The sequence below is a fragment of the Homo sapiens genome, chromosome 20 (assembly GCF_000001405.40).
Source record: "Homo sapiens chromosome 20, GRCh38.p14 Primary Assembly".
Taxonomy (NCBI): domain Eukaryota; kingdom Metazoa; phylum Chordata; class Mammalia; order Primates; family Hominidae; genus Homo; species Homo sapiens.
In genome coordinates this window covers 49,787,814-49,894,170 of record NC_000020.11, presented here as the reverse complement: position 1 = coordinate 49,894,170, position 106,357 = coordinate 49,787,814, and the positions used below count along the sequence as shown (strand labels likewise).

General features: G+C 45.9%; 1 protein-coding gene, 1 non-coding gene and 3 pseudogenes across 20 annotated transcripts, besides 14 other annotated features; all 5 read right to left on the bottom strand.

The window, feature by feature from the left end:
• Positions 1-1,928: 1,928 nt before the first annotated feature.
• Positions 1,929-81,343, bottom strand: SLC9A8 (solute carrier family 9 member A8). 19 transcript variants are annotated; one of them, XM_011528736.3, is made up of 17 exons: positions 81,223-81,343; positions 78,982-79,163; positions 71,030-71,110; positions 54,572-54,630; positions 49,052-49,135; positions 44,491-44,592; positions 43,327-43,409; positions 38,590-38,733; positions 34,568-34,671; positions 31,104-31,237; positions 29,327-29,432; positions 19,350-19,466; positions 16,108-16,190; positions 13,136-13,247; positions 10,105-10,325; positions 7,273-7,419; positions 1,929-6,342 (listed from the first exon to the last, which is right to left on the bottom strand). In XM_011528736.3, exons 1-17 carry the CDS (start codon positions 81,246-81,248, stop codon positions 6,235-6,237), a joined length of 1,893 nt encoding a protein of 630 aa, XP_011527038.1. In that variant the 5' UTR covers positions 81,249-81,343; the 3' UTR covers positions 1,929-6,234. The 19 variants fall into 19 exon arrangements, 15 of the variants coding, with proteins under 15 accessions (XP_011527038.1, XP_006723819.1, XP_047296025.1 ...); XM_006723756.2 differs by having other exon boundaries at positions 43,327-43,361; XM_047440069.1 differs by lacking the exon at positions 81,223-81,343 and adding an exon at positions 80,934-81,051.
• Positions 3,236-3,405: an enhancer, noted in NCBI's record as "experimental_60689 CRE fragment used in MPRA reporter constructs". NCBI's record gives its function as "activates a minimal promoter by MPRAs in K562 erythroleukemia cells, with activity observed for the introgressed 20:48507388 variant allele {active_cell/tissue: K562}" and the evidence as "EXISTENCE:reporter gene assay evidence [ECO:0000049][PMID:34662402]".
• Positions 4,480-5,291: an enhancer, noted in NCBI's record as "H3K27ac-H3K4me1 hESC enhancer chr20:48505417-48506228 (GRCh37/hg19 assembly coordinates)". NCBI's record gives its function as "activates a minimal SCP1, AML or CMV promoter by ChIP-STARR-seq in primed H9 embryonic stem cells {active_cell/tissue: H9 hESC(primed)}" and the evidence as "EXISTENCE:reporter gene assay evidence [ECO:0000049][PMID:30033119]".
• Positions 5,292-6,103: an enhancer, noted in NCBI's record as "H3K27ac-H3K4me1 hESC enhancer chr20:48504605-48505416 (GRCh37/hg19 assembly coordinates)". NCBI's record gives its function as "activates a minimal SCP1, AML or CMV promoter by ChIP-STARR-seq in primed H9 embryonic stem cells {active_cell/tissue: H9 hESC(primed)}" and the evidence as "EXISTENCE:reporter gene assay evidence [ECO:0000049][PMID:30033119]".
• Positions 5,484-5,603: a silencer, noted in NCBI's record as "silent region_13005". NCBI's record gives its function as "represses an Ori minimal core promoter by ATAC-STARR-seq in GM12878 lymphoblastoid cells {active_cell/tissue: GM12878}" and the evidence as "EXISTENCE:reporter gene assay evidence [ECO:0000049][PMID:35858748]".
• Positions 26,022-26,071: an enhancer, noted in NCBI's record as "active region_18076". NCBI's record gives its function as "activates an Ori minimal core promoter by ATAC-STARR-seq in GM12878 lymphoblastoid cells {active_cell/tissue: GM12878}" and the evidence as "EXISTENCE:reporter gene assay evidence [ECO:0000049][PMID:35858748]".
• Positions 26,312-26,421: an enhancer, noted in NCBI's record as "active region_18075". NCBI's record gives its function as "activates an Ori minimal core promoter by ATAC-STARR-seq in GM12878 lymphoblastoid cells {active_cell/tissue: GM12878}" and the evidence as "EXISTENCE:reporter gene assay evidence [ECO:0000049][PMID:35858748]".
• Positions 30,218-30,312, bottom strand: MIR12122 (microRNA 12122). Its single transcript, NR_162136.1, has one exon. It is a non-coding gene; the product is annotated as a microRNA 12122 (primary transcript).
• Positions 57,099-57,599: an enhancer, noted in NCBI's record as "H3K4me1 hESC enhancer chr20:48453109-48453609 (GRCh37/hg19 assembly coordinates)". NCBI's record gives its function as "activates a minimal SCP1, AML or CMV promoter by ChIP-STARR-seq in naive H9 embryonic stem cells {active_cell/tissue: H9 hESC(naive)}" and the evidence as "EXISTENCE:reporter gene assay evidence [ECO:0000049][PMID:30033119]".
• Positions 57,600-58,100: an enhancer, noted in NCBI's record as "H3K4me1 hESC enhancer chr20:48452608-48453108 (GRCh37/hg19 assembly coordinates)". NCBI's record gives its function as "activates a minimal SCP1, AML or CMV promoter by ChIP-STARR-seq in naive H9 embryonic stem cells {active_cell/tissue: H9 hESC(naive)}" and the evidence as "EXISTENCE:reporter gene assay evidence [ECO:0000049][PMID:30033119]".
• On the bottom strand, positions 62,806-65,069 carry GLYR1P1 (GLYR1 pseudogene 1; annotated as a pseudogene).
• Positions 66,119-66,175, bottom strand: RNU7-72P (RNA, U7 small nuclear 72 pseudogene; annotated as a pseudogene).
• Positions 81,095-81,374: a silencer, noted in NCBI's record as "silent region_13004". NCBI's record gives its function as "represses an Ori minimal core promoter by ATAC-STARR-seq in GM12878 lymphoblastoid cells {active_cell/tissue: GM12878}" and the evidence as "EXISTENCE:reporter gene assay evidence [ECO:0000049][PMID:35858748]".
• Positions 81,525-81,664: an enhancer, noted in NCBI's record as "active region_18074". NCBI's record gives its function as "activates an Ori minimal core promoter by ATAC-STARR-seq in GM12878 lymphoblastoid cells {active_cell/tissue: GM12878}" and the evidence as "EXISTENCE:reporter gene assay evidence [ECO:0000049][PMID:35858748]".
• Positions 88,683-88,772: an enhancer, noted in NCBI's record as "active region_18073". NCBI's record gives its function as "activates an Ori minimal core promoter by ATAC-STARR-seq in GM12878 lymphoblastoid cells {active_cell/tissue: GM12878}" and the evidence as "EXISTENCE:reporter gene assay evidence [ECO:0000049][PMID:35858748]".
• Positions 88,873-88,922: an enhancer, noted in NCBI's record as "active region_18072". NCBI's record gives its function as "activates an Ori minimal core promoter by ATAC-STARR-seq in GM12878 lymphoblastoid cells {active_cell/tissue: GM12878}" and the evidence as "EXISTENCE:reporter gene assay evidence [ECO:0000049][PMID:35858748]".
• Positions 89,003-89,062: an enhancer, noted in NCBI's record as "active region_18071". NCBI's record gives its function as "activates an Ori minimal core promoter by ATAC-STARR-seq in GM12878 lymphoblastoid cells {active_cell/tissue: GM12878}" and the evidence as "EXISTENCE:reporter gene assay evidence [ECO:0000049][PMID:35858748]".
• Positions 91,101-91,230: an enhancer, noted in NCBI's record as "active region_18070". NCBI's record gives its function as "activates an Ori minimal core promoter by ATAC-STARR-seq in GM12878 lymphoblastoid cells {active_cell/tissue: GM12878}" and the evidence as "EXISTENCE:reporter gene assay evidence [ECO:0000049][PMID:35858748]".
• RNU6-919P (RNA, U6 small nuclear 919, pseudogene) lies at positions 99,257-99,360 on the bottom strand (annotated as a pseudogene).

Below are 106,357 nucleotides of genomic sequence, written 5' to 3'. Positions count from 1 at the left end.
GAGGGTGAAATGTTTCTCTCTCCCTAAAGGTGGTAAAATGCTGGTCTGATAACATTCTAAACATTTTTCCACATCCTTAGAATCTTGAGCTGTTGGTAAATATTCTATCATCATTTATCTCACCAGTCCCTCATTCATGGACAAGGAAGTTGTTTTCCATTTATCCTCATTCAGATATTGCCGGGATGACCATTCTTGGAGTGCGGTTTTCATGCACTTTCCTTTTGCCCCATGAGTGGAACTGCTGGGCCGTTTTCAGGCTTTGGAGAGCTGTCACCACAGTGTCCTCTGGAGAGTGTGAGCCAGCTGCCCTCCCACCAGCAGATAGGAGCGTATGGCTCATCTTCGCCACAAAATGAACCAACTACATTTTTGTGCCCTTTTTTTTCTGTAAGCAAAGACTTATTTTCTTCCCCATTTACATCAGGGTATTAGCTGGCAGCTGCCTGTATGCGCAGAGGTTCCTTCTGTCCCCAGCACCAGACTGGTCCCAACTGATGCTAAGACCCCCCAGGTCTGCCAGGCGGCCTCCCCAGGCAGGGGGAGTGTGGCTGATGCCTGCCTGCTCTCCTGCAGGTCCATAAATATTCACAAAGAGGACCCTCATTTACGGGGCACTTACTGTCACCCAGGGCCTTGAGATGACTGTACTGGCCCCTGGCCCCTGACCCCCACTGCCCTTCATGTCTCACATCTTCTCTGGCTAGAGCCAGAGGGCTGTGTTGTCCCTTGCTTGGGGTGGGGGGGTTGCCTCCAAGAGGCAGTGGGGCCCCGCTCCAGGCCAGCTTCATTCCCCTAGTGCCCTGTGGAATAATAAGCGGGGGTTACAGGACCCTCAACTTTGTGTGTGACCCTCCAACCCCCCGCCAGCTTTCTAGCCTCTAAGGAAAATATTTCTTGCCTCGATTGCTCCCCTCTACCCTGAGAGCTTTTTTTAGGAGTTGAGAAGGTTGAAATACAAATGAAACATACCCTGTTCCGTGGGAACGAGGTGCCCACTCAGGACCACCCCCCACCTTTGCTGCCAGCACTCCGTTCCGTCCCAGCTGACACTCTGCTCAGCACAGCGCAGCTCCACTTCCCAGCCGCCCTCGCAGGCAGGGCTGGCCTGGAAAATTCTGCTGTTAGCCAGAGTCCTTATCACTCTCGTGGTGCCTCCCTGACACTGAGGCCAAGTGTCAGCTACCACTTCTCATCACACTTGCAGTTTTTATTATGGTGGAGAAATATTTCTCTGAATCTGGGTTTCCACCAAAAGCGGGCCACGGGGAGCCCACTGTGGCCTCGGGAGTCTCCCCTGGGGTGGGCTGAAGCACAGTGTGGGAAGGAACCAGGAAACTCAGCTCTTGCCCCCTGGCTGGGGCCAGGACAGCTTCTCCTGACTGGTTTCATTTTACATCACATGCATTTTTGGTTCGTGCCTGTTACCTTCAGCAGCTTGGATGCCTTTGGAAGTACGTGGGGGTATAGATGAACTCACGACCCTTCTTGCCCCACATGCCACCACTTCTGATCAGAGGCTATGGATGCCCCCGCTCCTGCGGCAGGGCAGGTTCAGTGACAGAATTTCCCCATTTCACCATCAGGCAAAGGCCTGTGGGGGACTGATCTGTAAGCCCCGAGCAGGAGGTCAGGCGGCCCTGCAGCCTGGGCGAACAGCCAGCGAACCCAGGGAGGAAGGGCTCCCAGCATCGTGAGGAGAAGCTGAGCCTGGCTGGGGGCTGAGCTTCACATGCTCCTCACTGAGGGCCAAAGGTAGGAACCAGACGCAGGCCAGCCTGACCCAGCCCTGCTCCTAAGCACTGTACTTCCTGGTGACATGGCTGCCACCGGCCCAGGGGCTGGGTAGCTGTGTGCCACAGAGCCCAGTCTAGGAGGTGTGACCTGTGCATCTGCAAAGCCACCTGAACATGAACACAGACACTGGCTCCAATTCAGCAGCATACACTTTATTTCTAAATAGGCATCCAGTGACACGACTGTTCATACATCTATTCCTGACTCCCTTAAAGAGTCCAACGAGATGACGCAGGGGCTCCTGCATGGCAGCCACAGGTCCCCCATCTCTGACCCGCCTTCCCCTCCCAGCCCAAAGCCCCACCAAGAAGAGCAGCACATCACTGCTCAGGAAACAGGGGCCTAACAGGGGCCTCTTGCAGCTCACTTGGGGGAGAAAAATGAGTAAGTCTGGCCTTCATAATGCTTCTTAAAACAAAAACCCAGCACTCGTCATTTTTACAAAGGAAATGATGAAAAGGAATGTAAGATTCACATCCATCTTGAGGACAATTCAAGCTTCGTCATTTTGAGGACGATTCAAGATTTGCAGATCCTTACTTGGAGAAACCGTCAAAGCCTTTGGTGTAAGCCAGGCCATGCCCACCATGCAGGTGGAAGCAGGGAGGCCTCCCCATCCCAGCCTGAGGCTCTGGTTCCGCAGGGCTGGCAGCTGACTTTTGACCACGGATGCACATCTTCCCATCCAATCACAGGCCCACTGCTCACCAGCACTTCGCGCTCACTCCGAAGCCAGTGAAGCCCCCGCAGAGCAGCCGGGGAGACCAACTCAAGGGCACCAGAGGCCACAGCAAGAAAATAGCTCGGGAGAGGGGGATGGGATGGGGCAGGGGGTGTGTGTTAGTCTTCCTCCTTCTGTTACATGCCTGGTAACAGTGAAGCCCCTCAATGTCTAACTGTTGGACAACTGTTTGGGAAACGGCAGGAGACTAAATGGAAGGGGGCTGGCTCTTTATTCTCGAGGCCTTTATCTTGACTGTGAGATGGAGGGCGTGAAATGGAGGGCGTTAGACAGAGGACCCGGGGCTGTGGAGATGCCTTCCCGAGGACTCTGCTTCATGACTCCGCATCAGGAAGCTCAGGGTTTCCTACCCGCCCCCAGCAAGGGCAGCAAACACTGGCTCTCACTCGGCAGGGAATGCGGGGGGTGGAGGGGGGCCTTTTCTCTTCTGCATGTGAAATCCTTGTCAGTGGCAGCAAACGGCCACTGAGCTTCTCCCCACACAGGAATCAGGCAGCAGTTCCAGCCCTGAGCCACCCCAGGCCACACCCACACCCCAGCCTGCCCCATCCTCAGCAGAAGTGGCCTGGCCTCGGCTACCCTGCTGAGGACTCTCCAAGCATGTGCGCCCTGCGGGAACACGGACCTGAGACTTCATGAGGCCAAGCCCTGCCGATGGCACCTTTGCCAAAGGTTTTAAGAAGGGTCCCCAGTCACCCATCTTTCAGCATTCCATGGCACACAAAGGAATCCTGTGGGCTAACCTGGGCGACTCTGGCGCTCAGGCCTACCCCTTGGCCTCATGCCAGCCAGCCCAGCCCAGCTCACCCACTGTGAAGAGGGGTGGCTGGCTTAGGGTAGGGGCCGAGAGGGCTTCAGTTCTGCCTCTGGACAGTGTGTCTGACCTCCAGATGATGGAACTGAGCCACCCTTAGCCTGGCCCTGGCCCATCCCCCTGCACACTTATCTCGGGGACCTAGAAGCCAGCCCTTTTCCCTGCGAGACCCCACACAAGCCACGGGGTGGTTGTTCCGAGGGGTCATAACAACTACAGGCTGCAGAAAGCATGGGATTCATTCCAAGAACTCGTTCCACACAGCAGTGCCTGTGGTGGAGGGGCTGCTGGCTAAAGGGCTGGTTTCCTCCAGCGCTCCCTGGCTCCAGCCTTCACTCATCCTGAAGTATTCCTCCTACACGCCACAGTTCTCCTGTACCATGGCCTAGACCCAGAAGAAAATAAATACACACGCAGGAAGATATAGTTAAGCTGCGTATTTTTATATCTTCTATGCATTCACTGCCCCAAATAGAATTATTGGGTGTGCTAAAGGTAGACAGCAGCAATTTGTTATTCTCAGGCAAAAAAAACTGACCCAGAAAAACAGACTTCTATGGCCTTTTGTTACCAAGGTGAGCCAAGATTGCCAAGGAACACGGGGTGCCCTCATCTCTTGGGGGCACTCTCCCAGGCTGCTGACCTCACCTGGCCGACAGGGGGCAGAAGAGGCTCAGAGGAGATCGAGGCAGGTGCTGGTACCTCCTGGGAACGGTCCCGCCACCCCCTTTGCCCCCAACAAATCCTGGGGCCCCTCCACCAAGCCCCACATGCTCTTCCGCCACAGCATCGTTTTCAAGTCTCAGCTCAAAGTGTGAGGCCAGGTGTGACCTGGCTGGGGCTATCACACCTGGTGACGAGGGGGCAGACGGAAATGGGATCTGACTCTTTTCATTGCTTTATCTGTGAATTTAAGATTAGGAAAGAAAGAAATCCTGGCAAACTGAGTTTGCAAAACAACTTACATCTGGGAGATGGGACCCTAAACTTCAGGGGAGAGTGAGTTCTGGCAGGGGTGCGAGAACAATCTGGTCTCAGATCCCTGCCCGCACTCGCCCAGGGGCAGGCAAAGGTCCCTACCCTCTGACTTCCTCTCTTCTCCACTAAAAGGAAATGGTGGAAACCAAAATTAAGCAAGGCAATGGCTCAAATTATGGGGTTGAGAAATTAAAAAAGATCATATTTTAGCTCTATCAAGTACACATTTACTTTTCATGCAAAAAGTAAACAGTGTGCTTCCTGCTTGGCTGGCCTGCTCTGACTTCAGGGTCAAGGCGAGGTGGTAGGATCGGGCCTGGCCTCTCATTCCTGGCACAGAGGAACCTGGAAGGTCCTGAGGTCAGTCCCTCCTGACATCTGGAGCCACACTGCCTGAGGTGGAAGAGATGGAGATGTGCTTGCTCTAGCCCAGGGTCCATGCTGGCCCATGTGGGCCCACTGTGTCCCCAGAGAAGCAGGAATGCACATGATCAGCCCAGGGTCCATGCTGGCCCATGCAGGCCACTGTGTCCCTTGAGAAGCAGGAATGCTTCTTAATGATGAATTAAACCACCCCAGGGTGCCAGGTTCCAAGGCTCCCTGGGACCCAGAACCACATACGGAAGTTGGCAATGGCTCTTTGATGAGCTGAGCAGTTTGAGGCTCGTCAAAGGGGAGATGAGGAGAGGATGGGAGTCATTCCATCTGGACATGACTGGCAGCTCCTCACCCTGAGATGGCTGAGGGGGCCAGGCCCCTGGGACAGGGCTGGGGTGTGTGTGCGTGGAGCGTGTGCTCCAGGATGCTGGGGCCCCAGGTCAGAGTAGAGGAGGGAGCACTGGGTGCTGCTGCTCTGGCCCCTGCCCCAGTGCTTTGGGGACCCTAGCATGGGTGACGAATGGGATCCAACGTGGTAGGGAACTGGGAGAGGGGAAAGAGGATGGAACCCTGACTAGCAGCGAAGATGGCAGCAGTGAGCAGACACTGCAGGGCCTCAGCACAGTGGCCTCCGATTAGACAAAAGAACAACTGAGTACGGGAATGGTGGGGAGGGAGATCAGATGGCAGGAGGCGACTAGAGGCTCTCAGCACTTTGCTGTAAAATGCAAATCAAGACAGCAGTTGTGGGCCGGCAGAAACCCTGTGCCTCTAGCTTTTCCCTCTAGAGGGCGCTCTGACCCCGCAAGATAAAAGCCTAGAGTTGCAGCTTGCAGGGGGCTCTAAAGAAGATACCAGAAGGTACCAGTGTAAACATTCAGAACATGCCCAGAGAAGGGCAGCAGCCGTCTGCTACCCAGGGAGATAGACTGCGAAGTGCCAATCAGGTAAAGGACAAAAGGTCACTCCGTTTCTCTCTGAGGGAGCACAGGAAGTATCACAAAAGGCAGCGGGAGGTTTTCAGGATTTCTGGGCCCTGCCACTTAGGTCAGAATTGTGGCTGCAGAGGCATCTTGATGACTCAAAGGCAGGTGGCTGACCCCTGGCTCTGCCAGTCCGGCGGGGGCAGCATGAAGGCAGTGGCTGGGGAATGGCACAACTGTAGATGGTGCTCCTCTAGGCAGGGGGCCGCAGGGGTCCTCCGGGTGGGGGGGTAGGCGCCCTAGCTTCACAGATGACTGGCACCTGGCCCCATGCTCCCTCCCCTCTGTGGGCTGAGGAGCCACACTGAGCGGAGGCTGGCTCAGGGAGGAGTCGGGAGATGACAGTTTCCCAAGAAGTCGCCTGGCTCCAGAGGCCTGTCAGGTTCTGGACTAAGGCGACTCTGCAGCCAGTACCTCGCCCCGCCCTCTTATGTCTTGAAGGGGCTGCTGGATGCACGCATCTCTGCGAGGCCCCTGCTGAGTGTCTGTGCGCAGCAAACGCCCATCCTGGGCCTGCCTGCCTGAAGCCTTGGCACCTGGCGTCAGAGCAGCTCCTGCTCGTCGTCCTCGGAGCCGGAGGGGCCCTGGCGTACCTCCTCGTACCACTTGTTGGTGAGAGTTTTCATCTGGATGCGCCCGTGGTGCAGGTCCTGGGTCGAGAGACACAACCAAGCCGTCAGGGCGTCAGGGGCAGGGCCATGGAAGGGAGGGGATGCTACTGGGTGTTTTGTGTGGGGTGTCTAGGGAGGAGGTGGGAGGCAGGGTGATGGCCACAGGCAACTTCAGTTTCAGTTGAACAAACTGAGCTGGGATTGTTCTTTGTGGGGGTGGAGGTCACGGGAGGTGTCATTCAGAAAGGAGGAGGGAGCATGGCTTGAGGCTGAACATGTGGTCTCTGGAGTCAGACACAGTTAGCTCTGCTCCCAGTTATGCCCATATTGGCTGTGACCTTGCGGGGTTACTGCACCCCCTTAGGCCTCCATCTCCTCAGCTGTCAGGGACACAGCTGCATCCACTGCACAGGATGCTGGAGAAGGAAGCGGTCGTGGTCACAGTCACTGGAGCTGCCTGGCTCCTGGAAGAGCGCACACACCGGCAGCTCTCAGGCCTGCCGGAGAGTGGAAAATGGGCCTGCTCGGAAACAAAGCGGGCAGCAGCAGGAAGAGCCCCACCCCTACCCAAGGCCTCCAACTAAAGAGAGGCCAGCAGTGCCCCGAGGGACAGAACCAGAGCCCTGAGCTGGGGGCAGACTTGGGCCACAGCTTGAGGCCCTGGTATGTCTGAAATTCCTCAGCTCCGATTCAGTAGCTGATCAATACCCCGAGTCTATCATCCAGGAAAACCAAACTGTGTTAACAAATCTATTATTAACCTCGCACTAAATGTGGCAGCGAAGGAAAAACAGCAGATGCCGAGTTCCACAAGCACGTCCAGCCTCCAGATCGGGAGGCGGCGGCCTGGCGGGCCCACGTGAGCTTTCCTGCCTCCCCACTCTTCCTCCACCCCACCCTGGGCCACCGCAGGTCCTGAAGGAGGCAGGCAAGGGACCCCCAGAAAGTGTGGCCTGGCCGGTATCCCACCTCCTGCGTCAGCCTCCGAGTGAAGAAGGGGTTCAGGTACTTGGCGTCCAGCCACACGAAGCCCTTAAGGTCCTGCCGCCTGATGTAGTGGGCCTCGTACTCCTCCTCCGTGAGCTCCGACAGGTGCTCCGACTCCACAGTGTTGCCCTGAGCAGGGAGGAAAGGCGGCCCGACGGCCACCAGCTGGCACCATCGGGGGGCACCTCCTGGAAGCCCCCACACCACCCAGGCCGCCAGTGTCCCCAACCCTAACTCCACTTGACCATCAATGCAGGGTGACGGGCAGCAGACGGCCTCCTGGGAGCCTGCAGGGAGGCAGGAACGTCCATCAGGGCACAATGGATGCCCAGGACCCCACCTAGGACAGCTAAAACAGAAGGACTGGGCCAGGCTGGGGCTTGGTCTTTAAGCTTTTCAAGCTTTTGGGTGATTCTATCATGCAACCAGGACCAGAACTGCTGTTCTGGGCTTTTCATTAGCAGCAAATCGCACAGGGAGGCTTTTTGTCTCTTTGCCTGTGGCTCTATTAGCTAGGACTCCACCGTGGACAGGCTTTTGCCAATCAAGTCAAGAGAGGAGAGGGGAGAGGAACACATCCTGTAGGAATTGGGGAGGGACGAAGAAAAGGACCCCATGTGGAGGGGAGAGACGGAGGTAAAGAGGCGGGACTCGGGTCATAGGTAGGAGCAAAGCAGACAGGCTCTGAGTGCAGCGCCTGCTCTGCTGGAGGAGTCTCAGTGGGGCCACAGTGAAGTGTGCTCTGCAGCTTCACTGCAGGTGGTGGGGAGGGGGACGGGGCAGGTGCAGGGAGGGCAGAGGATGGCCGGGGAGGGGAGGGCATTTAGATGCTGTGAAGCAGTGGTTGTCAAACACTGGTCTGTATTAGAATCTACCTGGGGGGCCTGTGAAACCACAAAATACTGAGCCCACCGCAGCCACCTGCAGAGGTGCTAATTCAGTAGGTCTGAATGGGCTTGGGAATCTGCAGATCTAACAGGTTTCCAGTGATGCTGCTAGTCTGGGGAGCCCATTTTGAGGACTGCTGATCAGCGTGGTAGTAAAGAGGACAGGCTCGGGAGTCTGTGCCCACAGCTGTCTGATTCTCTTGGTGCCTCGGCATTCTCATCTGCAAAGTGGGTATAATGAAAGCGCCAGTTTCTGGCAGGCTATGGGGACAATCTGAGATCATCCAAGGAAAACGCAAGCACACTGACTGCCACAGAAAACATTCCAGAAACTCAGCGGTTCATCCTCAGAGGAGCTGTCCTGTTTCTGCTAGTGCTGTGCTTCGCCAAGCGTGTTCACAGGATCAGCTGCAGCAGCACCACCTGGCAACTTGTTAGAAACGCAAATTCTTAGCCTGGACCACATGGTGAGACCCCATCTCTACTAAAAATAAGAAAAAATTAACTGGGTGGGGTCACGCCTGTCTGGAGTCCCAACTACTCCAGAGGCTGAGGTGGGAGGATCGCTTGAGCCCAAGAGGTCTGGGCTGCAGTGGGCCACGATCACGCCACTGCACTTCAGCCTGTGCAATAGAGTGAGACCCTGTCTCAAAAATAAATAAGAAGAAACACAAATTCTTTCGGACCCCATACCATACCTATGAGATGCTGGTGTGAGACCCAGCAGCCTGTGTGTAGCAAGCCCCCCACCGATTCTGATACCCAGAAAGGCCTAAGCTAGAGCTTTTGTGAAAAACAAAAAAGTTGGTAGATAGGGGGTGGGGGCAAAGGGCCTCTTAGTGTGGTGGAAGTTCTGCAGAGCCAGGCCTCACAGCCATCTGGAAGTTTCCTCCCAGCAGCACTGCACTGGGTGAGGGGCCCAGCTGAGCATGGAGATTGGAGGCCATGGTCTTGCCAGCCCTGACTCCAGTGTTAGCCGTGGATGGCCACGTGAGGACTCCTGGGCCTCTGATGACTGATTAAAGTTACTGAGGCCTAGAATACGGGAACTAGAAAGAGATGCATGTCCAGAAATGCATGGTGATCAGCAGGGGATGCTCTGGGCTGGAGCCTACAGCAGCCTCTGCTTCGGTCAGAGGGCCTAGCTTTGCACAGGGGTCCTGAGGGTGAAGACAGGGCGGGAAGGCAGCCTGGTGGCAGGGGCGGTGGCTTGTAGGAAGAAGAGGTGGGCAGGCTGCAGAACCTCAGCTCTCCCTACAGCTGGGGCCTGGGTACCTCCAGCCCCACACCATGTCTGTCCTTGGGGGAGTACCCCTCTCACGGCCCTCACAGCCACCGCAAGACATCCTCCCCTCCTCAGGCCCCCAACAGGTGGTTTTTAGTAAAACCATACTGGGGAATGACAGGATTTTGAAACCCTCAAACCTGGGCCCTGACAGGTGTCTCAGCTGCTGGCAGGGCAGAGGCACTGCTGTGGTTGTGGCACAGGTCCAGACTCCTGTGGTGCCCCATGGAGCTTCAGAGAGGGAGCAGATGGGGTCGTCCACAGCCCCCATGGCTGCGGCAGGTCACAAGGCCACCAGACACCCCCACCCCAAGAGCCATGCTTCAGAACTCAAGTTCCGTCACCTCCTTCTCAGGGGGGATGACCGGGGGGTGTGTGTGTGTGTGTGTGTGTGTGTGTGTGTGTGTGTGTGTGTGTGTCGTGTGTGTGTGTGTCGTGTGTGTGTGTGTCGTGTGTGTGTGTGTGTCGTGTGTGTGTGTGTGTGTGTGTGTGTGTGTGTGTGTGTGTGTCGTGTGTGTGGAGGTGCTGGGCATCCTCAAAGCAAGAAAGCAAGGCTCATCTCCCCATTTCCTGACAGTGGGGACCACCAGCTGCGTAGCAGGCCAGCCCCCTGCCCCACCCCCACAGGCGCATGGTACTAACCATCTTCTCAGTCTTGCTGAGGTTGACGTCCTTCTTGTTCCTGCGGTGTGCCTTGGCGTCCTCGATGTCCATGAGGCGAATGAGGGGCATGGTGCTGCCGCCCAGCAGCAGGATGGTGAAGAGCACGATGACGATGGTGGTGGTGCCGATGAGCTGCCGCTTCTCCATGGGCTCCAGGTCCAGGTGTAGGCTCAGGGCATAGGGGATGGCTCCCCGCAGGCCTGGGTGACAGCAAACAGTGTGAGAGGACACAGTGAAGAGGCAGCAGCTTCATGGGCTGGCTTCCCTGGAAATCCAGCCGGCCCAGCACCACGACCAGCTGACTATTCTAATGGCCCTGCTGAAGAGTGTGTGCTCACCCTGTGAGGCTTTGGGGTGTAAAGAGCAGGTGGCAGAGATGGGACCACAGACTCACCTCCATTCCAACATTGGCAGATCAAATGAGATGGCCTGCCCCAGCTACAGAGCCCCAGATGCGGGTGCGGGAGGACTTAGCAAGCCTGATGCTCGTGTCTTGGAAACTGCAGGACAGCTGCTGTGGGCTGAGCCCTCCCTGTGTGTGCGCCAGGCCTGGGCAGGTGCTCAGTGTGCAGAGCATCACTGGATCTTCACAGGAATCCTCACCGAGCAGCGCTACTCTTGTCCACAACACACAGATGAGGGATGGAGGCCAAGAGCAGCATGGCCCGCCCAGGGCCACTCAACTAATACCCACAACAGCACAAGATGCAATGTGTCCAGTACCCCTCCTATCTCGAGATGCTGTCCCTGTGGAGGCCCCTGGTGGCACTGATGGGGCTGTGGGCTGCTTAGGTGGTAATGACAGGCTGGCTGGTCCTCTGTGACGCTACTAGGGCACAACTGAGGGGCATGGACTGAGCTGGAAAACAGCACATTCCTCTGTTAGAAGTTTCCTGGCTTCCTTGGTGCCATACGGAGGGGACAGGCAGTCCTAGCCCCACCCTTGGGGAGCTCCTAGAGCAGCTGGGAGGAGGCACAGCAAATAAGGGGTGTGAAATGCTACCTGGAAGAGATGGTGGGGGGAGGGGGGTGGGGGGTGGGGGGGGGCATGGTGCAGACAGCACCAGGACCTTCCCCAGACAGGAAAGCGGGGAGGCTCACATCACCATGGGGTAGGGCAGCCAGGCTGCTGCAGGCCAGACCCAGATGGGGAGACGGCAGGGCAAGAGCAAAGGGCACATAATACAGAGACATGGTGAGGACAAGGGACTCTCAGCCTCTCTAAACCTGTCACGGGCCAGAGGATTCAGTGACACGGGACATGTAATGTGCTTTAACAGGGTGTGTACCCAGCAAGTGCTTAGTACCGGCTAGCCAGGCCACCGGGCAATTCAAAGTAGGATTTCTTGGGCAAGGGGGATGCAAAGGCATAGGGATGACAGCATCCCCACGGCATCCAAACAGGCAGCTGGAAACAGGAGTACGGATCCCAGAGGGAGGTCTGGGTTCGCGGGAACAGCTTTGGGACTAGGTGGAAGTGAAGGCCAGTGGACGGGTGAGCGCACTCAGTGAAGTGCAGAACACGTGAACAGAAGTGGGGCTGGGGCCAAGTCCTGAAGAAGCCACTATTTGAGGGGTCAGCGAAGGGGGACGAGCCCAAGGAGACGTCAAAGGAGAGAAAGGAGGAGCATGGCCCAGAGGCCGGGGAAGAGAGTGAAGTGGTCCTCGCCAGAAGGTAGGGGCAGTGGGAAGGAGGTAGGCTAGGACGGGGGCGGACGCCTCCCCTCCAGGTCTGGCTGCGGGAGGTCACTGGTGACCTGCCAAGGCCAATTCCAGCCCCGTGGACAGGCGGTGAAGAAGTGGAGAAAATGAGCGAGCACGGCTCACTCGCAAGGGTCTGGCCATGGCAAAAGAGGTGCGGACACAGCTGCGGGGGACATGAGGAGGAACTCTGGCTGAAGTTGCTGGTGTTTTGTGGGAAGGAGGAGAAGCTCTGATTGCTTAAATGATGATGGGAGGGGCCGGTAGCAGAGGCTTGTTCAGTGCCCCTCGTTGAGGATCCAGGAAAGCCTGGATGGAAACCCACAGAGCAAGAGCCCGGGGAGCCTGGGAGAGAACAGGAGCCGACAGCCCCCGCCATTTCAAATACACTCCAACCTTCCCCATAACGCTCTCTTATCCTCATGCCCCCCTTCCCAAATAGCCCACATCACTTCAAAAACCTCTGACACACTTCTGCAACCATTTACAAAGTAGTTTGCCTCACTGGCAAAAGAGATTAGGAAAAAAATGAGTTTTTCTCACCACATATAAATGTATATGTATATATACACATACGTACATATATATGAAACATATACATTTTTAAACATGGCCTTTTGAAAGAAGAGAAATCTGAGACAAACTTGCAGATATGCCTTTGGATAGAGAACATTATAGTGTGTTGCTATAACCCAACCCACACGGAAAATACTTTGATTATAATATTTAAGCAAGAAAGCATAAAGAACAGTATGTATTGCTCAAAAATAAATTTAAGGATGCCTATGGATCCAGTTCTTTAGAAGCAAAGATGTATGAAATCATTTCCGTCCTTTAAAAAGTGATTAAATAGCAACTGAAACATTCAAATTAAACTACTAGAACTTTGTGACTAAAAGGAAAAATATCCAAAACTAACATAAGGTATGAAACAGTTTCAACTTTCACCTTTTCTACCTTGAGACCATTATTACTTCAGCCTAGAAGACCCCCAGGGAGGCGCTGAAGCACGCCCAGCTGCATCCCGGACTGCACTATGGTGTTCAGAAGAGAGTGGCAGAAATCCCGGCTCTGCCTCCAGTGGTCACGTGACCCTGGGCATGTTGTTTGCCCTCTTCCAACCAAGCCTCACCCACTTCATAGCACCATGGTGAGGGGCACCATCTTGATTGCAGTGGGTGCCATTAAACGGGAGTATTGATTACTTGTGGTTTTGCCAAGGGCGCTAGCAGAGAACCACAGCTCTCCCTGTATGGGGCGTGCTTTTAACAGGTACTTCCCCACCCCATTTATCCAAGATTTGACTTACCACTAAACCACATGATGAACATCATCTTCGGTGTGATTTTATGATCCCGGAAGAAATTCAGGAGGTAGGAAAGAGGGAAAATGTTTACCGCTCTGCCAAATAGTACAAGCACCTGTTGATAGCAACAAACTAAGTCTTAGGTGAAAACATCTGGCTCTTCAAGCTGAAGCTTCTTGGATGAAGCTAATGCAGACTGTGTAACACATCCAGTACAAATGCAGTATTCCCCTCAGCCACAAAAGACACGAGCAACACCATGCTCGTCAGAGACCCAGCATGGGCGTGCTGCCACAGCTGCGGGATTCTATGCATCTAGGAAAGGATAAAGCTTTGTACGTTACCTTTCTTAGTAGCCAGAAAAGAGAGGACGGACGAGGTATCAGGAAGGGCTTTAGTAATGACAGCAGAACAAAACTGAATGCCAAGAGGCTGTACAGAAGTATTCACAGATTAGTTTAAGGGCAACCTGACTCCCAAGGTGCCCCTCCTTGGGACAGGGCTGCATTGATCATACCAGGACTAGGGGGACAGACAAGGTGTTTCTGCCTCTCCCTCAGGGAAAGGAGGGCAGCTATGAAGGACCTCCCATGCATGGAAACACTGCTCTCTGAGCAAGAGGAACGCAGAGGTAGGGACTATCAGGAGGCCACATGCCCCGGCTTAGCCTGCCAGCTGCTTGCTGTGGCTTTTGGTTCCTCTCCATCTCCAAAGGCATGTTAGTCTTGGCAAAGTACAGCTTTATGTAAAGTTTACATCTTTTTTTTTTTTTTTTGAGACAAAGTCTCACTCTGTCTCGCATGCTGGAGTGCAGTGGTGTGATTGTGGCTCAATGCAACCTCAACCTCCTGGGCTCCAGTGATCCTCCCACCTTAACCTCCCAAGTAGCTAGAACTACAGGTATGCACCACCATGCCTGGCTACTTTTTAAAATTTTTTAGTTAAAGATGAGGTCTTGCTATGTTGCCCAGGCTGGTCTCAAACTCCTGGTCTCAAGCAATCCTCCTGCCTTTGCCTCCCAAAGTGCTAGGATTACAGGTGTGAGCCACTGCACCCAGCCTAAAGTTTAAATCTTATCTAAGTGGATTCTTAGGACATTTATTACTTTACTTTCATTTTCTTCATCTTGGTTCTCACCATAACTACTTGAAAAGGATGATATAGACATGTACAGTACATTCTTTAGGCTTTAAGTTTATTCCTTTAACAAGCATGAATTTGAGAGTTTTTTTTTTTTTTGAGATGGAGTGCTGTGGCGTGATCTTGGCTCACTGCAACCTCTGCCTCCCGGGTTCAAGCAATTGTCCTGCCTCAGCCTCCCTAGTAGCTGGGATTACAGGCGTGTGCTACCATGCCCGGCTAATTTTTGTATTTTTAGTAGAGACGGGGTTTCGCCAAGTTGGCCAGGCTGGTCTCAAACTGCTGACCTCAAGTGATCCACCCGCCTCAGCCTCCCAAAGTGCTGGGATTATAGGCGTGAGCCACCATGCCTGGCCAAGAGTAAATGTTTCCAATCATCAAACATTTCTATGCCAGACAACATGCTAATCATTTTACATGCATTATCCTGCTAAATTTAAATCCTTGCAAAGGTCTTACAAAGTAGGTATTGTTGTCTCCAGTTTATAGACAAGGAAACTGAGGTATAGAGAGATGAAGTAATTGGTCCAAGTTGACAAGGCAGGAAGTAATGGATCCAAGTCTCAAATCTGGTTCAGACCCCAAAGCCCATGCTCTTGACCACTAAATTGAGTTTACAGGGCAGGAACTGTAACCCACCTGAATAGGCCATCTCCACTAGCTGCAGGGCCAGCCTGGGCCTAACTGCTTAGAGAAAACTGAGTTGTCACCCCAGGGCATCCTTTCATTTTCCTCCCAACCTGTGGCTGAAATAGTCACCTCCCTGTTTCACCCACTGAAATCCAATCTTCCATGCCTACACTTGTTTCAGGTTTGATCAAATGTGTCCCTTTTCCCCAGTGGCCACACTAAAGGCTATTATACTTTTTTTTTTTGAGATGGACTTTCGCTCTTTTTGCCCAGGCTGGGGTGCAAATGGCATGATCTCAGCTCACTGCACTGCAACCTCCGCCTCCCGGGTTCAAGCGATTCTCCTGCCTCAGCCTCCTGAGTAGCTGGAATTACAGGCGCATATCACCACGCCCGGCTAATTTTGTATTTTTAGTAGAGATGGGGTTTCACCATGTTTGCCAGGCTGGTCTCAAACTCCTGACCTCATGATCCGCCAGCCTCGGCCTCCCAAAGTGCTGAGATTACAGGTGTGAGCCACCGCGCCCAGCCTAGGCTATTATACTTTCTGTAAAGGACTTTTGCTGCTTCTCTCTTGCCCTGAAACCTGAGTTTGGAGGACAAATAACAGTGACCAAGAGCAATGAGCTCTTGCTGACTGAGAGATGGAAGTACCCAGGTTGCAGGAACAATATCTTATAAACAGACAAATAGACAAATATAAATAGACAAATTTGAAGAAAACTGCAGTAAGAAGTACATAATAAATTATCCAGAAAAAGCAGAAAAGAGAAAGAAATCCCAACTCTATGACCACTGTGAACATGTGGCTATATTTTCTTTACATATTTTCTTTTTTCTGTGCATAATATTTTTACATGGTTATGATCAATTACATATTCAATTTTGAAATCTGCTTTTACCTCCTCACACAAAAACTTACAAACCTGTACTTTTATTTAAAGACCATAATATTCAAGGCCATTAAAAATCTTAAAAAACAAGCAAAAGTCCTTTCTGGGGATATTTATTCACTTAATTCTACCCCTGCCCCCTTACTGTATGTTTGTGATTTTTTTTTTTTAACAAAAGAAACTTTAAACAAAAGAGTGTCTATGTAGCTGTTGACTTTGAACAGTTAACAGTTACATAAATGAATCCGGAACATGTGTTTATTGATCTACAAATAAGTAATTAAATTTAAAAAAAAAAAGGAAAATACTTACTATGCACCAGATGACAAAGGAAATTTCAAACTTGTGAGGAAAACTAAAAATGGACAGGCCAAGAAATGCAAACACACATGTTTCTGAAACAAACCAAAGAATGGATTATTCAACCCCAATGATTTCATTCCAATATGGTACTAAACTATTAAGCAAGCAAACATTCACAGTCAGAATCCAATACAACACTTTCCTTATTTTCTTGAAAATCCTGCAGCCAATATCTTGGTCAAACTTGTGCTTAAATTCTCTCATTCTTTTCTATTACATAAGCTACATGTCCCTGGTATTCAGAAATCTCTTAATGTAATGAGTCAACTGTCAAATACTTCTGCAAATAAACACGATCCCACCCAGGGAAGATGATAAACACAAGAATCTGTCAATCTGCTGAACACTGTCATTAGCAAGGGCCCCAACTGCGGCAAAGTGGCAAAAATTCAGAGCAAATGACTGCAGACGCCACATGACAAATGTGAAGGGGCCTCTGGTTAACTTCCACATGATTAGCTTAATATATTTAACACTGCCACAAGGTTTAGAACACAGCTCACACCCAGCAGGATTTGCAGAGTGAGACTCATTGCTAACTCCTGGCTCCACTCTGCGAGCCAAAAAGAGCCCAATATTTACTCTCTGTCACACAAACTTGTATATATTAAGAAAAAGCACCTTATAAATTTCTAACACTAGGCTCTCTGCTTAAACTGTGATGGCCCTCAGAACAGCATAATGACTAAAGAGATTAAAACTGTATATATATTTTTTTAGAGACAGAGTCTCACTCTGTCTCCCAAGCTGGAATGTAGTGGCACGATCTCGGCTCACTGCAACCTCCGCCTCCTGGGTTCAAGCAATTCTCCTGCCTCAGCCTCCCAAGCAGCTGGGATTACAGGCGCTCGCCACCACGCCCAGCTATTTTTTTTTTTTTTTTTTTCAGTAGAGACAGGGTTTCACTGTGTTGGCCAGGCTGGTCTCAAACTCCTGACCTTGTGATCCGCACACCTTGGCCCCCCTCAAAGTGCTGGGATTACAAGCATAAGCCACCGCGCCTGGCCTAAAACTGTATTTTAAAATAGTTGATCACAAACAGCAAGGCTGTTTTACATTCTAACAATGTTTTTCCTTTGAATGGTACCCAAGTTTAAAACAAGTCCACAAGCTGGAGAATTTACCCCCCCTTCTCTCTCTGAAATTTTTTTCTTATCTAATATTTGTGTGATCTTTCCAAATGAGCACATTTAGAAGACATTCAGATCTAGTGGATGCTTTTCCCTGGCAGCATCAACTCCAGGATCTGGATACATCACGGTATCCATTTGCTCTGAATTTCTGCCACTTTGCCACAGTTGGGACCCTTGCTAATGAAGGTGTTCAGTAAACAGGCAGAATTGTGTTTATCATCTTCCCTTGGCGGGATAATGTTTATTTGCAGAGAAATTTGACAGTTTTTCTGTCACATTTGACAAATTGTCAAAATTCGACAATTTTTCTAATGCCCAATCCTCTATGGATGGATATTTAGACTGTTTTTATTTCTGAGAGGTTCAACAAACACCCCAGTATGGGCTAAATTCCACAGGGTTGGACTGTTGGGCCAAAGAGCACGTGCCTTTTAAATTCAGACAGACGTGGCAAATGACTCTCCAGAAAAGATTCCAGTAGGCCTGTTTTCCACACGCCAAGGCCAGAAGTGGGTATTATCAAACTTAACATTTGCCAAACTGCTGGGTACAAAATAGAATCTTTTTGGATGGACGATTTGCTTTATGTGTCTTTAACTGGGAGGCTCAGGGTCAGAATCTGTAGCCTGGCTTTCTGAGAGAGGTGCTGTACAAATAATACCCTCTGGCCCAGGAATAAAGAGACCTGGCCTGCATACCCACTTCTTGGCCATGAGACCATGGGCAAGTCATGTGACTACTCCTCACCTGAGCCTCCTTATCTGCTGAAGTTTCTGCCTGGGTTGCCTTTGCCTCCTAGCACGCTAACAGTGTGGAAGTAGCAATTAAAAATGAGACAAGTGGCCGGGTGCGGTGGCTCATGCCTGTAATCCCAGCACTTTGGGAGGCCGAGGCAGGTGGATCACAAGGTCAGGAGATCGAGACCATCCTGGCTAACACGGTGAAACCCTGTCTCTACTAAAAATACAAAAAACAAAATTAGTCAGGCATGGTGGCGGGCACCTATAGTCCCAGCTACTCCGGAGGCTGAGGTAGGAGAATGGCATGAACCCGGGAGGCGGAGCTTGCAGTGAGCTGAGATCACGCCACTGCACCCCAGCCTGGGCGACACAGCAAGACTCCATCTCAAAAAAAAAAAGAGACAAGTCCCTCAAAATGCCAGGGGTGATTTTGATGACAGCTAGGGCAAAGTCACTTGGGGGCCAGCTTAAAGGGACATGGTGAGAGCTGTTCCCCGACTCCAACCACTTCCAAGTATAAAGTTGGTGGGGAGATACATGGGTATGTCGGAGCGTGGGGGAACAAGAACTTGAACAAACTGCTTAAAGACAAAGCCATCGTGGTTTATCCCAGCCCAACAAATGACACCTCTACTGCGAACTGTCCCCGAGTGATGTCCCTCAGGCTGCTCTTGTGAATAAAGGATTCTGTGGACAAGTTTGGAAAATTCTATAACTATATCCCCCGTTAAGGATTTGACAATCCATTATTTGCTGAAAAGTCTGGCAATTCATAAATGTTAAACTTTATTTAACCAGGATTTCCTAAACTCTTGTTTGACTACAAAAGCTTTGTTTTTCTTTCTTTCTTTTTTTTTTTTTTTTTAAGATCATAGCCCACTGCAGCCTTGAACTCCTGGGCTCAAGTGATCCTCTCAGTCTCCCAAGCAGCTGGGATTACAGGTGTGAGCCCCATGCCTTGCTTGACTATGGAGCCATTTTCACCAAACCATCATTAATATTTTATTTCCAAGGAATACATTTTTGGAAATGTCACATTAATACATTAAAAATGCATGTATCAAATGTTCATAATTGGTTCTCACTATTTTTGGTCTTTAAATTGTAGGCGCCAGATGTTCATTTATTAGGTGTTTGGTTTACTTTATGAAATTTCAAAGCCAGAGGAACAAACAAAAGATAAGGGAGTGAGGGATCTGGCTCTGAGGAGCTGCTGCCCTGCTGCCAGGGAAAGTCTCAACTGACTTCTCAAACAGGATAAGGAAGCAAGATCAGCTCTGGGTGGGCCTGCTCACGGCCACACAGAAGCAGAACTCACCACATAAGAAGGCCACGGTGCGGAGGGTCTGCTGCATGAGGATCTGGGTGACTGGGGAGAGGTTATGGTGCGTGTAGTGGGACATCACGATGCCTGAGAAAAGGATGGCCATGATGCCTAGAGAGGGAGAGAACAGAACAGAAAGCACTGCCGTGTGATCCCCAACTCAGATCTCACAATGCCTGCAAGGCCCTGGGGCCTAGAGCATTAGAGGGTTTAAGAAAAAGGAAAATAAATGAATTCCTGAAGCCTCCCAGAGGCTTCAGAAAAAATACTATGGGTCCCTTCGCTCTGGCAGCCTCATTACTAGCTGGGTGACCTTGAGCCACATTACATCCCCCATCAGAGCCTCAGTTTCCGCTTCTGTACAGTGGGACTAATAGTAGCCACTCACAGAACTGTTAGGAGGGTGAGTGAAAATAAGCCATGTAAAGTCCCCTTCACAGCACCAAAGATAAAAAGGTGTGGACCATCACTGACATCCAGGGATAGGGTTGGCAGATGTGGAACCTGTGGCTATTGAGGGCCCACTGCACTACCCCCCCACCCTTTTTTTTGGGGGGGGGACAGAGTTTTGCTCTTGTCACCCAGGCTGGAGTGCAATAGTGCGTGCGATCTTGGCTCACTGCAACCTCTGCCTCCCAGGTTTATGTGATCCTCCTGCCTCGGCCTCCTGAGTAGCTGGGACTACTACAGGCACGCATCACCATGCCTGGCTAATTTTTTGTATTTTTAGTAGAGAAGAGGTTTCACCATGTTGGCCAGGCTGGTCTCAAACTCCTGACCTCGGGTGATCTGCCCACCTCGGCCTCCCAAAGTGCTGGGATTACAGGTGTGAGCCACTGCACCTGGCCAACTGCACCGTTTGTATAAGGAACTTGAGCACCTATGAATTTTCTATACGTGGGGAGTCCTACAGCTGATCCTCCACAGATGCTGAGGGATGACTATATAAGGGTGGCAAGCAAACCACTCTGGGGGGCAGAAAGGAGCCTAAGAATCTGTGTATGGAGAATGTGTGGATTCTTTTTTTTTTTTTTTTTTTTTTTTGAGACGGAGTTTCAGTCTTTTTGCCCAGGCTGGAGTGCAATAGCGTGAAATCGACTCACTGCAACCTCCCCCTCCTGGGTTCAAGCAATTCTCCTGCTTCGGCCTCCCAAGTAGCTGGGATTACAAGTGTTCACCACCATGCCCAGCTCATTTTTGTATTTTTGGTAGAGACGAGGTTTCTCCATGTTAGTCAGGCTGGTCTCGAACTCCTGACTTCAGGATTGTGCCAATGTGCTGGGATTACAGGCGTAAGCCAACATGCCCGGCCTCTTTTTTTTTTTTTTTTTTTGGAGACAGGGTTTCGCGTTGTCGCCCAGGCTGGAGTGCAATGGCGTGGTATCAGCTCACTGCAACCTCCATCTCCTGGGCTCAAGCAATCCTCCCACCTCAGCCTCCCAAGTAGCTGGGACCACAGGCACATACCACCACGCCCAGCTAATTTTTGTATTTTTGTAGAGATGGGGTTTCACTATGTTGCCCAGGCTGGTCTCAAACCCCTGAGCTCAAGCAATCCAACCTGCCTCGGCCTCCCAAAGTGCTGGGATTATAAGTGTGAGCCACTGCACCCAGCTAAATGTGTGGATTTTGATGGACTTTTAAAATACTTTTCCTTAACTTTGAATTTTCCCATAATCATGAACTACTGTTATTTAAAAAGGTAATGCATCTTTTCTTCAGAGCCCTGCACGAGGGTGTGTACAACCTTCTGTGCTTACACAGGATTTGAGCCTCGACATTCGTCCGCTGCCCTCAGTCACTCCTGAGGAACTCACAGGTCTCTTCTCAGCATCTCCCTGCATAGGGAGCAGGAAAGGGGTCTCTATTTCATGTAAGGAAGCTGAGATTGTCTTAAAAAATCATCAAATAAGCTGCCAAGATATACTAATTCCAAGTCAAACTTTAAAAGCAAAGTTTTAATTCACTTCTGCCATTTTGTGGAAACAGTGACTATCTGGCAAACTTTCCACGTATAAAAGGGTGAAAATCGGCCGGGCGCGGTGGCTCATGCCTGTAATCCCAGCACTTTGGGAGGCCGAGGCGGGTGAATCACGAGGTCAGGAATTCAAGACCAGCCTGGTCAAGATGGTGAAACCCCGTCTCTACTAAAAATACAAAAAATTAGCTGGGCATGGTGGCACACGCCTGTAATCCCAGCTACTCTGGAGGCTGAGGCAGAGAACTGCTTAAACCTGGAGGGGTGGAGGATGCAGTGAGCCGAGATTGCGGCACTGCACTCCAGCCTGGGTGACAGAGCAAGACTCTGTCTCAAAAACAAACAAACAAACAAACAAAAAACTGTAAAAAAAAAAAAAAGGGTGAAAATCACAGCACTGTATTACAGACTTGTCAACTGCTAAGCTTACTGTAACACAATACCCTACAAAATATAGGAAACCTACTTTTTTGTATTGCCCCAGCAGGTATGGGCTGGCTGAGTGACAGCAGGAGCTGGACATTTGATCTCCTAACCCTCTTAGGAAACAGCAAATGCCTTTGCTCTTCAGTTTCCCCTACAGGGAGATTCCAGCCATGCTTCCTGTAAGACACACCTGACATGGTGGGCGAAGGAAAATGAGAGGGTAGGAGACTTCTTTACCTGCTCCTTTAGGGCTCTTTGAAGCTCAAGAGTGTTTTTGTTGTTGTTTTCCTTTGAGATGGAGTTTCACTCTTGTCACCCAGGCTGGAGTGCAATGGTGCCATCTCAGCTCAATGCAACCTCCGCCTCCCAGGTTCAAGCGATTCTCCTGTCTCAACCTCCCAAGCAGCTGGGATTAGAGGCGCAGTCTCGGCTCAGCCTGTCTACAAAGGCTGACAGTAGCCCTGTGGGACTGAGGATCTAACATGGACCAGTCTTCCTTCTGGTTTTCCTTACAGGAAATCTCCATCTTTAAGGATGGCAACAAATTCAAACATTTTGGATTTTTCTATATGGATAAGTAAGCCCTGTCTGGGGGCTGAGACTGGACCACAGCTGCCACCTGTGCACCTGACCCACTGTTGGCACTGGGCCATCTGGACAATCCCAGAGGGCTTTACCCTGGGCTAGTGTGGGGTCAGGGCACCTTGAGTTCTAGGCGAAAGGAAAGAGGGTCAGCAGCAGGCACAAAAGCCAGAGGGATGGCTCAAGTATCTGCCTCATATGCCCTCCAGAAGCAAAGGGGACTCTCCACCACCCACATCACCCTCATCTGCGGCCAGTGGAGCAGGCTACAGAAACACAAAAGCGGGGGTTGGTGCAAACCAGGATAACTTTTTTAAGTGAGGTAAAAGGCATGGTATTTGAAAAAATACGCTTAAGGAAGAATTTCCTTTAAGAATTAGGCAAAATCGTTTAAGAAAGCAAATGCAGCAAAAGCGTTCAGCCTCCTGAAGGAAGAATGGCAGAAAAGAAAGGGAGAGAGGAAATCCACTTCTGTTTATGGTTACATCCACTGTTCTAGATGTAATAAAGGAAGACAGTATGGGATTCAAGTCCAAAAGGCAGTGAAAAGGTATCATGGTACAATTTACACTGTACCGTGCCTTACTGTATGTAAAATATAACATACTTCTTGAGGGCTGAGTGAAACCGTAATGAGTACGCTGTGTTAATTACTCAATAATAAACATATTTTGCCATAAAACATTCAGACTCACTGAGGTACAGAGTAAAAGACAATCTATTCATACTGCCCGCTCAGACGTAACTACTCTTAACTACTATTAACACTTCAATATGCAGACTGCCAGTTCTTTTACCATGTGATTATAAAGTTTATCTTTAAAGTAATAGGCTTGGCATGGTGGCTCACACTTGTAATCCCAGGACTTTGGGAGGCCAAAGTGGGTGGATTGCTTGAGCCCAGGAGTTTGAGACCAGCCTGAACAACAGAGTGAGACTGGCTCTACAAAAAATACAAAACTAGTTGGGTGTGGTAGCACGTGCCTATAGTCCCAGCTACTCAGGAGGCTGAGGTGGAAGGATCACCTAAACCTGGGGAGGTCAAGGCTGCAGTGAGACGTGATTGTGCCACTGCACTCCAGCCTGGGTAACAGAGCATGATCCTGTCTCAAAAAATAAAATTAAAATAAAATAAAACTAAAGTAATAAACAGGATCCTATCACATATATGGTGCCTATTACCAGCAGAGTGATTTTTTTTCAAGGGCTTCCAACTCTCTTGTCGTGGTGCATATACTAGAAACCCAGCTCCTTCTCAGGCCTGCAGAACCTGTGAGGCAGCGTCCTGGCCACACTGGTCTTCCTTCTCTTCCTGGAGCATGCCACACTCCCGCACATCTATCTTCAGACCCCTGGCTCCTGCAGTTCCTGCTGCCAAAACCCTCCTTCCCTAGAGCGTCCCTGGGCTGGCTCCTCTCGCCACACAGGTCTGGGCTCCAGTGCCACCTCCAGGGGAGACCTCCCTGACTGCCTGAGATCCCATCCATTCTCTACCACATGCCACTCTCTGTCACATGGCTTTAATTTCTCTTCTTGTCATTTCTTGCCACCTGGAATTGTTGTATGGGTTTGCTTAAATTCTGGCTTTCTTCTGCAAGAAAAGGAAACTGATCTTGTGTTGTTTATAAATGTAGCCCCAACAGCAAGGATAGTTCTCAGCATAGGGTGGACATTTAATAAGTATTTCTTGAATGGGCGAGAGTTTGATTTTTCAACTTACTTTTAAAAAATTTAACAATATGTCAAATTCTTTCCATGGCAGTACAGACAGGTCAAGTTCATTTTTTAAGTAGCTGCACAGGATTCCATAGTGCAAATGGACTGGAATTTGATCTTTTCCATTACTGATGAACATATAGTTCCTTCCAGTTTTTCTCTCCCAAGCAGTGCTGCAATGGAATTCCTTAGATATCTGTGCAGAAGAGCACTGCACCATACATTCTATCTTTGGCCAACTTCATGCCAGTATCTTTTTATTTTTATTTTATTTTTTTTTTTGAGATGGAGTCTTGCTCTGTCGCCAGGCTAGAGTGCAGTGGCAGGATCTCGGCTCACTGCAACCTCTGCTTCCCTGGTTCAAGCAATTCTCCTGCCTCAGCCTGCCGAGTAGCTGGGACTACCAGCACGTGCCACCATGCCCAGATAATATTTTGTATTTTTAGTAGAGATGGGGTTTCACCATATTAGCCAGAATGGTTTTGATCTCTTGACCTCGTGATCCACCTGCCTTGGCCTCCCAAAGTGCTGGGATTATAGGTGTGAGCCACTGCGCCTGGCCCATGCCAACATCTTAAGAAAGTGTTATGTTGGCCGGGCGCGGTGGCTCACGCCTGTAATCCCAGCACTTTGGGAGGCCGAGGCGGACAGATCACGAGGTCAGGAGTTCAAGATCAGCCTGGCCAAGATGGTGAAACCCTGTCTCTACTAAAAATACAAAAAAAAAATTAGTCGGGCGTGGTGGTGGGCACCTGTAATCCCAGCTACTCGGAAGGCTGAGGCAGAGAATTGCTTGAACCTGGGAGGCAGAGGTCGCAGTGAGCCGAGATGGCACCACTGCACTCCAGACTGGGCTACAGAGCGAAACTCTGCCTCAAAAAGAAAGAAAGAAAGAAAGAAAGTGTTATCTCATGATTAATCTTGCAAACTCATCCTTCAAGCCCAAAGTCCCCTCCTCTGTGACTCACCTTGACAGAGTGTCACTCTCTCCCATCCCCTGCAAGCCCAGTGTTCGCTAACTGCTCTGCCTAAGTGGGGTCTATTCATCTTTGAATCTTTAGTGTCAGAGGCCAAAGTGGCCCTCAAAACTGGCTTGACTGAACAATAAAAATAGTTAACATGGATACAGTCAGAACAAATATTCTGAGAATAGCTAACGCTTGCTGAGTTATAATTAGGGAGACTGTTTGATTTGCTGTGGATACCAGGACATTTTTTAGAATAAACGGGGATATTATTAATTCATCATATTGAGACAGAGGGCAAACCAGGACTTCTGGCCACCCCAGCAGTGGCACAGATGCCCCATCAGGACTCTCACTTGCATCGCTCCCCACTCCTCAGCAAAGGCGTCAGGCTGGCCCTTTTGTCTATTTTATAATGAGGAAGTAGAGCATGGGGTGGTTAAGTCTGTAATCTGAGGTTACACAGCCAATAAGAGGTGGAGCTGGGATTCAAATCCAAGTCTGTCTGTTATCCAGCCCCAGTCCTTAGCAACTGTGTTCCCTACATGTGGATTTAGGTAAATAATTCCCACTTCCTAGGAAGAGAATGTCCTGCTCCATGGTCTTGGGAACCACTTGAGATCAGTCCTTTGTGATAGTCAGGAAAAGGGGAGCACACAAAGGAAGGTGAAGACAGCAGAAACCACCCTTTCCATCTGTGCTTTCACAGTGCAATGTGGGGCGTCCACACACCACACAGGGCCATCCTGCCCCTCTCTGAAAACCCTGCGTGACAAATACCCAAAAGGCAAAGTGCGGACAGAGCAGGTTCCCTCACCCAGAGGCAGATCTGGTGTTCCTGGCTTGCACTGCTGTGTGTGGAGCAAGGTCCCTAAGGAAATGAAACCCCTCTCAACAGGAAACACTGCCAGTCTGAAAAGAAGGTAAGAAAAACACTCCCTTATTTTAATCACAGATTCCAAACAGATGCATGAAACACATCTTTGCCAACAGGTACTCAATGATCTTCTCAAGGGGGTAGAGGAACAATTTAGAAAAACAGATGTAAAAATAGCTAGGCTAGAGCCGAATGACTCACAGGTAACGTTTTTGTAAGTGCCAACATTCAGTAAAGAAAGGGAACCTCATGGCAGACACCAGGATGGAATTACCCTGGTGAACTGGTCTGCGATGAAAAACAAAACCCTGAAAATGGTGAGTCCACTCTGCTTCCTCCTTGTGCTGCTCATGCAGCACCCAAGTGTGACTCCGGATAGCGACTGGGTAGAAAAGTTCTGTCAACTGAGTCACTAGAGACCACTGGGCCTTCAGCTTTGCGTCTGAAGAAATTACTGCTACACAGAACACTGTCCTGCTCTACATAACTAGAAAACCTGATACAAGATATGAAACAAAACTATTTTCTGACATGGGACAAAAGATAGGGTAGGACTGTGATTCCTGCCGGAAGGGAGACAAAGGTGGCCACTCTTTCCCTAGGCCCCCTGCTGAGCTGACTGCCTGAGGCTGAGGCTTTAAGAGGGCTGTCCTGTTGAGTCGGGGAAGCTGCACAGAAAGAGAGCTCTTGGACATCTACTGTAAAGTCCCCTTGAGTCTTTGACTGATACTGATCAGTAAATATGTCGGATGAAACAAGAAGCTGGGGAAAGAACCATTAAAAAGAAGTAGGCTGAACAATTCCAGAAGCTGACATGGGTGGGAATAGTTTGCGTTCCCACCAGCCAGAGTGGAGTGAGCTCACGGTACCTGAGACACCTTAGTTAGGGCCCTGCTACTCTGCACCAGCCCTAAAAAAGTTTAAATGTAAGCCTCAAGAAGGATTAAACTGATGTCAAGAGACTTAGATACGTGCCAGAAGAAAAGTCCAGAAATAACACACACACACAAAAAAAATTGTTTTTAAAAGAAAAGTCCAGAACTCCGTAAAGGAATACAATAAAATCTTGTGCTCAACAACATAAAACTTCACAATGACTGACATCCAATCAAAACTTAATAACAAGCAAAGAGCAAGAAAATGTGACCTATAAGCACAAGAAAAATCAACAACAAAACAGACCTACAGTTGACAGAGATGACGGAATTAGCAAACAAGGACATTAAAACAGCTATCAGAAATTTCTATGTTTCATATGCTCCAGAATATAGAAGAAAACATGAACATGATGAAGAGAGAAATGGAAGAAATGAAAATAACCTAAAGGGATCTGCTGTAGATGAATTATAAAATATGTAAATGAGAAATACGCTGGGTAGGATTAGCAGGAGATTCCACATGGCAGAAGATCAGTGACTTTGAAGATACGGCAACAGGAAATAACCAAAATTAAGCACATAGGGAAAAAAAGAAAAAAAGGCAAAGCATATTGTGGGCCAATAGCATGCTACCTCTCATAACTGGAGTAAACTGAAGTCTCAAGGGGAAGAGGAAGGCGGAACAAAAAAATATTGATAAAGAAATGGGCAAAAGCTTACCAAATTTGATGAAAGCTATAAACTCATATAAACTATAAACCCAAAAAACTCAATGAACCCAAGGCGAATATAAAAATAACCACACCAAAGCACATCTAAATGCAGTTGCTACACACCTATCAGGACAGCTAAACTTTTTTAAATTAAAATAAGTGTGGTGGCAATATGAAGCAACTGGCACTCTCTCATACATTCTGAGGAATGTAAAATGATACAGTCACTTCGAAAAACACTAGGCAGTTTCTAAAAAAGTAAAAATGTACTTACCATATGACCTAGCAGCCTTAATCCTAGGTATTTACCCAAGATAAATGAAAACACATGCACACTGTTCTTAGCCCAAATCTGGAAAACCCCAAATGCCCTTCAAATGATGAACAGACAAACTGTGGTGCAATAAGAACGATAAACTACTGCCACACGCAAAAACACGGATGTCTCTCAAAAACGTAACTGAAAGAGAGGAGACACAAAAGACTACGTACCACATGATTTCATTTAAACTACAATGACAGTGCAGGATCAGTGGGTGCCAGGGCTCAGGACAGGCAGGTGGACTGACTGCAGAAGGGCACAGGGGAGCCACACTGGGCGATAAGAATATGCCACACCTCGACTGTGGGGGTAGTTATGACTGTCCACATTTGCAAAAATTCATGGAACTATATACTTAGAACGGGTCCATGTATTGTGTGTAAATTATACCTCAACGAAGTTAATAAAAAAGAAAATCTCTGCCATCTTGTGGCACAGATCAAAACATCCCTGCAATAGTGCCTCCTTTCCAGAACAAGGCCTCTGAAGGGCCTTCACTCAAAGGATGGGATCAGACTTCCAGGGCAGAGCCCTTCCCAACTGGCTGCCCCCTCACACAGGAACAGGGGTGAGTCACGCTCCATTTTCAGGTCAACATCCTTACAACGTAACAAGCTGTGGACGCAAGCTTGACTGCCACTTGTAGGCAGAAAGCCCAACTAAGCCAAGCCTGATTGGGCTGCTGAGTGATTACCAGGTGACGGCTCCAAGATCATTACGCTGTGACTGGCCACCCCTCCTCCAGCTGGTGAGCATCATCTTCTAGGGCCGCATCAGAGTCGTCTCTGCTGCTGAGAGCTGTGTGCCCTCCTCCAATGGGGTGCAGGGAAAAGGCTCTGGGCCTCCACTGTCAATCTCACTACCACCACTGCTTGTGCAGTGCAGCTTTGGGCTAATGACAACCTCTTAGTACCTACTTCACAGGGCTGGTATCAGCATAAAAAAACTGAATACTGGTAAAGTGTGTCCAATAAACGCCCAACATTACGCCACCACCACACTTTGCTTGTCCCTCTATGTAGCACTGAGTACATGGTTTCATGATGATCTGTTTTGGAGGGAGTTGTATTAGAGGGTTCTAAGCACTAGTTCTTGACTCCAAGACAACTAGTTTGAATCGTTGTTCCACCAATCCCAGCTGTGACCTTGAGTAATTTACTTAATCTCACTCAACCTCAGTTTTCTCATCAGTAAAACAGGGACCTTCACAGTACCTCCCTCCTACAAGGCTACCCTCCTCTGAGGGAGCCTCACAGGACTGATGGGCTAAATGAGAGAAGGCGGGTTAAGAGAAAATGTGACCGTGACACCAATGTGACTGTTTGAGCCCCTGGATCCAGGCAGGCCTAAATCCAGATGTGTTTCTAGGGAACCAATAGATTTCCTTTATTACTTAAGCTCTTCTGAGTTGTGACTGTCTCTTGTGACTAAAAGTGACCCAACTGACAAAGCCTCTTTCCCCAGGCAGGACAAGATGCCATCACCACAGCACTTTCAGGCTCTCTGTCACTTACCTGAGAGTGAGATTCCTTCTGCAAGCCCATAAGGCAGATAAGCAAAAATGATCATCATGCCAAACTCCAAGGAAGGCGTTTTCCTCAAGTCAATATGCTTCAGCACGTAAATGACAACTGTCAAGGAAGGAGAATCGAGGGAGAGTTGATGGGAGATGTGGAGAAGTCACAAAACTGCTGCTTTCCAAATATATGAAGTAAACAACAGATATAGATTTTAGAATGTCCCAAGGTTACAAATGGAAATTTGTCATTATGGATTTTTTCCTTTGTAGGGAGACTGTTGCTATAAGAAAGGGAATCTGACAAAACACTAAGAAATGTAAATTCCGGAGATAAATGGTGGTGGAAGATGAAAATCAACCTAAGTCAACTCATTTAAAAACGCTGACTTAGAGGGCTGGGGATGTGCCGGGCCATGGCGCAAAGCTGGGGCTGCAGACACACCAAGGACAGCTCACTTGGCCAGGTTCCTCCCAGGGCCGGCATCACCCCCACTCCTCCAACAACATCGGATGAGATCACTAATGCTACCCATCTTGCTTTCCCCATCAGTTTTGAGTCAAAGACAACTAGTGAGAATCGCTGTTCAAACTGAGGTTCGAGGCCCTGTTGAAGCACAGTATTTCCTATTCCTGGAGATTTCCAAACTCATGCCCCTGTGAAAGGAGAGAGCCTTCTATATATTGAAACATCATTCACAATGCCTATACTGGAGCTCACAGTACCCATTTGCTCCACTTCATTTTGATAGATACTTTTTTTTTTTAAAGAAAAAGATAAATATAGAGGAAAATACTGAACTGGAAAAAATTTTCTTTTCCATTCTGTTTATTGGTACAATATGAGAAGCTGTCAGCCAACTCAATAGAGCCCTTAGACTTCTGGACAAAGGAGTTGATGGGAAAATTCAACAGGATGGCAGAAAAACATGCCTGTAACCAGGCAAAAGAGTCTCTTCCGGCCATCTGTGACACAAACTGCTCGTGGAGGCGGGCCAGGTGGCCATCTCCCTGAGACGTAGGCTTAGGTGCGCACCGAAGTGGTCTACTGCCTGTTACTATTTTAAACATAATGAAATTTCTACAGCAATAAAGGTGACATTGGCCTTAACAAGCCTCTTTCCATCTCCAGCTGGAAAAGCTTATTGGTTGTCAAACAACAAAATCAGTGCAAATAACTCAATGGAACACACTTTGAAAGCCCCTTTTGCAATCCTTCTGGATAAACACTTTCAGTGGGATAAAAATTTTCTCTATTTGGCATTTTATTTTTATTTATGTATTTTTTAGAGATGAGGTCTCACTATATTCCATTGCTAAGGCTGGTCTTGAACTCCTGGGCGAAAGCAATCCTCTGGCCTTAGCCTCTCAAAGTGCTGGGATTACAGGCATGAGCCACTGCACCTGGTCTATTTGACATTTTCAAAGAAAATTAATTTCCAGTTTTCCAAATGTGAAAAGTAAGATGGCAGAAAACGAAAATCATCGGAGTGTGGTTATCATACTCTGGGAACTGAGAGGTCCCCAAAATCACATCTGATATCCAACAGTGTACATGTTTTTTAAACTTTGAAAAGTGACATCCTAAATTTCACGTTAGATTAAAAAATCCTTGAGTTAGAGTGTTTCTCAAACAAAAACTAAGCAAAAAAATCCTCCTTTAAGCAAAATCTTCATCTAAAATTGGCCCCCTTAAAAAACAGGAGAAACTGGCTAGAGACAGAAGTTATCAGGAATAATTTTAACCCTGCATGTTCATCACATTAAAAGGATATTAATGCAGAAATTAAGCCAGTGAGAGTGCCGAGCGCTGCAGAGCCAAAGAACATTTTGAGGAAGTAGTCAAGGGCTTGTAAAAATGTTTGCCACCCACTGACATCTGACATATTTTTTCTTGTTAAACCTTCAGCTGTGCTAGGAAATGAAAGAAAACAGAAATAAATTAAAATGTTATATACACAAAGTTCTTAGAAATTAACTTAAAACATTTCTTGCTTATTCGCTCATTCATTCATTCATTCATACCATCATTCATTCAGTCAGCCAAACGTTTATTGTTCACCTACTTTGTCCCAGGTACTGTTATTTTCTGGGGTTCAGAGATGAGAGCAAAGCTGCTGCCCTTAAGGAGCTCCTCCCCTCAGGCTAATGAGGGAGAAAAACAAGATGAACACTAATGACAATCCGCGGGAGGGGTAGAGGGCTGTAGAAAAGCAGGGTGGGTAGGTAACTAACTCAGACTGGCCGGGCTCAAGGAAGGTGCTTGAGAAAATGTGGGCTGATGCCGGGCGTGGTGGCTCACACCTGTAATCCCAGCACTTTGGGAGGCCGAGGTGAGCAGATCACTTGAGGGCAGGAGTTCAGACCAGCCTGGCCAACATGGTGAAACCCCGTCTCTACTAAAAATACGAAAACTATCTGGGTGTGGTGGTGCACGCCTGTAATCCCAGCTACTCGGGAGGCTGAGGCAGGAGAATCGCTTGAACCCAGGAGGCAGAGGTTGCAGTGGGCCAAGATCGCACAACTACACTCCAGCCTGGGCAACAGAGCAAGACTCTGTCTCAAAAAAATAAAAAATAAAAAAGGCCGGGGGCTGGGTTTAGATTTGGGATAAAGACGACTTGCCCAGGTGAAGAAATGGGGGAAGGCACCCAGTGAGGGAACAGCATGTGCAAAGGAAGAGAGCCCATGCATATGCAACCCATTGTAGGAACTTTCAAGTACCAAGATTAGTGCAGCTAAAACGCAGCGGTGGGGTGGGGGTGGGACAGTGGCAGGAGGCAAGGTGAGAAGAGTGGCAGAGGGACAGGAAAGAGCCCAGGAAAGGTGCTGGTATTTCAGCTTGAAGGCCTGGGGAGTCGATAGGAAGGATTTCAGTACAGAAATCCTGTGATAAAACCTGAAATTGAGGCTATGGCAAGTCAGATTAGAATGGAGCTACCCAAAGAAGAAATGTCCGAGGTTTCAGGCTGAGAGGGAGGATTTAGGAGACATTAAGGAGGAAGAAATGAAAGAAAGAACTTTCCTTTTACTGTAACAGAACAAAGTAAAATGTCAGATGTTATTAAATTCAATTGTTGGTTTTGTCCTTAAAGATAAAACCATTACACCATGAACATCGAGTTATTCTCATTAAATATCCTCCTCGTGTCTCTCAAATCCATTCCCTTCTTCCCTCCCCTACTGCCCTTTACTCCCAGGGATAAGTCTCACTGATCTCCTTCTAGACATCCTTGCCTTCCTACAGACCAACCCCGTTGTCCACTCAGTGGCCTAGATGATCCCCCTCTTTTTGTTTTTGAGACAGGGTCTCACTCTGTCACCCAGGCAGAAGTGCAGTGGCATGATCTCAGCTCACTGCAACCTCTGCTTCCCAGGCTCATGTGATCCTCCCACCTCAGCCCCAGAGTAGCTGAGACCACAAGCATACATCACCACACCCAGTTAGTTTTTGTATTTTCTGTAGAGATGGGATTTCACCATATTGCCCAGGCTGGTCTCGAACTCCTGGGCTCAAGTGATTCGCCTGCCTCAACATCCCAAAGTGCTAGAAATACAGGCCCTAACTGATCCTTTTCAAAGGCACACCTGATCAGGTTACCAGCCTGTTCAGAACTCACAGTTTCCCGACGTTATCAGGAAGCCCAGTCTTAGTTTGACTTGGCTCCTGCCTGCCATACCTCTCTGACCTTACCTCCTCTCCCCAAATCTAAACATCTGGGCCACACTGTCACTGGCACCTCCCAGGTGGTCACCATTCACTTTTCCTTGCCCCAGCTAACTCCCTTATTCATCCCTCAGAACCCAGGGTCAGTGCCACTCCCTCAGGCACACCTGCCCTGATCCCTTCACGCAGGCCTGCCCATTTAAAGGTTGTCATGGTGCTTGACTTCTCCTTCACAGCATGGGAAACTGTCGTGCCTCATTCCATGAGGATGAAGCCTGTGTCCATCTTGTTCGCTGCCTTATGTCCGGGGCTTAAAGCAGAGCCTCCCACACAAAAGACAGTCAATACCTTTTTGTTGACTCAGTAAATGAAACAAAGAATAGTCAACAGTAATATTCAGCTTCATCAATCACCATGTCATGAATCGATATCATTTTATTATTATTATTATTTTTGAGATGGAGTCTCGCTCTGTTGCTCAGGCTGGAGTGCAGTGGTGCGATCTCAGCTCACTGCAACCTCTGTCTCCAGGGTTCAAGCAATTCTCCTGCGTCAGCCTCCCAAGTAGCTGGGACTACAGATGCGCACCACCGTGCCCAGCTAATTTTTTTTTGTATTTTTAGTAGAGACGGGGTTTCACCATGTTAGCCAGGCTGGTATGGAACTCTTACCCTCAAGTGATCCACCTGCCTTGGCCTCCCAAAGTGCTGGGATTACAGACATGAACCACCATGCCAGGCCCCAGGATTGGTATCATTTTAAAGCAGAATAAGATGAAAAGGTAGCTTGGTCAAATAAACTCAGAAAGCCTTTCGAGGAAATTCACAGCCCAAAATAACATAATAAAGGTCTGAGAAGTCTTGCAAAAAAGAAATCTAACTTTCTTCACGTGAAAGCTTTGCAGACTCATCTGAACAAACAATCTCCCCAATCCCCCTTCTTTCTAGCAGATCACAGGTTAACATCCCACCTTGAGGAATGTGGCAGCCAACAAGGGCTCATATTGGAAAAGTGCTTTTGAAGGCCATGATCACCCATAGTTCCCAAAAATGGATCTGCAGGTCACACACATACAGTGCCCAGCCTCAGCCCACATCACTACCACAGCAGGTACCCAGGCTGGTTTCACTGCTTTTTATACAGAGTAGCCTGAGGCCCAAAGAGAGTGAGTCACTGGGTAAGGTCACACAAAGGGTTAACAGCAGATCCAGGGCTGGGGCAATGGTTTCTGAACTCCAGGTAATGAAAGTAGAATTTGGACTCTTTCTGGCCTGGTAATTTTCTACATTTTGTTTCTTAAGGTCATGTTTCTCATACCTTAAAGAATAAAAGGGAGTATTGCTTCAGGGTCCATTTCATGAGCTTAAGCTGTAGCTGGAGAAAACAAAAGGTTTCCTCTACAGCAGTGACTTTAAGAACACACTATCATAGCAACAAATCAAAGCTGAAAATGAATTCAAGTTACCGAAGAAACAGAAGACATTTGCTTTCTGGCATTCATGAAGGTAACAACATCAAAAAGGGGGTAACTCATTTACATATTCAGTTGCAAAGATAAATGTGTCAGCTCACTTTGGAGATGATCGTTTATGAAGTATACCTCTTCAAAACCAGGTATGATTCTGATAACCAAGGAAAGGTGACAACAGCTCCCAGGAGCATATTTTTCTTCTGTACTAAAAAAAAAAAAAAAGGTGGAGGGGGAGGCGGGGGTAAGTCTGACATGCCCCTTTTCTGTATCTTCTGTCTGAAAATAAGCCTCCCAGGCCTGGCTCACAAGACGTTCCTTCTGAGAAGCCTTCCTCATATCCTTCATGGTCTGGTCATTGAGCCCCCTCATGCTTAAGGCACCATGTTCACTTCTCTACGGGCATCTTTTGCCCATCATGGACCGACTGTCAAATCCACCTGGCTCTCAGCAGTGTCTGGCACACAGAGGTCCCTCACCAAATGCTGATGGCAGATGACCAGCCGTGGCTGGAGAGTTTGTGAGGCTGATTCTCAAGCCAGCTTGGGTCTCAGCAGTGGCAGTGCTGCTGGTAGAGGAAGAGGCTGGAAACTATATATGCATGCTCCACAGATCCAACCGTGGCCTCAGCAGTAGCACTGCTGCTGGTGGACGAGGAGACTGGAAACTATACATGCATGCTCCACAGATCCAACTGTGGGAACTGTTACCACAGACGATCTTGGTTTCTTTTCTTTCTTTTTTTTTTTTTTGAGACAGTCTTGCTCTGTCGCTCTGGCTGGAGTGCAGTGGTGCGATCTCGGCTCACTACAACCTCCGCCTCCCAGGTTCAAGCAATCCTCCTGCCTCAGCCTCCCAAGTAGATGGGATTACAGGGACCTACCACCATGCCGGGCTAATTTTTGTATTTTTAGTAGATACAGGGTTTCACCACGTTGGCAAGGCTGGTCTCAAACTCCTGACCTCAGGTGATCCACCTGCCTTGGCCTTCCAAAGTGCTGGGATTACAGGCATGAGCCACCATGCCTGGCCCCATCTTGGGTTTCCAAAGCACTTTTCCAGTAAGAACCTCTGGCTACCAACGATGACTCCATCATTTCCCATCTTAAATAGAAAAAGTCTCCTATCTTTGGCTTTTATAATAGAGACAACTGGAAAAGCTCAGAAAAGATCCTACCTCTGAAAAATTATTTTTCTTTAAAAAAATCAAGAGACAAAGCAATTGAGTTTAGCTCCCAATGCATAAAAATAACTCATGATGTCACCTCCAAGTTAGGCAAAATTCCTTGTCACAAATGTTCAATATGTGTAGCCAGGATACGAGATAAAAGTAAAAACCAGAATGCTAGGCAGCTTTCAGAGTAGATCTTAAATAAGAAAAAATACTGCCATTGGATTTTTTAAAGGTCTTGTGGCATGATGTTGGATAATATCCTAATAAAGCTATAGAAATTTCTGCCAAGAGAAACATGAAAAAGCCAATAGTAGGAAACTGGTTAAGTAGATCATAGTAAACCCAGAAAAAGGAATACACCGTAACCAGTAAAATTATTTTCCAGAAGACTGTTTTATCAATTGTGTTCAATGGAAAATAGAGTACAATATTTGGGGTATAAGCCTATTGAAATAAAATGTATATATATTTACACCAAATTATCAACCATAATTATCTCTAGGTAGTAGCAATGTGTGTGATACTTCTCTCTTTTTTGCTTGTGTATTTCCTAAATTTGGTAAGAATATATGTACTACATTTAGAATAACAAAAATACTTATAAGTTTGGTTGTTTTTTAAGGCCTGTTGAGCACCTCTTGCCATCAGGCAGTATTTGGTAAGCTCCTCCTGCAAAGGAAGGGCAAAAACAGGGCAAAAACTGGGCAAATGTGGTGAAAACAACAACTAGGGGCAGGGAAAGAAAAGGAAAGGATGTCACATTACCCAATGCTGGATGCTTTTCTCATAGTACCCTTTTGTTTGTTTGTTTTTTTTAAAACAGAGTCTCACTCTGACGCCCGGGCTGGAATGCAGTGATGTGAGTTTGGCTCACTTCAACCTCTGTCTCCCAGGTTCAAGCGATTCTCCTGCCTCAGCCTCTCGAGTAGCTGGGATTACAGGCGTGCGCCACCACACCTGGCTAATCTTTGTATTTTTAGTAGATATGGGGTTTCACCATGTTGGCCAGGCTGGTCTTGAACTCCTGGCCTCAAGTGATCCATCCGCCTCAGCCTCCCAAAGTGATGGGATTACAGGCGTGAGCCACCGCGCCCAGCCCTGTAGTACCTTATTTAACTATTCAGTCCTCAAATCTAGTCCTAGGCTGAGGCATTTTATTCCAACATAAGAATTCTGAATATAGTCTATAAAAAAACTTCTAAGAAAATGCCAGCTACCACAGAGTGGTTATGCTTTAGCAAAGGCAGTAAGTCAGTATTCAGGTAAATGGAAATTCTATTATCTAACAGAACACACACTGGCCTCTAAGATTCTCTTAGCTCATTTTTGATACATTATCCGGGGCTCTTTTCTCCACGTGCTTTGGAGTTTTTTGCGGGAAGGTGGGAGAATGGGGTCTTGCTATGTTGTCCAGACTGGTCTCAAACATCTGTGTTTTGGCAAAAATCTTTGGGTTTGTTGCCTGCCTGTTAATGACCACCATAAAATGCAGAGTTCAAGGAAATATCCCTGCATCAGAAAAATATATTTGAGATTATCTGAAATGCATTTACTTTTCCCAGTGATTTTGTTTTGTTTTGTTTTTGAGACAGGGTCTTGCTCTGTTGCCCAGGTTGGAGTGCAATGGCTCCATCACAGCTCACTGCATCCCTAGTAGCTAGGAATACAGGCACGTGATATGACACCCAGCTAAAATTTTTTTTTTTTTTTTTTGAGACGGAGTCTCGCTCTGTCACCAGGCTGGAATCCAGTGGTGTGATCTCGGCTCACTGCAACCTCCGCCTCCCAGGTTCAAGTGATTCTCCTGCCTCAGCCTCCGGAGTAGCTGGGATTACAGGCACCCGCCACCAAGCCCAGCTAATTTTTGTATTTTCAGTAGAGACAGGGTTTCACCATGTTGGCCAGGCTGGTCTTGAACTCCTGACCTCAGGTGATCCACCCGCCTTGGCCTTCCAAAGTGCTGGGATTACAGGACTGAGCCACTGCGCCTGGCCCCCAATGACTTCTTGACATTTTATTATTCATCTTTAACTTCTCAGATCCCATCAATTAGGGTAGTAATACCAACAAATATTTGAAAACAAATTGTAGTGTCCAAAGTAGAGTTTACACAATAGCATCTTAAGGCAGGGCACCTATCAGCATTCCTACCTTATTTTAAAGCTGTGAAAAGGAAGGTGACATGCATCAGCTAGTGGGGCCTCTGTCTATTGCTTTTGTTGCCAATAATATTGCCCAAACACTGACCCCTGAACAGGCCGCTTCATCATATCTGGGGAACTTATTAAAAACCCATGGTCTTGGGACTCACCCCAGACCAAATGAATCAGAAGCTCTGAGGGTGGGGCCTAGGAATGTCACACTTAATAAGCACCCTCAGTGATGTTGACAAGCTGGGCTCAGAAACCACTACTAAAAGGCAGGTCGAAAAAGGTGGGCAAAGCCAGGAGCAATGGCTTACACCTGTAATCCCAGCACTTTGGGAGGCTGAGGTGGGCAAACTGCTTGAGCCCAGGGGTTCAAGACAAGCCTGGGCAACATGGCGAACCCCATCTCTACAAAAACTTCTTAAAAAATTAGCTGGGCGTGATGGCACGTGCCTGTAAGTCCCAGCTACTCGGGAGGCTGAGGTGGGAGATCAGTTGAACCCAGGAGGTTGAAGCTGCAGTGAGCTGTGATGGAGCCACTGCACTCCAGCTTGGGTGACAGAGCGAGACCCTGTCTCAAAAAAAAAGGTGGACTCTCCTCTTTTAACCACCCCTGGAACCTGACCATATTCTTGCAGCACATCAAGGCTTGTCAGGACAGAAATACAGAGAAAGAGAGTGGGTGAACTGATCACCCAGAGGACAAGCAACTGTACACATGCTGTGTGGAAATATCTGCCCCTTTGTTACAAGGACCTTTAGTTCTGTCACATGAAAAAAGTCTGTTCTCTGCCCCCGTACTTACTTGGTCAGAACAATGGAGACTGCATCGTTGAGAATACTTTCTCCAAAGACCAGCATGTTGAGCACGGGGTCCACATGAAGTGCATTGAAAATGGCAATAGTGGCCACTGGATCGACAGCAGATATTAGGGAGCCAAACGCAAAACTGTAAGAGACAGAGGGAAGGGGAGATTCTGTAATGTGTGTCACTTGGTCCACATATTAAAGCATTAAAGTCAAAGGCCATATTTAACAGAAAGCAATACTACACGCTAGAGCTGAATTAATTACAGAAGGTAGCGTATTTTTTCCCCACTTATCTGCTGTTTTGTGGGTGGAGTATGAAAGGCCCACTCTAAACTGAGTTGTTAGGAATGGCCTGGTTTTCTAGTGTCAGCACGGAGACTTGACTTTGACCAATGATGGAAGGGAGACTTTTGCTTAGATATATTTATCATACACCGCCCAGTTCCACGGGTCAGAGCAGCTAGAGCCAAATGGCCCATGAGCTCCTGCATCTGACCTCTGCTCTGCCCCTCGCCACCAGCCCCTTGGAATGCTGTCCGTGACCGACCCCAGCCTGCACTCAGATTTGCAAGATCTAAGAAAGTGTCAAAAAGCAGCAGCAACCCCAGTGTGCTTTGGGGGTGAGTGGCGTAGACAGCCGAGAGAAACACTGAGGCCATCTCCCAACTGGGCCAGTGACCTCACTGACAGTCCCCGTGAAGATCTTATCACCCCCAGCAGATATGTGCTGATTGTCTAACATGTTTCAGGAATGGAGGCTACCATGGCCGGCACTGTTCTAAGCACTTCACATACGGTGACTCAACAATCCAGACAGTGACTGTATGAGACTGCTACTACTGCCCCAATGACAGAGGAGAAAACCGAGGGACAACGGGATGATGAAGTAACTTGTCCAAGGTCACTCAGCTAACAAGTAGCAGAGCCAGGCTATCTGCCCAGAGTCGGTACTCCTACCCCCAACAGTAGATACAGCAATACCCAGAGATGAAGGCAAATTCAGACAATACCACATGTGACCCAGGAAATCAATTGAGGTGACGTGGGAAGGTGGGGTGGGGGTGTGGGTGTGGGAGCCACTTAGATGGGGCGGTCTGGAGAGGCCTCTGTGAAGGGATGACACATGTAAGCAAGAACCTACATGTTAAGAAGCAGCTGGCCAGGCCAAGAGCTGCAGGCTGAGGTGACAGCAAGCGACTCCTGCGGTGGGAGCAAGCCTGCTGCCTGAGGAACAGAAGGAAGGTGCATGTGGTGGTGGGGGTGGGGTGAGTGGCAGGAGCCATAAGAGGCTGGCGAGGGAGGCAGGACCAGCTCCCTCAAGGGGCCTCATGTGCCACATGAGCCTGGACAATTCACTCTCCCTGCCCTTTGGTGATTTTCCCACAAGCCTCTGTGCCATGCCTGTTGCAACTTTCTTTCCAGGGCAGCAGAATGGTGGGTCTGCCCCCTTCCACAACACCAGCCAAAACATGGAGACCCAATGGCCAGCCTGTGTCAGTCATCAGCCAGAGACGACTGCCCTGAGCTTCCCACCCTCACCAAGCCTGGGTCTAGGGGGAAAAGGATGCTCGGCTGAGCAGCCTTCAATGGGTGATCTTTTGGCTGCAGGGTCAGGGAGAGGAGAGCTGACTGAGGAAATGCCTGGCTGCCTTGCCAGGTACAGTTCTCTTCAGAAGTCAATCATCTGGCCTCTGGTTTCCATGGTAGCTGCCTGTGAATGTGACTCATGCGCATTAACCCAGAGTGCCTCCGGATCCCAGGCTGAGGATTCAGTTCCCAGACTTCGCCTGTCCTCACAGAGGTCATCACAGGCCTGTGAGCTCCAAGGGAGTGGATGCTGAATTTTCGTCATGGGTGAATTCCCAGGGTCTGTACTGGGCATGGCCCAGAGACACTTGCAGAAGGCAAGCAGGCAGGCAGGTGGGAAGAAGAAAGGGAAGGAAGAAAGGGAAGGTAACTCCACTAAACAACTGCCCATCTGGGAGATCCTATTTTATTGGTGGCTGGTCCCCAGGCCCTTGCACCACAACCCAGACAGAGCTTCTGGTCGCTCTTTTATTTTCACTCTCATCAACCACAGCCCCATCACCAGAGGCCGTGAAGGAAGGAGGATGATGTCTAAAAAGTGTATCCTGGGCCGGGCACAGTGGCTCACGCCTGTAATCCCAACACTTTAGGAGGCTGAGGTGGGAGGATGGCTTGAGCTCAGGAGTTCAGGACCAGCCTGGGCAATATAGAGAGAACCCTATCTCTACACACACAAAAATTAGCCGGAAGTGGTGCCGCATACCTGTAGTCCGAGCTACTCAGGAGGCTGAGGCAGGAGGACAGCTTGAGCTCAGGAGTTTGAGGCTACAGCGAGCTGTGATCATGCCACTATACTCCAGCCTCAGTGAAGCGCAGGCCCACCACAGGCTCCCAAGTTCCCTGTCCTGTGCCTCTCCTACCCCTGCAGGATACACCTTTTATATTTTAAAAATTTGTTTATGGGTATTCACTTCACAATGCTTCACCTTTTCTGTATGTTTAAAATTTTTCATAATAAAAGGTTGGGGCAACGTCCATCTTACATAAGTTGACTGATGTCTCATGTGTCCCTAAAATGTATAAAACCAAACTGTGCTCTGATCATCTTGGGTACATGTCGTCAGGACCTCCTGAGGCTGTCACGGGTGCGCATGCTCAACCTTGGCAAAATAAACTTTCTAAATTAACTGAAAAAAACAAAACAAACAAAAGGCTGGGGGAAATGCTTTGTATAAATCATGTTACACAGTTTGCTTGGGAATCTAAATTGAGGCAGAGTATTTCTGACAGTGAAGATGAGAAGTCTGAAATACAAACTGCTGAATCATTGAGAGGTCTGTATGGAAAGACGGTTATTTCACCTGGCTGTCAGCTGTTCCACTTCACATCTTTAAGACCTCGCCTTTTAAACGCCAGAAGTTCAACTTAAAAATGTATTTTCTTTATCCCATAGCCCCAAAAGATAGCAACATTAACAAAATGAAAAAGAAATGAACTAAGGCAGCGAAATAATTCAGGATCTCTAAGAGTGAAATCTCTCTCCAACAAGATATCACTAGAACAAAACAAAACGTGTGCAACGAAGTTATTTTTATGTTTTCTACAGTGCAGAGGTTGCAAAAAGTCTGTGGTCCCCTCTCATGTTTGGTCTGCATGGTATTTGTGAAAAATTGAGCAAGTTGTCAACATTGAAAAACTGGAAAATTCCCTATAAAAATCTAGAAACCCAGCATCTTTTTGAAAAAAAAGTATTTAAAATAGCCACCAATTCTGGGCCCAGATTTCCACATGGTAATCATGAGTTGGCGCTGAGAAGTGGCTGTCCCTTCATACAGGGTGTGTTCTCCCACTGGCCGCTGCCCCATGTCTAGACTCACAGCTGGCCAGCTTCCCTCTGTTAAGTGCTCTGCCAGGCCCTGCGGCTGTGTGGGTTTGCGACCCCAGAGCAGTCCCCATCTGAGGGATCGTCACTTTCTAACAGCAAAGGAAACTTCTGCACACGGAGAGGAAAACACTACCCGGCTCTAAGTCAGTGTGTCTACAGGGCAATTCCTTTCCTGTCCTCCACCTGAACATCCCAACCACTGATTCAATTCAACTTCACAGGAAGTTATCCAGCATTGTCTGTATCTCTAACCAGTTGCCCCCAAAACAAGTGGAAGGTTTGAATACTGTGATACCTTCCTTTACTGGGCATTTCTTTTTATTTGCAAAATACCTACCAAACACAGGACATCAGTTCTGCTTTATTTCCAGCTCTCATGGAATAGGACTACTTGTTTATGTATCAAAACTGTCTTACAACAAAAGCTCCAAAATTGTCCTGGGCTGGGGTGGGTGGTGAGTGGAGGTAGAAATAGAATTGGATTTGTTATCAGAGACACAGTTCCCATGAAAAGGGTTCCCAGATTCTAGTCCCAAGTTGCTAAACTGCTGCTAAATCCTGAAAGCTCTGACTGGCCCCATGGCAAGGATCTGGGGACGAACATGTGACCCTGCTGCCCAGCTCCCCAGCCATGTCACAAGACCAAATGCAGACACACTGAGCAAGGCTGTCTGCTCTCAGAGGGGGGAACCCAGACTATGCTCAGCATGGGCACTTTTTCAGCACTAGATCTGGTACCTTCTGAGAGACAACTGCCTCAACCTAGTGAGGTTGCTTCTCACTATGCAATTCTGGGAAATCCTGGATGGGGCTCATGGGAAGTGCTCACGGGAGTGGCTTCAGATGGAGGGGCTTTCTACAATAACCACAATAGAGGTCTTGGCCCTGCTTCCCCCACCACAGGCTTCGTGGGAATCCCAGAGGAAAGTTTCTCCGTCACTCCCCCTCTCCATCTCTAATCTGTCAAGAAGACTTTTTGTTACGGCGACTGAAAAGTCTTGTAAATAAGAAGACAATGGTACAGTGTACGCGTGCACACAGGCAGGGCAGTTAGCTGAGCAGAGTTACTCCCTCCCAAGCTTAAACTAAATCATTCCAATCAGCAATGCCCCACTAGGGATCTTCAAAAGTCTTTAGGATACTTTTGATTCATTTCAGAGATACAAATTAACTCAGAGTAAGATTCTATGGCAGAAATCCTTACCAAAAATAAATACACAGAGAGAGAATAGAACAGTACCACACCCAGGAAGCAATGTGGAGAAACATTTCCCCTGTCTGAAAAGCAGTCGCATGGGTGTTACAGTATGAAGGATTTACCTGTCTGTCATGTTGAGTTTAGAGATTACATCAGCCTGTAAAATAAAACACACAAACACACAGACACACACAAAAAAAAAACCCTGGAGAACAGCCAAGATTTAAATGTCCATTAGTGCTTTATTAAAACTAATAAGGACATTAATCTTCAGTTCCCAAACCACTTGAAAAATAAAAGCTCCTAAGCCTTAGTTGAAACATGCATTCCATCGGCATGCAACGAGAGTATGGAAAAGAATGCTACATTCTTCAAGCCCAATTAACTGTAGTTTCCTTAAGTTTATTCTTACTTAATACTAGAAGCTGAGCAATGAAGAAAGCTGCATGACAGACAGATTTATTCTGGTGCCATCAAAGCTGCAATATAGGTGAAAATCCAATGGAATGGGCTTTGGCTATTGAGAGAAGAAAGCAGCTGATGTGTTAAAGAAATCTGCCCGTCACTCAGATACCTGACCCTCAACTTAATTTTCAGAACTGAGACAGGCAAACTTTCTGCAACTGACAATAAAGGAAAAGAATGTGACATGCATGGACATGCATAATACAAAACTACAGATACTACCTTCCTAGGGATGTTTGGTCTAAATTAATTTGAAGTCTAAAGTAGAGACCACCCAACTGGTGCCACTGGGAAGTGGTTTAGCAATTGTGGAAAATCCAGAGTATATAATTCTACAGGTAGACAGCTTAGAATTGAGTGAAGAGATTCAGCATCACCTTTGATTTTATTATTTCTCCAATGCCAGCAGAAAAGCACATCTTTGATTTTTTAAATACAAATTTTTATCAAAAAACAGCATTCAACCCCAATTCAGTCTACTTGACAACACAGTTTGAAGTTCTTGATGGCATATATTTGGCTTCATTTTTAGGTATTCTAATTTAAGACAGTATTGGTTTGCAAATAAACTCAAATACTTTGGGGGGGATTATGGAAAAGTTTTACTCAATTCCAGATACCAAAGGTCTTGGAGGACACTTTGAAACAATTTAGCACGCCTCTACTGTGCCTCATATGAAGCTAGGATTTCCTTCCAGAAGGAATTTACCTTAAGGGTGAAACCCAGGCCCCACAAAGTGGCCCCATTTCACCTTCCCACCTCCCTGCACTAGCTCTAAGAATGTAAGACTTTCAAAGTGTTTCAAAGATGATTTTCTTACCTGACCCAGAAAATAAATTCCTCCACCTACTACAAAAGCGGAGATTGCCGTCCCAAAAACAGCAAACAGGGTGATGGAACCAATATTTTGAAAGAAGTTACCCTGTTTGAAAGAGCAGAAATCAGGGAAATGATTAGAAAAGCCATTCCTGTCAGTGAAGGCACGGCCTGCACACCTGGCCCTCCGTGCAGACTTGATTCTCTGTAAAAGGCACCACTGCCCAACCTGTGTGGCAAGCTGGGAGCCCGGGAGTCTTCCTGCACCCCCGCACTTACTGCAGTGTCCCGTCACTCACACCATCTTTCATCTGAAACACTGCATAGCTTCGCACAAGTCTCCTCAACCCCCCAGGGCCCCTTTCCCTCCACTCTCCCGTCTTTCCAGAATGATCTTCCCAAAAGACAAATCTGATTGTGCTGCCTTCACCTGGACCCCTATTTCCACTTAAAATGCAGCTAGCCCCCACCCTGAATGATTCGACTCCTGGGGAGGCCTCTGGGCTCATCTGGCACCATGCTCGCCTTTGTTCTCTGGGTTCCAGTCCCACTGGTGGCTTCGAGCAGGTTGTGCTCCCTCTTTGCTTGTTAAGCTTTCATCATCCCAAGATCTCAGGACATTTCAACTCTTCCCAGATCCTAGTCTGTGCTCTCAGTGCACAGTCACCCTCTCTTGTAGCGGTTGACAAGACTGCAATTTTGCACTTATTTATGTACTGATGTCTTACTTTCCCATGAGGCTGCAGGCTCATTCTGGGCAATGACCCCACCTGCTTTCGCACAACACGGTCCCTGACATAATGCCCGTCAGATGGAAGATGCCCAACAGACAGGCACTGAAGGAATTAACTGTGTTTCACATCCAAAGTCCACACTATTAGGATACCAAGATACACTATCAGATATTCCTTTTTCCTGGCCAGGTCTTTTAAACAATTTTACTTCACTCTATTAGTATCATCATTAACTATGTCAGATAAAATGTTTCTATCTATACTTCACAGCGTTTAAGATAAAATATTCAAGTTCAAGCAGCATGGTAGCATCTTTCAAATTTCCATAAAATTAAGGAAATTAAGCTATTTATTATAACCCTATGAACTCCACTTAGGAGCTACCAAGAGTCTTTGATCACCCCCGATTGTGGTTGTGAACAAGAATCTTGTTTTTAGCTCAGAAATCACCAAACCATGGACATCAAGACCTGCTATTTTAAAGCCCACTTGTGAAAGAGTGTCCTCAGCTGAACACTGACTGCCCCACTAAGCCCACCTCCTAGAAGCTGCAATTTTGACTTGGCTGCCTATCATCTGACATTCAATTCCTTTGTTTGGCATATCAATCTTTACTGCACAAAGAATTTTAAAACACAATGATTTGGTTTTTCAAAACAAAGGGCTTTCAATCTATGAGTTGCTCTTTGCAAATCGCTGTTTTCTTTTGTTATTTAAAAACAGATTAGACTGGGCTCGGTGGCTCAAACCTGTAATCCCAGCACTTTGGGAGGCCAAGGCGGGTGGATCATCTAAGGTCAGGAGTTCGAGACCAACCTGACCAACATGGAGAAACCCCATCTCTGCTAAAAATACAAAATTAGCTGGTGTGGTTATAGACGCCTGTAATCCCAGCTACTCGGGAGGCTGAGGCAGGAGAATCGCTTGAACCCAGGGGGCCGAGGTTGCAGTGAGCCGAGTTCGCAGTGAGCCGAGTTCGTGCCATTGCACTCCAGCCTGGGCAACAAGAGCAAAACTCCATCTCAAAAAAAAAAAAAAAAAAACAGATTAATCAGTTTTGACCTGTTTGCAGAGATCTAATGTTGATATAATTTATATATTTGGTTAATATTAATCTGGATCCTGAACATTTACCCAAGTTAAAGTTACCATAATACAAGAACTTCCCTCTGCTACATAAAGCAAATTTATCTGTTTCTCTCTGACATAATTAACATCCTGTGATTTGTGTAATATTTGCAATTCAAAGAACCAGTTGCTGCCTAGCTAATGCATATCAACTGATGATAATCTTACTGTAATCTGTATTCTAAATCCAAATTTACATTAGCAGATATCATAATATTAAAATAAAATATTCAAACTTTACTTCCTATCATCTTTGGGCGAGGGTAGAAAGTGGATAGAAGTTTCAGAAGTAGCATTTCATAATCCTATCAGTCCCTTTCATATAAATTGTCACATTTCCTGCTGGAAAGTCATCTTCAACAAAATGTTTCTCTAAAAAACTATTACTTTCCTCAAATTTTGAACAAGTTTCTCTCCCCTCTAAAAAAAAAAAAAAAAAAGAAAAGAAAAACTTTACATGCTCTAATATTCAAAATGTCATGTTTTTAAGTCAAAATCAAGTCAATTTCCTCAGCATGTTTTGAAATATTTTCATATCTGCTTACAGTTAAGATTTGTTTACAAAGTGAAAGGAAAGACATGGTGACCTTCAACTTATGTTTCCTTGTTAAAAATTATCTGATGTCACTAACAGTTTGTAAGACTTGTGAATATTTTTTACATTAAATTTCCTTTTCACTTTTTCTTTGGATAGATGCACAATAAAATAATAACTTAAAAAAAAATCTGGGCTGAACATCTTAATATGCTTTTGTTTTAGTACAGGAAAATTAAAGACTTAATTTCTATGTTTTTACCAAACATTTCTAGACAAATCTAACTCATTTTTTAAAATTATGTATTTATTTATTTTATACCATGTCAACAACAAATTAAGTTTATTTTTATTTATTTATTTTTGAGACAAAGTCTCCCTCTATCACTCAGGCTGGAGTGCAGTGGCGTGATCTCAGCTCACTGCAAGCTCCACCTCCCGAGTTCAAGCTATTCTCATGATTCTCATGCTTCAGCCTCCAGAGTAGCTGGGATTACAGGCACGCACCACCACGACCAGCTAATTTTTGTATGTTTAGTAGAGATGGGGTTTCACCATGTTGGCCAGACTGGTCTTGAACTCCTGGCCTCAAGTGATCCACCCACCTCGGCCTCTCAAAGTGCTGGGATTATAGGCATGAGCCACTGGGCCCGACCATATTAAGCTTAATAAATTATTATTACTACTGGTGGTAATATTGTTATTAATAATAAATGACATTTTTATCATTAATAACAAGCAGCAGCACTTCATTTATTTAGTGTGGTGGGTGGTGCTTTGCCTACGTTCTTTCATCTAGTGTGACTCTCAAAGCACCCTGGGAGGTAGGGTTTTGGGGTTTTTGGTTTCTACTTTACCAAAAAGAAACCTGTAGGGGGCAGCGCATGATTAGATCTGTGTTGTGTCTCTGGCTTTCCTCTCTCCAAGGACTGGCCTAAACTTTCCAATCTTCACAGTTTTTTTAAAAATCACATTCACAAAATAGCTGCTGTATTATTAATACTAGTATTTTAAGTTGAATCACTTTATTTTAAAACTTAAATACATTTATGTTTAAAGAAAACTCACAGACAAGGAAAAAACCATGCACGCACACAAGCAGGCTTAAAAGTGAGAAGCTCCTGCTCAGGCAGAAAGACTCACACTAGGGGACGAGTGTGGTGGCTCATGCCTGTAACCCCAGCACTTTGGGAAGCCAAGGTGGGTGGATCACTTGAGGTCAGGAGTTCGAGACCAGCCTGGCCAACATGGTAAAACCCCGTCCGTCTCTACTAAAACGACAAAAATTAGCCGGGCAAGGTGGCGTGTGCCTGTAATCCCAGCTACTCAGGAGGCTGAGGCAGAAGAATCACTTGAACCCACAAGGTGGAGGTTGCAGTGAGCCGAGATCATGCCACAGGACTCCAGCCTGGGTGACAGAGTGAGACTCCATCTCAAAAAAAACAAAACAAAAAAAAAAACATCTCACACTGGGAGTTGCAAGGCAATGGCCGTCAAGGCCAAGCCAAAGCAGAGAAGTGGGTAGGGGCCAGTGCCACTGCTCACCAAGGCAGGGAGGAAAGAATGGGCAGGCAACTGTGGGACTAGGCAGGGAAGGATGGGGCTCCAGCCTGGGAAGGAGAAGCTGGACCAGGGAGTGGGCGAGGAGCGATAGAGGTTGAGGGATGAAGGGGAATATCAAGCTGGGGTCTGAGGCCAGGGGAGGGCACCGAGAGGGAGACATGGAAGGATGGATGGGCCTGAGAAGGTTAGAAAGGCCCCAGTGGGGGAGCTGAAAGAAACAAAAGTCCTGGGGCACATGTCCCCGTCGTCCCAGGACACAGTCTATCCTCTTTACATCTATCAGTCTGTGTCCAGGAAGACGAGTCAATGCATCATCTGTGAGCCACTTAACATCACTTCAGCCATCTTCCTGGGCAAAGCACCCATTTATGGCAAACACTGGCTCAGTGAGCCATACTGCCTGAAACCATTAAAGCAGCCAATTCATCATGTCTGCTCCTCTCCAGAAGTCAGGCACTGCAGTCCAGCTTCCACTGAGCACAACCAGGAAGGAGCAGAGCTGCTGCTGCTGCTGCTGCTAAATTATACCCAAGCTTTTAAGGAACTTGCCTTACAAACATGAGAAACTGTCCAGACCAAAGCACCAATGTGTGCCTGAGTCTCACCTTGTGTAATGAATATCCAGACTCAAAGATAATAGGGGGAAGCAGGAGGAGGAAAAACATGTTTGGACGAAACATTTCTTCTTCCTGTAAATAGAAAATGAGTATCTTAAGGGCATGGAATTTGTGTAATTAAGAAATAAATTAATCAATAAAGAGCCAAAATAATTATTCTCTCAGGGCCTGGCCTAGTGGAAACATATAATGTTTAAATAACTACCTGATAATAAAATCAAGCAGAATGAGAGATTCCCCCACCAAAAAAAAAAATGAAACTGTATTTTATTATTTTTATCATTATTATTATTATTATTATTTTGAGACAGAGTCTTTCTTGCTCTGTTGTCCAGGCTGAAGTGCAGTGGTGCAATCACAGCTCCCTGTAGCCTCAACCTCCTGGGCTCAAGTGATCCTCTCACTTCAGCCTCCTGAGTAGCTGGGACTACATGTGCGTGCTACCATGCCGGGCTAATTTTTTTTTTTTTTTTTTTTTTTTTTTTTTTAAGATACAGGGTCCCGCTATGTTGCCCAGGCTGGTCTCAAACTCCTAGCCTCAAGCAATCCTCCCACCTCAGCTTCCCCAAATGCTGGGATTACAGGCATGAGCCACCATGCGTGGCCAAGACAAGGATTTTAAAGGTGATCAGTGAAAAGAAACAGCACAACACAGTAGTATGTTTTTTATTCCTTAGTACAGAAAGAAAATTAATCTGAATACAGAAAATTTCAATTCTGGTTGCAGACTTTCAAAAACAACTCCACAAATTGGAATCCTCCAGGAAAAAGGTAATGGCAAGCCCTAAAACAATCCACTCAGAGGAACAGTAAATCCTATATATGGTTAAAATAGCTCTGCCTTCTTTCTGCTTATCACAGACAACTCTGCCATTTTCCAAAGTCTGATGTGATAAAACAGTCCACACTGGATGCTCTTTCGACTTGAGACTTTGATACAAAGACAGCCCCTTACCATGTGTCTTGCTATAAAAGAATACCTGAGGCTGGGTAATTTACAAAGGAAAAACATTTATTTGGCTCATGATTCTGCTGTCCGGAAAAGTTCAAGACTGGGTATCTGATAAGAACCTTAGGCTGCTTCCACTCATGGGGGAAGAGAAGGGGAGCCAGAGTGTGCAGAGATCCATGGCAAGAGAGGAAGAAAGGGGGGGCGGGGATGGGACCAGGCTGTTTTTAACAACCAGCTGTATAGGGAACGAACAGAGCAACAACTCATTCACCTCCCTCCCCCAGCAAGGGCATCAGTCTATCCATGAGGGTCCACCCCCATGACCCAAACACTTCCAACACTGGAATCAAATTTCAGCATGAGGTTTGGGGAGACAAATGCCCAAACCATAGCACCATGCTTCCAGATTTGATTATTAAGTGCCACTACGAAAGGTGTTTCTAGAATATAGCCATCTTTGGAGGGGTGAAACAATAACAATTTCATTTTCTATATTATTAATATATCTCTCTAGTTGTTGGTAGAATTTTGGGGAAATATATATTGGTCCTCAAGCCCAAAATGGTTATGTGTAATACACAGTCTATTTAAAAATGCAAAATCAGGCCCTTTTTCATATGAATATTTTCCCATGTCACAATTTTGACAGTCTGATTTTTTGTCAAAATGCCTATTCCAAAGAATGCCTAAATGTATTCTTACAAATGTACAGCTGTTACCATAAAGACTAAAAGAAAGTCAAAAAACGCTCAAAATAGAAGCAAATGATGACTTCTGAAATGCCTTATTAAGTCTTAAAATAGCAGCATGTACAACAAGCTCAAGCTCATGATTCAGACTGGGACTGTGTGAAAAAAAATGAGCCGAGCTCTGTGTTTTACGGGGCAACCTATTCTCAGGATCTGTGCAGCAGGACCACTATATACAGCCTTTTGGAGGTATAAAAACTAGCCCCCCCCACCCCAGGAAAAAGGAGAATCTACCTATAGTGGGGTTATATAGTGTCCCCCAACCCCAATCACAATTCATGGCCACCAGGAACCTCAGAGTGTGACCTTATTTGGAAATAGGGTCTCTGAAGATCTAATGAAGGTAAGGATCTAGATGACCTTACACTGGATAAGGGAAGGCCAAAGGCAGCAAACATCGACTTGTAAGAGACAGAACAAGGCACATAGACACGTGGAGAAGAATGCCATGTGAGCACAGAGACAAAGACAGGAGTGATGCGGCCACAAGCCAAGGAAAACCGGGGCCACCAGAAGCTGGAAGATGCAATGAAGAATTCTTTTCTAGAGTCTTTGGGAGGGAACCTGGTCCTGTTGATACCTTGACTTCTCACTTCTGGCCTCCAGAATTGTGAGAAAACAAATCTCTGTTGTTTTAGGCCACTTAGTTTGTGATAATTTGTTACTGCAGCCCTTATGAACACACTGCCTTTCAGGGAAATAGTGTTACAGTTCCTTTTGGCAATGGCTCCCCCAAAATGTTCTGAGGTGATTTTAGGTGGCACTTGAGCAGTGTGTGTCAAATACCACTGACCTCATGGATTGAGAGAGTCAGCCCCTTTTGATTATTTCTTCAGGCCCAAATAAATCCAAGACACCTTAGGATGGCAATACCGCTTCTAAGGGCTCTCTCCAACGTGCTGATCTCCCTTGACAGAGAGCAGACTTGACCTCTGATGCTTCAGCAGGCATCTGTACTACTTCATTTTTATCATGTTTACAAAACAATATTAGTTTCTGAATTGAAATAGTACTGTAATGTTGCCTTGAAAATAAACATGGCCAGGCGTGGTGGCTCATGCCTGTAATCCCAGCACTTTGGGAGGCCAAGGTGGATGGATCATGAGGTCAGGAGCTCGAGACCAGCCTGGCCAATTTGGTGAAACCCCATCTCTACTAAAAATACAAAAATTAGCCGGGCGTGGTGGCAGGCACCTGTAATTCTAGCTACTCAGGAGGTTGAGGCAGGAGAACTGCTTGAACCTGGGAGGCGGAGGTTGCAGTGAGCTGAGACCACGCCATTGCACTCCAGCCTGGATAACATAGTGAGACTCTGCTCCCCACCACTCCCCAGCAAAAAAAAAAAAATAAAATAAAATAAAATAAATATATAGGCCACGTGGCTCAATCCTGTAATCCTAACACTTTGGAAGGCCAAGGTGGGAGGATCACTTGAGCCCAGGAGCTCGAGAACAGCCTGGGTAGCATAGTGACATCGTGTCTCTACAAAAAATTTTTTTAAAAATTAGCCACACCCAGGCGCAGTGGCTCACACCTGTACTCCCAGCACTTTGGGAGGACAAGGTGGGTGGATTACTTGAGGTCAGGAGTTCGAGACCAGCCTGGCTAACATGGTGAGACCCTGTCTCTACTAAAAATACAAAAATTAGCTGGGCATGGTGGCACATGCCTGTTCTCCTGCCCAGCTACTCAGGAGGCTGAGACAGGAGAATCACTTGAACCCGGGAGGCAGAGGTTGCAGTGAGCCGAGATCGTGCCACTGCACTCTAGCCCGGACAACCAAGAGAGACTCTGTCTCAAAAAAAGAAAATAAGAAATAAATAAATAATTTATATATATATACATATAATTAAAAAGCAAGTTGATAGAAAAATATTAAGCACATGATAATACAGGTTGCTACCTGGGCAGACCCAGCAGGTCAGTTTGGAATCAGAACTTCAGGGAAAGAAACCACCAGCTCCTCTTGTTTTTCTGACTTCCCACTGCTCCCTGCACATCTGGTTTCCAGGCAGGAATCCTACTTCTCACTCTGACTCTCCACAAATGCAGTCTCCTCCAGGAAGCCTGCCCCAACTTTTTTTTTTTTTTTTTTAGAGACAGGGTCTTGCTCTGTTGCCCAGGCTGGACTGCAGTGGTGCAATTATAACTCACTGCAGCCTCAAGCGATCCTCCTGGGCTCAAGCGATCCTCCTGCCTCAGCCTCCCAAGTAGCTGGGACTACAGGTGCGTGCCACCACGTCCAGCTACTTTTTCGTATTTTTAGAAGAGATGAGGTTTCACCATGTTGGCCAGGCTGGTCTCAAACTCCTGACCTCAGATGATCCACGTGACTCAGCCTCTCAAAATTCTGGGATTACAGGCATGAGCCACCGCACCCGCCCAAAATCTAACAATTTTTAATTGTTTTAAAGTCAATTCAAATTTTGATCTTTTTTTTTTTTTGTATTTTTTTAGAGACGGAGTTTCACCATGTTGCCCAGGCTGGTCTCGAGCTCCTGAGCTCAGGTGATCCACCCACCTTGGCCTCTCAAAATGCTGGGATTACAGGCATGAGCCGCCAACGCCCAGCCTTGATCAAATGATTTTTAAATCAGATCAAACAAAATGGGTTAGTGGGCAAAATCTACACATCAGGCTATATCCAGCCTAGGAGTAGAAAAAGGCTCTTCAGTCATGACCCACTCTTGGGTGGTTAAATGTAACCAAGTAGCAGGAAGGCAGAGATCCCACATGCAATGCGCTCCAGTGGGGCCTCCCCAGCAGAAGTGTGTCTTATCACTCTCCAGAGCTCAATATACATTTTCAAAATTTATTTAATATATAAAATATTTCATTACTACTATTTATAACAGCTTCAAATTGTGTTTTACGTTAGTCTATAAGGTTTGTCTTGCTAATTTTACACTCTACAGTTTCACAGGTCAATTAATCCTAGCACCTAGGAGCTTCATCAAAGTAGGAAGGGCTTAAATGTGATCAATTTTAGCCATATAATTCTTTATATTTTGAAATGAATCTTATTTCCCTCCACAAAATCAATTTTGTAGCATACTTGTTAATCTCGCCCTACTCAACATGGATGCTCAAGTTTATGTTGAAATTCCAGTTTCAATGAGTACTTGCACCCCAGGATGATGTTCATATTCTAATAACCTCTTTAACACAAGGGTATATATATCAGCAAACTGAGGACGGGGTGGTATGGTGGAGAAAACACTGCATATTCAGGCCAGAGGGTTTGGACACAAGACTCCACTCGGCCACTTTCTTTCTAGCTCTGTGACACTGAATACATCCCAATCTCCCTGAGTGTCACTTTTTTCATCTGTAAAAACGAGGTGATGATATTACAATACCCAGACAATCCACCTCACATGACTGTCATGAGAATAACATGAGCTACAATATATAAAGTACTGTGTCTCACAGTACTGGACAAGTATGTTTTATTATCCTCAGTTGTCAAAATGGAATTGGGAGCAATAAACAGTATTTAATGTTTAATGCTAATTAGAGAATTTTCCTGCCTAAAAAAGTAGGTTAGTCTAGGATTACAAAAATGCAAGTATAATAACAAAAAAAAATGACATTGGCGCCCATGTTCACTTGAAACAGCATGAGACTTATGCTTTTGCAAAAACTCAGATGTAAAGGCATCAACCTGTATCTAATAAAAAAATTAAAAAGTAATGGGATATATAACATAATAATATAAATAACTCCACTGATAGCCAAGTAATTACAAAAAAGCCAGCATAATGATCAATGTTACTAAAATTAAGAACAACCAAAGGGCAAACCTACCTTCCAATTCGCCAGTTTTTTAAACTCTATAATTTTTATAACTGCTCCCATGAGAATACCTACAAGAGAAAATGTAAACTTTAACATAAATTTAAGATATGAGAAAGATTACTCAAATTTAAGACATGACACAGCCTCAGGAGGTCCTGACGACATGTGCCCAAGGTGGTTGGGGCACAGCTTCGTTTTGTACATTTTAGGGAGACGTGAGACATCTATCACATGAATTTCTCACTCACATCTCAGGCAAACACACTAAAATGAAATACAAAAGTCAGGCTGTGGGGGAGGAAAAGTATTTTAAAGCAAGACCCAAGGACACTCTGCCTGGTGAAGATTTACCGCCTATCATTTTTACCATATCCACCCATTTTCAATGTGAAATGCAGAGTTTACAAGCTAAGTTTGCCGTGTACTGTTTATTTCCATCATTTTCAAAAAAGAATCCATGATCACTTTCTCAGACTCAAATAGCAGTTCCATGTTGAATATTTAGCTAGAAAAACACAAATGCTGAAAATAACCTAAAGTAAAAGTTCTGTGAAATTCCTGGAAGAAAACAGACCATCTAAGTTCAGGCATGTTTCCATAAAGCTGACAGGCTCATCACTCTTATAAAGTGGCCACCAAAAATAATTCTCAAAGAAGCAGCATGGGCACAATTTATGATTGCTCTGTTACTCCCTAGATAAACGACTCTTAACCCTCTGTTGGTTCACCAGAATCACCATGGGAACTTTTTATAAAATAAAGACGCCCAAGTAGAACTCCAGACCTACTCATTGTAGGGTAGGAGTTCACAGTCTCGGTAGGAGGTGACACAATCACAATCTCGGGTAGGAGGTGACACAAAGCAAGCCTGCAGGCCATTCCATGGATGCTTCAAAACGAAGACTTCACTTTCCCATGGAGGAAGGAGCTTTCGCCATCAACGAGAAGATGGAAGCACAGCTTACTGGGTGGGCAGGAGACAATACCAGAACACAGAAGCTGAGCAGGAAAAGGACGTGCACTAAAACTACCTCAGGGTGGGTAGTTTCAGGTGAAGAGGGGAGATAAGTTCATTTTCACTTTATAAACCTCCATGCTATTTGAATTGTTATATAGTATTAAAAAATAATAAAACTATTTTGAAAAAGAGGAAGGACCCAAGACAAAATAAAGCTGAGCTATAAAAGGAGTCAATGAATACACATTCCCTTGCCAGAGGGCATGGAGCATGGATTTGAACCCATCTCCTGCTACAGTTCCCCAACAGCTCCCATGTTCTTATTTTTTCAGGTTGTAATTACATTTTAAGGAGCTTTTACATGTTTTATTGGCCAAATAGTATGCGGATACTATGTAAAATGTCATAAATAAGACAAAAGCCCCTTTAGATCATACCCCACTTCCACCCCCATCTTCGTTCTCTCTCTTCCTAGCCCAAGGTAACCAACTATCTTGGAAAGTTTGGGAAATATTATATCAGGCCCTTCTCTATCCTCTTACATATATTTAACTCAACAGTACCAGGGTGTGAGTGTTTGTGTGTGTGTGTGTAAGTGTATGCATGGCACACCTGAGTGTATTTATTTATATAAAATTTATGGTAGTATAATGTATCATCCTACTACTTGCTATTTTGTTCAACATTAAGTCTTAGAGATCTAGTCAGGGATTATTATGTATAGATTTGCTTCATTCCTTTTAACAGCTGGGCAGGATAGTATAAAAATGCCACACAGAACCGACCAGGCGTGGTGGCTCATGCCTGTAATCCCAGCACGTTAGGAGGCTGAAGCGGGCAGATGACCTGAGGTCAGGAGTTCGAGACCAGCCTGGCCAACACAGTGAAATACAGTCTCTACTAAAAAAATACAAAAATTAGCCGGGCATGGCGGGCGCCTCTAATCCTAGCTATTCAGGAGGCTGAGGCAGGAGAATCACTTGAACCCAGGAGGCAGAGGTTGCAGTGAGCTGAGATCATGCCACTGCACTCCAGCCTGGTGGACAGAGTGAGACTCCAACTCAAAATATTATATAAAATAAAATGAAAATAAAAATAATAAAAAAAATTGAATAGATATTTTGGAAAAGAAGATATACAAATGGCTGAGAAACACATGAAAAGATGTTCAACATCATAAATCATTAGGGAAATGCAAATAAAAACTACAATGAGATACCACTCCATACCTACTAGGATGGTTATGTAAACCAGAGTATCTGAGACAAGTCTCAGTCAAGTTAGGAAGTTTATTTTGCCAACATTAAGGATGACCACCCTTGACACAGCCTCAGGAGGTCCTGACGACATGTGCCCAAGGTGGTCGGGGCACAGCTTCGTTTTATACATTTTAGGGAGACATGAGACATCTATCAACAATGTAAGATGTACATTGGTTTGGTCTGGAAAGGTGGGACAACTAGAAGCAGGGAGGGGGCTTCCAGGTCACAGATAAATAAGAGACAAACAGTTTCATTCTTTTGAGTTTCTGATTAGCCTTTCCAAAGGAAGCAATCAGATATGCATTTATCTCAACAAAGAGAGGGGTGACTTTGAGTTCTGTCCTTTGTCCACAAGGAATTTTCTTGTGTACAAATTGAGAGGGAGGTATGTTAACTTTTTTATCTTAGTAGCTATCTTTTTAGAAATAGAATGGGAGGCAGGTTTGTCCTAAGCAGCTCCCAGATTGACCTTTCCCTTTAGCTTAGTGATTTTAGGGTCCCAAGATTTGTCTTCCTTTCACAGTTATAATTTTAAAGATGAGAAATAAGTGTTGGCAAGGATATAGAGAAATTGGAACACGCACTCATTGCTGATGGGAATGTAAAATGGGGCAACCACCATGGAAAACAGTTTGGCAATTCCTCAAAAGTTACCTTATGACCCAGCAATTCTACTCAAAGAAACTGAAAACATGTTCATGTAAAAACCTGTACACAGATATTCCTAACAGCAGTATTTCAAACAGTCACAGGGTGGAAAGAGGCCAGGTGTGGTGGCTCACACCTGTAATCCCAGCACTTTGGGAGGCGCAGGTGGGTGGACTGCTTGAGGTCAGTTCAAGACCAGCCTGAACAACATGGTGAAACCCCGTCTCTACTAAAAATACAAAAATTATCTGCGCATGGTGGTATGCACCTGCAGTCCCAGCTACTTGGGAGAGGCAGGAGAATCGCTGGAACCTGGGAGGCGGCGGTTGCAGTAGGCCGAGATTGCGCCACTGCACTCCGGCCTGGGTGACAAAGTTAGACTCCATTTCAAAAAAAAAGTGGGAAGAACCCAAATGTCTATCAACTAATGAGTGAGTAAACAAAATGTGGTATATCCATACAATGTAATATTATTCAGCAATGAAAAGGAATGAAGTACTGGTACCTGCCAGAACATGGAAGAATCTTGAAAATACACCAAGTGAAAGAAGCCAGACACAAAAGACCATATATTTTACCATTCCATTTATATGAAATGTCCACAATAGACAAATCTACAGGGACAGTAATGGTTGCCCAGGGACAGGGAGGAGAGCTAAAGGGCATGTGGTTTCTTTTTGAGGTGATAAAAATGTCCTAAAATTGACTGTGGTGATGGCTGCACGACTCTGAACATACTAAAAATTGTTGTACATTTAAAATGGGTGAATTGGCTGGGCATGGTGGCTCATGCCTGTAATCCCAGCACTTTGGGAGGCTGAGGTCAGGAGTTCAAGACCAGCCTGGTCAACATAGTGAAACCCCGTCTCTACTAAAAATACAAAAAAAGCAGTTGGGCGTGATGGCGGGCACCTGTAATTACAGCTACTGGGGAGGCTGAGGCAGGAAAATCGCTTGAACCCAGGAGGCGGAGGTTGCAGTAAGCTGAGATTGTAGCACTGCACTCCAGCCTGGGTGATAGAGCAAGACTCCATCTCAAAAAAAAAAAAAAAAAAAAAAAAGTGAATTGTGTGGCATACAAAGTACATCTCAATAAAGCTGTTGCCAAATAAAAAGTACCACCGATTGTATGATTCTATTTCTTTATACGAAATGTCCAGGACAGGCAAATTCACAGACAGAAAGTAGATTGGTGGTTTCCAGGGGATGGGAGAAGGGAGAAATGTGGAAATGGGGAGTGACTGCTAATGGGTATGAGTTTCTTTTTGGGGTAATGAAAATGTTCTGGAATTAGGTAGAGGTGATGGTAGTACAACTCTGTGAATATACTAAAAAACTCTGAATTGTGCACTTTAAGATGGTGAAATTTATGATATGTGAATTATATTGTACCTTTTTTTTAAAATCACAACCTTTTGAACCATTGCCCCACTGATGGTTGCCTCCAGCTGTTTGCTATTAACAGTGGTGCTGCATTGAACATGCTTGTACATGCCACTCTGTGTTAAGAGTATCTCCCTGTGGAAGACATTCACAAAAAAAAAAACAAACCCAGACTATCTCCCTAGGGCAGATCCAGAGACTACAAATGGCAGGTTTACAAAGCATAAGCATTTTTAACTCTGAAAATATTGCCAAATTATCCTCCAAAGTGGTTGTACCGACTTACACTTCCACAAGAAAGCGTCCCACATCCTCAGTCGCGCTGGATAATCATCAGATGTTAACATTTCTGCCAACATAGTGGGCAAGAAATTGTACTTTAATGTTTCAATTTGTATTTGATTCAATTTGCATTCAGCAATCATCCTGATTACTAGGGAAGTTAAACCTCTTTCCATGGTTTCAGGCTTCATTTTTAAAGCTTAGTGTTTTTCTGCTTTACTAAAACCTCAACTTTCTTTTTCCCTTCTAAATGTATACCAAACCTTAATGCCATGATTACCTCGTTTATAATCACACATGAAGCAGTTACATTTGAAAATCAGTAATTATTCTATTGCCCAAGCCTGCGTCTTTTTATTATTTATGATGTACTAGGAAGCGCTGTAAAATACAATGTGATATTATTGTTATTATTACTTAAATAATCCTTTGTGCAGCATTAAATTGGCAAACTACCACTTTACCTCTTGAGATTGAGGCTCATAGTTAGGTCAAATCAATCTACCCAACAGAGAAAATGAATGTATTTCACACAACTGGCCACCAGATATTATATATGGCATATATATAGTGTGTGTGTGTATATATACAGTATATATATATATACACAGTATATATATATACAGTATATATATATATATACAGTATATATATACAGTATATATATATACACAGTATATATATATACACAGTATATATATATATACACAGTATATATATATATACAGTATATATATATATACACAGTATATATATATATACACACTGTATATATAGTGTGTGTATATACATATACTGTGTGTATATATAGTGCATATAGTGCGTATATACAGTGTGTGTATATACATAGTGTGTGTGTGTATATATATATATATATATATATATATATAGAGAGAGAGAGAGAGAGAGAGAGAGAGAGAGAGAGAGAGAGAGAGACAAGCTAATATTACAAGCGTGCACCACCACGCCCGGCTAATTTTTGTATTTTTAGCAGAGACAGAGTTTCACCATGTTGGCCAAGCTGGTCTTGAACTCCCAACCTCAGGTGATCCGCCTGTCTCAGCCTCCCAAAGTGCTGGGATTACAGGCGTGAGCCACTGCGCCCAGCTTATATTTAAAAATATTCACAAAAAAATAGAAATTGTAAAAGAGTGAGGTTAAAAATAAATAGAAACACAAGTTCTAACATTTTCCTTTGCTCCTAGTTGATCTTTGTGCATACACCTAATTAAGGACACCCCTCAATTCATTCAGAGGATCAGGAGCAATTAATGATTATTTGTTGAGCTGCTTCTTTCAGGATTTGTCACTTTCAATTACTTCTAATCCTCAAAAGAACACTGTAGGGAAGCTCAGAGAGTTTAAGAAGCTTTTCTGAGAGCTTAGGGCCAGTAAGGATGCTGGCCCGTTGGCTCGGGTGCATCCTACCATCTCATCATGCTAAAGACACAGGAGACTGCACTACTGCAGGCTGCCTACACTACTACAATGAACTGCCAATGCTCGCTCGCTCACTCCCAGAGTGCACTGCAGGGCTACCATTATGACTGTAAAATATAAGTATTCCTGGTCAGTAAGGTTACATGAAAAATGTTTCAAATGTATTAATTTTTTTTGTTACCAAGAAATGTTTTATTTTTCTTGCAGTAGTTTTGTTAATTGTGCAAAATCACGTTTTGTTTTTGCCATTTAGACATTATCACACAATCCTATTCTGAAAGACAAGTGTTCATTAAAAACAAAGCAAAAATAAAAATTCACAACTTTAATTACCTAGATTTGCCATTTAAAGGTTTAAAGGGAAAAAAAGGGAAGTGCTGTCTTACAAGCTTTTTCACAAGTGTCACATTTTCTGCTTAAAAGGGAAGGACACGCTAGGCATGGCGGCTCACACCTGTAATCCCAGCACTTTCAGAGGCCAAGGTGGGCGGATCACGAGGTCAGGAGTTCGAGACCAGCCTGGCCAACATAGTGAAACCCCGTCTCCGCTAAAAATACAAAAATTAGCGGAGTGTGGTGGCACGTGCCTGTAGTCCCAGCTACTTGGGAGGCTGAGGTGGGAGAATCGCTTGGACCCGGGAGGGGAAGGTTGCAGTGAGCTGAGACCATGCCATTGCACTCCAGCCTGGGTGATAGAGTGAGACTCTGTCTCCAAAAAAAAAAAGGAAAGGATTTCAAAACAAAGGTGAAACAGCTTAACAAATATTTATAAAAAGGAACTTTACAGAATTGTCAACAATATTAAGACAACACTGACTAACCGGTTACATTACCACATCTTCCTCCACCCCCACCCCCAGAATGTGTCCTGCCAAGACTAGAACAGGCTTTGTGTTCAAACAGAAATGTTTCAAAATCCCAGTGAAATAAACTGTGCTAAAAACCTGACAGGCATCTTCCCTGCCCTCCCACCTCGTCTTCTGCAATCCTCTAACTCAGGTTCTAATCTGTGAAAGGGCCAAAGCCGTGAGTGGGGAGAGGGGAAGGACCCTGCCCCAGTGTGGCTGCCTTATAATATACATTCCACCATAAGTGCTGGTCTTCTGCAAATTATGATTTTGGAAAATCCAACCCATGTAGAGGGATAAGAAATTGACATCCCTTGGGTGACTTCCTGTTCTTATGCAACATCCCAAGCGCCCTCTGGTCCCCTATCCAAGGAGAAATGCTAGGGCCTCGAGGATGTCCCAGACCCACCCCAGAGGGTCAGTCAGTTCAGGTAGGTCAGGCCAGTTCTTTTCACCCCCGACAGACCCCAGGCCTGGAAGCACCGAAGACCATGATGCTGGCTGGAGTGAAGACACTCATTTCCATATCAAGAGCTGAGCCTAAGAAATGCTTATCGTTGGTCAGGCTGGGTCTGGGCCAAAGAAGGGACAGACAGACAGAAAGAAATACTGTCTCCATGAGAGGAAGGTGGGGAGAAGGGAGGACAGAGAGCAGTGGGCATGCAAGGGGCTTGGCAGGGCAGGCTGGAGAATGTGGGACTGCGGGGAGGAGACCAAGGTCAGAGCAGCTCTTCAGAGGCAGGTGAAGAGTCTGTGGCCTAACAGAAACAGGAAGGAGTGTCCCCCAACCCCACTCCTCTTGGCTCCTCACTAATGACCCTGAGGACCCCCTCCCAAGGACTGGAATGCAAATCCAAATACTAGAACAGCCCAGGGCGGGGCAAGCGCCCACTGTGGCAGTGGTGTCTGGGGTGTCACTTCCAGGCAGCGAAGGCCAGATGCTCACCATACTCCCTGGAAAGCCAGGGCCTCATTTTCGCAGGACTCTGCCAGTCTCTTTTCAGTTCACAAAGGCGTCTAAGGAGTGCTAGGTGCACACTGGACACTTAGACATGAACATCTTTCTCTTTCTCAGCTCATCACCTGAGTTTGGGGGCCCCACGGGACCCTCTGTCTGGAGTCTGGTCTGGCTCATCTGGGCCCAAGTCCTCTCCCTGCAGAGAATTCAGCGGGGGACGTGGACATGACTATAGCCTCTTCGCTCTTGGGGAAGCTGTGGGAAGGCTTCCAACTCTCATTGCTGATTCTAGTTCCTTGACTGGAAGGGGTTTGAGATAAGACAAGCTTGGAAGAAGAAAAAAAGCCAGGCAGCTGTTTCTGGGCAGTTTCTATCCTGGGGTGAGAGAGAGAGAGACAGAGAGAGAGAGAGAGAGAGAGAGAGAGAGTGTGTGTGTGTTTGTGTGTGTACACAGCCACCTCCTCGTGTGTGTGCGTGCACACACAGCCACCTCCTCGTGTGGAGGCCAGTGCCCAGCTCAAGAGCTTTCCCATGAGCCAATCCTGCTGACACTCATCCCCTCCATACCAGCCTCAAAGGAAGGGTGCTGCTGTGTGCTGTGCTGATGGCAAGTCTCAAAGTCTGTGTAAAAGGAAATGGAGACAGGTGGGCTGGTCCAGAGCAAAGTCCCAGGCCCCTGACCCCATGTGAGGAAGAGGGAGTTAGCGGAGAGATTAGAGGGCTGGGGGTGGGGGGTCCGACGGCTTAGTGTATGCAGGCTCAGGACACAGCGGACATATTGTTGGACTGGTCCAGTGCCTTGGCTCTTTTGTACACCTGGTTGGCTGCAGCTGCCATGGGAGTCAGAGAGTTGACCGCATTGCCCAGCGCAATGGCTAAGCAGAGATCCTTCTGCATGTATTTCAGTAGAAATCAGGCTTAAAGTTTCCTTGCAGGGTATTTTGGCACTTCTGGTCTAGGAAGATGCTGGCCAACTGTCCCTGATTGAGGATGTCCAAGAGTGTCTGCTGGGCCTGATCTGTCACCTAGGCCAGGGTCAGCACCTCAGTGATCATGGCTATGAAGCTCCCTTGGACTATGTTTACAATCAGCATCATCTTGGCTGCGTTGCCAACTTCACCTAGGAAGGAGGAGGTCTTCCCTATCGCCTGGAAGCAGCTGCTGCAGTCCTCCTATAGGCCCCTGTCTCCAGCTGCTAAGATCACCAACATTCTGTGATTAGAAAGCTGCTGATTCCCTGAGATGGGAGCTTCTGGAAAGCGACCCCCCGACCTGGACGCAATCACCCAGGCCAGCTAAGTGACTATGTCAGCGTCCACCGTTGACATGTCCACGTAGCACTTTCCAGGGCAGATCCCTTGCAGCATACCACTGGGGCCCAGCACCAGGTCCTTGGCCGCCTTGGGATCCAACACACGGGCGAAAGTGATGTCACAGGTTGAGAGGACTTCAGCAGGGGTTCTTCCCAGGCGGGCCCCCTCCTAGATGAACAAATCACGTTTCTTGGCAGTGCGGTTCCAGACAGTCACTGTGTGACCCATTTTTAGCAAGTTAGAGACGATTCCACTTCTCATGAGACCAAGGCCCCCAAATCCCATCTTTTTGTCTGTGATGCTGCCATTCACGGCCGTGCTGTCAGCTGCCCGGATGGAGGTGGAACCAGTTTCCTCTTCACATATTTTCAACTTCTTTGTGATTGCCTGGTAACAGACAGAGATGGCTTGTTTGGCTTAGCAGGAAATGATGGAAATGAGGATCTGCATCTTTAACAGGCTCGCTTCTGGTCGGCTGCCATTTAAATGCAGCCACTGGTCCGGCCATCATCCACTTCAAGGTACCGGACTCCACGATGGTGACATTCTTCTCATTCTTTGGGGGCTGACCCCGCTTCTGGGGACTTTGCTCTTGGATTCTTTTCAGAGGGGATTTGGAGCCTGTCTCTGAAGAGCCCGAAGACACCCCCTTCTTTCCATCTCCCATGATCTTCTTCACTTTTCCTTCAGACAGGCTGTTTGCACTTCTCATCACCTGAGTTTGGCCTGCTTCTCTCCTCACTGGAATTAAGCCGATTCTTGTCATCAGCAGAATTGTGGGATGACGTCTGATCTTTCCCTTTGGGCTCTCCTGAGAAACTCTTTGGCGGCATCCACCGCTTGCTGGAATAGTTTACCCTTGTGAATCTTTATCATTTCCTCTTTATGAGCATGATATGGCTTCAGCTGTTTCACTTTAATCCAGGCATGATCTTATGTTCCAAAAAAATTTCACAAAGAAGCATTTCTTTCCATGAGGTTCTTTTTTTTTTTTGAGATGGAGTCTCACTCTGTTGCCCAGGTTGGAGTGCAGTGGTGCGATCTCGGCTCACTGCAAGCTCCACCTCCCGGGTTCATGCTATTCTCCTGCCTCAGCCTCCTGAGGAGCTAGGACTAGACGCCCGCCACCACGCCTGGCTAATTTTTTTTTTTTGTATTTTTAGTATAGACGGGATTTCACCATGTTAGCCAGGATGGTCTCAATCTCCTGACCTCGTGATCCGCCCACCTTGGCCTCCCAAAGTGCTGTGATCACAGGCGTGAGCCACCGCGCCCAGCCCCATGAGGTTTCTTCAAGTCCTTCGGTGGATTAACGATCTTTCCTGGTGAAGGAGGATACCAGCCGAGTTTCCCCCACATCAAGTTGCTGAGCAGCGAACTCACAGCCCCCATCTTACTATCCAACCATCCCCGACGCATGGGCCACCGAAAACATCCTCAAATGTATTAATAATCAGGTTACAAAGTGTAGAATCCCAGCACAAGTTCTCTCTCTCTCAAAAAAAAAAAAAAATCTATATATACACACATACACACACACCTATGTATTTGCACTGTGTTAAAAAGAAATAAATGCATACATACACACACACACACATCTATACTGTGTGCCATGCACTGTGCTAATGTGTAAAATATATTAATACATTATTATTATTATTATTATTACTATTTATTTGAGACAGAGTCTCACTCTGTCACCCAGGCTGGAGTGCAGTGGCACAATCTTGGCTCACTGCAACCTCCGTCTACCGGAGTAAAGTGATTCTCCTGCCTCAGCCTCCTGAGTAGCTGGGATTACAGATATATGCCACCATGCTTGGGTAATTTTTGTATTTTTAATAGAGATGAGGTTTTGCCATGTTGGCCAGGCTGGTTTCAAACTCCTGACCTCAAGGTGATCCGGCCACCTCGGCCTCCCAAAGTGCTGGGATTACAGGCATGAGCCACTGTGCCAGGCCCTTTTTTTTTTTTTTAATTAAAAACAATTTTTTGGCCAGGCACAGTGGCTCACGGCTGTAATTCCAACACTTTGGGAGACCAAGGTGGTGGATCACCTGAGGTCGGGAGTTCAAGACCAGCCTGACCAACATGAAGAAACCCCGTCTCTACTAAAAAATATATATATAAAATTAGGCGGGGTGCATTAGCTCACGCCTGTAATCCCAGCATTTTGGGAGGCCGAGGCAGGCGGATTACCTGATGTCAGGAGTTCAAGACCAGCCTGGCTAACATGGTGAAACCCTGTTTCTACTAAAAATACAAAAAATTAGCTGGGCGTGGTGGCAGGCACCTATAATCCCAGCTACTCGGGAGGCTGAGGCAGGAGAATCACTTGAACCCGGGAGACGGAGGTTGCAGTGAGCCGAGATCGTGCCATTGCACTCCAGCCTGGGCGGCAAAAGTGAAACTCTATCTCAAAAAAAAAAAAAAAAAAAAAAAATTTTTTTTTGGTGGGGGTACGGGGGCTTTCCAACAAAAACTGGAAAGCCTGCTCGACAAATTCTAAAAGAGCTGTAACTGGCCAAAAGTACTATCCTTAAAAAACAAAAAAATTAAAATCTTTTAGTAGAAAACAAGAAGGAATAGAATTAAATAGCACAAATATGGTTTAAAAAGTTATGACAGGGGAGCACTTTTGTATATTCTATTTACCCAATGATTCAATCAAATCTAGTTTGTAAGTTAGATCACAGTTTTTCTAATCATCAGCAGTATTAAGGCTAAACTTTGGCAACTGAAAGTCAAACTTTCAGCCCTCCACTTATAACCCTAATCTGGCCTTTTCTCACTCTAAAATAAAGCATGATTTTTGGGGTTGGGGGAAACTCCTGTCTTTGGTATTATTCAACAGAGGATGCTGGCCATACGCTTACAAGTATTTCATTTTCTTTTTCTTTTTTTTTTTTTTTCGAGATGCAGTCTCTATCTGTTGCCCAGGCTGGAATGCAGTGGCACGATCTCAGCTCACTGCAACCTCTGCCTCCCAAGTTCAAGTGATTCTCCTGCCCCATCCTCCTGAATAGCTGGGACTATAGGCGTGCACCACCATGCCTGACTAATTTTTGTTATTTTTAGTAGAGATGGGGTTTCGCCATGTTGGCCAGGTTGTTCTCGAACTCTTGACCTCAGGTGATCTGCCCGCCTCGGCCTCCCAAAGTGCTGGGATTACAGGCATGAGCCACTGCACCCAGCCTCATTTTCATTCCTTACAAATTTTAGCCTAAAATATATACATGAATCAGCATTACACAGCCAGTAAAAAAATAAATATGGGCCGGGCACAGTGGTTCATGCCTGTAATCCCAGCACTTTGGGAAGCCGAGGCAGGCAGATCACTTGCGGTCAGGAGTTCGAGACCAGCCTGGCCGACATGGTGAAACCCTGTCTCCACTAAAAATACAAAAATTAGCCAGGCATGGTGGTATGTGCCTGTAATCCCAGCTACTCAGGAGGCTGAGGCAGGAGAATCGCTTGAACCCAGGGGGCGGAGGTTGCAGTGCGCCAAGATCGTGATTGCACTCCAGCCTGGGTGAAAGAAGGAGACTCTGTCTGAAAAAAAAAAGATAAATAAATAAATATGTGAACTCAACTAATACATGGAAAGAACAGAAAAAATGATATAAACTCAAATTAAACTATACAAAGGCATCTAATACATACGGACATGTCTACACATGGACTGGAAGAGAATGAAACAAGATAAAAATAATTGTCAATAAACAAGATTTTTCTTTTTTCTATATATAGTAGTTGTTTAACTGTGCAAAAGAAATTAGTTTTTAAAAGGCCCAAACTACAGAATTCCATAAAGTATGGAAAGTATCCTGAAAGCTTCGAACAGGGGCCAAGGAACTCTTTAGAACTTCAGGTTGATACTATATTTTTATAAAGAATGAAAAGTGGCCAGACAGACACTCATTTAAAAATACAGTAAGGTAGAAGGAGGGGACATGTGCTTTTGGAGTGCAGATGGTCCTTTTCTATACTGAGAATTTCTTAGGAATGCTGAACACCTAACTATAAAGCAAAAGACCAGTAATGTCTCGAAATGACTGCAAGCTACAAAGCAACTTCTGGCAGGAGAGGAAAATTTATCCCTGAAAGAACGAAAACCATACTTTCTCTGGCAACTTCTTCTAGATTCTTTTTTGGCACAAAGTTGGAAATTCTTGAAATGGTAGATATCTCAATATTTTGTTACACTTTGCTCCAGCTGGAGAAAAACGTTTTCCTTCCATTTCTTTAGCTTTATGAAATACAGAATTACTTTGATAGCTATGTCAGCATTTACAAATTCTAACCAAATGTCCTCTAACATAATTTTTAAAAAGTACTTTCTGGACCTCAGCACTCTCCCTGGAAGTGCTCTTGGGTTTCCAGTCACCTGAGTTAGCAAGTAAGCATTGAAAGCAAGACTGCCTTTCCATCACTTCTCCCAAGACCTAGCTATTCAGGCTACAATTATTTCTGCAACATCAGTGAAGAAATGAACCTTGTAGATGGAGAGCTCTGGCTGACTCCCAACACCATTCCACCCCACTCCCAGTTGAGGTCGCCAGGTGGTCAGAGTTCATCCTGCAACTTTTGGTGCCAGAAAGAAGAGGAGGTTCTCTCTCCCACTGCAGTTACTGCTTTAAGGGCTTACCACACCAAGAGCCTGTCTGAGAACGGATCAGAGTACCACAGGGAGAGAGCCTGCCTGACAGCGAAGCCGGGGAAAAGGGATTCACTGCTGAGGCATGGAGAAGAACTGGGTCCAGGAGACCTGATTCAGCTAAGTCTCAAGCTAATACTACCTGTAGTTTTGCCAGTTACATGAGTCAAGAGGTGAGCGCCCCTACCCCCACCAATTTTTTTTGTTTGTTTGTTTTGAGACAGAGTCTTGCTCTGTCACCCAGGCTGGAGTGCCCTGGCGTTGACTGGAGCTCAATGCAACTTCCGCCTCCTGGACTCAAGTGGTTCTATTGCTTCAGCCTCCAGAGTAGCTGGGATTACAAGCACCTGCCACCATGCCCAGCTAATTTTTCTATTTTTAGTAGAGACAGGGGTTTCACCATGTTGGCCAGGCTGGTCTTGAACTCCTGGCCTGAGGCGATCCACCCACCTCAGCCTCCCAAAGTGCTAGAATTACAGGCATAAGCCACCGCGCCTGGCCAATTTATTTTCTTTTGAATTGGGTTTTGTCCCTTGAATGGAAAGAGTTCTATGTTAGTTAAGATGCTTTTAGTTGCAAGTAAAAGAACCTAGACTAAAAATGGCTTAAACAATAGATGTTGGTTTTGGTTTTTTTTCTTTATTCCAAGTCAACAACAGCTAATAGATGTTTATTATCTCATATAAAAGGTAGCACTAAGATAGGAAGTTTCAGGGCTATCAACTCAACAAAGCAACAATGCTATCAATAATCTGGGATTCCCATCTGTCCCCTCGGCAATCCTTAGCATTCTGGCTTTTGTCTTTGAGCCACAGTAGTTGCAAGATGGCTACCAGTCCACTAGGCATCACACTCTCATTCAGCAGCATCAAAGAAATGAAGGGGAAATGTCTCATTACTATCTGAGAGGAAAACATTTTCCAGGACCCACTACCTCATCACGCTTCCCCTTGGTGTCACTGGCCAGAACTGGGTTTCACACTGCCTTGCCGCCCCTACCCCTCTGAACTAATCATTGGCAGAGAAGAGTGAAATTAACATGATGGCAAAGACCAATCTTGACTTGGAGGGGCCCATCTTCCTTGAGCACACTGTGGCAAGATACCTGATCAAATTTGGGGTTCTATTTTCAAGGAAGAAGGGGGAAATGACTCTTTGGTAAGCCACCAACAATGTCTGCTCTAAGTCCTAATAGAAGCACTGGTGTTCAGCAAGCTGCAGTTACCCAGACATTCAAGAAACATGAGGAGCTTGAAATTCCAAATGAAATTATAAGAATTATCATTTTAATTTTCATGTGTATAATATCTAAATACACACCAACTATAATTTTGATAACAAATTTATGTAAGAAGCTATAAAACTGACCACACAACTGTAAATTCCTTGGAGTAGTTCTTAGAGCCTTTACCGAATGTCCCAGAATTATGGGTATTAGTCACATAGGTTCTTTTCAATATGCCTAATAGCAGAAAGGAATGTTAATGAGCAAGGCTCCTATTCTTAGAGCTCTATGACTATCTTACTAGCTAAGGTTGTTAGAATCTACCAAGATATATTGCTAAAAAACATGCTAAAAACAGAACAAGAACTTTTTGAGTAAAACTGGTTTTGAAACCTGTACTCGAGGTCAACACTATCCAGTGGTGCCCATTCCTTAAAATACGGCATCACCTGGAGGTCATAAGGCATAAATGAGATAGATGACAATGTGAAGCCTCACAAGCCAGGATCTGGCACTTAGTACTGAAGTCCAGGGAAAATACAGGAGAGTCTGAACCAAGGTAGTAGGACTGCTGGGGTGATGGGAGGAGGGGGAGGCTAGTGAACAGAGTCTAAACAATCATTTCCAAAGCTAATCTAAACAATAACTATCTTGTGAAAGAATTACTACTCCACTAAAGATCTACCAGGCAATGAAAGTTAATTTCTAAACATCAGCAGTGATCAGGAAAAATTAAATACCATCAGTAGGCAAGTAGAAACTAGTAAAAGTGACTGCAATATAATAAACTGATAAAAAGCTTTGGCTGACCTTAGTAAGACTTTATTTACTGTGCCTTACATGTCTCCACCCACATTTTAGCCTTGAACTTACACTTACGGAAATTCCCCACTTCTTCCTTCACTAACCACTTCAATGAACTTGTGTGTGCATTCACACCTGTTATTACACGGGTTCATTCACTGCAACTAGATCTCAACAGTTAATTGGCACAGGAAACAAAACAGAAATGTAAGTGGGGTAGAGCACAATGCTCTCTGAAGACTTTAGACCTGACTCTGGCATTAAGTGAGCCATTTCTTCCTCCTAAACTGTAAAGTCAGAGTCCCTTCTGTCTATAAAATTGAGTGATTCTATGAAGTGTCATTACTTACCTTAGTTGAGTTGGATGTCAGCCTAGCCTAGCAGTAGAGGTCAATGTTCCCCAAGGGTAGTTCTACCAGAAGCAAAAGGCTAAGAAAGGGCCTTTGAGCTGTACAGAGCTGTATGGCCTTTGGGCTTCTACATGACCTTTAGGAGGTCACTACCCTTCTTGAGCCCCAGTGTCCTCATCTGTAAAATGGGATCATAGCACCCTTAGGGCAGGTTGCAGTGAGGATCAAATGAGATCAGGGATGTGATGCATCTCTTGTGGTTCCTGGCACTAAAGAGGCACTCAAAAAATGGTAGTTATTGTTACTGCTTTTATTATGGAATCACCAATACACACTTACCTAAAGAAACAACAGCAACACTCTCTGGCAAGAAATGTAATCTGTATCGGATCAGTAAATGCACCAATATGATGCAGATAGCTGTGGAAAAAAAAATAATACAATGTTTTAAAAAAAACACTCAATTCTGAATGATAAACACCAAGTTCAAGTCAGTGGTTATTTCTGGGGGGGTCCTCACAGAAATGGACAATTGGAATAACACAGTGAACTTCAGCGGTGTTTTTCGTGTCTCATTTCTTAAACTGGAGGTACATTTACAATGTTTATTATATTTTCTCTATACTTCTTTGTCTGCCTGAACTAGTTTGTTTCCCAGTAGTTATTGGAAGAGGAACAGAAATCTAACTTTTTTGAGACAGGGTCTCACTGTGTCATCCAGGCTAGAGTGCAGTGGTATGATCTAGGGTCACTGCAGTCTCAACTTCCCAGGCTCAGGTGATTCTCCCATCTCAGCCTCCCAAGTAGCTGGGACTAGAGACACATGACACCACACCCAACTAATTTTTTTGTATTTTTAGTAGAGATGGGGTTTCGCCACATTGCACAGGCTGGTCTCCAACTCTTGGGCTCAAGCAATCCACTCACCTTGGCCTCCCAAAGTGCTGGGATTACAGGCGTGAGCCACGGTGATCAGCCAGAAACCTATTTTTTTATATAAGCTGTTAAACCTTATAAAATTATTTAAAATTATTCAAATTTTTCTGATTCTGAGAAATGGTCTTCAACTTTTTGGAAGTGATTATCAACTGGAACACTATATGGTGAAGAGGAAGTCAATGAAATCAATCACTTTTACATAAATGTAACTGCAACAGATTGCATTGACACAAATTATTTTGCCATCATGTGACTGGCTCTTAACATAGAGGGAAGTAAGGGTTTTACAAACAGGAAAAAGTAAATGGTTTGGTGACAAGAACATCAGAGATCTGAATATGGAACACTCCTGCTCCCCAGCTGGGTGCAGCTGTGTCCTGCCATTCCCATCGGCTGAGGACTTCCCATGAGCCATGAACTAGGCTGAACACCCCAAATACTCTCTCATTTAATCCTCCAACTTCCCTCGGAATTAGCTGTCATTACCACTATCTTCTCTGATTACAAATCAGAAAACTGAGGCTTCTAGACATCACAGCCCCTGTCACACCACTGGTAGGTGCTGCAGTATTGAGTCAGATTCCAAATCTGTGCTCTTAACCACAGCATACCCCACCACCTCCCACTTGGCTGGATGCCTTCATTCCTCAATCTCCAAAACAGAATAATGTCTAACTTTCCTCACAGAGGTGTTGTTATGAAAGAAAATAAGAAGATGTAAAATAAAACGATTTGAAAGGGATATTTCTGCCCCCACCAACCCCCCGGCAAAAAAAATGGGTACTTCACAAAAATTATTCCTGAATGTAATTTCCTAATCCAAATGTTAGCGTGCATGTCTTTCTTTTACTGGGCACCTAGATGGTATACCAGCTCATCAACCACAGTATTAACAGGACTAACATTAATTTTGTTATTTTTTTCAAGGAAATGTTTAAACAATCCACATGCCTGTTAACTGGTCACCCTCAGAGGCTGCACTGACAAATTAGGTTTCTTTAATCCCACCAAAAAACACCAGGTGGCCAGAGTGTTGTAAATGTAGACATTTTGTCCTCTTTTCATTCTGTGCTTTAAACTATCAATCTGTGGTGTTATTTTTATATAAATATTTAACCTAGTTAGAAATCCTACATTAAATACTAATGGCAAGAAAAAAGTTCCAGTGCATAAACATAACATGTGACTAATGAACATGCCCAATGTCTAGACAAAACAAAAAACGGCAAATAAGCACATAAGTGGACAGAAAATAGACCAAGAGAGTTGAACCAGTTTCTGCTCTTCCTTTGTACCAAGCTAGATTTTTAAAAATTTAAGTTATTCTCATAAATAGATCAAACAACTCTTTGCGGCTTTAAGAGCAAAAGGGGAAACTATTAACAGAAAGAGTTAATATAAGGCTCATCAATGCCAGGTAACAGCCTTCAGCCATTAAAAAGAATAAAGTCAGAAAAGACAATCCATAGAAGGGGAGAAAATATTTGCAAATCATATATCTGATAAAGGTGTACTATCCACAATATATAAAGAACTCTTAAACTCAACAGCCAAGAGACAAACACCACAGCTTTTAAACGGGCATAGGACATGAATAGACAAAAGATGTTCAACATCAATAGTCACAAGGGAAACTAAAATCAAAATACAATGATTCACTGGAAGGACATGTAAGATTTTTTAAAAAATACAGTGAGGGCCTGGTGCGGTGGCTCACACCTGGAATCCCAGCACTTTGGGAGGCTGAGGCAAGCAGATCACCTGAGGTCGGAGTTCAAGACCAGCCTGGCCAACATGGTGAAACGCCGTCTCTACTAAAAATACAAAAATTAGCAGGGTGTGGTGGTGCGCACCTGAATCCCAGCTATATGGGAGGCTGAGACAGGAGAATCACTTGAACCCAGGAGGTAGAGGTTGCAGTGAGCCAAGATCATGCCACTGCACTCTAGCCTGGGAGACAGAGCAAGATTCCATCTCAAAAAAAACAAAACAAAACAAAAATACAATTTCATATCCACTAGGATAGCTATAATTTTTTTTTTCCCCGAGACAGAGTCTCACTCTGTCACCCAGGCTGGAGTGCAGTGGTGCAATCTCAGCTCACTGAAACCTCCACCTCCCAGGTTCAAATGATTCTAGTGCCTCAGCCTCCCGAATAGCTGGGATTATAGGTGTATGCCACCACGCCCACACCCAGCTAATTTTTTTGTATTTTTAGGAGAGACAGGGTTTCGCCATATTGCCAGGCTGGTCTCGAACTCCTGGCCTCAAGTGATCTTCCCGCCTCAGCCTCCCAAAGTGCTGAGATTGCAGGTATGAGCCACCACGCCCAGTCTATCATTTTTTTAAAACCAGAAAACAAGTGTTCGCAAGAACATGGAGAAACCGGAACCCTTGTAAAATGGTGCAGCCCCTGTGGAAAACATTTGTCAGTTTCTGAGAAAGTTAAACATACAGTAACCGTTTGACTCGGCAATTCCACTTGCAGGTATATATCCAAAAGAAATAAAAACATTTATCCACACAAAAGCCTATACACAAATGTTCACAGCAGCAGTATTCACAACAGCCAAAAGGTAGAAACAATCCAAATGTTCACTGATGAATGAATAAACATCATGTGGCATATCCATACAGTGGAATATTACTCAGCCATAAAAAGGAATGCAATTCTAACATATGCTATAACATGAATCTTGAGAACATTATGCTAAGTAATAGAAACCAGACACAAAAGGCCACGTATTATATGGTTTCATTTATATGAAATATTCTAAATAGGCAAATTCCTAGAGACAGAAAGCAGAATAGTGGTTGCCAAGGACTAGAAAAGGGAGGGATGGGGAATGACTGCTTTTAATGGTTTTCTTTTGGGGTGATGAAAATGTTCTGAAACTAGATAGTAGTGATAGCTGCACAACATTGTGAATGTACTAGATGCTGCTGAACTGTACATTTTAAAGTGGTTAAAATTGTAAATGTATGTTATGTATTTACTACAAAAAAAAAAGAATGAGGTAGACAGAAAAAACACCAATACAATGATCTCCAAGACATTCTGTGAGATGAAAAGGCAAGTTATGGGACCCCATTTATGTCAAAACAAATTTGCAACTCCAAACATGTATTATTTGTGTTTCTGCATGTACTTACGAATATACATCTGTATATGCAAAAACAAGCACGTTTTCAAGTACACTTGGAAAAAAACCGAGCAAGAAAGGGCAAACACTTCTGTGTGGTATGGAGGGTGTGCTTTCAATTTTTCATGCCTGGAGTAATGACTATGGAAAATATATAAAACACATATCAATCATAATAACTCCATTAAGTTTCAAGGCCCATAAAATGTATGTGTCAAATAATGTTAATTGTTAATCTAGTGTAAGTAAATAACAATGATTCCCCATTTTTTCTTGTGGAGTCAAAGATCAACAACGGTTAAATGCAAGTCAACTGATTTCAAGCTTCTAAAAATCAAAAGTAACTACAGAGTTTTGTCATCCCTTCTCAACAAAGAGGAACACACTGTAATCCTGTCATGTGCTTACAGGACACAAAAGTTACCATTTCATTTGAATTAACTAAAAGAGTAACAAAAAGTGGCAAATGAATTCCAGGTCAGGAGTTCTGAGGTCTAGAATAAACTATGGGCTAATTTCCCTTAATTCACTTGAGTTCATTTATTCATGAATTAGCAAGTTACCTAATAACAGCAATTTTTAAAACACCATCAGATTTACATTGTTTGAACTGGGTGTGGTGGCTCATGCCTATAATCCCAGCACTTTGGGAGGCTGAGGCAGGTGGATCATCTGAGGTCAAGAGTTCAAGACTAGCCTGGCCAACATGGCGAAACCCCATCTCTACTAAAAATACAAAAATTAGCTGGGTGTGGTGGCAGGCACCTGTAACCCCAGCTACTTGGGAGGCTGAGGCAGGAGAATCACTTGAACCCGGGAGGCAGAAGTTGCAGTGAGGTGAGATCATGCCACTGCACTCCAGCCTGGGCAACAGAACAAGATTCCATCTCAGGGGGAAAAAAAAAAAAAAAAAAAAAAATTCAATGTTTGGATATCTAATCAGAAATAAAATAACATGCAACAGGCAAACAATGCCTTAAATTTACTTAAAAAGAAAGCATCATTCTGTTTTGGTAATACATGCTAACCTCCACATAAGCAGAGACACTAACTCATAAACTATCAAGAATCTGATTAGGTGAAAATGAAAGCCATCTAACATTGGTGTGACTCTAGAGTCTAGGTTTATAATCTGTTTGGAGAGGGCAATCCAAGAGAAATATACAGCAAGTTCAGCCTTTCTGGCCCCAAAGATGTATTAACACTGGGCAGGATTTTGCCTGGTTTAAAAAGTACATTATAGAAACCTGTTTTGTGGTCTTTTGTTCAGCTAATCTTAAATGCTCCACGCCCTGGAAGTTACTTTAAAAGTCATATTATACTTTTCAATTTCCCTTAAAAAAAAAGTGATTACAAAAGTTTTTTTTTTCCAGGCCCGCCTTTTATATTGTCTAACATATCAAATTGACAGCAGTGTAAATAGATTAATAATACTCCTTAATCCTGAAGGAAGACTTCAGCTACTAAAGATTTCTTAATCAAGAAAAGAAATGCTTTTCTTCTTTGTCTTCGACTACTATCACAAAAGAAAAAGAAAATAAAACAAAAGAGAGTCCTTCATTGTTGAAGTAATCCCCTAGAAATAGAATTCAACTACATTTACAGGGTAAAAAATTACCAGGGTGTATTAAATCTATATGAGACATTGTATACTTCTGGTCTGTGTACTTTTTCAGTATCGGTTTATAAGTTTCTAAAACTATGACAGACAAGGATGAGTCCTAGGATTTCAAATAAAAAGACCGTATTATTAAAATCTTTTATTTTTTGTGGAGACAGAGTCTCACTATGTTGCCCAGGCTGGTCTCAAATCGCTGGCCTCAAGTGTATTATTAAAATTCTTTGTCCACTCACCAGAGACAGAATATAAATGTAAGAGAAGTTATACTTTTCCTTAATAAACAGTCCTAATACACATCAGAGAAATAAAAAAAAAAAAAAAAACAGTTGCACCTTTTAACTTTCTGAAAAGACCTAATCTCATTAGGAGTATGACTTTGGTATCATTAAAGAAAAGCAGCAAATGAAATGCTTGTTTCACTTTCAAACAAGAATTTGTTTTTGTTTTTTTGGGGGGGTGGGGTATGGAGTTTCCCTCTTGTCACTCAGGCTGGAGTGCAGTGGCGCGATCTCGGCTTACTGCAACCTCTGCCTCCCGGGTTCAAGTGATTCTCCTGCTTCAGCCTCCCGAGTAGCTGAGATTACAGGTGCCCGCCACCACGTCTGGCTAAAATTTTTTGTATTTTTAGTAGAGATGGAGTCATCGTGTTGGCCAGGCTGGTCTCGAACTCCTGACCTTAGATGATCCACGCGAAAGTGCTGGGATTATAGGTGTGAGCCACGGCGCCCGGCCAAACAAGAATTTGGACTTGGCTGGGCGTGGTGGCTCACGCCTGTAATCCCAGCACTTTGGGAGGCCGAGGCAGGTGGATCACGAGGTCAGGAGATTGAGACCATCCTGGCCAACAGAATGAAATGCCAACTCTACTAAAAATACAAAAAATTAGCTGGGCATGGTGGCAGGCACCTGTAGTCCCAGCTACTTGGGAGGCTGAGGCAGGAGAACGGCGTGAACCCGGGAGGCAGAGCTTGCAGTGAGCCGAGATAATGCCACTGCACTCCAGCCTGGGCGACAGAGCAAGACTCCATCTCAAGAAAAAAAAAAGAATTTGAACTTGGGTCAAACTCAAAGCTATTTATTCCTTAGCTAATCAAAAGTGGTTGTGTAGTTTCAACTGGATTTCTTTTTTGTCTGTTTGTTTGTTTGTTTTTTGAGATGGAGGCACACTGGGAGGCATTTAAGTTTTTGTCTTTTATCTAAACCTCTCGACTGGTATCTGGTAACCTGGTTATCAGTCTCTAGTCTTATATCAGCCTGGTATGACAACCACCTGACTTCTCTATGCTGAAATTTCCTCACACACTAAAAGAGAAGGTTGAACAAAATTAGTTTTTTGGTTTTTTTTGTTTTTTTTTTTTAAGACAGTGTCTCACTCTGTCGCCCAGGCTACAGTACAGTGGCACGATCTTGGCTCACCGCAGCCTCCGCCTCCCAGGTTCAAGCAATTCTCCTGCCTCAGCCTCCTGAGTAGCGGGGATTACAGGCACATACCACCACGCCCAGCTAATTTTTGTAATTTCAGTAGAGACAGGGTTTCACCATGTTGGCCAGGCTGGTCTGGAACTCCTGACCTCAAGTGATCCATCTGCCTTGGCCTCCCAAAGTGTTGGTATTACCAGCATGAGCCACCAAACTCGGCCCAAAATGAGGTTTTCAGAGAGTGAATGCATTTAATCAAAAATAGTACATAACTAAATTAACAATACAGGTGGTACATAGATATGGCAAAAGTCATGACCATGGTTAATGAGAATGACAGAGGTTAAGGAAAACAGGGTGCTGGGGCAAGGGTTTCTGCTCTTTCAATCAGCAGCAAAACCATTAAATAAAATTCACATGGAAGTCAAATAAATATGAACACAAAATGCTGCTCTGATTGAAGCCAGGAGCAGGGGGTCAGATATTCTCCCATCTGACTCCTCCCACCTCCTGCCACCCCACCCCCTGCTCCTTCATCCCCTGCACAGGTGCATACTCCTTTGAGTAGAACTTGAAATCCATTAAACTAGATGTTCAAGATTCTTTTTTTTTTTTCCAGACAGTCTTACTCTGTCATCCAGGCTGGAGTGCAGCGGCGTGATCTCGGCTCACTGCAACCTCTGCCTCTCAGGTTCAAGTGATTCTCGTGCCTCAGCCTCCTGAGTAGCTGTGATTACAGGCATACACCACTACGCCTAGCTAATTTTTGTATTTTTAGTGAAGACAGAGTTTCACCATGTTGGCCAGGCTGGTCTTGAACTCCTAACCTCAAGTGATCCACCCAAGTCTCCCAAAGTGCTGAGATGTCAGGCTTGAGCCACCGCGCCAGGCCTCAAGATTCTTTCTAGGCCAAAATTTTTTTAATCCTTCTTTCAAAGGCCAAGATATTACATCAACAGCTCTTCAGAACTTGCTAAGCACCATGATTTTATAAAGAAGAGAGTTTCCTGTTAATGATGTTATAAACTGATCATGTTCCCTCAGTGTTTGATATGAAAACCAAATGGGAGGAAGACTTGACAGTCAAGAGGAGTGACAGGGTTAAACACACAGACCGAGCACACAGACACGGGATGGCAGATGATGGGGATGACAGTGTCCATATTCACCTAGGACAAGGAGGCTGAAGAAAATGGTCATGCCGCTGGACTGCTCCTCTTGCTGGGCCTGCTCCCCTGTCTGCACGGGGAGGATGGGCTTGCCAGGGGTCGGGAGCACCAGTTTCGTCGTGACAACCAGGGTGGTGTGGAGGGTGACATTGAAACCCTCATGAGTTGTATTGGGGAACCTCCTGGAGGACATAGAAAGCATAATTAGATAATGGAAAAGGGTCCCAAAACATCAATTCACACACCTCACACCAGAAAGAGAAGCTGTCCAAGAACTTTATGGGATTCAGAAGTCTTTAACAGGCAGGCCTTCGAGAGAAACTTACTAAGAAAATCCCTGCCTGCACAGCACAAGGGTACCAGTGGCCTCTGGTGCTTTTGAATACAGCCACTTAGAGGACAAGAACGGTAGGGAATCAGAGCTAGTATAGAAATGAAATGCTGCCTGCTCTTTGGCAAATACTGGGGGATTTAAAGGGAGGCAAACTGGAGTCTCATCACTTTCCAAGGTCCAACACTGTTTACTTAGCACCTTTGTTTCTCCAATTTACATTATTTTCCTGGCATTATTTCTGCAAGTTGAAGAAGCCACCTCAATTTGCCCAGTTGTTGATCTGGGCATGCCCTACCCTACTTTACAAAATCCCTCTCAGATTTCAAACGGCTCAAATGTCACCTCCTATTACCCCATCTTACCACACCCGAATTTACCCACTCCACTGCGTATGTTCCCACAGCTCTTTCACACTGTGCTGGGATTGTGAACTAGTACAATATTGCTATAATAACTGTTACTGTGACTACAAAAGTTATTATTTTCTGAGCACTGCTTTATTCCAGGAACTAGGTAACACACTACCTCTCATTTAATAGGTATAACATGTCTGATTGGGTATGATTACTTTCCGTTTTTTACTCATGCATAACTAAGGCTCAGGGAGGTTGCAAAACTTCACCAACATCTCAGTTAGTGGCAGAATCAAGCTGAAAACCCAAACTTGAAATCGCTGGGCTATATTGCCTCTTTTATTTTGTGCTGCTGAGGCTGTTTAGTGTCTGGGATGGAGCAGCTGCTCAATAAATAACTGATTACATGAAATGACCCCCACATGGCCAAGAAATATATTTGAAAAGTTATCAGGTGAAGGACTCCAGTATCAATGAAGGGGTTCCTTATTCATCTTCACATACTCATTCCACAAACAGTGATAGGGCATCTACAATCTGCAACAGACTCTGCCCTGCAGGTATGGAGATGACTTTTGGACTTGCCCAAAAGTACCTGGAGGACACAGCCCGTCCTTCCCCATCTCCCCTTGTCCAGCTAACCCCCTTCCTCTCTACACACCAGCCATGCTGCCTGTCACTCAAAAGCACTAAACTCTTTCTTGAGCCAGGCCTTTTGAACCTGATGTTATTTCTCCTATCCCTCATTCTGGTCATTCAAGTTTCTGCTGAATGTCACTTTTTCCTGAGTGGACTCCCCAACCTTAACTCTATTTTGCTTCCTTCAGAACACTTAACCCATTCATGCCAGAGGTTGCAATTTTTAGAACTGCAGACGTGAGAAAAATCAGACCTTGGCGATGACCTTGAGCAGTAGGATATAAATAACTCCCACATGCTTAGCGTTCCAATAATGGAACACTAGGCACAAATAACGTTAATTAATCACGATCTGAAACCACCTTGACTAATTATGGTCTTCTTTTCCCACTAGAATGGAAGCTCCCAGAGAGCGGCTCCTGGTCGGCCTCCTTTCCTACCACCTGCCCAGGGCCTGGAATTGAGTAGATGGCTAACAGTTAATGACTAAATGAAACTTAGTGAAGGAGAAAGACATGAAAACTGATCGTTATACAGGAGGCGACTGGCTACGTAGGAGGTGGGTGTGGAGAACCCGGACGACTTCCTGGAGGAGGCGGAAGAGGGCTCAGTAACCATGAGATTACCGAAAACTGGGAAAGTAAATATGGTTTGTATTTTCCGCAAGACAGCTCTCCGGGCCTGCGCTGGGCAGTAGATTCCCAGCTCGAGGGACCGATCTCCAGGGGAAAGCAAGGCCCACCTGGGCCCAGGCCCGCCCATCCCGCCCTCCTCGTAGGCACCGGCTTGGTCAGTCCTGGCCAACCAGCAAAAGAAGCTCCGCCTTCCGGGGCCGGAGGGCGGCCTGAGGCGCTCGCTGTCACCCGCCGGGGCCCAGCCCCGCCGCCTCCGCCGCCCGGGAAAAAGCCCACTCACTCCTCTTCCGCCATCTTCTCCCCCATCCTGCGGAGCTTCCAGGACCACCGAGTTCGGAGCCGCGGGGCTAGCAGGACCCGCTTTTGCTTCCGGCTTCCGCTGGAGGCGCGGGCGGGCGAGCGGGAGGCGGGGCCTCGGCCGCGCGAGGGCGGCCCTCTGTCCCTCCGTCTCAGTGGCCCGAGGGTGGGAGAAAGCGCGTGGGAGGATTGCTTCTTAGTCTCTCCCGGGGCTTTCGGGACGCTTGTCCGGCCTGGGCCACATGACCACCTGGGACCGAGAGATTCCGGCTTTTCCCCATCACAGGGCGGGGACGTTTTGGGGAAACTCCTCTGAGGTCACTGTGACTCACCCTGAGGGCAAGCAAGCACCCTCCACCCAGTGCCCTCGACTTCGCTGTGCTAAAAGAGTTTGAAAAAGGATGCCCAGCCTGCAGCCTAAGCGGAGAGACCCCAGGGGGACACTTCCCCACCCGAGCCTTAGTTTCCTTCGGCTGTGGAGAGGAATAACCGCCTGGACTTGGCAGGACTGTGCAGCATTCCATCTGTAAACATGTGTTGAGTTCAGACTATATGCCTAGCGTTAAAAAGGATGCTGATGATCTAGGGGTGGACCATTCATTAAGGGGTTCATTGATTCACCACATGCTTAGTAGATGCTTCTATGTGCCTAGCAGTGACCGGTGGGGTGGGGATGCAGGGAGGAACAAGGTGAGGTGAGAGGGGTAGGTGAGACCCCCATCGGGAGGACTGGGGCTGAGGACTTTGAACTTTATTGGCCGCTTCTGTTGCTACCTCCCTTCCTGATCCAAGGCACTCTATCTCATCTGGATAATTGCAACGGCTCCATTCAGGGTCTCTGACTCACCCCTGTTCCTTACGGACTTCCACACAGCAGCTTAACTCATCACTCCTCTGCTTAGACCCTCCAATGGCTTCCAATCTCCAGAGAAAAAAAAAACGTGGGGAATGTACAGGACTCAATCCTGCCCCCTTTTCCCCTCTGAAGTGTGTGGGAGGGGGGCATGGGGCTCTATATCTCCCCTCCCACACACTTTGACTTTCCACTATTGTCCCAGACTCACCAGGAATACTTCCACCGTTGCACTTACTGAGCCTTTATCTAGAATGCTCTTCTTCTGGGTAGCTCTTTGGCTCCCACCTCTCCTACGTTTGGCCTTTTATTTAACCCTTATCTTGTGTGTTAGACCTCCTTGACCACCCTACTTAAAATCCAAGGCCCCCCGCCTTCCCTAAACTATTTTTCCACATGACACCTAACCTACCATATGTTTTACTCATACACTTGTTTGTTAACCATCTCCCTCCATGAGAACGGAAGCTTCATGAATGCAGAAATTTTTGTCTGTTTTGTTCTCCATTTTATCTGCAATGCCTACAACAGTACCTGGCACATAGTAGACACTCAATAATAAATAATCATTGAGTAAATAAATCAGTTAATTCTAGCACACCTAGAAGGGTTTTGAACTGAGAAGTAACCTAAGCTTTGCTGCCTGTTGGGAGTTGACTGGGGATTGGCGAGAGAGAGAGGATGGAAGCCCCAAAGCCAGCAAGGAGGCTTTTGCAATAATCTAGGTGACAGCTGATGGCAGTCTGGATGAAAGTAATACGGTGGAGGTGGCAGGAATGGTTGGACTCCTGGACGCATACTGAAGACAAGGTTTGCTGACGGACTATGGCGTATAAAAGAGGAGTTAAGCATGGTGTCAGGGTTTTGGCCCCGAGGAACTGGGTAGAGAAGAAATCTGGCTCTAACCTTGGGTTCTCCATCCTCTGCAGTCTCTTAAGACTGCTAAAGCTGACTGAGAGAATGTCATCAGGATCCACCAATGTTTATTGAGTAATAATAAACTTGCTTCCTTCCTGCAGGTGTGGTGTTGGGCTATTGTTTCCTTAATTCTTTACATAGCTTTGAGGTAGATACCATCATTATCCACAGACATAGAGAAATCAAGGCACTTGCCTGCGGTCCCACAGCTAGCAAATGACAAGGCTGGGATTCAGGCACAGAGCCAGTGTTTTTAAACCAGTAGCCCTGCTACTCTCCACTGCCTTAATTTCTCTGGCTCTTAAATGGGACTAATAACCTACTCTCCTCCGTTAGCACAGAGCCTGGCGGGAATGACCTGGTCTACAAAGGATTGAGAGTGGGGTTCTCTCTGGCCACACTTGTCAACTGAGGGCTTGAGGCTACCATTTTCTACCAGCACCAATAAACCCCACATGGCTGGAATTCGCCAAGCTGGAAACTCCACATAGCTGGAATTCACTACTCTTCTCTATCCGTTGTCTTGCCTACTGCCCTTGGCCTCCTCTGGGCCTACCACTAACCATGAGGCTGCAGAGAACATTCTCTCATGCCCATGGGTGAGTCTTTGGCTCTTCTCACCTATTCCTGAGAATGAATCTAAAATCCCTGGTCCTTCCCCGAGGAAGGTGAATAAAGCCATTCAACATGCAGTTTCTGGGCTCCAATGCTGTGTCAGGCCGAGAAGGAGGCAGCATAAGGCACCACAAATTCTGGTGCCAGACAGTGCTGGTTCCCAACCCCTCCTCAGGACCTACAGTCTCCGTGACCCTGAGAGGCTACAGCACCCTCAGAGCCTCAGGGCCCCCTCAATTTTTTTTTCTTTTTTTCTTTAATAACGCTTCTCTTTAGAAGACTGTTACAAGATTAGAGAGAAAACTGCCTTTGCTCTCCATTGTCTCTGCCTAGACAGCTCTGCCCGCTATCTCCAGTCTTCTTGTTATTCATGTCTCAGCTTAAATGTCCCCTCCTCAGGGAAGCCCTCCCTGACCAGTCTCTGTAAAGAGTCAGACAGTAAATACTGAAGGCTTTGTGGGCCTTACTATCTCTGTAGCAACAAATCAACTCTGTAGTTTGCATGCAGCATAAATAATATAAATAGGCATAGCTGTGTTCCAACAAAACTTTATGGATACTGAAATTTGAATTTTGCATTACTTTCACATGTCATGAAATACCATTCTTCTTTGGATTTTTTTTTTTTTTTTTTTTTGAGATGGAGTGTCTGTCACCCAGGCTGGAGTGCAATGGCACGATCTCGGCTCATTACAACCTGCACCTCCCAGGTTCAAGCAATTCTCCTGCCTCAGCCTCCCAAGTAGCTGAGACTACAGGTATGTGCCACCATGCCCTGCTAATTTTTGTATTTTTAGTGGAGATAGGGTTTCACCATGTTGGCCAGCATGGTCTCAATCTCTTGATCTCGTGATCCGCCTGCCTTGGCCTCCCCAAGTGCTGGGATTACAGGCATGAGCCACCAGGCCTGGCCTGTTGTTGTATTTTAAGATGGAGTCTCACTCTGTCACTCAGGCTGGAGTGCAGTGGCACGATCTCGGCTTACTGCAACCTCTGCCTCCTGGGTTCAAGCGATTCCTGCTTCAGCCTCCCAAGTAGCTGGAATTACAGGCGTGTGCCACCATGCCCAGCTAATTTTTGTATTTTTAGTAGAGACGGGGTTTCGCCATATTGGCCAGGCTGGTCTCAAACTCCTGACCTCAAGTGATCCACCTGCCTCAGCCTCCCAAAGTGCTGGGATAACAGGCATGAGCCACTGTGCCTGGCTAAGAATTTGATCTTTAATGCTTTTATTAAACAGGGAATCAAATTGGTTACCATGTATATCAGTCAGGATTCAATCAGAGAAGCAGAACCAAAAGGGGATATATTTTAAGAGCTTTATGGCAAGGAATTGGCTTAAAACAACACAAATGAATTATCTTATAGTTCTGTAGGTTAGAAGATAAAGATTTTCACTGGGCTAAAATCAAGGTGTTGGCAGGGTCACATTCATTCTGGAGGCCCTACGGGAGAATAAACTTTCTTGCCTTTTCCAGCTCCTAGAGTCTGCTTGCATCCCATGTCTCATGGTCCACTCGCTATTTTTAAAGCCAAGGACTGCCTCACCCCATGCTCTGCTTCTGATTCTGACTCTCTTGTCTTCCTCTTCCTCTTCCCCTCCACCCCCCCCTTTTTTTTTTTTTTGAGACTGAGTCTTGCTCTGTCGCCCATGCTCAAGTGCAGTGGCATGATCTCGGCTCACTACAACCTCCGCCTCCGGGGTTCAAGCGATTCCCATCTCAGCCTCCCAAGTAGATGGGGTTACAGGTGCCCGCCACCACACCAGCTCATTTTTGTAGTTTTAGTAGAGATGGGGTTTCACCATGTTGGCCAGGCTGGTCTTGAACTCCTGACCTCAGGTGATCCACCCACCTTGGCCTCCCAAAGTGCTTGGATTACAGGCATGAGCCACTGTGCCCAGCCCCTCTTTCTCTTATTAGGACCCTTCTGACTACATTGGACCCACCTACATAATCAGAATAATCTGCCCGTCTCAAAGTCAGCTGATTAGCACCCTATTTCCATCTGCAATCTTAATTCGTCCTTGCCCTGTAACATATTCACAGGGACCAGCAATTAGCACGTGGCCATCTTTGGAGGGCCATTATCCTACCCACCACGCCATAGGAAAAATAAGATCTGTTGGACTTCTCCTCATGTATTTTTTTTTTTCTTTTTTTGAGACGGAGTTTCACTCTTGTTGCCCAGGCTGGAGTGCAATGGCACAATCTCGGCTCACTGCAACCTCCACCTCCTGGGTTCAAGTGATTCTCCTGCCTCAGCCTCCCGAGTAGCTGGGATTACAGGCATGTGCCACCACACCCGGCTAATTTTGTATTTTTAGTACAGATGGGGTTTCTCCACATTGGTCAGGCTGGTCTCGAACTCCCGACCTCAGGTGATCTGCTCGCCTTGGCCTCCCGTAGTGCTGGGACTACAGGCGTGAGCCACCACACCCAGCCCTCTTCATGTATTTTTGCTATTTATTATCATTTCATATTGATTTATACATGGGAACGAGTGGGGCATAATTTCTTTAATACCTTTGGATGCTAACATTTTAATCTGGCCCTGGCCACTTAGCACGTAACAGGCACTAGAATTACTAAGCAAAAATAGAAAATCTGGGCTTGTAGAATTCAGTGGAGTCAGGTGTAATTCTCTGAGAAAGTTTGTGAAAAAAATCCAGATTCCAGGCCATGCATGGTGACTCACAGCTGTAATCCCAGCACTTTGGGAGGCCGAGGTGGGTAGATCACCCGAGGTCAGGAGTTCAAAACCTTCTTCACCCTCACCTGCCTTGTGTCCTCCCCACTGTCCCCACCCTAAGACTTGGTGACCGATAGAAACACTTGCTTCCTTGGCTTACTTTTTTTCTTTCTCCCTTTAAAAAAAAATCATAGTTTTGGCCGGGCGTGGTGGCACACACCTGTAATCTCAACTACTTGGGAGGCTGAGGCAGAAGAATCACTTGAACCTGGGAGGTGGAGGTTGCCTTGAGCCTAGATCGCACCACTGCACTCCAGCCTGGGCGACAGAGGGCGACTCCATCTCAAAAGAAAAAAAAAAGGAAAAGAAAAATGAAAAGTTGCAGAAAAGGAGAAAAGTAAAGGTCATCATAGTTTACCACGGAGCTCAGCTGTGAATGGCATTTACATAGTCACAATAATGTATACTGTAAATGTCAATCTCACAAGAATAACCATATAACTATATTGAGAGAATAAAGGATGGGAAGGGTCTCTGCATGGGCTGGGCAGGTGAGGAGAGGGAAAGAGGGCAGAACCCTTATTGCCCAGAGTGGGAAAGCAGATTTTACTGAAAACAGAAAAACTAAGAAGTGGCGATAGAAGCATGTTATTCCAAGACATGGAGTTAAATACCCAAAAAATCAGCTCAAAGTGATTATCTTTGGGGAGGCAGAAATGAGAGGAGAGAGTGAAGTGGGGATTCCTATTTTTAGAAAATTTGACTCTTCAACTTATGTGCATGTATGACCTCAATACAAATAAAATTTAAACCAAGAAACAAAAAAGGACAGGAGTAACATATTGAAATATTGTTTCGATAATGGTTATTTCTCAATTGTGGGTCATGGATATTGTTTTTCCTTTTGCTTATTTGTATTTTTAATATTTTTTTTCTGCAAATGACACGTCATTTGAAATGTAAGTAAATCCCTTTGACACTGTGCTTGTGACCTGCAACACTCAGTGACTGCCAGTCATCTTTCATAAACTAGAAACAGACCAGCTTGTCATATTTATTTCAATACAGAAAGTCAAGGCCGTGGGTATTTTGATCTTTCTGTCTTGATGCTGCCTCACCTCCCTGTTCTGAGTCACCAGCCCTATGGATTCTTCCTCCTCCACCCTCACCCGCTTTGTGTCCTCCACACTGTCCCCACCCTAAGACCTGATGACCGATAGAAACACTTGCATCCTTGGCTTACCTTTTTTCTTTCCCCCTTTAAAAAATATCATAGTTTTGGCTGGGTGCAGTGGCTCACGCCTGTCATTCCAGCACTTTGGGAGGCCGAGGCAGGAGGATCACTTGCACCCAGGAGTCTGAGGCCAGCCTGGGCAACATAGTGACACACTGTCTCTATTTTTATTTTGTATTTATTTATTTATTTTTGAGATGGAGTCTCGCTCTATTGCCAGGCTGGAGTGCAGTGGCGTGATCTTGGCTCACTGAAACCTCTGCCTCCCAGATTCAAGCAATTCTCCTGCCTCAGCCTCCCAAGTAGCTGGGACTACAGGTACTAAAATATGATTTTTTTTAAAAAATTAAAATAGGCGAGGTGCGGTGGCTCACGCCTGTAATCCCAGCACTTTGGGAGGCTGCAGCAGGTGCATCATGAGGTCAAGAGATTGAGACCATCCTGGCCAACATGTTGAAACCCCGTCTCCACTAAAAATACAAAAATTAGCCGGGCATGGTGGTGTGCACCTGTAGTCCCAGCTACTCGGGAGGCTGAGGCAGGAGAATTGTTTGAATCCGGGAGGCAGAGGTTGCAATGAGCCGAGATCATGCCACTGCACTCCAGCCTGGCAATACAGTGAGACTCCGTCTCAAAAATAAATAAATAAATAAATAAATACAAAATAAAAATAGAGACAGGATCTCACTATGTTGCCCAGGCTGGCCTCAGACTTCTGGGTGCAAGTGATCCTCCTGCCTCGGCCTCCCAGAGTGCTGGAATGACAGGCGTGAGCCACTGCACCCAGCCAAAACTATGATATTTTTTAAAGGGGGAAAGAAAAAAGGTAAGCCAAGGATGCAAGTGTTTCTATCGGTCATCAGGTCTTAGGGTGGGGACAGTGTGGAGGACACAAAGCGGGTGAGGGTGGAGGAGGAAGAATCCACAGGGCTGGTGACTCAGAACAGGGAGGTGAGGCAGCATCAAGACAGAAAGATCAAAATACCCACGGCCTTGACTTTCTGTATTGAAATAAATATGACAAGCTGGCTTGTTTCTAGTTTATGAAAGATGACTGGCAGTTACTGAGTGTTGCAGGTCACAAGCACAGTGTCAAACGGATTTACTTACATTTTCTGCTTCTACTCCTACCTGCCTACCACAGTCATGCATCACCTAAGGACAGGAATCCATTGTGAGAAACGTGTGGTCAGGCGATCTTGATGTGCGAACATCCTAGAGCAGACTTCTTCAAACCCAGATGGTGTTGCCTATGACACACCCAGGCTTTTATGGTATGGCCTATTGCTCGTAGGCTACACACCCGTACGGCATGTTACTGTACTGGGTACTGCAGGCAATGGTAACACAATGGCAAGTTTTTGTGTGTCTAAACATATCTAAACACAAAAAAGGCACAGTAAAAGTACCATATTATAACCTCATGACACCACCATTGTATTTGTGGTCTATCTTTGACCAAAATATCTGTATGTCTGTAGCTGTATTTACCTTACAATGACAGTGCAAGCAGTCTTTTTTTTTTTTTTTTTTTTTTTTTTGAGAGACAGGGTCTCATTCTGTCCCCAGGCTACAGTGCAGTTGTGGGATCACAGCTCCCTGGAGCCTCAACCTCTCTGGCTCAAGCCATCCTCCTACCTCAGCCTCCCAAGTAACTGGGATTACAGGCACGTGCCACCGTTCCTGGCTAATTTTTTGTTTTATTTTATTTTTTGTAGAAACGGGGTCTTGCTATGTTGCCTAGGCTGATCTTGAACTCCTGGGCTCAATCAAGTGATTCTCCCACCTCAGCCTCCCAAAGTGCTGGGATTATAGACATGAGCCATGGTGCCTGGCCCAAGCAGTCTTTTTGAAGTATGTATCAGATCATGTTACTCTTCTGCTCAAAATCATCCCACGGCTCCCCATTTTACTGCAAACAAAACCCAAACTCCTCTTGGCAGTCTGCAAGGCCCTGTTTGGTCAGCTCCCTTTCCCTGAAGGGGTCTCTTGTCCCTTTTCCCCTGCATCCCAACTCACTTATCTGCTCCTTGAACATGCCATGCTCCTCCCCAGCTCAGGACCTTTGCACTTGCTGTTCCTTTGTCTATCACCTTCTAGATATACATAGAGCTGCCTCCTAGTCATAATTCAGATCCCATACAATGGAAGCACCCTGACTGAGGCCGTCTCCCACCTGCCCCAGCCAGCCACTGCATCTTCCAGCATTTCACTCTCTTGTCCTCGTGGTACCTATTATGTGAAGTTACTCTGTTTTGTCCTTTTTAAAAAAACATATTTGAAATTATTATTGAAATATGGCCCAGGCACCATGGCTCATGCCTGTGATCCCAACACTTTGAGAGGCCAAAGCAGGCGGATCATTTGAGGTCAGGAGTTCGAGACCAACCTGGCCAACATGGCAAAACCCCATCTCTACTACAAATACAAAAATTAGCCGGGCGTATTGGTGCACACCTGTAATCCCAGCTGCTTGGGAGGCTGAAGCACGAGAATCACTTGAACTTGGGAGGTGGAGATTGCAATGAGCCGAGATCGTACCACCGCATTCCAGTCTGGGTGACAGAGTAAGACTGTCTCAAAAAATAAATTAATTAATTAAATTAAATTAAATAAATATTGAAATACAACTCATATAACAAAAACTTCATTTTAACATGTGCAATTCAGTGGGTTTTAGTGTATTCACTATGTTATGCAACCATCACAACTGTCTGATTCCCAAACATTTCTGGCACCCCAACAAGAACCTCTGCACCTATCAGCAGTCACTCCCTGCTGCCCCATCCCCTGGCAGTCATTACTTTATTTTCTGTCTCTATGGATTTACGGATTCTGAACATTTCATGTAAGTGGAATAAAATCTGTGGCATTTTATGACTGGCTTCTTTCACTTAGCACAATGTTGTTTCTTTTTCAAATTTACTTCCTTGTGACCTGTCATCCCCATTAGGCTCACAGGGGGTCTAGTACCTAGACTAGCACCTGACATAAATCATTAAGTATGGATTAAGCACCTACTATGTGCTATGTCCACAGTAGCACAGAAAACTCCAAGGAAACTGCCTTTTTTATTTTATGTTTTTCAGAATTTTCAATTATTTCTTCTTCTAATTTTTATTTATTTTATTTTATTTTTGAGACAGGGTCTCACTCTGTTACCCAGGCTGGCATACAGTGGCACAATCACTGCTCACTTTGGCCTCAACCTCCTGGGCTCAGGTGATCCTCCACCTCAGCCTCCCAAGTAGCTGAGACTACAGGCACAACCACTGTGCCTGGCTAATTTTTGTATTTTTTTGTAGAGGCGGGTTTTCGCCATGTTGTTCAGGCTGGTCTTGAACTCTTTGGCTCACGGGATCTGCCAGCCCGTGTCTCCCAAAGTGCTGAGATTATAGGAGTGAGCCACTGTCCCCGGCCCTTTATTTATTTTTTATTTTTTTATTTTTGCAAACTTTTTTTTTTTTTTGAGATGGAGTTTCACTCTTGTTGCCCAGGCTGGAGTGCAATGGCGCGATCTTGGCTCACCGCAATCTCTGCCTCCTGGGTTCTCCTTGCCTCAGCCTCCCAAGTGGCTGGCATTACATGCGCCTACCACCACGCCCAGCTAATTTTTTGTATTTTTAGTAGAGATGGGGTTTCACCACGTTGGCCAGGCTGGTCACGAACTCCTAATCTCAGGTGATCCACCCGCCTCGGTCTCCCAAAGTTCTGGGATTACAGGCGTGAGCCACCGCACCCTGCCCAGGCATTTTCAATGAAGGGGAAACTTTCTCCATAACCTCTATTTTCCCCTCAGTAATCCTCAAGTCTTCCCGGTACACCCTCAACACAGGTGATGGGCTAAGGGTTCATAGACGGTTTGGGGAAGTCTCCCCTTTTCTAACTCAGCAGACATTCAGCTGTCTCTAGAGAGAGCCACAGTACCTCAGCACGAAGCCCTTAACCAAAACTGAAACAAAAGAAAAGTCCCATTACACACCTGTTTCTAAGGGGTTTTCCCGTCTCTTTGCTTCTTATTCAAGACAAATCTGTGGGACAGTTAAAATATTTGCCATAAATAAAAAGATATAGGCTGGGCGCGGTGGCTCATGCCTGTAATCCCAGCACTTTGGGAGGCCGAGATGGGTGGCTCACGCGGTCAGGAGATCAAGACCATTCTGGCTAACATGGTGAAACCCCGTCTCTACTACAAAAAAAAAAAAATTAGCTGGGCATGGTGGCGGGCGCCTGTAGTCCCAGCTACTCGGGAGGCTGAGGCAGGAGAATGGCATGAACCCGGGAGGCGGAGCTTGCAGTGAGCCGAGATCACGCCACTGCACTCCAGCCTGGGCAACAGAGCGAGACTCTGTCTCAAAAAAAAGAAGGGGCCACAGGACAAGGAATGCAGGAAGCTTCTAGTTGCAGAGAGAATCGCAAGTAAGGAAATGGGGGCTTCAGTTCTACAGCTGCAAGGAACTGAATTCTGCCAACAATCTGAAAAGAGTCCAATTCCTCCCATAGCCTCCAGATGAGGACTCCAGTGAGCTGACATCTCTGCTTCAGCCATGTGATGCCCTGAACGTATAACACAGCAGAGCCTGCATGAGCTTAGGACCTACAGAACTGTGAGCTAATACATGAGTATCACTTAAAAGGAAAAATAGATATATTCACCTTGCTGCCGTCAGTCCTCAGCTGAAAGTGGGTTTGCTTTGAGTACCCCAGGGCGGGCCAGCTCTCTTGGGCCAAGGGGTAGACAGAGAGGCTGATTGGGAGTTAAGAACCCAGACACTGGAGCCAAGCTTCCGGGGTTCAGATCTCAGCACTGCCACTTACTGCCTCTGTCATGTTGGGCAAGTTAACCCCCTTGTGCCTCAGTTTCCCTGGTATGTATTTCAGAGTATTATTTTTGGGTGAAGTGAGCTAATATTCAGAAGTTCTTTTTTCTTTTTTTCTTTTTTTAAGACAGAGTTTCACTCTTGTTGCCCAGGCTGGAGTGCAATGGCGTGACCTCGGATCACTGCACTGCAACCTCTGCCTCCTGGGTTCAAGCAATTCTCCTGCCTCAGCCTCCCAAGTAGCTGGAATTACAGGCGCCCACCACCACGCCCAGCTAAGTTTTTGTATTTTTAGTAGAGACGGGGTTTCACCATGTTGGCCAGGCTGGTCTCGAATTCCTGACCTCGTGATCCGCCCGCCTCGGCCTCCCAAAGTGTTGGGATTACAGGCGTGAGCCACCGTGCCCAGCCTATTCAGAAGTTCTTGAAGCCATGTCTGTCTGGCACATAAGTACTTCATGGATGTTTCTTAAATAAAATAACCTCCCCCAGTCAATATATATGTGCATAATGGGGCGATTGCTTCAAAGTAGGGCTGAGCCCTTCGTTGCTTCTCCTGGGTTAGAAATACCAGTTGTTAGCCTGGGCAACACAGTGAGACCCCATGTCTACAGAAAAGAGAAATAAATAGTCAGGCACGGTGGTGTGCACTTGTAGTCCCAACTACTCAGAAGGCTGAAGTGGGAGAATAGATTGAGGCGGGAGAATAGATTGAGCCTGGGAGGTCAAAGCTGCAGTGAGCTGTGATCGCACCACTGCACTCCAGCCTGGGTGACAGAGCGAGCCCTGTCTCAAAAAAAAAAAAAAAAAAAAGAAGTACAAGTTGTGGTGACATCTAACCGCATATTTTCTTGTCTAATTTAAAGCCCAAAAGGGAAGTTTCTCTCTATTTCCTAGTAGGGGGAAACTAGAAAAAGCCCAATTATCTAGTAATAGAAGAATAAGTGCAGGCACTAAAAAGGATGACTCATATCTATGGGTATTAACTTGGGAGGGGTCTCTGCTCTGCCTTAGCAATGTAGTATAGTGGTTAACGTCATGGGCCTTGAAGCCAGATTACTTGTTTCTGAATTCCAGCTTGGCCACCTTGTGTGATCTTGGGTAAATCACTTAACTGCTCTCTGCCTCAGTTTCCCCATCTATAAAATTGAATTAATAATAGTGCTTATCACACAGGACTACTGTAAATATAAAATGGATTAATACACAGAGAGCAACTAGCATATGCATTGTACATACTCAATAAATCTTAGGATTACTGTTAAATAAAAAGATAGCACAGGTTCACTTTAGAATTAAGTACATGTGTATGCATTTAAAAAATCTATGGGCTAACTTACAAAATGCTCCAAAATTATGACTGTTTTTTATTCTATTCCTCACACTTTTCTGTATTCTCTGAAAATGCTTTTTCATAGTGATGAGCCAATACTTTTTTTTTTTTTTTTTTTTTTTGAGATGGAGTCTCGCTCTTGTTGCCCAGGCTGGAATACTACTTTTATAATCAAGAAAAAAATTTAAGTAATTCCCTTTGAGGGTCGGGAGCTTAATAAACAACTTTGCCCTCCAGCGTTGAGACCATCCATGAGTTATTTGCCCAACCTCATCTTCATGTGTTTGAGGATTGTTTTTGCCTTGGAAATTCTTGAACAGGAAACCAAGTCCGCTCCCTGTAAATCAGGATGGGCCTGTTAAAGGCTTTACTGGAGCGAGGAGGGGCGGTCCTCCTTCTTCACCCTCTCCTCTGTATTTTGGGGTAGGAGGGAATGACTCACCCTTCTTTTGGTTTGGCCATTTTTTCACTCCCAGTTTTTTTCACCCCCAATTTTTCAACGAAGTGTGGGAAACAAACGTGGCCCATCCGATCAATAGATCTCCATGCATTCGTCTCAAAGGTCAAAGCAGATCCATGTCTACTTCGCTACAAGTTAAAAGAAACACACAAACTACAGAGTGATACTTACTCAACAAATGTGTGTTGGATACTTGGCCAGTTGTGAAAGGTACTGATGACACAGCAGTGGCAAACAGAGAAAAATGTCTGCTCTGAATAAGTTAATTTAGGGAGTGAAAAACGCTAGCATGCAAGAAAGCATGATGGAGACGGAGCCACTTCAGATGGGGTGGTCACTGGGGAGGGAGTGTTTGAACTGAAAATGTAGAGTGTGCTTCCATTTTTGTAAAAATATTCTTCTGTGTTTGTATATGACTATTTATTATAAGCACAGAGAAGAAGTCTGGAGGGATACTCACTAGACTCTATTTGTGTTCTTATTTTTATTTTTTTTACTTTTAGAGATGAGGTTTTGCCCGGTCACCCCGACTAGAGTGCAGTGGCTCACTGCAACCTCAAACTCCTGGGCTCAAGCGATCCTCCTACCTCAGCCTCCCCAGTAGCTGGGACTACAGGTGCACACCACCATTCGCAGCTAATTTTTTATTTTTGTTTTTGCAGAGATGGGGTCTCACTGTGTTGTTCAGGCTGTTGTCGTTGCTCTTGAACTCCTGGACTCAAGCGAACCTCCCACCTAGGCCTCCCAAAGTACTGGGATTATAGGGCACAAATAGGCCCAGCCTATTTATGCTTTTAACTCCTAATACTTCTGGAGTTCCATTCTATGCATTGGCCTGGGCAAAACTCTTGGAATACCAAGCTGATTTAGGTAGGCATAATTCTGCCCTCAGAGGACTATCTCCTTTTCTAATTCCCCATCCTGCCTGGTCTGGACTAGACTCCACACACATCACTGCAAGTGACAGAACCCCCGCCTCAAACTGGCTTCTTCTACAAAAAAAAAAAGGGAATTTATTGGCTCACATAATGAAAAGTCCAGTGGTAAATCCGATTCAGGCATGGCTGGATCCAGGAGCTCAACAGAGTCAACAGTCCTCTGCCTCTCTCCATCTCTCATCTCTGCTTCCTCTCTTGTTGGCTCCACTTCAAGCCAGCTCTCCCCAAGATGGTTTCCCGCAGCTCCTAGCTTCCACTTTTCCAGCCAGCAATTCTAGAGGATAGACAGACTCTCTTTCTCTGGCTCCCTGAACCAATCATATCGACCTGAGGGATTCAGAAATTCAAGTGAGGAGAATGTGCCCACTTCTGGAATAGAAGGGAGAGTCTCCCTCACCTGAATCACATCTACTGAGGGCAGGAAAAGGCCACCCAAATTCCTAATGGGAAGGCCAAAGGACTGCATTATCGGCACATACGGAGCATTAACTATTTTCATACAGTAATGACAAGAGATAGGAGCACTTATCATTCCCATTTTGCAGGGTGGAACTGAAGCTCAGCAACTTGCATGAGGCCACACAGCTAAGAAGTGGAGAAACTGGGATTTGATCAGAGCCTGCCTGACATCAAAGCCCCCAAAGGATGATGGTGATGTTGATAATAATCAGAATACTGTTGAAGGCTGGGTGCGGTGGCTCATGTCTGTAATCCCAGCACTTTGGGAGGCCCAGGCAGGAGGATCGCTTCAGTCCAGGAGTTCAAGACCAGCCTGGCAAACATAGTGAGACTTCCTCTCTACAAAAACTAAACAAAATTAGCCTGGTGTGGTGGCACCTGCGGTCCCAGGTAGCTACTCGGGAGGCTGAGGCAGGAGGATCACTTCAGCCTGGGAAGTTGAGGCTGTAGTGAACCAAGATCGCACTGCTGTACTCAGCCTGGGAGACAGAGCAAGACCCTGTCTCAAAAAAGAAAATAATAATAATACAGTTGAGTATCCCTAATCTGAAAATCTGAAATCTGAAATGCGCCAAAATCCCAAACTTTTTGAGCACTGACGTAATGCTCAACAGAAATGCTCACTGGAGCATTTTGGGTTTCAGATTTTCAGATTAGGAATGCTCAACTGGTAAATATAATGCAAATATTCCAAAATCCAAAACAATCTGAATTCTGACACACTTCTGGTCCCAAGCATTTCGGATGAGGGATACTCAGCCTGTAATAGTAATAAGAGCTATTATTAGTTGAGCACCTACTGTATGCTAAGCTTTGCAAGCATGATCTCATTTTCTTCTCCCAGTAACTGTTCGAGGCAGGTAGAGAGGACAATGTTGTTGACTGACTCCTCGACATCCATCCCAGCCCAGCCACAGGCACTGGAACCAATGAGTCTAAGCCAATCATGAGACTTGCATCTTTTTGCCAGAGTTTGGTTCCGGAATGGGCCTCTGACCTACCTCAGGCTAATGAGAAGTGGAGAGAAGTTTGCCAGACGCTTCTGGGAAAGTTCTTCCTCACTCTTCCAGGAAGATGGCCTGGAAGTGAATCTATTTTCCTACCAGACATGAAAGAGGATGCCCGTGGCCCTGATAGCTCCTGGCAGTCATCCTGCGATCACGAGGAGGACCAGCCTGAGGATGAAACCAACACTGTGGACGGAGACATGGAAAAAGCCTGGCTCCAGGATGAGATCACTAGGCTGCTGGATCTCCTGCTCCCCCGTCCTAGAAATGTCCTGTGTGGGGAGCCAGGGGAGCCTGTTCCAGTAAAGCACGCTTGAGTTTTGTTACCCACTTCTTTCTAGTGAAGGGCATTCTAAAGAACTCAGTAGGTATTTTTATTGTCCTTATTTTACAGAGAGAGTGAGGCTCAGAGATTGAGTTGCCTGAGATCACACAGTGAGCTGGCCTTTGATCCAGAGTTTATCTGACTCCAAACTCACCACACAGTACGGTTCCCACACAGCAATAGTCTTCCTTCCGCCAAATGTCTTTCAGCCCCATCATGCTGAATCCCTGTGAAGTAGGTCTTTTATTATCCCTTTTGTTTCTGAGATGGAGTCTCTCTCTGTCACCCAGGCTGGAGTGCAGTAGCACAATCTCAGCTCACTGCAACCTCCACCTCCCAGATTCAAGTGATTCTCCTGTCTCAGCCTCCCAAGTAGCTGGGATTATAGGTGCATGCCACCACACCTAACTAATTTTTGTATTTTTAGTAGAGATGGGGCTCCACCATGTTGGCCAGGCTGGTCTTGAAGTCCTGACCTCAAGTGATCCTCCCTCCTCGGCCTCCCAAACTGTTGGGATTACAGGTGTGAGCTACCGCACCTGGCATTATTCCCATTTTGCAATGAGAAACATCTGTAGGGAAGGGGAGGCTGATTATCAGAGAGGATTGTGGACCTACACTTTGCTTTTAGCCTTCTGATTCAGAGCCAAGAGGGACGATCGTCAGATGGAAAGGCGTGGGAAAGTGGGCAGTAAGGAAATCATGGAGGATGAAGAATGCTATGATCTTATTCTGACCCAGGAGGCTTGAAAAACAGAGCCCCAGACACTCATTCGTATTCTCTCAGGATTGGCTCTTAATTCATTTTAAATTTGAGGTCTTGGCTGGGTGTGGTGGCTCACACCTGTAATCCCAGAATTTTGCGAGGCCAAGGTGGGCAGATCACCCGAGGTCAGGAGTTGGAGACCAGCCTGGCCAACAGGGAGAAACCCTGTTTCTACTAAAAACACAAAAATTAGCCAGGCATGGTGGCGGGCACCTGTAATCCCAGCTACTCTCGAGGCGGAGGCAGGAGAATTGCTTGAACCTGGGAGGCGGAGGTTGCAGTAAACCAAGATCGTGCCACTGCACTCCAGCCTAGGCAACAGAGCAAGACTCCATCTCAAAACAACAACAACAACAACAACAACAACAACAACAATTGAGGTCTTTCTTTTTTGCTTTTTTTGTTTGTTTTGTTTTGTTTTTGTTTTGAGATGGAATCTCGCTCTGTTGCCCAGGGTGGAGTGCAGTGGCGCGATCTCAGCTCACTGCAAGCTCGACCTCCTGGGTTCACACCATTCTCCTGCCTCAGCCTCCTGAGCAGCTGGGACTACAGGTGCCCGCCACCACACCTGGCTAATTTTTAAATATTTTTAGTAGAGACGGGGTTTCACCGTGTTAGCCAAGTTGGTCTCGATCTCCTGACCTCGTGATCTGCCCACCTCAGCCTCCCAAAGTGCTGGGATTACAGGCGTGAGCCACCACGCCCGGCCTGTTTTTTTTTTTTTTAAGAGTCAGTCTTGCTCTGTTATCCTGGCCGGAGTGCAGTGGTGTGATCATAGCTCACTCCAGCCTCCAACTCTTAGCCTCAAGACATCCTCCCACCTCTTCTTCCCCAGTACCTGGGACTACAGGTGCATGCCACCATTCCTGGCTAATTTTAAAATTGTTTGTAGAGATGGGGTCTCACTATGTTGCCCAGGCTGGTCTTGAACTCCTGAGCTCAAGCGATCCTATCGCCTCAGCCTCCCTAAGTGCTGGGATTATAGTCATGAGCCTCAATGTCCAGCCTGAATTTGAGGTTTAAAAAATTCACACAGGGAACACATCACCACTGTAGAAAAAATTTAGAAATATAGGCACATAATAAGATAACATAATTCAAAAATCTCATCAATAAGCCAGCTGTACAATTTTTGACAATTATGCTCAATCTCTTCATGCCTCTGTTTCTTCTAAACAGAGTGATCAGGAAAGTCTCTCTGAGGAGGTGGCATTTGAGTTGAGGCCTGAAGGATGAGTTGGAGCCACTACGGGAAGAGTGTTCCAGGCAGAGGAAGCAGCACATGCAAAAGTCCTGAGGTAGAAATGAACTTGGCCACTGAAGAGACAGGAGGACAGCCAGTGGGGTTCATGAGAAACAAGAGACAAGGAGAGTCGAAGGAGATGAGATCAGATCATGAACTAGATTAGGGTCAGATAACAGAAGAGGAAATGAGCTTGAGGCAAGAGGGCCACTGTGCGTGCCCAGCACAGCACAGACGTGGGCCAGTGACTTAAGCAGAAGCTTTATTCATCAGCATTGGCCTCCCAGGAGGAAGAGAGGGTGAGAGACGTGAAAGACACCACCAGTCAGTCTGGCACTTTTTTTTCTTTTTTCTTTTGTATATCGAACACCTCACAATTTTTTATGTCATTCTTGCACAGGGGCCATGCTAATCTCTGTATTGTTCCAATTTTAGTATATGCGCTGCCAAAGTGAACACTTTTTTTTTTTTCCCAAAGACAAGGTCTTGCCCTGTCACTCAGGCTGGAGTGCTGTGGTGCAATCGTAGCTCACAGCAGCCTCGACCTCTTGGGCTGAAGCCATCCTCCCATCTCAGAGGCCTCTTGAGTAGCTGGGACTACAAGCATGTGCCACCACGCCCAGCTAATTTTTAATTTTTATTTTGTAGAGATAGGGTCTCACTACACTGACCAGTCTGGTTTTGAACTCCTGGGCTCAAGCAGTCTGCCTGCTTCAGCCTTCCAAAATGCTGAGATTACAGGCATGAGCCACCATGCCTGGTGAGTCTGGTACATTTTTACCAAGTGCGCTCACTGTGCCAGGCCCCGCCCCAAGTCCTGGCCTCCAGGCATACTTGCAGAAAAGATCAGAAACTCAGGGACAGCCAAGGCTAGAAAGAGGCATTTTTCTGAAGAGGATGCTTGATTGGCCAAAAAATGGATGGAAAGGTCCTCAAGGTCCCTTCTAAGCAGGCAATGCAACTTAAAGCACTTAGAGACATTTCACAGTCATAAACTGGCAGCAACTTGAAAACCAGAAAATTCCAAGGCCTACAGGAGTGATGAACAGCCCAGGCTCTGGAACCAGCCTCTCTGGGTTCATGCCATGCTCTACTATTCCTAGCTGAGTGACCTTGGGCTAGTTATTTGCCCTCTCTGTGTCTTCATTCTCCATCTATCTAGTGGAGATGATGATAGTACCTCACCTCAAAGTTTTTTGAGAGGTTAAATGAGTTATTTCATGTTAGATGTTTAGAAAGATGCCTGGCACATAGTAAGTGTCATGTGGGGTAGTGGTATTATTTTCATCGGTAAGGAAGTGCAGAAACAAGAACTCTTCATGTACTGCTGCTTGGCAGTTGAAACGTATGAACTCTGAGACCAGTGATCCCACTTCCTGGTATTCACCCTAGAGAAGCTTCAACATATGCAAAGTTGGGTGTGGCAGCTTTGCCTACAATGGGTCCAAAGTGCAGTGGACTAAATAGGCATCCATGGGATAGTGGGCAAGGAGACCATGACATGTTCCTGTAAAGGAATACTAGTGAGCAATTAAAATCAATGAATGGTGTGGCTCGCGCCTGTAATCCCAACACTTTGGGAGGCCAAGGCAGGTGGATCACCTGAGAGGTCAGGAGTTTGAGACTAGCCTGGCCAACGTGGCAAAACCCCGTCTCTATTAAAAATACAAAATTAGCCAGGTGTGGTGCCATGTGCCTGTAGTCCCAGCTACTCAGAAGGCTGAGGCAGAATCGCTTGAACCCAGGAGGCAGAGGTTGCAGTGAGCCACTGCACTCCAGCCTGGGTGACAGAGCGAGACTCTGTCTCAAAAAAAAAAAAAAAAAAAAAAAAACAATGAATGAATGGCTGGGCACGGTGTCTCACGCCTGTCATCCCAACATTTTGGGAAGCCAAGGTGGGAGGATCACTTAAGCCCAGGATTTCAAGACCAGACTGGCCAACATAGTGACACCCCATCTCTAAAAAAGAAAATAAAATGAATGAACTAGATCTAAACAGATCTTAAACATACAGTAATGTTGAGTGAGAAAAGGGACTTGCAGAAGTTAACATTTAGTATGATACCGTTTGTGTAAATATTAAATCCACAAAACAATGTCATATATGTAGTAATAACAGGGTGATAATGAAATATTTAAGAACCGGCATGACCTAGGCACTGACCAGTCAGAACAGAGGCTGGCCACATGGGTCCCAATGGGTGGTCCACACTTCCATCACTCCTAGGATGAAGATGTGGCTTCTCCACGCCCACCAGCACTTCTACCTTCGCCACACCTGTCCTGTTCATTCTATGCCTTATTAGCATTAGCTGTGTGACCTCAGACAAACTGATTCATCTCTCTGGGCTTCAGCTTTTTCATCTATAAAATGGGAATAATAGTAGCAAAAGCTAATACATACACAGCATTTCCCATGTGCCAAGCACTCATTGTAACCCTCATACTAACTCTTTGTGGTAGGTTCTATGATTACTCCCATTGTGCATATGAGGAAACTGAGGCACAGAATGGCTGAGTAATTTGCTCGTGGTCTGGAGAACCTTAATTACAGGGTTGTTGCAAATACATACTAAATGATACATGTTAGCAGCTTAGAAAAAAGTCTGGCACTGAATAAGTGGTCAATAAATATCAGCAGGCAGGGCACGGTGGCTCACACCTGTAATCCCAGCACTTTGGGAGGCCACGGTGGGGGGATTACCTGAGGTCAGGAGTTCAAGGCCAGATTGGCCAACATGGCGAAACCCCATCTCTACTAAAAATACAAAAAATTAGCTGGGCGTGGTGGCAGGCTCCTGTAATCCTAGCTACTTGGGAGGCTGAGGCAGGAGAATCGCTTGAACTGGGAGGCAGAGGTTGTAGTGAGCCAAGATCACACCATTGCACTCCAGCCTGGGTAGCAAGAGTGAAACTCCATCTCAAAATAATAAATAAATAAATATTAGCAGTTGCTATTATGTCACTGCCTTACTCATAAGCATTCAGTGGTCACCACTGGCCTTAGGAGACAGTTTGAATTCCACATCATGGACCACAAGGTCATGGTCTATTCCCTTACCGCCCCTCTTCCTTCCCTCTGTTCCCCTTGTTCTCTGTTCTCCAGTCAGAGAGAAGTGGGCTTCTCTCACTTCCTCCTGCACCCCTCACCTTCCCTGCCACTGGACCTTTGCATATGAGATTTTCCCTTGCCTGAAGTGCTATTCCCTCTTGCCCTTCTTTTGCCTGGTTAGCCTCTAAACACCTTCACACATCATGTACAACGGCACCTGTTTCAGGAGGTCCTGTTAGAATAGGTTGAGTTTTCTTGGTCTATGTGTGTGTAACTGTCTATAATTTCCCTTTTGGAATGCTCTCCCTCCTGGAATTGCTTGGTGTTGATATCCTCCTGTCAATGGTGAGCTCCTGGAAAGCAGGGGACTCTTCTGATTTTATCATTAAAATTTTTTTATTTTAATTTTTCTTTTTTAGAGCAGGGTCTTGCTCTGTCGCTCAGGCGGGAGTACAGTGGTGCGATCGTAGCTCACTGTAGCCTCGAACTCCTGGGCTTAAGCATTCCTCCCTCCTCAGCCTGGGACTACAGGCACACACCACCACTTAATTTTTTTTTTTTTGGTAGAGATGGAGTGGTCTCCCACTGTTACCTAGGCTGGTCTCAAACTCCTGGCCTCAAGGGAGCCTCCCACATTGGTCTCCCAAAGTGCTAAGATTACAGGCATGAGCCACTGTGCCCAGCCCTGACTTTATCATTGTTGTGAGCCTACGGCAGATACTACAGATTGGCTCACTCACCTATCCCATTCCCCTGTAGTGTGACCTCCTGTACTGTAAAGGCCAGACAGAGAAAAACTACATTCTGAGATTTCTTTGCAGCAAGAGTGCCTTATGTGATCTGGGTTCCCCTAGTAAGCCTTGGAGACAGAAGCAAGCAGAAGGATGCCAAGTGGTGGAGTCTTCTGGCAAGCACAGTGGGAGCGGTATCTGGTCCTTCTGGGGAAGCATGGGGCAATTCTAGCAGCCTGTCTCTAGCTACCTAGGTCCTGAGTTTGGGGAGAGGGGGGCAGCAGCAGCAGTGATATTTTGATTAGAACAGTTCAACAGTGAAGGTGAGTGTTGCTCCTGGCATCGATGCTCCTGGCTGCACCGTTTGTGGCTATTTAACATCTAGAGTACTTCCTACCTTTCATAAATCCCTTTGTGGGCCAGGCACGGTGGCTTATGCCTGTAATTCCAGCACTTTGGAAGGCCGAGGCAGGTGGATCACTTGAGGCCAGGAGTTTGAGACCAGCCTGGCTAACATGGTGAAACCCCATCTCTACTAAAAATACAAAAAATTAGCCAGGCGTGGTGGTGCATACCTGTAATCCCAGCTACTTGGGAGGCTGAGGCAGGAGAATCACTTGAGCCCTGGAGACGGAGGTTGCAGTGAGCCGAGATTGTGCCACTGCAGTCCAGCCTGGGCAACAAGACTCCATCTTAGAAAAAAAAAAAAAAAATTCCTTTTCTGCTTAAGCTGGCTCTAGTTGACTCTGCAATTTAGAATTCCTTGCCCAAGCACTCCATAAATATTTCTTGAATGAATGAATGAATGAATGATGACCTCTCAGGAATCTCTCTCTTTCCCACTGATTATATCCCCAAGATGGAACATCTCAGTCTGAGTCTACATCACAGGCCCCAGATGGGTAGGGTTCTTTCAAAGGTCAGGGACAGGAAAATGACGTTGAATGTCCTTATCACTGGCCGGACAAGAACACTGAGGCCTTGCAGATGAAAGAATCCGAGGAAGGAACTGGGGTTATCTCCTAAGGCAGGTGGGGGGCGCTGGCTAGGAGCCTTGGAATGAAAAGGGTTGGGAAAGGTTAGTGTGTGAGAATGAGGTGGAGAGGAGGCAGCCAGGGTGGATCACTCAGCTGTCCCAGGGCCTCTCAGGGGGCTTTCTCTTACTGGGTCCCTTTCTGCTATGCACACTGATAAGTCAACTCAGTGCATATACTTCCTTTGAGCTGAAAAGCAGGCTGGAAAAATACAGTTATGAGGCAAATATTTTAAAAGAATTCTTGAACCATGCGTCTGCCAGAGCAGCTTTAGCTGTGCGTGACAGAAAACCAATCTTACGAAACGTTTAGGTTGGTTTCCTGCAGAAGCAGATCTGAGACAAGGATTTGTGTGCAGATATTAAATCGTTTACTTGAGAAATGATCCCAGGAAGCTCTGGTCGGGGAGGGAAGTAGGACAGGGAAGGGAAAGAAACCAATAGAAGGTAAGTTACTGAGCAGGTTATCACTCTGGGCAGCTGGGGCTCAACCCTGCTGGGGAACTGTGGGACACAGAGTGCAATACACCTCAGAATTATCCAGGTGAAGGGCAAGGGAGTGGGGACATTTATCCACCAGCCCCTGTCACTCATTGGTTAAGGGCTGCTTGTAGGGGAGGGTGAAGCCCCCAGCATTCTCAGACTGTGTATGCAGAGCGTATATGAGAGCAAAGCCCTCAGGCTGCAAAGATAGGCGTGGAAATTTGAAGCCATCCACTCACTGTGGGTCAAAAGGATGAATGCCAAGGGGATATGGACACAGAAGCCACGTCATCTGCTACAGTGACTTAAGTCCAAAGAGGAACCATATTGAGGATGGGCGCGGTGGCTCATGCCTGTAATCCCAGCACTTTGGGAGACCAAGACAGGTGGATCACTTGAGGTCAGGAGTTCAAGACCAGCCCGGCCAACATGACAAAATCCTGTTTCTACTAAAAATTCAAAAAAGTTAGCTGGGCGTGGTGATACGTGCCCATAGTCCCAGCTACTCAGGAGGCTGAAGCAGGAGAATTGCTTGAACCCGGGAGGTGGAGGTTGCAGTGAGCTGAGATGGTGCCACTGCACTCTAGCCTGGGTGACAGCGAGACTCCATTTCAAAAACAAAAAACAAAAAAACAACAAAGAGGAACCATATTGACTCATGGAGAATAACATGTTCAGGAATATGTGGCTGCCTTCAGGTACAGCTGGATTCAGGGGTTCATAAGTTATCAGGGCTCAGTCTTTCACTCTCACAATGGTGGCTACCTTTGAGCTTCAGACCCTCTTCATACCAGCCTAGCGCAGCAGAAGCAAAACAATCCCAGCAAAAACCTGAGGGATAACTCACTGGTCCACTTGGGGCAGGTGCCCATTTCTGAGCCAATCCCTATGGGCAGAGAAATGAGGGGTGCTGATTGGCCAGCATGGAGCATTGGCCTTCCTGGAACCAAGGATAAAGTTAGTGCTGCATGCCTTTCACATGGACAGGGAGTAAAGAAGGGGGCTCCCAGAGAAATTAGGATGCTGTTATGATAGGGGAATTCATAGTGAGTAGACAAAACCAAAAGGATAGATGTAATCTAAATCCCCACTCTGCAGACAAGGAACTACTACCTTAAAAATATACAATAAAATATTTTTTATTATCTATCCCTAGGTAAGGGAAGGGCCTTGTCCCAGCTCATTCAGTTAGCAGCACCCAGCTTCCTGTCTTCACCTGGTGTCTTTTCTTCTGGAGCAGGTGGTCTCCCAATAAACAGGGTTTGTTTACCCAACACAAACACATTAGTGTCCTTCCTGTCCTAGCTTCTTCTCCCAATCCACACTCAAGGTGACTCTACTACATATATTCCTGTTTTTTGTTTTTAAGAGACAGGGTTATGCTCTATTGCCCAGGCTGGAGTGCAGTGATGTGAAGAAGCTGGGACTACAGGCATATACCACCACACCCAGCTGATTTTTTTTTTTAAACTTTCTGTAGAGTTAGGGGTCTCACTATATTGCCCAGGCTGGTCTCAAACTCCTGGCTTCAATCAATCCTCCCGCCTTGGCCTCCCAAAGTGCTGGGATTACTGGCATGAACCACCCACTGTGTCTGTCTACTTCCTGCTTTTGTTAAATTAAAAAAAAAAGAACATATTTATTTATATATATATATATATATATATATATAGACAGAGAGAGAGAGAGATGAGACAGATATAGCTATAGATAGATAGATAGATAGATAGATAGATAGATAGATAGATGTATACACATATGTTGAGATGGGGTCTTGCTCTGTCATCCAGGCTGCAGCACAATGGCGCAATCAAGGCTCACTGCAGCCTCAACCTCTCAGGCTTAAGTAATCCTCCCACCTCAGCCTCCTGAGTAGCTGGGGCTACAGGCACACGCCACCATGCCCAGCTAATTTTTTTAAAAAATTGTTTTGTAAAGGCAGGGGTCTCATTGTGTGGCCCAGGCTGGTCTCGAACTCCTGGCCTCAAGTGATCCTCTCACCTCAGCCACACCTGGCTTAAATAAATATTTAAATCCCTATTTTCAAGACAGAGAAACTGAGAGTTTAAACAAATGATGTAATGCTGGGGTTGACATGAGCCATGTGGGCATGTCGGGGAACAGTTCTTCACTGGCTATAAGTTAGTCATGTGGCTA

Excerpts from the sequence above, each read along its gene's own strand:
- SLC9A8 (XM_011528736.3), bottom strand. The coding sequence starts at position 81,248 with ATGGGGGAGAAGATGGCGGAAGAGGA. Across the intron at positions 19,467-29,326 it reads AGAAGGAATCTCACTCTCAG|GCATCATGGCCATCCTTTTC; the intron begins GTAAGTGACAGA and ends CTCCCTCTCTAG. Across the intron at positions 7,420-10,104 it reads TCAGCAAGACTGAGAAGATG|GGCAACACTGTGGAGTCGGA; the intron begins GTTAGTACCATG and ends CTCCCTGCTCAG.